This window comes from Oncorhynchus kisutch, linkage group LG24, assembly GCF_002021735.2.
Source record: "Oncorhynchus kisutch isolate 150728-3 linkage group LG24, Okis_V2, whole genome shotgun sequence".
Taxonomy (NCBI): domain Eukaryota; kingdom Metazoa; phylum Chordata; class Actinopteri; order Salmoniformes; family Salmonidae; genus Oncorhynchus; species Oncorhynchus kisutch.
Window position 1 is genome coordinate 5,960,136 of NC_034197.2, and position 144,179 is coordinate 6,104,314.

General features: G+C 41.9%; 4 protein-coding genes and 1 long non-coding RNA gene across 9 annotated transcripts; 4 read left to right on the plus strand and 1 right to left on the minus strand.

The window, feature by feature from the left end:
- The first annotated feature begins 1,764 nt into the window (after nucleotides 1-1,764).
- LOC109869491 (beta-citrylglutamate synthase B-like) lies at nucleotides 1,765-49,314 on the plus strand. The gene is made up of 5 exons (XM_020459682.2): nucleotides 1,765-3,228; nucleotides 11,577-11,807; nucleotides 19,704-19,790; nucleotides 36,901-37,104; nucleotides 41,830-49,314. The coding sequence occupies exons 1-5, from the start codon at nucleotides 3,066-3,068 to the stop codon at nucleotides 42,339-42,341; spliced, it is 1,197 nt and encodes a 398-aa protein (XP_020315271.1). The 5' UTR covers nucleotides 1,765-3,065; the 3' UTR covers nucleotides 42,342-49,314.
- On the plus strand, nucleotides 14,226-17,015 carry LOC109869492 (uncharacterized). Its single transcript, XR_004205144.1, has 2 exons — nucleotides 14,226-14,795; nucleotides 16,398-17,015. It is a non-coding gene; the product is annotated as an uncharacterized LOC109869492 (long non-coding RNA).
- A 39,333-nt stretch (nucleotides 49,315-88,647) lies between the features above and the next one.
- LOC109869490 (zinc finger protein 362) lies at nucleotides 88,648-99,951 on the minus strand. 3 transcript variants are annotated; one of them, XM_020459679.2, is made up of 9 exons: nucleotides 99,692-99,836; nucleotides 95,889-95,952; nucleotides 95,437-95,683; nucleotides 94,998-95,102; nucleotides 94,457-94,793; nucleotides 93,962-94,186; nucleotides 93,497-93,575; nucleotides 91,403-91,561; nucleotides 88,648-91,080 (listed from the first exon to the last, which is right to left on the minus strand). In XM_020459679.2, exons 2-9 carry the CDS (start codon nucleotides 95,949-95,951, stop codon nucleotides 90,964-90,966), a joined length of 1,332 nt encoding a protein of 443 aa, XP_020315268.1. In that variant the 5' UTR covers nucleotide 95,952; nucleotides 99,692-99,836; the 3' UTR covers nucleotides 88,648-90,963. The 3 variants fall into 3 exon arrangements, with proteins under 3 accessions (XP_020315268.1, XP_020315270.1, XP_031659339.1); XM_020459681.2 differs by having other exon boundaries at nucleotides 88,795-91,080; nucleotides 94,457-94,772; nucleotides 99,692-99,951; XM_031803479.1 differs by having other exon boundaries at nucleotides 88,795-91,080; nucleotides 95,437-95,656; nucleotides 99,692-99,842.
- A 3,875-nt stretch (nucleotides 99,952-103,826) lies between these two features.
- On the plus strand, nucleotides 103,827-128,507 carry LOC109869543 (tumor necrosis factor receptor superfamily member 1A). The gene is made up of 10 exons (XM_020459749.2): nucleotides 103,827-104,145; nucleotides 104,693-104,786; nucleotides 104,981-105,094; nucleotides 105,286-105,420; nucleotides 112,322-112,382; nucleotides 118,201-118,280; nucleotides 118,752-118,916; nucleotides 121,929-121,966; nucleotides 122,337-122,445; nucleotides 126,801-128,507. Exons 1-10 carry the CDS (start codon nucleotides 104,077-104,079, stop codon nucleotides 127,133-127,135), a joined length of 1,200 nt encoding a protein of 399 aa, XP_020315338.1. The 5' UTR covers nucleotides 103,827-104,076; the 3' UTR covers nucleotides 127,136-128,507.
- Nucleotides 128,508-133,510: 5,003 nt separating this feature from the next.
- ttc34 (tetratricopeptide repeat domain 34) lies at nucleotides 133,511-142,049 on the plus strand. Of its 3 annotated transcripts, none has more exons than XM_020460041.2 (8): nucleotides 133,511-134,423; nucleotides 135,136-136,900; nucleotides 137,688-137,910; nucleotides 138,322-138,514; nucleotides 139,434-139,600; nucleotides 139,769-140,042; nucleotides 140,487-140,701; nucleotides 140,911-142,049. In XM_020460041.2, the coding sequence occupies exons 2-8, from the start codon at nucleotides 135,183-135,185 to the stop codon at nucleotides 141,466-141,468; spliced, it is 3,348 nt and encodes a 1,115-aa protein (XP_020315630.1). In that variant the 5' UTR covers nucleotides 133,511-134,423; nucleotides 135,136-135,182; the 3' UTR covers nucleotides 141,469-142,049. The 3 variants fall into 3 exon arrangements, with proteins under 3 accessions (XP_020315630.1, XP_020315632.1, XP_031659332.1); XM_020460043.2 differs by having other exon boundaries at nucleotides 133,511-133,879; XM_031803472.1 differs by lacking the exon at nucleotides 133,511-134,423 and having other exon boundaries at nucleotides 134,674-136,900.
- Nucleotides 142,050-144,179: the final 2,130 nt, after the last annotated feature.

Here is a 144,179-nt window from a genome sequence, read left to right on the forward strand (position 1 = left end):
TTCATATGGCTTTATAAACACAATAAAAGGGGCTTGACCTTTCATTCCATGTCTTACAATCAAATTCACTTCAAAAGGCACACATACTTAAAAAAAAGTGTTGTGTATCTTACAACATTTACAACAAAAACCTAATCTGAGCATAGCAGTGATTCACAATTGTTATCTTATTTTTCAGAATTTGACACATCCATTCTGCAGTGTCTTGCTGTGCTCACATTGAACACTGTGCCTCTCAAGGGTTCCCCTTGTTTGATGGTCTTAGGCTGGTCAGTGGAGCTGGTGTCTGTTTTGTCCATGATGGATGTGATTCTGATGGAACTAGGGTAGTGCTTTTAGAGCTAATGCTTTTTTTGTAAGCAAATGCACATAATCTGAAGTGTGGTGGCCTACAAAAACCAGAAAAACTACGTGAGATCTTGTTTCTTTAAACCTGAAATGGAAGAGGAAGCGAGACACCATACTCAAAAGTTTTTTCCGTTTTTTGTCTGGTTCAATGAAAGTCGATGAACTAAATAGACCAGACCCAGCTGCTTTGCATTGGTGTCTACGGGTTAAGTAGATCGGAACTGACAATTTTTTTCTATGGTCAACAGCCTGAGTGAACTTCATATTTCCACCATCTTTGACCATATTATACACACCACCTCTGAGAAGCCAGCAAGAAAAAGCAAGACCTAGCAAGAATAAGACCGTGACCTTGGCGATTTCCTTTCAAAATAAAAGTCCTGCAATGAAGATTGTTTTATTTTACACTAATGGTCAACATTTTTTTAAATTTTATTTGAAAATGTTAGCAGATTTAGATTTTTTTTTTTGTTAATAACCTTAGTGGCACAATTCATATTATAGCATTGACAATATTGTTTGACTACTAGATAGTTATTATGATAACAACAGTAATACAATAATACAAATAACAGCCACAAAAAATGTAAAACATACTGCATTTAAGTAGAAGTGCCCCTGAGGATAATGAACCACCCTTTTTTTTCCTGTGACACAACATACAGCCAAATATATATACAATATAATTATATATATATAGAATTCAACAGCTAGGCCTGCTGTTGAATATATATATATATATATATATATATATATATATATATATATATATATATATATATATATATATATATATGTCCAATATGAAAAACATACTGCATTTAAGCCGATTGGCCGCTGTCTTTCCATTTGGAAAGTACATGTGCTCCTGAGTAGACTGCACCCACCTTTTACTTCGACACAACATACAGGCAATTATGTACAGTCCAATAAATGATGAGTACATACACAAAACATTTTTTAATAAATAAACAAATCACATAAGATTTATTATAGAAATACATTTAATTATTGTTTGTATGATAATTACTATAAAATATATAGATAATTGTGCACATTTCCCATCATTTTGCCCTATTTATTAATTTATCATCTGAATGAGCTCTACTACAGAAAAGCCAGAGACAGCGAGACACCTCGATGAGACCTGCCTCCCAGACTTTCTCTTCTCGCTTGACTACTCAAGCCATTAACTTTCTAATGACTGTCCATCTCATGATGTTGTGGTGTTGTTTTTCTAAATTACATGTATTTTTTGTGTGCTTTGAGATGATTTGAAAAGCACTATATAAATTGAATAAATTATTATTATTTATATTGCTAATTCCAAAAATCCGTGAACAGGAAGTTCCTAGTTATTCTTGCCTGCTTCACAACAGTATACACGCCCTTCGGATATTACATTGTTTTTGCGGAGCTAAATATGCTGCGGACCGTTATAATGTAGGCTGTCGATCAATGTTTCGATTAGGCTACAGCTAAGAAACCCATTTTGGCCATACGATTGTTTAAGCTATGTTATAATTTCTGGCATTTATTTCAGCATCACAACATGAAGACGGAGGCGTTAGTTTTACCAAACCTCCACGCAGCACCCGGTATGAACCGGTTTGGGTGATGCGCGATCTCGTGGTACTCCACCCTCTTGACATGCAGTGTATCACAGCATCCGCGCGCCCTCGTTGGTCACACCCCTATGTTAAAGTCACGCATTCTCATCCGCACACATGCCTTGCGAGCCTCCGCAGCATCAGCCTCCTGATTGGACAATAACCCCGGGTACATTCGTTCTCGTCCGGCGCCCCGGGGTTCATTTTAGAACCAATCCAATTGTGTAAAATACACGAACTCGGCCCAATCAGTGTCATGAGCGAGCTAAAACGAATGCACATATTAATGCACCCGTTGGTTGACAAGCTGCGATTGGTCGGTATGATGACATAAACTCGATTATCATTCTCCATCTATTTTCGGGGAACGCGGACAATTTTGTTGTAAACGAAGCGCGTGCTTGAAGAAAAACGCAGAACTGGAAACAAACGTGCACCTTTTCAGCACCCGATCCTCGTGGATAGCCGTACAGGTCCATTCCGCCAACAGCTAATCAATCAGACCAAACAAGCGTGGGTATACAAGCAGCAGACTTCTTTTTTTCGATAATCATACAGCTACCACAATTGTGTTATTCAGCCAAGCGGCTGCCGCGTTCACTGGATAGCAGGCCTAGCTGTTGAATTCGATGAGCGGAGGATTCGAAGCAATACTGCACAAGCTTTGTTTGCCCTAAAGGGCTGCAAGTGCAACGAGCCATAGCTAATACTGCTACAATTATTGTTTGTAGAAGATAATACATGCTGATATAGATGAGAACACCCTTATAAACAGTGTAGTGGAGTTACACAGCCTTTGTCTTGTGGTGCTTATGATTCAGCGGGATGTTGGATCGGATGGGACCAGGAATAACGGCCTGCAAATGAAGGGACGCAAGTAGAAATCGAGTAATTAGTCGACTCCATCTAAACGAACAGACTCAATCGTGGTATTTGCTTTTCCCCCTCCACATTGCTTGTTCGTGTAGCAGCACTCTATTGTGTGAGCATCTTTATTATTCCCTTCGCTCTGACCAGGATCCTGCTAGCTCGCCCGCCGCCCCCTCGGCCACAGCTGTGTATTAACTACACTTTTTTTTAATCGGCACGACACAGTTCGATATAAACATGTGTTCTCGAGTTTGGTTTGTGACCGACCGGCGTATCCATCAGGAGTATCCGCAAGTTCAGATCCTTCGGGCTCTGAAACAGCGATGCTCCGAGGAGGATGTTGAATTCCGCTCTCTTCTCATGGACCAAATCGTGCTCACCATCAGCGAGGGACAATTAGGCAAGTATCACTAGATTTGAAGTTGTACATGCACTACCGTAAGACAATAGTCATATATAGTTATATATACGATTTACTGTTTTGAATTGGGGTTGAATCGTGTATTTTTGTTGTCTATTATTGGGTGTGTTTCAGTGTTACGTTAGTGTATCCACTATCCAAGTTTTGCAGTAGACGGTATTGTTCGGCAAGCAGCAGACACACAGCTTCCCAGCGCGAGCTGCTGGTTAGCTAGCTAACAGTGTGACGGTGACCGCCTAACCCAGTTTCCAGACAGCCTTTAGTTGTCACTCACACGGGGATACTGCATGAATGATGCCAAGGTAAAACAATAGCTACATGGAATAGCTACTTTATCAAATAGGAAATATGCGTAGGAGTAAACACTGCGATAATATTGGCTATATACAAAGCCATACTCAACTCCACGATACCAAATCCGGAGGTGAGATGTACAGTACTTTGCTAGCTACATAGCCATCTATGTACAGTAGGCCGTAGAATAATTGGCCAGCTAACGTTATGCTAGATAGTTGTTGTGAAAAGCGCATCGCAATACAAAGAGAGTGGCTAGCTAGCAATGTAGGCTAGGGCTATACAGGCTATTCTTCATGGGCCAGCAAAGCTATGCTAACTCTCCCGAATTACACGGAAGCATTTAAACTGTAACTTTAGCAGAGGACTTAGCTAATTACAAATCATTGAAAAGTGCACTAAGTGACGTTTGTAGTGGGTTTAGCATAGCTTGATTGTTTAATTCTTAGCTGCCTTCTCTTTTGTCATGCACGAGCCAACAATTGCTAATAAATAGTAGAAATTGGGTTTACGAGGCATTTGCATGCAGGGACAACAGGCACAGAGGCATCAGAACACAGCCTGGAGCACTTATGGCTGGTGGAACAAGTAAAACAATAGTTACAAGTTTATCACTAACTGATTGGGCATCATTATTATAAGCAGTTTAGCATACAAACTAATTTATGCTTTTATTCTTTGAATTTTGGGGCTCCCGAACGGTGCAGCGGTCTAAGGCACTGCATCTAAGTGCTAGAGGTGTCACTACAGACCCTGGTTTGATCCCGGGCTGTATCACAACCGGCCATGAACGGGAGTCCTATAGGGCGGCACACAATTGACTTGCCTAGTTAAATAAATAATAAAATAAATGTGTTTTATGTGAACAATGTGGAAAGGTAAATGGGGGGAGTCTTTTTGGACAAGAATATTAGAATCCTTGTCCAAAAACGGGCTTTAATTGTCATATCCTGGGTTGGTTGATTCAATGAGCTTTGTTTGATTTGTAGCTATGAAGGTTCATATTGGAAGAACAAGAGACCCTTGGAATTTTGTAGTGAGACATGAGCTTGGGAGGGGGGCATTTAGCTCAATGAAGTGGCAGGCTGTTTTATAGCACATCTTACATGTTGGCATTGACTGGAGAGGGGGAGGGGGCAAGCTGACTCAGACCTGGAGGTGGGGAGGGGGAGCTGTCTCTTTGAAATGTGGCAGTGAGATTGGGAACGGCATCCAAATCCAGAAGCCTTTTCTTCACCTGTAATGGAGCACATCCAATCTGTTAACCAGTGTACTCTCTCCTAATCCTCCACGTAGGCTACGTGTCGATTGTGCTACTCTACAACAGTTTAAACGAGATAGGCTAACGATGTACACAACCTACATCACTTATTTTACAAAAATGGTGTTAAAGTCAAAACCACTCAGTTTGTCATTGGCCCATGCTCTTCGCAAGGAGTCAGACACCCACTTCAACAATGGCCTAGATTGTTGGAGATAGTCGTCAATGCTGGATAATCTGCGAGAAACCCAGGAGGAAGGGAGGGTAGGACTATTGGCCTAGATAGGTAGGTAAAATAGACAGCTGTCTAGGTTAGCCAGAGCTACAACTGGAGCAGGGTTGTGGTCCTGTAGGGCCTGCCCTCTAATCCCAGCTGGCCCCAGATCTACATATATGGCTTTAGTCGTTAGTGTTGACATCACAGATTAACGGCCATTGGAGAGTTTGGCCATAATGGCAGCTTTAGGTCACACTAAACCATTTTTCACACTAAACCATTCAACCAATCCCATCAACCCTGTGAAACCCACAGTTCAGGTGGATCATTATGAGATTATTATAAAACTAAATTAAGTAGCAGAGAGAACAGTCTGTGGCTTGGGTGGCTGGAAACTTTGACAATGTTTTGGGCCTTCATCTGACACTGACGTTGATAACGGCAGACTCTGGCCTTGACCCCACTGTCCTAGGGTGTCTCAGGGGGAGTTGGGATATGCAAAACACACATTTCCAAATAGGACAAATATTTGGAAATGTCACCAAATTATTATTATTATGTCCACTGCCAAACCCAATGGTCATCCAAAGGAATCTCACAATCTCCCATGATTCAGAAATAAAGAGTTGTGCACGAGGAAGACAGATTATGAATTGATTAATGATTATTTGGCCTTTCTTGTGGAGGCCACACAAACACACTTGTCAATGCTAGACAAATATAACATGTCCATAATATTATAGAAAAGGCAGAAAGGACATAGGATCTCATGAGCGATGGCCAATTTAACACATTGTGATTTTCCACCAGCAGTCATATGATGTGAGACAAGATGCATCATTAATAGACCAAGGATGGAATTCCCTATCTTTCTTTAATCCTAATCTTGGCATCGGACACTGAGGAAAGACTCCCATTTGACGAACTATGCTGAACTATAACAGCTTTCCCATGTGGGCATATGAACACTTCTGCTTTTGACAAGGCCGTTTTAGCTCAATTGTTTTAGCTTAAACTAAAATAATTTGATAAATAGGAATAGCCTATTTCCCAAGACATTGTCAGCTGTAAAATCTTGTATTCAATGAAGGACAAACGTGCCTTGGAAATGGCAAAGAGCAAAGTGTGAGGAAACACCAAGTCGCCTGAAGAATAGGTTCAGCTGGTTTTTAGAAGGGAACAGAGAAGTCAGTGTAGCATTTCACCTCTTTTTATTAGCCTATGGCTGAAGTTGAATGGATAATTCACTTGTCTCCCAATATAATGTCAGCATTTGGCTGATTTAGCTTGGATAATGATCCCCATTTTCTGTATTTGGAAGTGAAATGCTTAGATTATAGGTTGATATGATGTGTTTAATCCTTCCTTTATAAACAGATATAGAAAGAAATAAGCTACTTTCATGTTATCTTTTTGTTTACAACGCTTTTAGCCTATTTAATAAAGTGTTGAAGGGTACACTAAGGTCGTATGCTAGTTGACATGGCAGGTCAGGGAGAGATGATCAGTTATGAGTTTCTTTTTTTTAATCTCGTGATGTAATAACGCCCTGGCGGTCAAAGACTGATAATTCCTCTCCCACTGTAGCGAGCTGTGTCACGACAACTCATTTGCTTGCTCTCAAGTGATGGGAAAAGGTGCATTTGCATATTAGGACTCTGTATTTGGCAAAGCAGTTTACATATTTCTAGATAGATATGAGGCCGCAGGGCATTAATGGTTATTATACCAAGGGAAACACTCACTACCTCATGGATGCTGTCCTCTCCAATCAATGAGACAGGCGAAGCCGTCCCTGTGTGTCACAAAACACATCTTAATGTCACTTCAAATCCTGCCTAAGAACACATGAGGCGTTGTTGTCAATACCAACCAGTTAGGATTGAAACCTGGCCCATGAAATTAAATGACATACACCGTACGCCATCAGCTGATGCATTGGTGTGGTATTGGTTGGGTTACATTAGGGATGGGCAATTTTGATGGGGATAGGGGCCACAAAAAAACAGAACCCACATCCATACCCCTCTCCTTGCGAGCAAAACATTTCTGCACACTTCCTTTGGTCCAGATTGATCCTTGCTGACAGGGCCAGCAGCAGCACATTCAGTAGCAGCCTAATCACAGTGTGTGATTGAGGGCGTTTTCAGCTAAATAGACCTGAAGTACAATAAATAACCTCCTATAGCACATAGTGATAAAGAACATCAACTGAGATGTTGATTATTATTGGAGATGAGCGAATCACATATTGTAGTTCTAACAAGAGACAGACTCTTGCAAGGAATAAATCAATAGGTTATTCTCTAAATGATTGTATACAATTGCTTAATAGGCCCAGTCCCTACACATTTGAAATGCATGGTCATTTCTCACATAAACATTGCAAAAGTCCACACACCATCTGACAACAGCTGAAAATCGCAGTTTAATGTGTGTGTTTGTGTCGGCTACGTGGCTACGTGGCTGTATTGTCGCTAGACAATGTCGCTAGACAAGACAGACTAGTGTCCAGCCAGCCAGCCAGTCACCCACCCTTTCCCCAGAGGAAGTGGTGCCCGCCTGGCCTGTGGCAATGCTGTGGCCAGGGCTGGCAAAGCTCGTTGAGTGTTGGCATGTCAGGCCAGCCGTATTGTGACGTCACAGCGGAATGCACAGAATGCCAGAGCGGGATGGGAGCCCCCCACTCAGCAGTTATGGAGCCAGTCAGCCCTGTCCGACACAACGAAAATAACACACAGTTCAACACCCGTGGGGACGGAAGGCCCTGCACACGGAAAGATGACTGGTAGATTAGTTGGCCGTAAACATCATTTTGTCACTAGAAATTGGAAACACTAAATGCCCGAATGGTCCTTCTGCCAAAGGTAATAGAGGGTTATAAGAACATTTTGTAAATGTTTTCAAAATGACTGTCTGACAGTACTATGAGCGCACTGGATGCGAACAGATTCATCAGGGTTTTTCCATGTGACCTGTGTAGTTGCCTTGGAAACCGACACAAGTGATGTGGACACCGAATACTGTCTTGGCCAGTGTCCTTTGATACTTCATTGTAGCATGGCTCGCTCAACGGCTGCACAATCAAACCAGTACGAATGGGGGGGGGGGGGGGGGGGGGGGGGGCATGCAGTGAGTGAATTCCCCAATTGAATACTGAGAGTGAGAGGGGGGGGGACAGGCAGGGTTATTCCTAAACAAACACTTTCCACTTCTGACTCATCCCCTGCCACATACACACACTTCTCCCCACCTCCCCTGTAGTTCTTTATGCATACATCTCCATCCTTTTCTATTGTCCTGCTGCATTTATCTCTGACCATCGTTTGAACCAAAAATGGCCCATCTCCTTCCTTCTCTCTGTGCCTTTTCAAGCATCAGGAGCCAGTATTTTAGAAGCCTGTCACCTATTATTTGTTTGTGTGCCTTCGACATTGTGACCTCTGTCAATCCAGTGTTGACGCTGTCTCTTTAGTGAGCGTAGATCTTAAGATGGCTGAAAAGCTGGTCACAGTGGAGCAAATAGTGCAGTGTCAGTGACAATCCCCTCTTTTCCCTCCTCTCCTGCCCCTGCTTCTCCTCACGTCCCATCACTCCATCTGTCTCTCCTGCTGAGGTGCTGAGCCAAAGCACCTACTGCAAACCTTGCTGCACAGCACCTCTCCTTTTCATCCCTTCATCGAATGCTGCTCCCTTTTTTTGCTTTTCTTTCTATTCCACCATGTTGTGCTGTTGCTAACATTTCTCTGCATGTCTCCTTATTGTTGTTTTTACGGAATTCAAATGGCTGGTAGTAGGCCTAAATGAACTGCTAGTTGTAGAGGTCGACCGATTATGATATTTCAAGGCCGATACCGATTATTGGATGACCAAAAATGACAATTACAACAATACTGAATGAACAATGAACACTTATTTTATCTTAATATAATACAGAAATAAAATAAATTTTGTCTCAAATAAATAATGAAACATGCTCAATTTGGTTTAGATAATGCAAAAACAGTGTTGGAGAAGAAAGTAAAAGTGCAATATGTGCCATGTAAAAAAGGTAATGTTTAAGTTCCTTGCTCAGAACATGAGAACATATGAAAGCTGGTGGTTCAATATTCCCAGTTAAGAAGTTTTAGGTTATATATATTATAGGAATTGTGACGACTATTTCTCTCTATCATTTGTATTTCTTATACCTTTGACCATTGAATGTTCTAATAGGCACTTTAGTATTGCCAGCCTAATCTCAGGAGTTGATAGGCTTGAAGTCATAAACCGCGTGTGAATCAAGCATGGCTAAGAGCTGCTGGCAAACACAGTAAAGTTTGAATGAATGCTTACGAGCCTGCTGCCGTCTACCACCGCTCAGTCAGACTGCTCTATCAAATCATAGACCTAATTATAATATAATAAACACAGAAATACGAGCCTTTGGTCATAAATTTTTATAAGATAAGTTTAATGCTAGCTAGCAACTTACCTTGGCTCCTTGCTGCACTCGCGTAACAGGTGGTCAGCCTGCCACGCAGTTTCCTTGTGGAATGCAATATAATCAGCATCCAAGAATGCAGATTATCGATTTGTTATGAACACTTGAAATCGGCCATGTTAAAATCTCACAGTGAGAATGTAACCTTGAGCATAACAACGTTCAAACACGCAAACTATGTCAATATAAATACACATATGTATGCAATCTATAGATAGCTATTCATAGCCAATCTCTTGTATACTTTAAACAAATTTGGTGCAAAATCTATCAGAGAATAGGTTCTGGTAGCACCTCTTGCGTGTATGATTGTAGAAAGCTCTTATGTGTATTTAGGTTCAGTCAATCTCCCAGGCTTAAGACTGGCTACATGAGTTATAAAACATGTTTGCAGGGTTGGTTCTGCATAGCTTGTTGAAATTGGGTGTTCTGGTGCCGCTCAGGCATTTTAAGGTATTTACTATAGATCTGGTAGCTGAGAGATGTAGATGGTATCTATGATTGTGTTTTAACTGTTGTTTGTATTCTAATGTGTAAAATGCTGGGCATTTGTCTCAATGGGACTCCCTGTTGAAATAAAGGTACAATTAATGTGCTTATACCTTCCTATATTGGGAGAAAGCACTGAACTTTAAGCTGTATTAAGTATACTGCTGGGGATCTGTGCTCCTCTGGGGGCGATGACTCTTGGCCTTGAGGTCAGAGAAGTTGGCAGTGCCACAGGGAGCATGTGGATGTGAGCAGGGTGTGATGTGAGTGAGTGGCACGGGCCGGACCCAGTCCAACTGAAGCACTAACACCACTAGGCTACCCTGCCACACCTCTGCTACACAGGGCCAGCTCAGCTCACACATCCAGAGCAGCTCGATAATGACTGGTTGTTTGCGGGATGCTAATGTGACATGGGAGGGACTGGTGGCACGAACGTTCTAAACAGACGCTACTTTTAAGTTGTTTGGTTGTTGTGCGATACATGCAATCCACTGTAGCTACCAGAGTTACTCTGCAAAATGTTATCAATGAAATATGTTCTCTTGACATTAGTGAAAGTGTAGACTGTTCATATGATTAATCAATAATATCCAATGATGTCTATATGAAACTACCGTAAAACTTAAATTAATAGCCAGGGCGTTTATTTACTTAAATCATTGAACACAACAGGCGCTTATTAGAGACAGGCTTCTATTTGAGCCAGGCATCTATTTCTTTAATGTGCACAGTTTTTACTAATTTGCATAGTTAATTGTACAGCCTTCACTTCCAGCATTTTAATACATTTCTTCATTTCGTGCACTAATGTGTTATCATTTACACGCGGTCATGTTTCTTTTGTATTACTATGCCTCTAATAAAAAATATCAAACTTTTCTTGACCATAATTATTCTCCTCTTTGACTGTACATTTTTGTCAATTCTTACTTCAAATCAAAATGTATTTGTCACATACAAGGTGTTTAGCAGATGTTGTTGCGGGTGTAGCGAAATGCTTGTGATTCTAGTTCCGACAATGCAGCAATATCTAACAAGTAATACCTAACAATTTCACAACAAATCCCAAATACACACTAATCTAAGTAAAGGAATGGAATTCAGAATATATAAATATATGGATGAGCAATGTCAGAGCGGCATAGACTAAGATACAGTATATACATATGAGATGAGTAATGTAAGATATGTAAACATTGTTAAAGTGACCTCAAAAGGGCGATCATCTGATTTCTAAGGTTCCGTACTTCCAAAGTTGTTGACTGTTTTTGTGCTTGCAAGTTAGCTAGCCGTTCTCAGCTGTTAGCAGCTAATGGCTAGCAGTTCTTACTGGCGATTAAAAACAGATTTTCATATTTTTTTAAGTCATTACTGAATTAAACCTTGTTTATTTGAAACAGTCTTTTATTTGATGAAAAGTGTGCCGTTGCCCGGCTAATAAAAAGGGACAGGCGGCAATTTGAGACTGCATTTCATTTAAATCTTTACGGTATGTGAAATGTGACATTCGGAATATTTCACGCTAAAAAACAATTTTGTCTCTCTCTCTCTCCTCTCACTCTCTCTCATTCCCTCTCCAGGTCTGAGGGTCGAGCAGGAGGTGGTGACGTCCTACCCTCAGGTGGCGGTGGTGCGAGTCCCCACCCCCTGGGTGCAGTCGGACAGCGACATCACAGTGCTACGCCACCTGGAAAAGATGGGCTGCCGGCTGGTCAACCGGCCCCAGGCCATCCTCAACTGCGTCAACAAGTTCTGGACCTTCCAGGAGCTGGCTGGCCATGGGGTCCCACTCCCTGACACCTTCTCCTACGGTGAGCTACTAAGCTTGGTCATATTATTCCTGATTCCTGAGCTTAGAAAATCCAGTGTATTAAGGGCAGGGACAATGAATTCGGTGTATTCTTGTATTGGATGTATGCCAATCATGCTTTTGAATGCACTTGAGTTGGTCTGAGAGTGTCCTTACAAAGTTCTACAATCAGGATTAACTTAAGTCACCCAAGAGACCGGAGTCTGGTCGAGTGGGTAAAGTATGAAACACACCGAGAATCTCACTGCTGATAGACTGCAGAAAAGTACTTATCACAGTGGGAGGCCGTTCCTTCTCTTGCTTGAACAAAAGCGGTACCTGCTGTGGGCCGACCCGGTAGAGACGAACCTAGCAAGGCTCGTCAGTGGCCAAAAACTTGACTTTGATCCAATCAGAGAGCACAAACCCCACTTGGGGTAGCCCAAAAAATAAAATGAGAAAAGAGGGCATTTTCTCCGTAACTCCATGGTGAACCAGTCACACTTCATATACAATGTAGGCTATGGGATGGGAAGTGCACAGACCCAATATGCACAACACTAAATACTTCCTCCAAGCTAGCTAACCACTTAAGCACTCCTTAGCTAGCTAGCCATAGCCATGTGAAGTAGGGGTGCTGAGGGTGCTACAGCACCCCCTGACAAATCATTATAAATGAAAGAAAAACATATTTTTTTCAAAAAAGTAGTCCACTTGGCCTTTATTAGCCCCCCCCAAATGTCTCAGCACCCCTCTTCAAACGGCCATGTAGCTAGCAAATATGCTAACACTAGTTGATCTTAAGTATGCATCATAAAAGAAAAAGCATTTGACCCATCCAGTCCCCTCTGTCATCATCACTTTCTCAAACACTCTAAAAAAATATTTGTCACATTTTGCCTGGAATCTCTGACTTCTTTACTTTGGACAAAGCAGGATGTGGAATAATACAGGCAGGCAACGAGGCCTGTACGCCAAAACCACACTTTTATTTTGTTTTAAGACTAAACCAAAGCAGAGAGGAAAGGTGTATTTTAATATATTTAGTACCACTGCAGAAATCTAGTGCTTTGTATTTTGGTGAGGGCAACCTAACACTCCTCAGACTACAAAGAGGCCGGAGTGTTTATGTAATGCGCCCCTCCACCAACCATCATGACTTGGACAATAAAAAAAATCCCTCCCTGCTGCCCCTAACCTCCTCTGGCTCTCCTGCCGTTGCAGCCGGTGACGTGGTAGAGCTGGGCCTGACATTTGCTGCTGCTCTCTTTCGCTCGGTCTCACAGCAGAGTGTGGACGTGTGCTTTTTGGAGAAGGCATGTGCAGGGCAGCTCACATCTGGTCTTCTGTCAAAACGCCAGACCACAGACAGAGAGCACCTAGAAATTGCAGTGTTCAATATTCCACATTAGTTCAGGCCCAGACAGCAAAACGAAGCAGATTTTGCTCTCCAGATGGCGTTTAAATGTCAGAAATTGTCCTGCTGGTCAATTGAATTCGACGTATTACTAGATATAGTCATATGAAAAGTCAGAGACGGCAGAACAACCAAGTATTAAAAGGATACGTAGGTATTTTGGATAATTTCCTATTTACGGAGAGAAAAACGAACTCATGGATACCATTTTTATGTGTATGCGTGCAAGTTGAAGGTAGCATATCGTTATTTTAGCGCAATTGCTGGAAGTCTATGGATATCTACTAGCTATCTTCTCTTAAAAGCAGGGAAATTAGCACTTTGTACTCTAAGTATATATGAAATTGTAATATTTTAATTATAGTTATTTATTTTTGGAACTATTTTCTCCTAACTACGCATTTTATTCATCCACTGTGATGGTGGGCGCAAGGATGGGCTGTGTGTGAGCTGGCCAGCTGAGACGTCGGGACAGCGGCAGTTATGAACAAGTTTGCTAGCTAGATATCAAGTAGGCAACGTGTGAGAAGAGAACGTCAATTGTAAAACCCACAGAAGAACAAGAGTACATCAACAGTCCAAAACTATAGTTTTACCTCGCAGCCATGACTGTGAATATTGTTGACACTGCTGGAAGTATTTTCACGCTATTGGCTAGTTTACGTTACCTTGACAGCTAGCTAGCACATGTAGTAGAGTGTGGTGAGACTTGGGTTACATCAACGGACTACCATCACTAGTCCAATATTGAAAATGGTTTGTGGGTGTGCTGTAACAGCTTGCAATAACAAACCAAGGAAGTGGTCGGCTATAATCTTTCAAACTGAATAATCCGGACTAATTTAAACTATGGCTATTTGCCGTGAATATAGACAATGCTGACCAAGGACCTCAGAAAGGTTGTAGCTAGTTTGCTCTTGACATTTTTTTAGAGGATGAACTGACGAGCCATAAGATGAGACGTTTCCTGACGCATACAGTGGTCATTCTACGCACGCCAGAACAAAGTAGAATGGGGTAAGTGTGATGATGATCTAACAGTATCTGATTGATTGAGTAGGAGCTAGCTGTTCTCATGATAAAATGTGATAGGCCTGTCAATTGTCTTGTGGATATATCATGTCCATGTCATCCATTTCATTTAATGGAATGCCCTCCTCTCAAAGCCAAAGTATAGCTGAGTACAACAAAACAACTTAAAATTCACAAAACTATGTGATGTCCTTTCATTATTAAAAATTGTGTGGTGACATTATTTAAATCTTTATTAAAATTGATTTAAACACTTTCCACCTAATTATACAATTTCCACATGCTTTATAGAAACAAATAAATTGGCTTGAGTTTATGGTGTTAGCTATGTAATAGGTGACAGCATGCCACAATAACAAAACAGCTATTATGGCTTTCTTCCAATGTGTTCTTGTTTGCTTATGAATACCAACATTTCCTGTACCCTTTTCCTTTATTTTTCACTAAAGTTGAGATAGATGACGTGCCTGCTGTGGACTGTCCACAAGGAACAGACTCCATGTCTGCTGAAGTAACATCGCATTCAGAACCAGAATAGAGGACAAGCCTCAACAGTTGTTGGTAAGTACTCAAAATATGCCATCAATGTTCTGGTTTACACTTTTTAGCACTTCTTTTGTCACATTGGCCTGTCCAGACAGATTCATTCTGGGGCGGCAGGGTAGCCTAGTGGTTAGAGTGTTGGACTAGTAACCGGAAGGCTGAAAGTTCAAACCCCCGAGCTGACAAGGTACAAATCTGTCGTTCTGCCCCTGAACTTAACTGACTTGCCTGGTTAAATAAAAGGTTACTGGTTAATACATTTTTTTGTTTTAATTCTAACAAAAGGACAGGTAGCCCCTCCAGGATAGTTTGGTTGATTTGGGGAAAGTGGGGGGTTTCTCTGGGGGATGGTGCTCCCTTTCAAGTGTGCTCAGAGGCTCCCCTTTTCTAGTGTGCGGCCTGACTACACGACATGAACAAAAGTATGTGGACACCTGCTCTTCGAAAATCTAATTCCAATATCATGGGTGTTAATATGGAGTTGGTTCCCTCTTTGCTGCTATAACAGCCTCCACTCTTCTGGGAAGGCTTTCCACTAGATGTGGGAACATTGCTGCGGGGACTTGCTTCCATTCAGCCACCAGAGCATTAGTGAGGTCAGGCACTGATGTTGGGTGATTAGGCCCGGCTAGCAGTCGGCGTTTCAATTCATCCCAAAGGTGTTTGATGGGGTTGAGGTCAGGGCTCTGTGCAGTCAAGTTCTTCCACACCGATCTCGACAAACCATTGTCATGCTGAAACAGGAAAGTGCCTTCCCCAAACTGTTGCCACAAAGTTAGAAGAACAGAATCGTCTAGAATGTGCTTGTATGCTGTAGCTTTAAGATATCCTTTCACTGGAACAAATGTGGCCTAGCCCGAACCTTGAAAAACAGCCCCAGACCATTATTCCTCCAAACTTTACAGATGGCACTATGAGAATGTGTTTCCACTGCTCCAGAGTCCAATGGTGGGGAGCTTTACACCACTCCAGCTGGCGCTTGGCATTGCACGGGGTGATCTTAGGCTTGTGTGCGGCTGCTTGGCCATAAACTCCCGACGAACAGTTCTTGTGCTGACGTTGCTTCCAGAGGCAGTTTGGAAATCTGTAGCGAGTGTTGTAACCGAGGACTAACCATTTTTACGCACTATGAGCTTTAGCACTTGGCGGTCCCGTTCTGTGATCTTGTATGGCCTACCACTTCGCGCCTGAGCCAATGGTTGCTCCTAGACGTTTCCACTTCACAATAACAGCACTTACAATTGACTGGAGCAGCTCTAGCAGGGCAGAATTGTGACGGTTCCATGTTGAAAGTCACTGAGCTCTTCAGTAAGGCCATTTTCCTGCCAAGGTTTGTCTATGGAGATTGCATGGCTGTGTGCTCGATTTTTATACACCTTTCAGCAACGGGTGTGGCTGAAATAGCCGAATCCACTAATTTGAAGGGGTGTCCACATACTTTTGTATATGTAGTGGATATACACTACATCAATCACTACACTAATCTGATCAACTGCATCCAGCCTGATTTCAATGTAGCAAAGCAAGATGTGTCCCATATGTTATTTTTATATGTACGGAAACTTCCTTGTGTTTAGATTGTATTCACTGGTTTTATCGTCTTCTCTTGCCTCATTTCAGGCACTCCAAGATCCAACGTTGTCTTACCAAAACAATCAAAAACAGTGGATTGCACGGCTGATATATCAACCCACCGCTCAAAGATTCAGGGATGACCTGATGGAGAGCATCCTGCAGAGACGAATGGACAAATACTTGGAGCCCAAATCCTGTGAAAGAGGCTGTCGTTTGGCTGCCAACATAACCCCATGCAAAAACCCAGCAAGGAGGAGGTCATTACTGTTATCTCCATTAGCTATTCATCCTTGGGTCCACACAAACACGACAAGTAACAAAACACTTAGCTCTGATAGACAATTGCAGCACACACATCAAGATTCAAGTACACTTGGGGCTATTCTGACACCCCCAACTGACATGGTCCTCCTTGCACTACTACCTAATACAAACACACTTATTGTAACATCATTTGTTACATGGTCATTAGCTGTCTGCATCTTTAATGAAAAAAACAATCCATTCACTTTAGACTACCGTTATACCTACTTTGTACCGTCTATTTTATTGTATATTTACTTTTTATTGCTGTGAATTGTGTGAATGTCTTGTCTATACTGTGTATTGTACATTATGTGCAGTGATCTGTATTGTGTTGTATAAAATAAATAATTGCCAGTTCATCGATTGTCATGTCATTACATAGGTCTTTACCTTTAATATTCAAATGTTACTGAAACATTGACTTGACTCCTATATTTCATTCACACAACTATCACATACTGTAATGAATCATTTATGGTAGATATTAACTAAATGGCATTTATTACAGTGATTTGACAGAATTGGAACAAAATAAGTTGTACTGGTTCAAACAGTATTTATTAAAGCGATTTGTCTAAATTAGTTTGGCAATATCTGTCTGTGAAGCTAAATCATCTGTGAAGCTAAATCATTACATCCTCTTCTTGAATCCCATGTAGACTCATGTGGGCGAGGGATATTTGAGGCGAATGGCAGAAACAACACGTGCATGACTTCTGGTCCCAGTCTATAGCCCTTCAGTGCCTACTCCAACACCAGTTGATATGCAACCAGCCTGTATTGACTAAGAACAACTAAGTTAGAGCCAAATAATTTAATAACAGGAAACAATTTAATTTGATCAGAATGAAATTATAAAACAAAAGTTAATAGATCTTTTATATTTTGTTACTATGTGCTGGGACAAGCAAGAGTATTGTCACTTACTCGATAGACAGCTTTCCATTTGGTCCAACAGGTATGGGCTACTTTTTCCAGTTTATTTTTGGGACAGAAGAATCCAGGTTTGATGAAAGCATAAAAGTCCTTGCGGTTTGTTAGTCTCTGGGTGCGCCGCTCTCTTCGCTGTAGATACACTACATGATCAAAAGTATGTAGACACCATGTCTTCGAACATCTCATTCAAAAATCATGGACATTAATGTGGAGTTGGTCCCCCCCATTTTGCTGTTATAACAGCCTCCACTTTTCGGGAAAGGCTTTCCACTAGATGTTGGAACATTGCTGCGGGGACTTTCTTCCATTCAGCCACGAGCATTAGTGAGGTCGGGCACTGATTATGTGCAATTAGGCCTGGCTAGCAGTCGACGTTCCAATTCATCTCAATAGTATTTGATGGGGTTGAGGTCAGGACTCTGTGCAGGCCAGTCAAGTTCTTCTACACTGATCTCGACAAACCATGTCTGTATGGACCTCACTTTCTGCACTGGGGCATTGTCATGCTGAAACAGGAAAGGGCCTTCCCCAAACTGTTGCCACAAAGTTGGAAGCACAGAATCGTCTAGAATGTCATTGTATGCTGTAGCATTAAGATTTCCCTTAACGGGAACTAAGGGGCCTAGCGCGAACCAATGAAAAACGATACCAGACCATTATTCCTCCTCTTCCAAATTTATAGTCTGCACTATGCATTGGGGCAGGTAGCGTTCTGCTGGCTTCCGCCAAGCCCAGATTTGTCCGTTGGACTGCCAGATGAAGCGTGATTCATCACTCCAGAGAACGCGTTTCCACCACTCAGGCCGATGCTTGGCATTTTGCATGGTGATCTCAGGCTGCTCGGCCATGGAAACCCACTTCATCAAGATCCCAACGAACAGTTCTTGTGCTGACATTGCTTCCAGAGGCAGTTTACAACTCGGGAGTGAGTGTTGCAACCGAGGGACAGACGATTTATACACGCTTCAGCACACCCGTTCCCGTTCTGTGAGCTTGTGTGGCCTACCACTTTGCAGCTGAGCCGTTGTTGCTTCTAGACGTTTCCATGTCACAATAACAGCACATACAGTTGACCGGAGCAGCTCTAGCAGGGCAGAAATTTGACGAACTGACTTGGAAAAGTGGCATCGTATGACATGCCACGTTGAAAGTCACTGAGCTCTTAGTAAGTAAGGCCATTCCACTGACAAGTTTGTCTATGGAGATTGCATTGCTGTGTGCTCGATTTTATACACCTGTCAGCAACGGGTGTGGCTGAAATAGCCAAATCCACTAATTTGAAAGAGTTTCCACATACTTTTGGTCATGTAGAGTATCAAGCCCCACTCAGCACAGCACAAACACTCTTTGTTGGTTGATATGCCCCGCCGTCCCCCTTAGACCAGGGTCTCGCCACCGCTTCTGCTAGCTCGTCTACAGACTCCGCTGATTCCCCCTCCCTCCTAAATTCTGTCTCTAACAAATATGGCTCTGAATAAAAAATTTCTACTACCTCAAAGTCCGACATGATTCATCAAATGTTATTATTATTGGCAAATCATCATGTTATTAGGATGATTTGCCAATAAGCAAGTGAGCTAGCTACTAGAAAGAACCCAAAGTAGTCCGTAAATGAGGAAGTTGATTGTAATTTCTGATGATTATCAGTAAAAATTGACTTTCTCATTTATAAAATATTGATTACTGTGTATAGCTTTATACGTTTTTATAAATGACCGACCACCCAGATTTGGAGAAGTTAGGTCTATTTCCCAGGAGATGGATAGTAGATACCCATAGACTTCCAGCAATTGCGGTAAGCTAATGATATGCTGCCTTCAACTTCCTTAGAACTGCATGCATAGACATAAAAATGGTATTTGTGAGTTCATCTGACTCTGGGTAAGTAGGAAATTACCCCAAATACCGAAATATCCCTTGAACAAAGAATGACATACCCACAGCAATCCTCACCCAATGGCAATCATTCCTTGCTTCACAAGTCAGAACATGGTTCCTATAGCAACAAACCCCATTTTGCACAGTCAAATGACTGAGCTACACAGATGGTAATGGAGAGATTTTGATCATTGGACAAATTGTAACGTGTGTATCTTGTGTTATTCGTAGGAGGACACGAGAACTTCCGCAAGATGATTGATGAAGCGGAACCGCTGGGCTACCCTGTGGTGGTGAAGAACGCACGTGGTCACAGAGGTTAGTCTGACCGCAATCATCCCTCCATTCACCTCTCTCTTTAATATCAAAACCAGCCCAGGCCTCTCGTTTTTTGCAAAACTGCTTCTCGAATCCTCTTCCACCATTGTGTGCGTGACCAACAGCACCTAGGTCCACCCATAAAAGGAATTTAACAAAGGGGTGCTAAGTGATTGTCATTGTGAAAAGGAAAGCACATAGTACAAATCGCCACTGCTTATTTAAACCCATTTTTATCATTCTCGCTGATTTTTCAACTTGCCAGAGAAGTTTTTGACTAATGTCAAGTTAGGAAAGAGATTGAACCTTAGCTATTTCAGAGGCCTCCTGGCCCATCAACTTTTTATTCATAGTCATTAACACTTTAATTGGTCTCCCATTGTCTGTGTCTATAACAATAGACTTTGGGTAATGACAGAGCATAGATAGTCTATCAAGAAAGGGCATTGTAGAACCGCCATAGGCATACGGCCACTGAAGTTTGATTTTGTATATACAAACAAATCAGCCCCACCCAAAAAAGCTACAGTGCATTCGGAAAGTATTCAGACCACTTTACTTTTTCCACATTTTGTTACATTACAGCCTTATTCTAAAATTGATAAAAGTTTTTTCCCTTATCAATCTATACACAATACGCCATAATGACAAAGTAACATTATTTTTTTTTTGCTAATATATAAACATTACAAAGTATTCAGACCCTTTACTAAGAACTTGGATGAAGCACCATTGCCAGAAATTACAGCCTCGATTCTTCTTTGGTATGACGTTACAAGCGTGGCACACCTGTATTTGGGGAGTTTCTCCCATTTTCCCTGCAGATCCTATCAGGTTAGATGGGAATCGTTGCTGCACAGGGTTCAAGTCCAGGCTCTAGCTGGGCCACTCAAGGACATTCAGCGACTTGTCCTGTAGCCAGTTCTATGTTGTCTTTGTGCTTAGGGTCGTTGTCCTGTTAGATTAATCTTCGCCTGAGTCTGAGGTCCTGAGCAGGTTTTCATCAAGGTTTTCTCTGTTAATCTTTGCCTCGATCCTGACTAGTCCCTGCCGCTGAAAAACATCCCCACAGCATGATGCTGCCACCATCATGCTTCACCGTAGAGATGGTGCCAGGTTTCCTCCAGATGTGACGCTTGGCATTCGGGCCAAATCAATCAAATGTATTTTTTTAAATGTATTTTACCTTTATTTAACTAGGCAAGTCAGTTAAGAACAAATTCTTATTTTCAATGACGGCCTAGGAACAGTGGGATTGCCAGTTAACTGCCTGTTCAGGGGCAGAACGACAGATTTGTAACCTTCTGGTTACTAGTCCAACGCTCTAACCACTAGGCTACCCTGCCGTATCAATCAAATGTATTTATAAAGCCCTTTTTACATCAGCCAATGTCACAAACAGCAAGCAATGCAGATGTAGAAGCACGGTGGCTCGGAAAAACTCCCTAGAAAGACAGGAACCTAGGAGGAACCAAGCTCTGAGGGGGTGGCCAGTCCCCTTCTGGCGGTGCCGGGTTGAGATTATAACAGTACATGGCCAAGATGTTCAACCGTTCATAGATGACCAGCAGGGTCAAATAATAATCACAGTGGTTGTAGAGGGTGCAACAGGTCAGCACCTCAGGAGTAAATGTCAGTTGGCTTTTCATAGCTGAGCATTAAGAGTTAGAGACAGCAGGTGTGGTAGAGAGAGAGTGTCGAAAACAGCATGTTCGGTGAATAGGTCAGGGTTCCATAGCCGCAGGTAAAACAGTTGAAACTGGAGCAGCAGCATGACCAGGTGAACTGGGAACAGCAAGTAGTCGTCAGACCAGGTAGTCCTGAAGCATGGTCCCAGGAACACATCGACAACAGCCATCCTCGAAGCACCGTTACCCATGCAGAGCAAGGGGAATAACCACTCCAAGTCTCAGAGCGAGTGACGTTTGAATAATGGGTGGCATCCATAAGTCTAAATATTCCTGTTACATTGCACAACCTTCAATGTCATAATTACGTAAAATTCTGGCAAATTAGGCGGCCCAAACTGTTGCATATACCCTGCGTGCAATGAACGCAAGAGAAGTGACAATTTCACCTGGTTAATATTGCCTGCTAAATTGGTTTTCTTTTAGCTAAATATGCAGGTTTAAAAATGTGTATTGATTTTAAAGAAAGGCATTGATGTTTATGGTTAGGTACACATTGGAGCAAGGACAGTCCTTTTTCGCGAATACGCACCGCATCGATTATATGCAACGCAGGACACGCTAGATAAACTAGTAATATTATCAACCATCTGTAGTTAACTAGTGATTATGATTGATTGTTTTTTTATAAGACAAGTTTAATGCTAGCTAGCAACTTACCTTGACTTACTGCATTCGCGTAACAGGCAGGCTCCTCGTGGAGTGAAATGAGAGGCAGGTGGTTAGAGCTTTGGACTAGTTAACTGGAAGGTTGCAAGATTGAATCCCCGAGCTGACAGAGTAAAAATATGTCGTTCTGCCCCTGAACAAGGCAGGTAACCCACTGTTCCTAGGCCGTCATTGAAAATAATAATGTGTTCTTAACTGACTTGCCTAGTTAAATAAAGGTGTTAAAAAAATAAATCGGCCAAATCGGTGTCCAAAAATACAGTTTTCCGATTGTTAGGAATTCCGATTAATCGGTCGACCTCTAGTATGTACGGCCGGATCAAATCAGATAGACAGGTAGGAGCAAGCCCATGTAATGCTTTGTAGGTTATCAGTAAAACCTTGAAATCAGCCCTAGCCTTTACAGGAAGCCAGTGTAGAGTGGCTAGGACTGGAGTAATATGATCACATTTTTGGGTTCTAGTCAAGATTCTAGCAGCCGTGTTTAGCACTAGCTGAAGTTTATTTACTGCTTTATCCGGGTAGCCAGAAAGTAGAGCATTGCAGTAGTCTAATCTAGAAGTGACAAAGCATGGATTAGCTTTTCTGCATCATGGAAAAAAGCTGTCATTGAAATAGTCTTGATACATTTGAAGTCGGAAGTTTACATACACCTTAGCCAAATACATTTAAACTCAGTTTTTCACAATTCCTGACATTTAATCCTAGTATAAATTACCTGTTTTAGGTCAGTTAGGATCACCACTTTATTTTAAGAATGTGAAATGTCAGAATAATAGTAGGGAGAATTATTTATTTCAGCTTTTATTTCTTTCATTACATTCCCTGGGGGTCAAAAGTTTACATACACTCAATTAATGTTTGGCAGCATTGCCTTTAAATTGTTTAACTTGGGCCAAACGTTTCGGGTAGCCTTCCACAAGCTTCCCACAATAAGTTGGGTGAATTATTGCCCATTCCTCCTGACAGAGCTGGTGTAACGGAGTCAGGTTTATAGGCCTCTTGCTCACTCATGCTTTTTCAGTTCTGCCCACATATTTTCTATAGGGTTGAGGTCAGGGCTTTGTGATGGCCACTCCAATACCTTGACTTTGTTGTCCTTAAGCCATTTTGCCACAACTTTGGAAGTATGGTTGGGGTCATTGTCCATTTGGAAGATCCATTTGCGACCAAGCTTTAACTTATTTTAACTGATGTCTTGAGATGTCGCTTTAATATATCCGCAGTGGCTTCTTCCTTGCTGAGCGGCCTTTCAGGTTATGTCGATATAGGACTCGTTTTACTGTGGATATAGATGCTTTTGTACCTTTTTCCTCCAGCATCTTCACAAGGTCCTTTGCTGTTGTTCTGGGATTGATTTGCACTTTTCGCACCAAAGTACGTTCATCTCTAGGAGACAGAACGCGTCTCCTTCCTGAGCGTTATGACTTCTGTGTGGTCCCATGGTGTTTATACTTGCGTACTATTGTACAGATGAACATGGTACCTTCAGGCTTTTGGAACCAGACTTGTGGAGGTCTACAATTTTTTTCTGAAGTCTTGGCTGATTTCTTTTGATTTTCCCATGATGTCAAGCAAAGAGGCACTGAGTTTGAAGGTAGGCCTTGAAATACATCCACAGGTACACCTCCAATTGACTCAAATGATGTAAATTAGCCTATCAGAAGCTTCTAAAGTCATGACATCATTTTCTGGAATTTTCCAAGTTGTTTAAAGGCACAGTCAACTTAGTGTATGTAAACTGCTGACCCACCCATTGTGATACAGTGAATTATAAGTGAAATAATCTGTTTGTAAACAATTGTTGGAAACATTTTTTTGTGTCATGCACAAAGTAGATGTCCTAACCGACTTGCCGACACTAGTTTGTTAACAAGAAATATGTAGAGTGGTTGAAAAACACGTTTTAATGACTCCAACCTAGATGTATGTAAACTTCAACTGTATGTTTGTCAAAAGAGAGATTTTTATTTATTTATTTATTTTACCTTTATTTAACCAGGTAGGCAAGTTGAGAACAAGTTCTCATTTACAATTGCGACCTGGCCAAGATAAAGCAAAGCAGTTCGACAGATAAAACGACACAGAGTTACACATGGAGTAAAAACAAACATACAGTCAATAATGCAGTATAAACAAGTCTATACAATGTGAGCAAATGAGGTGAGAAGGGAGGTAAAGGCAAAAAAAGGCCATGATGGCAAAGTAAATACAATATAGCAAGTAAAATACTGGAATGGTAGTTTTGCAATGGAAGAATGTGCAAAGTAGAAATAAAAAAATAATGGGGTGCAAAGGAGCAAAATAAATAAATAAATAAAAATTAAATACAGTTGGGAAAGAGGTAGTTGTTTGGGCTAAATTATAGGTGGGCTATGTACAGGTGCAGTAATCTGTGAGCTGCTCTGACAGTTGGTGCTTAAAGCTAGTGAGGGAGATAAGTGTTTCCAGTTTCAGAGATTTTTGTAGTTCGTTCCAGTCATTGGCAGCAGAGAACTGGAAGGAGAGGCGGCCAAAGAAAGAATTGGTCTTGGGGGTGACTAGAGAGATATACCTGCTGGAGCGTGTGCTACAGGTGGGAGATGCTATGGTGACCAGCGAGCTGAGATAAGGGGGGACTTTACCTAGCAGGGTCTTGTAGATGACATGGAGCCAGTGGGTTTGGCGACGAGTATGAAGCGAGGGCCAGCCAACGAGAGCGTACAGGTCGCAATGGTGGGTAGTATATGGGGCTTTGGTGATAAAACGGATTGCACTGTGATAGACTGCATCCAATTTGTTGAGTAGGGTATTGGAGGCTATTTTGTAAATGACATCGCCAAAGTCGAGGATTGGTAGGATGGTCAGTTTTACAAGGGTATGTTTGGCAGCATGAGTGAAGGATGCTTTGTTGCGAAATAGGAAGCCAATTCTAGATTTAACTTTGGATTGGAGATGTTTGATATGGGTCTGGAAGGAGAGTTTACAGTCTAACCAGACACCTAAGTATTTGTAGTTGTCCACGTATTCTAAGTCAGAGCCGTCCAGAGTAGTGATGTTGGACAGGCGGGTAGGTGCAGGTAGCGATCGGTTGAAGAGCATGCATTTAGTTTTACTTGTATTTAAGAGCAATTGGAGGCCACGGAAGGAGAGTTGTATGGCATTGAAGCTTGCCTGGAGGGTTGTTAACACAGTGTCCAAAGAAGGGCCGGAAGTATACAGAATGGTGTCGTCTGCGTAGAGGTGGATCAGGGACTCACCAGCAGCAAGAGCGACCTCATTGATGTATACAGAGAAGAGAGTCGGTCCAAGAATTGAACCCTGTGGCACCCCCATAGAGACTGCCAGAGGTCCGGACAGCAGACCCTCCGACTTGACACACTGAACTCTATCAGAGAAGTAGTTGGTGAACCAGGCGAGGCAATCATTTGAGAAACCAAGGCTGTCGAGTCTGCCGATGAGGATATGGTGATTGACAGAGTCGAAAGCCTTGGCCAGATCAATGAATACGGCTGCACAGTAATGTTTCTTATCGATGGCGGTTAAGATATCGTTTAGGACCTTGAGCGTGGCTGAGGTGCACCCATGACCAGCTCTGAAACCAGATTGCATAGCAGAGAAGGTATGGTGAGATTCGAAATGGTCGGTAATCTGTTTGTTGACTTGGCTTTCGAAGACCTTAGAAAGGCACGGTAGGATAGATATAGGTCTGTAGCAGTTTGGGTCAAGAGTGTCCCCCCCTTTGAAGAGGGGGATGACCGCAGCTGCTTTCCAATCTTTGGGAATCTCAGACGACACGAAAGAGAGGTTGAACAGGCTAGTAATAGGGGTGGCAACAATTTCGGCAGATAATTTTAGAAAGAAAGGGTCCAGATTGTCTAGCCCGGCTGATTTGTAGGGGTCCAGATTTTGCAGCTCTTTCAGAACATCAGCTGAATGGATTTGGGAGAAGGAGAAATGGGGAAGGCTTGGGCGAGTTGCTGTTGGGGGTGCAGTGCTGTTGTCCGGGGTAGGAGTAGCCAGGTGGAAAGCATGGCCAGCCGTAGAAAAATGCTTATTGAAATTCTCAATTATGGTGGATTTATCAGTGGTGACAGTGTTTCCTATCTTCAGTGCAGTGGGCAGCTGGGAGGAGGTGTTCTTATTCTCCATGGACTTTACAGTGTCCCAGAACTTTTTTGAGTTAGTGTTGCAGGAAGCAAATTTCTGCTTGAAAAAGCTAGCCTTGGCTTTTCTAACTGCCTGTGTATAGTGATTTCTAGCTTCCCTGAACAGCTGCATATCACGGGGGCTGTTCGATGCTAATGCAGAGCGCCATAGGATGTTTTTGTGTTGGTTAAGGGCAGTCAGGTCTGGGGAGAACCAAGGGCTATATCTGTTCCTGGTTCTAAATTTCTTGAATGGGGCATGTTTATTTAAGATGGTTAGGAAGGCATTTTTAAAAAATATCCAGGCATCCTCTACTGACGGGATGAGATCAATATCCTTCCAGGATACCCCGGCCAGGTCGATTAGAAAGGCCTGCTCGCAGAAGTGTTTCAGGGAGCGTTTTACAGTGATGAGTGGAGGTCGTTTGACCGCTGACCCATTACGGATGCAGGCAATGAGGCAGTGATCGCTGAGATCTTGGTTGAAGACAGCAGAGGTGTATTTAGAGGGGAAGTTGGTTAGGATGATATCTATGAGGGTGCCCGTGTTTAAGGTTTTGGGGAGGTACCTGGTAGGTTCATTGATTATTTGTGTGAGATTGAGGGCATCAAGTTTAGATTGTAGGATGGCTGGGGTGTTAAGCATGTTCCAGTTTAGGTCGCCTAGCAGCACGAACTCTGAAGATAGATGGGGGGCAATCAGTTCACATATGGTGTCCAGAGCACAGCTGGGGGCAGAGGGTGGTCTATAGCAGGCGGCAACGGTGAGAGACTTGTTTTTAGAGAGGTGGATTTTTAAAAGTAGAAGTTCAAATTGTTTGGGTACAGACCTGGATAGTAGGACAGAACTCTGCAGGCTATCTTTGCAGTAGATAGCAACACCGCCCCCTTTGGCAGTTCTATCTTGTCTGAAAATGTTGTAGTTTGGAATTAAAACTTCAGAATTTTTGGTGGTCTTCCTAAGCCAGGATTCAGACACAGCTAGAACATCCGGGTTGGCAGAGTGTGCTAAAGCAGTGAATAGAACAAACTTAGGGAGGAGGCTTCTAATGTTAACATGCATGAAACCAAGGCTATTACGGTTACAGAAGTCGTCAAAAGAGAGCGCCTGGGGAATAGGAGTGGAGCTAGGCACTGCAGGGCCTGGATTCACCTCTACATCGCCAGAGGAACATAGGAGGAGTAGAATAAGGGTACGGCTAAAAGCTATGAGAATTGGTCGTCTAGAACGTCTGGAACATAGAGTAAAAGGAGGTTTCTGGGGGCGATAAAATAGCATCAAGGTATAATGTACAGACAAATGTATGGTAGGATGTGAATACAGTGGGGGTAAACCTAGGTATTGAGTGATGAAGAGAGAGATATTGTCTCTAGAAACATCGTTGAAACCAGGAGATGTCATTGCATGTGTGGGTGGTGGAACTAATAGGTTGGATAAGGTATAGTGAGCAGGACTAGAGGCTCTACAGTGAAATAAGCCAATAAACACTAACCAGAACAGAAATGGACAAGACATATTGACATTAAGGATAGGCATGCTTAGTCGAGTGATCAAAAGGGTCCGGTGAGTGGAGAGGTTGGTTGGTGATTTAGACAGCTAGCCAGGGCATCGGTAGCAAGCTAGCATAGGATGGAGGTCTGTTAGCCACCCCTTACGTTCCGTCAGTAGATTAGTGGGGTTCCGTGTGGTAGAGGGGATTAATCCAAATCACACAACAACAACAAAAATAAAAACAATAGATATAGTTATAGAGGCCCAAGAAGAAAAGATAATAATAATAATTTAAAAAATAATTTAAAAAAAATAATAATAATAAAAAAATTGTCCGATTGTCTATTCAGATAGCAGCCGGTAAGACAGCTAACGGTTAGCAGGCCGCAGATGGGCGTTCAGGTAACGTCGCGACGGAGGAGCCGGCCGAATAACTCCTTCGGGTAGATAACGTCGGCAGTCCAGTTGTGAAGGCCCGGTGGGGCTCCGCGAAGGCAGTAAAACGGGTCCGGATAGGTGACTGCAGCCCAGGTGTGATTGATGGAACTCAGGAGTGATTGACGGAGCTTGCTAGCTCCGGAATAATTGATGTTTGCTCCGGAATCGACGAAGGCCGATGGTCACACGGATAGCAGCTAGCTAGCTGTGAGATCCGGGTATGAATGTCCAGGGACATGGAGAGAAAAATTGGTCCGGTATGTTCCGTTCCGAGCCGCGCTGCGCCGTACAGAACTGGCGATAGATTTTCGAGCTAAAGGATAGCTGATGACCACAAACCGTGGCTAGCTGAATACTAACGATTTGCCAGTAAAGGAGCTAACTAGCTTCTGAACTAGCTTCTGGATTAGCTTCTGGCTAGTTTCAGGCTAGCTTCTTGGAGTTTCTGGCTAGCTTCTTGGAGGATTACAGATCTGAGGTAAATAATACTTTTTTATAAATATACATTGGTGAGGCGGGTTGCAGGAGAGTGTTTTGAAGATGAGTTGATGGAAAATAAAAATAAAATGTATGTGAAAAAGTTGTAAATATATATATATACAGGACACGACAAGACGAGGACAAAAGACGTCTGAACTGCTATGCCACCTTGGAGCTTTTTAGATCAGGTTCCTGAGTAACGCAGAGGTCCTACACAGTTTTATTTGAGACGACTGTACAACCTTCAAGATTAGATCAGATCCAACAGAAGATCTCTTTGTTTTTTGGGACCTAGAACTAGCATCTCTGTTTTGTCCGAGTTTAACCTCTTATGGCTGCATTCCTTGTTCTCAATTTCCGCCTAAAGACATACCCTAATCTAACTGCCTGTAGCTCAGCCCCAGAGGCAAGGATATGCATATTCTTGATATCATTTGAATGGAAACATTCTGAAGTTTATGGAAATGTTAATTGAATGTAGGAGAATATAACACAGTAGATCTGGTGGAAGAAAAGAGAAAGAAAGAGCATACGTTTTCTGTTTTTTATTGTTGTAGCATCATCTTTCACATGTACTAGAATAGAATCTCTAGCAAACTTCAGACGAGCCTCGACATGTACTGGCTTAAGCAGGGGGACACGTCTGGCACTGCAGTATTTGAGTCCCTGGCGGCGTAGTGTGTTACTGATGGTAGGCTTTGTTACTTTGGTCCCAGCTCTCTGCAGGTCATTCACTAGGTCTCACCGTGTGGTTCTGGGATTTTTGCTCACCGTTCTTGTGATAATTTTGACCCCACGGGGTGAGATCTTGCGTGGAGCCCCAGATCGAGGGAGATTATCAGTGGTCTTGTATGTCTTCCATTTCCTAATAATTGCTCCCACAGTTGATTTCTTCAAACCAAGCTGTTTACCTATCGCAGATTCAGTTTGGAGTGTGACTGTTTGAGGTTGTGGACAGGTGTCTTTTATACTGATAACAAGTTCAAACAGGTGCCATTAATACAGGTAATGAGTTGAGGACAGAGGAGCCTCTTAAAGAAGAAGTTACAGGTCTGTGAGAGCCAGAAATCTTGCTTGTTTGTAGGTGACCAAATACTTATTTTCCACCATAATTTGCAATAAAATTCATTAAAAATCCTACAATGTAATTTTCTGGATTTTTTTTCTCATTTTGTCTGTCATAGTTGAAGTGTACCTATGATGAAAATTAAATATTTTTAAGTGGGAGAACTTGCACAATTGGTTGCTGACTAAATACTTTTTTGCCCCACTGTAGGTGTAGTTATTAAAGTGACTATGCATAGATAACAGATAGTAGCAGCAGCGTAGAAGAGGGTGTTTGGGGGGGGGGGGGGGGGGGGCAAATAGTTTGGCTTGCCATTTGTTTAGCTGTTCAGGAGTCTTATAGCTTGGTGGTAGAAGCTGTTTAGAAGCCTCTTGGACCTAGACTTGGCACTTGCTACTGCTTGCCATGCGGTAGCAGAGAGAACAGTCTAGGACTAGGGTGGCTGGAGCCTTTGATGATTTTTAGGATAAAAAAACTTGAGTGTCTCCCTTAATCCTAGGTCCTGGCAGTGTTGTGCAGACTCAGGACAACTGAGCTTTGGAGAAATACGCAGATTTAAAGAGGAGTCCTTAATTTCCTTTCTGATGATCATGATCTTTTCATCAAAGAAGTTCATGAATTTATCACTGCTGAAGTGAAAGCCATCCTCTCATGGAAATGCTTTTAAGTTAGCGACAGTATCAAAAATACATTTGGAATTGTTCTTATTCGCCTCAATTAAGTTGGAAAAATAGGATAATCGAGCAGCAGTGAGGGCTCTTCAACATTGTGCGTTACTGTCTTTCCAAGCTAGTAAGACTTCCAGTTTGGTGGATCGACATTTCCGTTCCAATTTTATGGAAGCTATCTTCAGGGCTTGGGTATTTTCTGTATACCAGGTAGCTAGTTTCTTATGACAAATGTATTTTGTTTTTAGGTGTGCGACTGCGTCTAGGGTATTACGCAAGTAGACTTTAGTTCCTTAGTTAGGTGGTTAACCAATTTTTATACTCCGATGTCCTTGGGTAGGTGGAGGGAGTCTAGAAGGGCATCAGGAATCTTTGAGAAATCCGCAAATTTCTAGCACTGCTTTTGATGATCCTTGGTTGGGTTTTAAGCAGATTATTTGTTGTGATTGCAAACGTAATAAATTGGTGGTCCGATAGTCCAGGATTATGAGGAAACATTAAGATCCACAATATTTATTCCACGGGACAAAACTGGTCCAGAGCACGACTGTGGCAGTGATTCCGGAGACATGTTAGACAAAACCCACTGAGTCGATGATGGCTCCGAAAGCCTTTTGGAGTGGGTCTGTGGACTTTTCCATGTGAATATTATCTGTCATGCCTATAAGGAACGCTGTATACGGCCCAGGAGGCCTATAAACAGTAGCTATAAAAAGTGATTGAGTAGGCTGCATAGATGACTAAAAGCTCAAAAGACAAAAACGCAGTCTTTTTTTTTGTAAATTGACATTTGTCGTCGTAAATGTTAGCAACACCTCTGCCTTTGCGGGATGCACGGGGGGGTGTATGGTCACTGGTGTAACCAGGAGGACAGGCTTAAGTCATGTTTCAGTCAGACCAATCACATCAAGATTATGATCAGTGATTAGTTAATTGACTATAACTGCCTTGGAAGTGAGGGGTCTAACATTAAGTAGCCCTATTTTGAAATGTGAGATATCACAATCTCTTTCAATAATGACAGTAGTTCAATCTTGGTTTCATCAGACCAGAGAATCTTGTTTTTCATGGTCTGAGAGTCTTTAGGTGCCTTTTGGCAAACTCCAAGCGGGCTGCCGTTAACTGAGGAGTGGCTTCCGTCTGGCCACTCTACTATGGCCTGATTGGTGGAGTGCTGTAGAGATGGTTGTCCTTCTGGAAGGTTCTCCCATCTCCACAGAGGAACTCTAAAGCTCTGTCAGAGTGACCATTGGGTTTTTGGTCACTTCCCTGACCAAGGCCCTTCTCCCCCGATTGCTCAGTTGGCCGGGCGGCCAGCTCTAGGAAGAGTCTTGGTGGTTTCAAACTTCTTCCATTTAAGAATGATGGAGGCCAGTGTGTTCTTGGGGACCTTCAATGATGTAGAAATATTTTGGTGCCCTTCCCCGGATCTATTCCTCGACACAATCTTGTCTCAGAGCACTACGGACAATTCCTTCAAACTCATGGTTTGGTTTTTGCTCTGACATGCACAGTCAACTGTGGGACCTTATAATAGGCAGGTATGTGCCTTTCCAAATAATGTCCAGTCAATTGAATTTACCACAGGTGGACTCCAATAAACTTGTAGAAATATCTCAAGAATGATGAATGGAAACAGGATGCGCCTGAGCTCAATTTTGACTCTCAGAAAACTTATGTCTATAAGGTATTTATGTTTTTTATTTGTCGTTATGGGATATTGTGTGTAGATTGCTGAGAAAAAGATCATATGTAATCCATTTTAGAATAAGGCTGTAAAATAACAATATTTTGAAAAATTCAAGGGGTCTGAATTCTTTCCGAAGGCACTGTATGTCCTGCTCCTTCCCTGACTTTTACTAAATGTTTGTATTTTACACTGCTCATATGTCATAATTTATTAAAATGAAAACATTCTACATGTTGCAGTATGCCTTTAGAATAATGCAAAACATATCCTTGACTCTATCCATTGAACCAAACAATGCCAGCCCACTGAATGAATGACAAATGGATGGAATGGGCAATAATTCACAATCAAATTTAAATTAAGCCAAACTGGAGGGTGAAATGAGGGTGAAGAGGTTGACTTAATTCAGAAAGACAATAGTGTAAAGATGAGTTTGTGTTATGCCTATTTTTCACCGTTGGTGCTCATGTTTAATTATTTGACCTTGCAGGTTGATACCATTCTCTTTTACATTGTATAAAGAAGCAGTTATGGGACTGTTTTACTTACTTTATTACTAATTGAATGTATTGTAAGAGAAAGGAAAACATGCTATGTGTTGCAGTAGGCCTTTAGAATAATGCAAAACATATCCTTGACTCTATCCAACTTGATGAGCAGGAAATAAACAATGCCGGTCAGCCTGCACATCCTGAAACTACACCTAAACTATACCGAAACTAATTTCACACATAATAAGAGTTAGCTTATAGACAATATTTAAGTTGACAATAATCTGATGAGTGACAATATTAGGCCAACGGTCAAATTGTACATGAAGAGATGGGCTTACTTGTAATTTACAGATGCATGGAAAGGATCATCACTTCATCAAATCATCCTTCATAGTCATTATGCAGGTAAAACATTGTGATTTCTATATAGTATCAGAAAGAGCATATTTCCAGTTTCTATTACACTTACCTTTGTCAAATAACTCTCATAATTCAAGAGGTGCAGATTGAACTTTTTCCAAGAATATCCGTGCTGTCCATGCATTCAGCACATGACCAATCGCGCGGCAGCGTTGCTCTGGCTACGAAGCAAAAACTAGTAATATTAGCATATTTTAATTTTACGTTTTTTATTTATGCAATTCATCCTTTACAATTGTTCATGCACTGGTGCTTTTGTTTAGGAATGCTGCAAATTATTTCACCTGTGCACCTAGCTGGTTTTATTATATTTTTAATTTCTACTTTTTCAAATGAAGCTGTAACTGGACTTTATTAATTACTAATCGAATCTACAGAGCTGATCAAATGGATTACACTGTAATGTTTTTATTGTGAGGGAAACGAGAATAGGCTATAGGCCTAAGTGTTTTTCCAGGACTTCGTAGAATTTTGCAAAACATATCCTTGACTCTATCTAAACAAATAACTATTTAAAAAATATATATACAGTTGAAGTCGGAAGTTTACATATACTTAGGTTGGAGTCATTAAAACTCGTTTTTCGTCTTGTTAAAAAACTATAATTTTGGCAAGTCGGATAGGATATCTACTTTGTGCATGACAAGTAATTTTTCCAACAATTGTTTACAGACAGATTATTTAACTTATAGTTGACTGTGCATTTAAGCAGCGTGGAAAATTCCAGAAAATTATGTCATAGCTTTAGAAGCTTATGATAGGCTAATTGACATCATTTGAGTCTCCCTGGGGTCTACCTGACTTGACTTCCACAAGTCTGGTTCATCCTTGGGAGCAATTTCCAAACTCCTGAAGGTACCACGTTCATCCGTACAAACACCACAGGATCACGCAGCCGTCATACCGCTCAGGAAGGGGACTCGTTCTGTCTCCTAGAGATGAACGTACTTTGGATGCGAAAAGTGAGGACAAAGTCCACTCTAATTAAAATGGGCCCTGGCATTTTTGTAAGCCAATGCGAGAGACATTCTGCTCTCTCCCCACCATGGCTTCTCAGTCAGTGTCAACATTGTGCGGGAGCATGCTTTTTTTGCACCGAACAAGAGCACACAGCACAGAGCAGGAGATATGAAGTGCAGATAACAAACCCTTGAGAGACACCATGGAAAAATATTTAACAGGGATGAAAAGAAAGGCGGAGAGAGACGAAGATAATGAGACAAACGTAAGTCTCCCGAAAGCTAAGACGAGGAAATATGACGAAGCATATGTAGCTCTTGGCTTCACTGTGACTACGGTGGGAGACGAGGAAAGACCGGTATGTTTATTGTGTCTAAAAATGTTGGCAGCGGACAGCATGAAGCCAAATAAATTAAGGCATCACTTAAAGACATTACACGCTGATAAGCCACTTGAGTTTTTTCAGCGAAAGCGTGCCGAATATTGTCAACAATCGTCCCTCTTTGTGAATGCTACTTCAGTAAACCAGCACTGTTAGGATCATATAAGGTGGCGTACCAAATTGCTCAGTGCAACAACCCCCACTCCATAGCAGAGGAGCTGATACTGCCTGCAGCATTAGACATGGTCTCTGTCATGCTGGATGACGCAAGTGCTGCAAAAATAAAAACTATCCCTCTGTCCAATGACACTGTCGCCAGACGTATAAATGACATTGCTAACGATCTTAAAGAACAGCTGGTAGATAAACTCAAAGACAAACGTTTTGCCTTACAGTTCGATGAAGCAACTGACAGCAACAAAGACTGTTTGTTTATCGCTTATGTACGTTTTGACATGACAAACTCCCTGTGTGAGGATCTACTTTTTTGTAAATATGTCAGAGACAGAGCCACAGCTGAAGAGCTATTCAAAATGCTGGACTGCTTCCTGACTGAGAATGGGCTAAAGTGGGAGAACTGCATTGGTGTTTGCAGGGATGAGAAAAGGACTTTGGGCACTCATCAAGAAGGTCTCACCTAATGCTGAGTGGACACACTGTGTTATACACAGAGAAGCACTGGCATCAAGGCACCTTTCCTCTGAATTAAGTGAGGTTATGACTGACATTGTAGGTGTAGTCAATTTTATGAAGACCAGACCACTAAAAACAAGAGTCTTCTCTGCTATCTGTGAGGAGATGGGAGCTGAACATCAAGCTGTGCTGTTTCATAGTGAAGCAAGGTGGCTGTCATGAGGAAAAGTCTTGTCCTGAGTTTTTGAGCTCAGAGAGCAGATAAGAATGTTTTCGGAGCAGGAGCACAAGTATGACCTCGCAGAAAAATGTAGTGATGAGAACTTCCTGGCAAAACTGGCCTACCTGAGTGACATATTTGGAAAGCTAAATGAACTAAATCTACAGCTTCAAGGGAAAGATAAACACCTCCCTCAGGTCACAGACAAGATCAGCTCTTTCACTCGAAAGCTTGCAATGTGGGGCAGGCGACTTGATGAAGGAAATACTGATTCATTCGAGAACCTGCATGAATTTGTTGACAATACTGACTATGATTAAGGAGCATATTTCATCACTGATGGGATTCTTTAAAAAGTACTTCCCTGAAAGCAGTTCCCAATATGACTGGGTGAGAGATCATTTCAATGCACCAGCTCCAACTGGTTTCAGCTCTGCAGAGGATGACCAGTTCATTGATATGACGTCTGACTCTGGCTGAGTGAGAGGCAGTATCCACTCTTAGGGCAGAGGGCCATGGGCATTCTTCTTATCTTTGTGAGACTGGCTTCTCTGCTGTTGCTGCACTGAAGACCAAGTACAGATCCCAGCTAAACATTGAGCAGGAGCTGCAGTATCATGCTTCAAACCCCGCTTCGAAAAGCTGTGCTCTGCAAAACGTGCTCATTGTAGCCATTAATCCTGACTTCCTCATTTTGATTTTTAAAAAATCAGCACAAATTGTTTTATTCATTTTTGTTTTATAGGTCAAAGTGTTTCATATATTGTGCTCCTTATTTTTCAGTATCAAATGGTCAAAAAAAAATTACAGTTTAAATAAGGATATCATTTTTTTTTTTTCAGGTAAATTGATGCACTTTAAGTCTTTTCTGTTACAGATTTAAAAACAATGTTAATAAAGTTATTCTTTGTTGTAAGTTGATCTATATTTTTCTTTTTTCTTTTATTGTTTTCTTTAATGTTAATAAGGATACAATGTTATGCAGAGGTGTACTTATAACAATTTTATAGACAAATTATACTATTTACAGTCGTGGCGAAGAGTTGGGGGGCGCGAAATGTTTACTTCTTCCTATGGGGGGCGTAACAGAAAATAATTGAGAAGCACTGCTTTAATATCATGCAAAACTTCTGAAGTCGAGAACAAAAAATATGATATTGAAAGCAAAACAAACTCAAAATTATTGATAGCAAAACAAAATATTGCACAGATAGTTTTTTTATGCAGAGCAAATCAATTGTAAATGGATACAACAAAATCAGTGATAAAAAAATAAATGATAACGCAATTAAATAAAACGGCTCCCTCTTTCCTGCAATTTTCCTTGTCTTTGGTTAAGTGGGAAGTTTTGGCACATTCATTCCAGCAACATAGCACCTTTACATCCCACTGCTGCTTTGCCTCTGATGGAAGTTCAGATGTAGTTGGAAGTGGTAAAAAATAATAATGTGAAAATAAAAAATAACATTCACGAGGGAAAAACAACGTGAAAAATATACATGTGAATTTTTTTATTGTTCACGTGATTTTCCTCATTCTGCTTTTCTCATTCACTGTCCAGGCCACGAACCATCAATAGCCAAAGTTTATTTTTCTTTTTAAAGCGTCTTCTTCATGTAATGAAAAATTATATATAAATGAAATCATTCTCTCATGCTCCCCTTCACTCTGTCTCACCCACAGGAAAGGCAGTGTTCCTGGCCAGGGACAAGCACCACCTGGCCGACCTGAGCCACCTGATTCGCCACGACGCTCCCTATCTCTTCCAGGAGTACGTGAAGGAGTCTCACGGCCGCGACGTCCGGGTGGTGCTGGTGGGCGGCCGCGTCATTGGCTCCATGCTGCGCTGCTCCACCGATGGACGCATGCAAAGCAACTGCTCCCTGGGTGAGTGATGCTGGAAAGAGGAGAGGAGGATATTTGGTCACTCTTGGAGGACAATAGGATTGAATATTTTTTTTTAAATGTACACGATTTGGCTTGTAGCCTTTGTCAGAGTTTTACAGACAGAAAATTAAAGTAAATCCCCCACTGGTGGGACCTCTGGAAAGTTTGTCTCCAGTGGTTAGGTCTATCAAATAAAATCAAAGTTTATTTGTCATGTGCGCCGAATACAACAGGTGTAAACCTTACAGCGAAATGCTTACTTACAGGCTCTAACCAATGGTGTGAAAAATATGGAATGTGTGTGTAGGTAAGTAAAGAAATAAAACAACAGTAAAAAGACATTTGAAAAAAGAGTAGCAAGGCTATATACAGACACCTGTTAGTCAGGCTTATTGAGGTAGTATGTACAGTGCCTTGCGAAAGTATTCGGCCCCCTTGAACTTTGCGACCTTTTGCCACATTTCAGGCTTCAAACATAAAGATATAAAACTGTATTTTTTTGTGATGAATCAACAACAAGTGGGACACAATCATGAAGTGGAACGACATTTATTGGATATTTCAAACTTTTTTAACAAATCAAAAACTGAAAAATTGGGCGTGCAAAATTATTCAGCCCCTTTACTTTCAGTGCAGCAAACTCTCTACAGAAGTTCAGTGAGGATCTCTGAATGATCCAATGTTGACCTAAATGACTAATGATGATAAATACAATCCACCTGTGTGTAATCAAGTCTCCGTATAAATGCACCTGCACTGTGATAGTCTCAGAGGTCCGTTAAAAGCGCAGAGAGCATCATGAAGAACAAGGAACACACCAGGCAGGTCCAAGATACTGTTGTGAAGAAGTTTAAAGCCGGATTTGGATACAAAAAGATTTCCCAAGCTTTAAACATCCCAAGGAGCACTGTGCAAGCGATAATATTGAAATGGAAGGAGTATCAGACCACTGCAAATCTACCAAGACCTGGCCATCCCTCTAAACTTTCAGCTCATACAAGGAAAAACTGATCAGAGATGCAGCCAAGAGGCCCATGATCACTCTGGATGAACTGCAGAGATCTACAGCTGAGGTGGGAGACTCTGTCCATAGGACAACAATCAGTCGTATATTGCACAAATCTGGCCTTTATGGAAGAGTGGCAAGAAGAAAGCCATTTCTTAAAGATATCCATAAAAAGTGTTGTTTAAAGTTTGCCACAAGCCACCTGGGAGACACACCAAACATGTGGAAGAAGGTGCTCTGGTCAGATGAAACCAAAATGGAACTTTTTGGCAACAATGCAAAACGTTATGTTTGGCGTAAAAGCAACACAGCTCATCACCCTGAACACACCATCCCCACTGTCAAACATGGTGGTGGCAGCATCATGGTTTGGGCCTGCTTTTCTTCAGCAGGGACAGGTAAGATGGTTAAAATTGATGGGAAGATGGATGGAGCCAAATACAGGACCATTCTGGAAGAAAACCTGATGGAGTCTGCAAAAGACCTGAGACTGGGACAGAGATTTGTCTTCCAACAAGGCAATGATCCAAAACATAAAGCAAAATCTACAATGGAATGGTTCAAAATAAACATATCCAGGTGTTAAAATGGCCAAGTCAAAGTCCAGACCTGAATCCAATCGAGAATCTGTGGAAAGAACTGAAAACTGCTGTTCACAAATGCTCTTCATCCAACCTCACTGAGCTCGAGCTGTTTTGCAAGGAGGAATGGGAAAAAATGTCAGTCTCTCGATGTGCAAAACTGATAGAGACATACCCCAAGCGACTTACAGCTGTAATCGCAGCAAAAGGTGGCGCTACAAAGTATTAACTTAAGGGGGCTGAATAATTTTGCACGCCCAATTTTTCAGTTTTTGATTTGTTAAAAAAGTGTCGTTCCACTTCATGATTGTGTCCCACTTGTTGTTGATTCTTCACAGAAAATACAGTTTTATATCTTTATGTTTGAAGCCTGAAATGTGGCAAAAGGTCGCAAAGTTCAAGGGGGCCGAATACTTTCGCAAGGCACTGTACATGTAGGTATCGTTAAAGTGACTGTGCATATATGATGAACCAAGGAGTAGCAAAAGCGTAAAAAGAGGGGTTGGCGGATGGTGGGATACAATGCAGATAGCCCGGTTAGCCAATGTGCGGGAGCACTGGTTGGTCGGGCCAATTTAGGTAGTATGTACATGAATGTATAGTTAAAGTGACTGTGCATATAAGATAAACAGAGAGTAGCAGCAGCGTAAAAGAGGGGTTGGAGGGGGGGGGTACACAATGCAAATAGTCCGGGTAACCATTTGGTTACCTGTTCAGGAGTCTTATGGCTTGGGGGAAAAAACTGTTGAGAAGCCTTTTTGTCCTAAACTTGGCACTCCGGTACCGCTTTCCATGCGGTAGTAGAGAGAACAGTCTATGACTGGGGTGGCTGGGGTCTTTGACAATATCCAGGGCCTTCCTCTGACACCGCCTGGTGTAGAGGTCCTGGATGGCAGGCAGCTTTGCCCCAGTGATGTACTGGGCCGTACTCACTACCCTCTGAAGTGCCTTGCAGTCCGGCTCGGTGCTCCTTTTCCTGTAGTCCACAATCATCTCCTTAGTCTTGGTTACGTTGAGGGATAGGTTGTTATTCTGGCACCACCCGGCCAGGTCTCGGATAGGCGCTCTAGGTGTTCCTTTTGTCCAGGTGGGAAAGGGCAGTGTGGAGTGCAATAGAGATTGCATCATCTGTGGATCTGTTTGGGCGGTATGCAAATTGGAGTGGGTCAAGAGTTTAATAATAATAATAATGGTGTTGATGTGAGCCATTACCAGCATTTCAAAGCACTTCATAGCTACAGACGTGAGTGCTACGGGTCTGTAGTAATTTAGGCAGGTTGCCTTTGTGTTCTTGGGCACAGGGACTATGGTGGTCTGCTTGAAGCATGTTGGTATTACAGACTCAATCAGGGACATGTTGAAAATGTCAGTGAAGACACCTGCCAGTTGGTCAGCACATGCACGGAGCACACGTCCTGGTAATCCGTCTGGCCACGCAGCTTTGTGTATGTTGACCTGTTTAAAGGTCTTACTCACGTCGGCTACGGAGAGCGTGATCACACAGTCGTCTGGAACAGCTGATGCTCTCATGCATGCCTCAGTGTTGCTTGCCTCGAAGCGAGCATAGAGGTGATTTTGCTCGTGTGGTAGGCTCGTGTCACTGGGCAGCTCGCGGCTTTGCTTCCCTTTGTAGTCTGTATTAGTTTGCAAGCCCTGCCACATCCAACGAGCGTCGGAGCCGGTGTAGTATGATTCAATCTGTATGTAGCCCTGTATTGACGCTTTGCCTGTTTTATGGTTCTTCCCAAGGCATAGTGGGATTTCTTGTAAGCTTCCGGGTTAGAGTCCCGCACCTTGAAAGCGGCAGCTCTACCCTTTAGATCAGTGCGAATGTTGCCTGTAATCCATGGCTTCTGGTTGGGTTATGTACGTACAGTCACTGTGGGCATGACGTCCTCAATGCACTTATTGATAAAGCCAGTGACTGATGTGCTGTATTCCTCAATGTCATTGGAAGAATCCTGGAACATGTTCCAGTCTGTGATAGCAAAGCAGTCCTGTAGTTTAGCATCTGCTTCATCTGACCATTTTTTATAGACCGAGTCACTGGTGCTTCCTGCTTTAATTTTAGCTTGTAAGCAGGAATCAGGAGGATAGAGTTGTGGTCGGATTTACGAAATGGAGGGCGAGGGAGAGCTTTGTACACGTCTTTGTGTGTGGAGTATAGGTGATCTAGAATTTTTTCCCCTCTGGTTGCACATTTAACATGTTGATAGAGATTTGGTAGAACTGATTTAAGTTTCCATGCATTAAAGTCTCCGGCTACTTGGAGCGCCGCCTCTGGGTGAGTGGTTTCCTGTTTGCTTATTTCCTTATACAGCTGACTAAGTGCGGTCTTAGTGCCAGCATCTGTCTGTGGTGGTAAATAAACAGCCACGAAAAGTATAGCTGAGAACTATCTAGGCAAGTAGTGTGGCCTGCAGTCACAATATACTCAACTATAGACTGGTTATTGCCAAAGAGAACCAAGGTCAGGGCCAAATCATTTTTTTACATACTGATGTTACTTTCAGTGAATGAGATCATTTCATTCTTAAGAAACATATGGAACTGACCCTGAACATGCTATGTCATGTATGTTAGGAAACCACACCAGAGCACAGGGGACAGTGAGAGGAGCATTGCACTTGAATTTGGCCAAAGAAGGACAATATAGTTGTCTTGAATGTGACTTTGCTTTTGATGACAGACATGATTATGCTTGTCATAACGTCTTTAGTTTTAGGTTAGCAAACACACTCATGTCTTGTGACATTTTGGGGTCATCAGCCTTCAATTGTTCCACAGTTACATGACAAGTGTCACATTGTGTTTTATAACAAAATGTTGTTTGTCTTACGCAAGCATAGATTCTCAGTTGCTCTGGCTTACTTACATAATATATGATTTATTTGTTTGTCCATCCTATTTCTATCTATTGTTCTAAAATAAATACAAATAATTCCACATTTCACAATACATTAAGAAATAGTTGCCCTGGGAGTTGGTCACTGTTTTCTCTGTCCGGTCATTCCTTGCCATAGAGGCCGCAGAGAATGTGAATGTAAGGCACACAGTGAACAGTCCACAGATCGCAGTTACAGGCGTGTCTGTGGTACTGACATACCAGTCTTTCCATTCTGCCCTCCTCTCCTGCAGGTGGCGTGGGGATGATGTGCCCGCTGAGTGAGCAGGGCAAGCAGTTGGCGGTGCAGGTGTCCAACATCCTTGGCATGGACGTGTGCGGCATTGACCTGCTGCAGCTCAACGACGGCTCGTTCGTGGTGTGCGAGGCCAACGCCAATGTGGGCTTCATTGCCTTCGATCAGGCGTGCGGCATGGACGTGGCGGGTATCGTGGCTGACTACGCCCTCTCACTGCTGCCTAGCCGCCTGACACGCAAGATGTCGCTGCTCTCGGTGGTGTCCAGTGCCAGCGAGACTAGCAGCGAGCCTGAGGTGTGCCCGGCGCCCAGCAACGTACTGCCCGAGGCCGTGTGCAACATGAGCGTGGGGTCCACTTCTAGTGAGAGCGACCCCGAGCTGGCCGATACCACCCCGCAGCCCACGAGCCGCCAAGTTGGCCCCAGCCCGGTCCTGCCCAACCTCCCTGACCCGGCCTACAACTTCAACACCCTCCTCGCCAACGAGATCAAACTATTGACTGAGTGAGCCGAATACAGCCACGGCACACATGCACACTTACACACACAGACACACACAGACACACTTACAAACACACACCTGAACACATGGCGATGGACATTCCTGTTACAGAGCACACACACAAACTCCTATACACGTTATACAGGCAGGATGTTACATGCGAAAGCATGAGCTGAACAAACAAAAATGAAATGAAAAATGCCATGACCACAGAAACTGACATTACGAACACGCCTTCTCTTACTAACTCCCCCCATAAACACAGAGATCTGAGGCTGCTCCCCTGACTCTACTGCTCTTCTCCCCCACTGCGAACAACCCAGTTTTACAACCGCAGGTGGTGGCAGAAGTGGGATCCAGAAGTTTAGATGAATTACTGAATCTTTTTGTTTTCAATTGCATTGTGAGTGTGAGTTGAGTAAGAGCATTTTTTGGGAGAATCCTAAAGAGCATTGCATACATCAACACATAGTCAACCAAGTTTTATTTGTTTGCACCAAAGAAAACAAGTGATGGACAACAATACAGATAAAACACATTTAAAACAACTGTTTGCAGGTGTGGTTGGAAGCCCAAGGGCTAATATGAAAATCACGCCAGTCTGTCACCCAATTAAACTGAACACACTCTACAAAACTGTATTTTGGAGAATGAGAATGATGCGTGGTCGTCGTTATAGATCAACCACTGAGGAAGTAGCCAGGCTTGATTTACTGCTGGTGAAATGAAGTGTTTTTCAAGTGATTTTCTCCATAACTGGGTGAGGGGTACATACAGAGGACTAGTTAGACTGCCCACCAGCTCCATGTAGCAGAGGACAGACCTGGTTCACCGTCACAGGGACTATTAAGTGCAGATTGGGGTCATTTCCATTTTCTACCTCAGTTAAATCTGGAAATGGGATGATTGAAATTGACAAATAAAAAGAATCACTGTCACATTTCATTCGTATTAAATTCACGAATTGTCTGTAATCAAAATGGGACTTACCACCCAATGCTGACAAGGAGCCCCTAAACACGGGATCATTAGAATAACAAAACTGACCTAGCCCCATTGCCAAGAGGCACCTTGTATAGTAACAACACTACACGATACCCTCTCAAGAGATTCCATCTAGAAATGCATAAGCATAGGTCAAGCACAATTGACCCTGAAACTCTAAAATCGAGCGCCTTCTGTCACTTGGTTTTCAAGTTAATGTTTTTAGCGGCTTGTTTTTATTAGGATTTTACAAGAACAATAGTCAAACAGCGACTCTTTCTCTTCATCTGAAATAAAGCACTTTAAGATAAACCGATGAATTGCGTGGTGGAACTACATACTCGGGAGCAGGTTGACGTTTATTGTCATGAGGGTTGTCCTGGAGGCAGAACTGAGTGATTTCCCCTTAAATAGGCTAGCTGCAAAGTCAAATTTGTCGATAATGTAAAAATTCATGAAAAGGAAAATGTGCTTTTTGGTCTCAATTTAGGATTAGAGATGTTATGATTTTGTGGCTGTGCTATCTAGTGCTAGTGTGCTAGTGACCATTCTGCAGAGCTGCCTCCAGAACAATATTCATGACGAAAAAACGCTAACCTGATACTTTGGAGGCAAGTTCAATCCGTCTAGAAACAGTGCGGAAGCTGTCACTACACCTACAAGAAAAATATACCTCAATACAGAAAACTTCTCACTGCCATAGAATAAACTACTTTGAGTCATACATATCAGCCAGCATCCTTGACTTTACAAGATGTCCCTCCCTTGATACATAGGGCGTAGATATACTGTAGTCAAGTACATTTTTTGTAAATAATAATTTTAGAAGTGTTCATGCTTACTAGTCTCTGGCTGATATGAAAACCATAAGGGCTGAAATAACTGCTAACTTTCTCAACTTAAACATTTTGGTAAACTTGTGTAGAAAAGATTGGTTTGTACAGAACTGCAATGTCAGAAATAAATGTTTTACAAAAAACACGAGTGCTAACGTTTCTGTGGATTTGGCTAAATGTGTTTAATCAGCCCAATGTTTTGGCCGGTGATGAATTACTGTTTATTCAACTCAAGTGAGGTAATCTTCATAAACCTGTTGTACAAATAAAATGCAAAACAATACTTACTTTTTTTACAGTGTGTTTGATAGAATGTTACTTTTTTTATTCCTCAAAAGGAAAACTTCTCCAGGGATATCTGTTGGTTACTTGCGGTAAATCTACCACTCAGCCTTCAAAAAATACCTATCCTCTAGGTATTAACTTTGGGGCATCCATCATCAACCAAAAAGCATTCGCTGTAATCATCCAAAGCACAAGCCACTCTACTTTGTGCCACTTAGTGACTAGCTACAGCATAGTGTTGAGGCATATATATAAAAGGCTTCGATGTCAAACCGTTGACTAACATAACTCAGGGAAGCAGCCTTGATCTCATCCCCACTCCTAAGGCATGTGACATATCCATCCTAGCTACAGATCTGCCTAAAATGTGTATTGATGACAAACAAAAAAGGATTTGTAACTATTAAAAGATGCGTTGTACCATTAAGGTTAACACTCACTTTTTTTCCTTACTTGTTTTATAATGTTCAGTGTTTTTTCCACTAATTCATTTCTGGTATTTTTAAGGATGTGGTTTGTGTGCACTTATCTCGTCTCAAATAAAGTGAGGCCGCTGTGAAGCATGGTTTTTGTGGGGGGCGATTTACTAACCAGCTGGAATCTAATGGGTCTCCATGAGGAAGATATCCGAGTATGCCAAATGTGAACACGGCAAATCATTTTTGGGAAAGTTTTAGGGACAATGCAGTCAAGTATTTCAGCAAGCTCCACTGGGAGGTAACACCATTTACAGTACTGTGATTTGTCCATCATTATGAAATATCTATTTGAGTAAACTGAATCCCCTGTACTTGAAATAGGGCCAGGGGGTCTGATCATCAATAAGTCTAAGTCACCATGCTTCCACAGTTTCTGGGTGACTGGTCTACAATAGTTGTTGTCCCTTTTATTTTCCCAAACGTTTGATGTGTTGTCCTGTATGTCAAGCCTGTGTCATTCCACATGTATACTTTTTTTTTAAAGAATGTAAAGAGAAGACATCCTAGAGTCTAGACCAGGGGGCAAAGTACGGCCCGCCGGGCACTTCAATCCGTCCCTCGAGACCCCTTTTTTCTCCCCAATTTCGTGGTATCCAATTGGTAGTTACATCGCTGCAACTCCCGTACAGACTCGGGAGTGGCGAAGGTCGAGAGCCGTGCGCTCTCCGAAACACGACCCAGCCAAGCTGCGCTGCTTCTTGACACAATGCCCGCTTAACCCGGAAGCCAGCTGCACCAATGTATCAGAGGAAACGCCGTACACCTGCCGACCTCGTCAGCGTGCATGCGCCCGGCCCACCATAGGAGTCGCTAGAGCACGATGGGACAAGGAATCTCGGCCTGCCAAACCCTCTCCTAACCCGGACGATGCTGGGCCAATTGTGTTCCGCCTCATGGGTCTCCCAGTCACGGCATGCTGTGACACAGCCTGGGATCGAACCCGGGTCTGTAGTGACGTCTCATGCACAGCAATGCAGTGCCTTAGACCGCTGCCACCGCAAATTGATTTTAACAAACAATTGGTCCCACAAGAAATGCGGCCCTCCATTGAAATTCAAAATCCCGATGTGGCCCTTGAGCCAAAAAGTTTGCGCACCCCTGGTCTAGACCTTAATACCAGCCATAGGAAAGAATGAAGGGATTACCATTTTCTCCAACATATGCATTGTTGAAATAATAGTCCTAATTACTACATTCATATAACCTACAAAGCATATCTAGGATAATTTACTCTATGGTTTAGTATGTGTGTCCAAAATAACTTTAAATGCCTTATCCCATTTACTTTGTGGAAACTGATAGGGAAACACTGAATGATTCAAATTTGCCTGAAAAAACGGCCCCCCCTACACACTCTTTATTCACAAATATGCAAAGAATTGGAAACATCTTTGGAAAATGTGGTTGGCGTTGTAAGGCATGAAAAATGTTTTTAGCTTTGATTTCATCTATCCGGTCTTTTCTGATCCGTGTCCACCATAGGAAGGAGACAAAGAACCAATTGACGAGAACAGGTTACACTGCCTATTCTATATATGACATGGCTAAAGCTAGTAATTGGTAAGTAATGACATGGTCATGGTTTGATGATGTAGCACTCTGTGCAGCCTGTTCTGTACTGATGTTAATGTGCTAGTCGGAACAAGGAAAATTGTAAACTTCCGACTTGCTAACTGGTTGTAGTTATACATATGCCATGTTAAACCAGTTTGCAAATCAGACATTTCCAAGTTTCCTAGTTCACTTGTGGTGAGTGAAGGGTCTGTGACCATACACAACAACAACACAATTCAAAGTCACTATTTATTTCTGAATTGCTGCTAATGTATATTTGGCTCAATTAAGGAATCCAATGTGTTTCTGAGTTTATCAGTCTCTCAACACCTGGTAATTAATCTGAATGCCAAAAACAAGCATGGATGTTAAAATCAACACTAATAATACTAGTAGTGAAATTATTAACATTGATTCTTTGTGTTTTGATATAAAGACATGACTTGTACATATGTAGGACTTGAAAGAGTCCTTCATTTCATCCATCAATGTGTTCAGAAATGAACCTGATGTTTGCTCTAAGGTTTACAATATTGATTGATATATTAAATTGATCAATAAAAAACTGCTTCTGTTATACCACATTTGTTCATGATCTAATTAAACTTTGTGGGTTAAAATACTATTTAAATATCTTCCATAACACAAGAAATGTCCCTTCAAACCATCTGTGTGTGATGAAATATTAAAAACTTAAATGAAAGAATCTAAATGGATATGACGTTATGGAATGCTAATGTCATGCCCCTAGTCTGCAGGCTACAGTCATGCAAGAATTTTGTTTGAAGAAACAGGGTCAATCGGTGACCACGTTTACATGCACACTAATATCCCGTTATTATTCGGGATACTCAAGTATTCTGTTTTTGAGTTGAGGCATATATAAACATCATATCCCATTTACAATAACCCGAAAAAGCATGTATCCCGGTTATACGAAACCAGGATAAGATGTCTGGGATATGCTGATCTTGGATGGGATAATGTGACATGTAAACATCTTATCCCGTTTACTGTTATTTTTCGTGGTTTCCGCACAGAGGTAAATACAGTTTCAGGTTGGAAATTCGATGGATATTCGCCTGTAGTCTTCCTTACATCCACCAACAGCAGTTAGGGACCGTCAACATAGTGACAAATCACATTTTTAAAATTTCAATAGCTTTTTAACCATTACTCCTGAAACTTTCAAAATGGGTTCTAGCTAACCCGATGGCATAGACACACATTGCACACATTTATTCTTTGTCGATTTACATCTTGCACTATTTTAAATGATTTATTTACATTTTTAATTTCAATAGCTCATTGGTCATGTGACCTACAGGACTCAAACAAGGTTCAGAATGTCCACTGAATAACCTTCTATATGGCACACCCTTTAATTTGTCCATTTTCATCTCACATGATTTTACATTAATTTTTCTAAATGTAAAATTTCAATAGCTCCTTGATCATGTAACCTAGGGACTTCAAACAAGGTTTAGAATGTCCACTGAGTGGGCCTACACATTAGTTCGTCCATTTTCATCTCACATGATTTTACATGAATCATTCAAAGTGTAAAATTTCAATAGTTGCATGGTCATGTGACCTAGGGACTTCAAACAAGGTACAGAATGTCCACTGACTACCCTTCTATATTGCACACCATTTAGTTTGTCCTTTTTCATCTCACATGAATTTTTCTAAATTTAGAATGTCAATAGCTCCTTGCTCATGTGACCTAGTGACTTCAAACAAGGTTCAGAATGTTCACTCAGTGGGCCTACACACTGCACACCCTTTAATTTGTCAATTTTCATCTCACAAGATTTGACATGAATTTTTTTTTTTTATGTAAAATTTCAATAGCTCCTTGGTCATGTGACCTGATTTCAAACATGGTGCAGAATGTACCCTTCTATATTGCACACTCTTGTTTGTGTACTGTAAAATCATGCGGTGTAATGTACATTTCTTCATAGTTTCCCATTTCATTAGCTCCTTGGTCATGTCAATTACACACCTAAGAAGCGTGCAGTGGATATACACCCATATTGCATAACCTCTTGTCATGTATCTTCTATATTGTTGCACATTAAGATTAATTTAGGGGGTTCAGTCCAGTGTTGTGTTTACCCTTTTCTTTAATATTTATCTTTAATAATTGGTAGTTCTAAGTACTTATTGTCCCTGTTTTTTATTTTTCTCCAGTATTTAACAGCGGTACACAATAGGAGAGAGACAGATAATATCTCCTTTCGTCGTTAATATCAACCATAAAGGAAAACGGCAAAGTACGAGAGTCATGTTATTAATTGTCCAAAGCAGGGATGGAGAGTGAGCTAGTGAGGTAGGCTGCAGTGGGTTTGCTGGTCAATACATATACTGAATATGTAACCACAGTAATGGGGGCCAGTAAATCAATTATTAAAAATGTAATATTGACAAATTAAACAGAAATTGTAGACCTTTAATCTTTTCCAACATGTCAACAGACACTTCAGATAAGTATGAAACATTTCACAATGTTAACTTTCTCTTTATCCATGGTTGATGTACATTTCAGGGCCTCTTCAGTGTGGGTGGGGTATAGCATACATTTTCAACAACAAAGACTGCACTTCCAGTTAGTTGAATTATTTTGTCTTCATTCCCAGTTACAGCACATGGAACCACCGTTGGCATGCAAAACATTCCATCTTAAACAAATAAAGCATAACACGTTATAATTTATATCAATTATCAATGCAGAATGACGAATTAGCCATCTATTGTGTTATATCATAAATTGTCTTGCATGCCGTCACTGTTGTCAAAAGAATATAAACATGTTAAATAAAGTTACTAACCCAGTTATTGGCTTTGTTGAACTCTGAAATCATAGGCATGAACTGAACATATGGCTGTCCGACACTACATAAAAATAAAGAATCTACATTTACTTTGAATTAAATGTCATTACATACCAGACATTTTTAGTATATCCTCAGCCATTTCTTTTTGCAGTTGCTCCATGTGTTTTTGAAGGTTCCATACCAATTTGGTAGGGGATGTTGGGGAAGTTCTATGGCCTTGACCATCTACACCAAAAATATATATTTTTGACCTAATTGTCACATAACAGCTAACCATTCATTATTGAAAATATAACTATCAAACCTGCATTACAAAGACCCCACAGCTGAAGGTGTCCTGCTGCATGGTGTGAGTTATTTCCCCTCCTTTCCACTTTATGTCCACCCAGTCGTCTTTTCCATGGCAGGATCTTCACATTTTGAAGTATTCTCTTTTTTATGTAAACATAATGGAATTCTGATTAGTTATAGGCAAATGAATACACAAGCCAAATTTGTATGCTGTTTTCCTTATCACTATAATCTGGTAGTAGAGGTAAATTCCTTTATGCCCCATTCTACACACAGCGTAAATTATAGGCACTGAACCATTTACAGGACAATAATAAAAGTAGCATATAGGATCCAAAGAGTGAATAAATGTTGAGCATTTGTAGACTTTAAGAAATACATATTAAGTGACAGTTTCATCAGTACGTGCTTTAAGAAAGTCATATCACAAAGATCACAGATGACAATGCCCACCAAATCTATGACAATAGAGTTGTAAGCACCAAAGTGTGTAAAGCACTAATGAATTGTAAGCACCAAAGTGTGTTTGTCAAAATAATATCTGAAAATGTCAGTTGTTGAACATAATACTTCTATTTGCAATAGCAATTTATGATAGTAGTTATATAGTTGAGTAATATTCCATGTACCAACACTACATGTAGAACGGACATAAGACATTACCACATACAGTATTTGTTATTTTTTTATTTTTTTATTTCACCTTTATTCAACCAGGTAAGCCAGTTGAGAACAAGTTCTCATTTACAACTGCGACCTGGCCAATATAAAGCAAAGCAGTGTGACAGAGTAACACACGGAATTAACAAGCATACAGTCAATAACACAATAGAAAGGTGTGTACAGTGTGTGCAAATTAAGTAAGATTAGGGAGGAGCAATAAATAAATAGGCCGTAGTGGCGAAATAAGTACAATTTCACAAATAAACACTGGAGTAATAGAATGTGCAGAAGATTAATGTGCAAATAGAGATCCTGCGGTGCAAAGGAGCAAAATATATATATATATATATAAATAAAATGAATAATATTGGGATGAGATAGTTGGGCTATTTACAGATGGGCTGTGTACAGGTGCAATGATCTGTAAGATGCTCTGATAGCTGATGCTTAAAGAGAGTGAGGGAGATATGAGTCTCCAGCTTCAGTGATTTTTGCAATTCGTTCCAGTCATTGGCAGCAGAGAACTGGAAGGAAAGGTGGCCAAAGGAGGTGTTGGCTTTGGGGTGACCAGTGAAATATACCTGCTGGAGCGCGTACTTCGGGTGGGTGCTGCTATGGTGACCAGTGAGCTGAGATAAGGCGGGGCTTTACCTAGCAATGACTTATAGATGAACTGGAGCCAGTGGGTTTGGCGATGAATATGAAGCGAGGGCCAGCCAACGAGAACATACAGGTCGCAGTGGTGGGTAGTATATGGGGCTTTGGTGACGAAACGGATGACACTGTGATAGACTGCATCCAATTTGCTGAGTAGAGTGTTGGAGGCTATTGTGTAAATGACATCGACGAAGTCAAGGATCGGTAGGATAGTCAGTTTTACGAGGGTATGTTTATCAGCATGAGTGAAGGATGCCAATTCTAGATTTAATTTTGGATTGGAGGTGCTTAATATGAGTCTGGAAGGAGAGTTTACAGTCTAGCCAGACACCTATTTGTAGTTGTCCACATATTCTAAGTCAGAACCGTCCAGAGTAGTGATGCTAGGCGCGCGGGCAGGTGCGGGCAGCGATCAGTTGAAGAGTATGCATTTAGTTTTACTTGCATTTAAGAGCAGTTGGAGGCCACGGAAGGAGAATTGTATGGTTAGTTAACACAGTGTCCAAAGAAGGGCCAGAAGTATACATACAGAATGGTGTCGTCTGCGTATAAGTGTATCAGAGAATCACCAGCCGCAAGAGCGACATCTTTGATATATATAGAAAAAGGAGTCGACCCGAGAATTGAACCCTGTGGCACCCCCATAGAGACTGCCAAGAGGTCCAGACAACAGGCCTTCCAATTTGACACACTGAACTCTATCTGAGAAGTAGTTGGTGAACCAGGCGAGGCAGTCATTTGAGAAACCAAGGCTGTTGAGACTGCCGGTAAGTTCCTAACTTCCCTGAAAAGTTGCATATCGCGGGGGCTATTCGATGCTAATGCAGTACACCACAGGATGTTTTTGTGCTGGTCAAGGGCTAGGTCACCTAACAGTACAAACTAACAGTACAAACTCTGAAGATAAATGGGGATAAATTAATTCACATATGGTGTCCAGGGTGCAGCTGGAGGCTGAGGGGGTTCTGTAATAAGCGGAAACTGAGAGACTTATTTCTGGAAAGGTGGATTTTTAAAAGTAGAAGCTCGAACTGTTTGGGCTCAGACCTGGATAGCATGACCGAACTCTGCAGTAGATTGCAACTCCACCCCCTTTGGCAGTTCTGTCTTGGGGGAAAATGTATACACATACTGTACATAGAGGCATTTTTCAGCTATGATTTTACCACTCAGAATCCAGAATGGATATGACAATGTGGCCAGCACAGGACGCCCTTACAAAACTCTACTTTTTGATCTTCTTGACCTCTCATCTGGTAAACTGCTACTATGTGTCAAGAAAAGAGACCCAATTAGGGGTTAGTGTACTGGTTTAGATTAAAAACTATTGCCCTATGTCCCCGTTTATAGGGGCATGAGAGACTCGTCACTGGTAGAATTGAGTTGGCACTTTATTGGCCCAAACACCCACAGACCCACAAGGTTGAGGTTACTCATGGACAGTAATTAGTATATAGTCAAGGGGTGTGTCTGTGCCTTTTGGATTACTCTCTCTTTACAGAGAACCCCTGTAGTTCAAGTCAAGAGCTACCCTTCCCCTTTCAGTCTGCTCTACGCATGTCATAAAATATTATTACACTTATGAATGTAGGTAAAATGCTAATATGTATTGGATCCAGTACAATGGAATAACTAGACCTGAATTTGAATGCAGCGTGATTCCGATTCCTCCTTCTCTTTCTGTCCAGCAGGGTCAACCAAAAACAATTGGCCTGATGGTTCATGCAGATACTGGGGAAGCAATATAGAAATGTATTGATCCCTTAAATGGTTTTGCTGTTAAATGACCCATATCACAACCCTCATACCTCTTCACAAAAATTTACCTAAATCAATTTTGGAAAAATGATTTTACTCACAAAAGACGTAGGAATGTATTTTTCCAGTTAGAAATAGTAGTCCATGCATCAAATAACTATTTTCATCGGAAAGACAAACCCTCAAATGCACTATTGCCTGTAGGTGGCTTGTTGTGAACACACTCAAATATCAAGTCATTATCAGGTTATGGAAACTGAGTTCTAATACTCAACGTAGAAGGATTTGTCTTAATGTACAGTATATGAAGGTGATGCTATGAAAAGGATTCTTTCACCTTCATCAAGCTCATTCTGACTGACAAATCCCTGCCTATTACTGTGATTAAAAAGAGCATATGAAACATTGTTTTTCACGAGGCCTACATGTGCGCCTTCCTTTAAGCACCTCTGTTCGAACACCTCTCCTGTCCTTGATCCATACCACATACAGCCATTTGAGGATCTTTTCAGTGTCCATGTGAAAAATAGTTATTGCGAGGCTGGAACATTTGTTAACTTCAAAAACATTTTTTAACACCCATGTGAAATGGCCTGCAAAGCTTGATATGAAAGTAGAAAAAAGGGTGTGCAATGTGTAGCCCCACTCAGTGGACATTCTGAACCTTGACGTCCCTAGGTCACATGACCTAGGAGCTATTGAAATTTTACATTTAGAAAAATTCACGTAAAATCTTGTGAGATGAAAATGGACAAACTGAAGGGTGTGCAGTGTGTAGGCCCACTCAGTGTACATTCTGAACCTTGTTTGAAGTCACTAGGTCACATGACCATGGAGCTATTGAAATGTTAAATTTAAAAAAATTCATGTAAAATCTTGTGAGATGAAAATGGAAAACAATATAGTAGGGTAGTCAGTGGACATTCTGGACCTTGTTTGAGACAAGTAGGTCACATGACCAATGAGCTATTGAAATTAAAATGTAAAAAAAGTTTGTACTTTGTTTACATTCCCTAACTAATTCAACATACAAAATGCTGCTCACATTTCCACATGTTTATTAGATCTGGAAAGCAAATTCATGTCCAAATCGTGAAATTAAGACCTATGCAATGTTGTGCGCAATTTTTCCAACATAATGACACTTATTTTTTGTCTGTGGCTCAAGTGGTTTGAAAGCGTGAAGAGTTCAGTTCATCTTAGGTGCATATTTTATGTGGTTGAAATACTGTCTGCTTGCAGAACAGTGTTCAAAGTTAACACATTACACTGAACCTTACATTTTCGAAAAAGAAATGCTAAAAGAAATAAATCATATTTCTCCACTCTCTTCCCAAGACAAAATTAAATGTTTGTATAATTCTGCAGGAGTTAATATTATATAACGCTATAGCGCATTCAGAAAGTATTCATAACCTTTGACTTTTTCCACATTTTGTTACGTTACAGCCTAATTCTATTATTATTATTTTTTATCGTAATCAACACATAATACCCCAACGACAAAGCGAAAACAGGTTTTAGATTTATTTTTGCAAATGTACGAAAATAAAAAACGGAAATACCCTATTTACATAAATGTTCAGTCCCTCTGCTATGAGACTCGAAATTGAGCTCAGGTGCATCCTGTTTCCATTGATCATCCTCGAGATGTTACTACAACTTGGTGTCCACCTGTGGTAAATTCAATTGATTGGACATGATTTGGAAAGGCACACACTTGTCTATATAAGGTCCCAATGTTGACAGTGCATGTTAAAGCAAAAACCAAGCAATAAGGTTGAAGGAATTGTTCAGAGCTCCAAGACAGGATTGTGTCGAGGCACAGATCTGCGGAAGGGTACCAAAACATTTCTGAAGCATTGAAGGTTCCCAAGAACACAGTGGCCTCCATCATTCTTAAATGGAAGAAGTTTGGAACCACCAAGACGCTTCCTAGAGCTGGCCACCAGGCCAAACTGAGCAATCAAGGGGAGAAGGGCCTTGGTCAGGGAGGTGACCAAGAACCCAATGGTCACTCTGACAGAGCGCCAGAGTTCCTCTGTGGAGATGGGAGAACCTTCCAGAAGGACAACCATCAATGCAGCACTCCACCAATTAGGCCTTTATGGAAGAGTGGCCAGACAGAAGCCATTCCTTGGTAAACCTAAAGCACCTAAAGGACTCTGACCATGAAAGTGATGAAACCTAGCACCATCCCTAAGGTGACGCATGGTGGTGGCAGCATCATACTGTGGGGATGTTTTTCAGCGGCAGGGACTGGGAGACTAGTCACGATAGAGGGAAAGATGAACGGAGCAAAGTACAGAGAGATCCATGATGAAAACCTGCTCCAGAGCACTCAGGACCTCAGACTGGGGGCGAAGGTTCACCTTCCAACAGGACAACAACCCTAAGCACACAGCCAAGACAACGCAGGAGTGGCTTTGGGACAAGTCTCTGAATGTCCTTGAGTGGCCCAGCCAGAGCCCGGACTTGAACCCATTAGAACATTTTTGGAGAGACCTGAAAATAGCTGTGCAACAATACTCCCTATTCAACCTGGGAGAAACTTGTAGCGTCATACCCAAGAAGACTCGAGGCTAAGGTGCTCCAAAGGTGTGTGGCAGACCAGAGGGTTTGGTCAAAACGTTTTACACAGATCAGACACGGACAGGGTTGGATTAGCTCGGATTCAAGGATGTTTATTTGAATAACCCACAAAAAGAATAGGTCTCCCCCAGGAGTCCCTCTCCAGGATACCATCTTCTTGGCTCCGGGTCTTGCTGCATCCTGTGGGGAACAAAACTGAACTCCCTCCGTTATATCCCTGGGACTGAGCATGACTATACGGGAGTAACCTCTCTTCCCCCAGTCCCCTCTCTGTGTGCTGCCCTTCTGGCAGCTTTATGGGACTCGTCCAGCTGGTGAGCAATCAGCCCCTTGATTACTCACCAACCACAATCAGACCCAATTAGTCCTGGTCGGAGAGATCGGAGAGATCTGGCACGTCCAGCAGAGGGAGCCATCGCCTCGTGATGTCGACTGCGTCTGTCACCAGGCCTCGATGATTCTCCCCCTGGTGGCTGACCTGCTGTACGCCACAGGTGCTTCAACAAAGTACTGAGTAAAGGGTCTGAATACTTATGCAAATGTCATATTTCAATTTATTATTTTTTACACATTTGCAAAAAAAATATTATGGGGTATTGTGTTTAGATTGATGAAGAAATTTTAGAATAAGGCTGTAACGTAAAAAAAATGTGGAAAAAGTCAAGAGGTCTGAATACTTTCCGAATGCACTGTATGTGTAGCCCATGTATCTGATGCTGTCTGGACCAAAAGAGTCCAAACATGTTGCTGTCATAGTGTTTGATTGACTGATGGCAGCAAGCATTTGGCCTCCCTTAAGTATTTTTTTATAAAATAACTGGACAATCAATGTTGATCTAAGCAACTGTGGGTCGTCCTGGTGCAGCAAAACATCCCCCAAGGGAGGCCAGTTTTGATTTGGCTTCAGACCAATCAAATCACTTCCTTTCCAAAACATAATAAATAATAATAATACAAATGTAAAAAAAAATAATAATAATAATTTTAAAAACCTGTCTGTTTATGGTCTGCTTGTGTTGATGTCCTGCAGTAGCTATCTTGCTTAAATCAGTCATTTCCTAAACCACATGGATGGAGACAGGGGTTTTGACTTAATTCTCTGTACAGTCCAATGATTATGACGGCGATTCTGATCTAACCATCAACGAATATGAGACAATTGAAGTTCAAATAGCCTAGATGGAGTCTAGTAGGTTCACATCAACTAGCTATCTAACTTACCTGGTTCATTGTTGCCCATGCGAGAAAGTCAGGCTAGCAAGCATTTTAGCTAGATAGCCTTTGACAAGAAAAATTAAAAGTGTACTGTATAACAGAGCCATAGATCGCTTTGCCAACATGAAAGAGAATGGCCGTTGGCATTCGTAAACCCAAGGAGGGTTTGCGCACGCACACACACACACACACACACACACACCCTTCACTAGGTCACCTATTAAACTCCACCTTGCAAATAATTCTCTCCATTCGTATGCCCTTTCTCCTTTCTCATAGATATGGGCACTACATGGTCAGGCCTGCCCAAAATTACAGGAGCAAACACCCAAATTCCCCCACTAAGCCCTATTATGCTTGCGAGATCAGAGAGAATTTCCCTGGGGAGGGGAGTTAAAGTATCAGGGCAGTGGCATCAAGTCCTGATAAATCCCGCAAGAGCTATAGTGTTTAAGGCTTTACAAATTAGAAGCAAATCCCATCTCTAGACAGCGCTTCATTGGTAGCCCATGGTGGAGGGAAACAGGGAAATGTCAGGGTGTCACCAGTTACCACCAGATCCAGGGCACTTGTCGTCATCACACCTCACCTTGTCTGGGGATCAACCCAGGAACCACAGCATTGCCAGAGAGTGGGCCACTAGGGCGTTCTGGGACATATCCTGCCTGAGGCTGCTCCAGCATGGCCCCAAGCATCTGGTCCGCTTCATATGCAGAGCTTCATCTGCATGGGGGTCAAAACAAACCACACACAAGCACATAAGCACACTCACAAGCACACTCACTGTATCATGGCGCCAGAGAAGATGGCTGACGTTTTACGTGCTCCTAACCGAATGTGTTTTTTGTAACTTATTTTTTTATTATTCTGTACATAATGTTGCTGCTACCGTCTCTTATGACTGAAAATAACTTCTGGACATCAGAACAGTGATTACTTACCACAAACTCGCAGAAGCTTTTTTTCCCTTTAACTAATCCGACGAGCCCGATGTGAAGGACATACTGCTTTCCCGGGAACAGAACTGATTCCCCTTTATTTGCGTGAAGAGACGATGGAGAAAAAGAGCACGGATATCGGGCTGCCTTCTGAGAATTCGTAGGCGATCAAATAAACCCCCACTGCCTTCCATTCTACTAGCTAACAAGCAATCGTAGGAAAATAAAAATAGACGACCTACGAGAAAGATTAAACTACCAACGGGACATTAAAAACTGTAATATCTTATGTTTCACGGAGTCATGGCTGAACAACGACATTATCAACATACAGCTGGCTGGTTATACGCTGTGCCAGCAGGATAGAACAGCGGCGTCTGGAAAGACAAGGGGGGTGGACTACGTATATTTGTAAACAACAGCTCAATGTTTTTCTCACCTGAGGTAGAATATCTCATGATAAGCTGTAGACCACACTATCTACCTAGAGAGCTTTCATCTGTACTTTTCGTAGCTGTCTACATACCACCACAGACCGATGCTGGCACTAAGATCACACTCAATGAGCTGTATTCTGCCATAAACAAACAGAAAAACACTCATCCAGAGGCGGCACTCCTAGTGGCCAGGGACTTTAATTCAGGGACACTTAAATCTGTTTCCCAAATTTCTATCAGCATGTTAAATGTGCAACCAGAGGGAAAAACACTAGACCACCTTTACTCCACACACAGAGAAGCATACAAAGTTCTCCCTTGCCCTCCATTTGGCAAATTTGACCATAATTCTATCCTCCTGATTCCTGCTTACAAGCCAAAATTAAAGCAGGAAGTACCAGTGACTCGGTCAATAAAAAAGTGGTCAGATGAAGCAGATGCTAAGCTACATGACTGTTTTGCGAGTAAAGACTGGAATATGTTTCGGGATTCTTCCGATGGCATTGAGTACACCACATCAGTCATTGGCTTCATCAATAAGTGCATCGATGAAGTTGTACCCATCGTAACCGTACGTACATAACCCAACTAGAAGCCATGGATTACAGGCAACATCCGCACTGAGCTAACTGCTAGAGCTACCGCTTTAAAGGAGTGGGACTCTAGCCCAGAAGCTTAGAAGAAATCCCACTGTGTCCTCCGATGAACCACCAAACAGGCGTAGCGTCAATACAGGACTAAGATCGAATTGTAGTACACCGGCTCCGACGCTCGTCGGATGTGGCAGGGATTGCAAACCGTTACAGACTACAAAGGGAAGCACAGCTGAGAGCTGCCCAGTGACACTTCTATGCTTGCTTCGAGGCAAATAACATTGAAACATGCATGAGAGCACCAGCTGTTCTGAACAACTGTGTGATCACACTCTCCGCAGCTGATGTGAGTAAGACCTTCAAACAAGTCAACTTTCACAAGGCCGCAGGGACAGATGGCTTACCAGGACGTGTACTGCGGGCATGCGCTGCGGGCAAATGTCTTCACTGACATTTTCAACTTCTCCCTGTCCAAGTCTATAATACCAACATGTTTTAAGCAGACCACCATAGTCCCTGTACCCAAGAAAAACTAAGGTAACCCGTAGAACTCACGTCTGTAGCCATGAAGTGCTTTGAAAGGCTGGTCATGGCTCACATCAACACCATTATCCAAGAAACCCTACACCCACTCCAATTTGCATACTGCCCTAACAGATCCACAGATGATGCAATCTCTATTGCACTCCACACTGCCCTTTCCCACCTGGATAAAAGGAACACCTATGTGAGAATGCTATTCATTGACTATAGCTCAGAGTTCAACACCATAGTGCCCTCAAAGCTCATCAATAAGCTAAGGACCCTGGGACTAAACACCTCCCTCTGCAACTGGATCCTGGACTTCCTGTGACCGGCCGCCCCCAGGTGGTAAGGGTAGGTAACAACACATCGGCCACGTTGATCCTCAACACAGGGGCCCCTCAGGGGTGCATGCTCAGTCCCCTCCTGTCCTCCCTGTTCACTCATGACTGCACAGCCAGGCACGACTCCAACACCATCATTAAGTTTGCCGATGACACAACAGTGGTAGGCCTGATCACCGACAATGACAGCCTATAGGGAGAAGGTCAGAGACCTGGCCGTGTTGTGCCAGGACAACAACCTCAGGTTGTTGAGCTTTAAGTTCCTTGGTGTCCACATCACCAACAAACTAACATGGTCTAAGCACACCAAGAAGGTTATGAAGAGAGCACGACAAAACCTATTCCCCCTCAGGAGACTGAAAAGATTTGGCATGGTCCTCAGATCCTCAAAAAGGTTCTACAGCTGCACCATCGAGAGCATCCTGACGGCTTGCATCGCTGCCTGGTATGGACACTGCTCGTCCTCCAACCGCAAGACACTACAGAGGGTAGTGCATACAGCCCAATGACAGAGGAAGGCCCTAGAAATTGTCAAAGACCCCAGCCACTCTAATCATAGACTGTTCTCTCTGCTACCGCATTGCAAGCAGTACCGGAGTGCCAAGTCTAGGACTAAAAGGCTTCTCAACAGCTTTTACCCCCCAAGCCATAAGACTCCTGAACAGGTACTCAAATGGCTACCTATTTGCATTGCATTACTTAAAAATTGCACTGTTGGTTAGGGCGCATGTGACAAACTTTGATTTGTTTTGACATTCATGTCGTTGGCAAAGTGCAACAGTGCTCCCTCCAGGTTGCCCGTGGCAGGGTGTAGAGGTGACCCAGGGTCGCGGTGAAGCTAGTGGCGGACAGTCTGGTACTGCTGGTACTTCCCCTCAAACAGATTCTCTTTGAGTTGTTCCCACCCAAAATCACATTGTCAGCCATTTTTTCAAACATCATTTTGAGATCGAGGGATACTGATTTCCTTTCTTCTGACAAAACGTTGATTAAGGGGCCAACTATCTCCACGTTCATATTAGACAGCAAACAGTAGAAAATTACTGAAACAGGGAGAGACTCTGACAAACTGGACTTGTCCAATGATTTTCATTTTCTCAACAACAAAATAATTATTGCTGCGGAGTGCCATAATGAATAAGACCCCGGTGAGTGTCTGTTCCTCACTTGTCTGTGCAGTATCTGGGCGCGGTGGTGGTCTCTGTCCACCTTCAGGCTGTGGAAGGGCATTGGGCTGCGGATGGAGATGAGCAGCTGGAAGGTCTTCTCATGGATCTGTACCCAGTCTATCTGCTGGTGCTCTGTGTCACTGGAAGAAAAAAAAGATATAGGCTGCATTCCAATTCAAAAAATGGGCTCCCTTCCCTTTGTCCTAGCTGACCCCACTGTGAAAATCACACAAAATGTTAGCAACGTAGTAGCTCATATTACTTGCTTTCAGTTGGTCTGTCTACACATTCGTTTTTGGGAGACTGGATTATATTAGGCTCATGCACATCAGTGTGCATGTATAAAGTCAAATTGCCATCTCTAACATTTTAATAAGAAGGCATAGGCCTATGACTCTGCCATGTGCAATATCTTTCAATTCATCTAAAGGCATCCTAAATTGTATGTCATTACATAACAGGTCTATAATTTTGTGCATCTTGCTATTTTCCCGATTCTTTGGAACTGTCTGAGTTTCCCCGTGGTTTATTTCTGTGGCGCTTGTTCATTCCACAGTTTTTTTACTGGTCTGGATTCAAAGCAGTGCAGCTACGTCATGGCAATAACACAGTGTATGGGTTGGCTCACGAGGCGCACTGACTCTGCACTCACACAAGAGTCAAGGGGCTTCTAAGGACACAGACCTGTACTTTCTCATTCATAGTCTGTAGACTCAAAGGTGTTTGGCTGTGCTTATGCAACAACTTGGCAGGGAAACAAGTCTATTAATCCAGACACAGTCAGACAGCTGGCCCTAGAGTTAGTTTTTATCTTGTTTTGAAGCATACTTGTAGAATGCTCCATTGATTCATAGCATGTGCATCACATGAGAGGAATGCATTTTAAAAAGGCAGAGCCGGGGGATATAACTTGCTTTAGTGGCTCATCCCTTTAAAGCTTAGGCCAGGCCGAGTGGAAGCCTGTCAACAAGCACTAGGCTATGTATTAGAAAGTAGCCTACTCTCCCAAAAGTGAGAGATTTATCAAACAAAGAAAGTGGTGTCTGAAGAACAAATTAAACATTGTGCCTTTAAATGTAGCATATATACAACAAGAAACAGAAGGCCTTGCTATTTACATAGTGGTGCACTTTTTCAGAGACCACATGATATGGCTTAGGCATACTTTGTCTTCACTTGACATTCTTCTTCCTTCAGGAGAGCTAACCTGCTTTCCAGCTGTTCCCCGTACCACATTCTGCCTGAGGCCAACAGAAGTTTGATATTAGTGTTCTCTGACCATCTAGTAATAACTTTGTAGACACTAGTGGCACCTAGTGTTGAAACTGGTAGATTCATTTTCCATTACTCCATTGCTCAAGAGCTGCACACTGCTAGCAAGTGTGCAAAAGCACTGGCCTATGTCAATCTACTATCCCCCATAGTACAAAAGTTGACCTATTCCATTCTGTGCGAGAAGTAAATATTCCAAACATAGTCTGGGACAGTAATGTGGGATGCGATAGATCCCAAATTAATACAACCACTACCATCAAAAATACTTTTCGCAATGAGGCTGACCCAACAGATCAGAAGGTTTAGCTTAAAATGTTCATCAACTATTATGTAGCACAAAAGTTACATTTGCGGGAATACACCATTATCAAAAGTGACCGCAAATTTTATGTTTAAAATTATCTTCCCAAAACTTTAAACTCACACGCTGCTTAGGTATGCCAGTTAGGCTCTACACCCCTTGTAAAGCTGATTAATGTGCTTAATTTTAAGAAGTAATTTGGCCACTTTAGTTATATTACAAACCTTATGAAAACATATAGGCCTATGGGCTAGGCTACATTAGGTGTGTGACTATGTTTCGAAAAGGCGCAACAAAAAGGCATTGTTTCTTGACAAACGCTGGGCATCATTCACAAGTGATAATTGTAATATTACAATTATTATAACCAGTTATAATTCACAACTGATCAGCTAATATTGTCACCCATCACACTATTCTTGATTTAATCTTGTCTTTACATATACTAAATAATATAAACTCAGCAAAAACAGAAACTTCCCTTTTTCAGGACCCTGTCTTTCAAAGATAATTCGTAAAAATCCAAATAACTTCACAGATCTTCATTGTAAAGGGTTTAAATAGTGTTTCCTGTGATATTTAGAAAACTCATCAATTTGGCAATTATTTAAAATATCTATTTCAGAATGTAAATTGCCAGATTTACACTTATTCGTTCAATTGGATAAGACATTGATATCCGTCTCGATATCATAAGTAATGACTTGAGTGTGACCTGAATAATTCTTCATTAATGAATATACTGGGCACACATCAGTGGTCAATGATTTCACACGCTGAAATCAAACGGAACTACTCGGGGCGGGACTTCCGTTCCGCAAGGCGGAGGAATTTCAACGTAGCACAAGAAAACAAAATGGCTATTTTCCCTTGTTAGCTTTAGCATGCAAGCTAAACCCTCCATGTGCCTGAAAATGCAGCACATAGGATTCCCTTGGCAAGGGAAAGGTTTTTACTTATAACGTATTATGTTCAAACCCTTTTCGGCATTTTTTGACAATGTTTTAACCGGAACACGCGGCAACAACGAAATGCGCCTTGGTCTACTCACGAGAGAGACAGAGATATATATCGCTGGTCAAGCTTATATCTCCTGAATTTCAATCGGCTGGCTCTTTGTCCACCAATTATGTCATGTCTTTGGCTATGTCGGATTAAGTGATATGACATGCTATTCTATAAAATAATTTATCCGTAATTAATATTACCTGATTGAGCTAATCATGTAAATGTAATTAACTAGAGAGTCGGGGCACCACAAAATAATATTTATGGAGCTGTTATCTTCCGAATAAACTCTTAAAGACCTAGTCATATTTTACATCAATAGCTGTCAATATTAATCGTCATCTTAATTCAGTCTCATCTGAAAGTTGTAAATTCTTGGTTATCTGCACGAACCCTGGCTCACAAGTTGAATCAGCAATACAAAATTGGGTTTAATTATTTATTTACTAAATACCTAACTAATCACACAGAATTACACATAATTAAATTATAAATTAATTACAAATTACATCATAAAGGAAAACATCCCTAGCGGGAGTAACAGATATGACAGCTGGTTACACAAAAGAAAAGGGGCTGGGTTTGAGTGAAAGAGCGGGAAGACTGAGGAACAAACGGCGAAGCTATGCTATCGTAAATACAGTATCTTATGCATTCTAAATTACCGCCCATTTGGAAAAGGAAAATGCTATAAATATTTACTCTGCACTGCGCTTCGGGTTGGTGGTAGATGGAAGGCCATGTTGCCCAACCGAGTCCTTTGAAGAATGTCTCTGCTGGTAAATTGGGTACGTTGTAGTAACGTTGTTGTGCAGTAGACGGGATACTCTGTCTGTTCCTTCATAACCTGCGTTTGCAGCTGCGGTTGCTAACTCAACGGCTAGGAGGTATCACTTCTGTGGTGAATAAGAGTTCAAAGTTCATACCATTCGCAACCAAAGCTCACGCTGATGTTGGCTTCGTCCTGTAGTTATTATTTGAACCATTCTGACATCGGACCGTCGTCCCCACATCCTCAGAACAGGAGGTTACATTGTCATCAAGGCTTTATATAGGAAGGGAGAGGAGGGCGTGTTTGAAAAGTTTTAAAGCCCATGTCCCTTCACAGGGGCGGGCCACTGATTGAGCAGAGCTAAAATCACATTTCATCCCATCACGAATAATTTCATATTCAAACATTTTATTTGAACAACAATTCCATGTGAATCCGATAACTCTGATGTGTAGACTTTCCACTGTAGAGTTTATGTCATCTTATCATTGATGAGAATGTCTCAGATGACAACCGAACTGACATCATATTCATATGTTCAATTGGTCGGATTACCAGAATATAGTTCATTTCCCCCCACCTTCTGATGTTCCCAGAATCTCTATGTTAACCAAAGGGTTTGCAAATGTAACATCAGTAGGGTAGAGAGAGGAAAAAGGGGGGAAGAGGTATTTATGACTGTCATAAACCTAACCCCAGGCCAACGTCATGACACAGCGCTACAGGGAGACAGGACCGACAGCTGATCGTCCTCACAGTGGCAGACGATGTGTAACAACAACACTTAACTACACCAACAGAAAATACACTTAGCGACTGAATACGGAGAATGAATCTTCAGTAGTGCATCTTCAAGAATAAATATGTAAACAAAAAAATGAAGTCATTTACCATTTAAAATGTAGACATAGAGGACAGAGAAAATCCAACCCCTAACATAATTTGAGATGCTTTTAAGGCAAACATTAGTGGAATGATAACTCATACTTGGCGAAAGTTACACCTGAGTTAGAAATTCAAATGAAAGAAAAATAAATCACTATCTTAGAAAAAAAACTTTTCTGAACTTAAGCAAGAATAGGATCTTTTACTTTTGAAGAGAGTAATCAACTAAGGATTAAACTCAAATAAAGCATACTATTTAAATGGCAAATTGATCTGGTAAACACCCCACAGCCTTCACGAAAATTAATACATGCCAAGCCAATTACCAATTACCAAATGCTTGAATTAGAAAAAAACAATGCTATAAATAACCATTTTTAAAGCGTCTATATAAATCAGAATTAATAACATTTTGGACCGATACTGTAACGATCTTCGTCTTCATCGGATGAGGAGTAGGAAGGATCGGACCAAAACGCAGCGTGGTAATTGTCCATGAATATTTATTATAACAGAACACGAAAATACAAAATAACAAAGTGAACGTAAGAAATTAAAATCGAAACAGTCCTGAAAGGTGAAAACACAAAACAGGAAACAACTACCCACAAACACCAGGTGGGAAAAGGCTACCTAAGTATGGTTCTCAATCAGAGACAACAATAGACAGCTGCCTCTGATTGGGAACCATACCAGGCCAAACACATAGAAAAGAAAACATGCGCAGCCGGTTTGGGTTCCGTGTGAGAACAGTCCTTAGCTGTGGTATATTGGCCATATACCACACCCCCTCGTGCCTTATTCCTTAATTAGGCTGCATGTTACTCAGGGCTCTATTGTCCCTCTAACCACTGGCATCAATGAAAATGTCATTGAAAAATTACAAACATTTATCAAAACAGTATGTTCTTCTAAAATTCACCACACTGCGATTGATCAATTTGAAGAAAGTTCAACCACAAGGTGAAACTGAGTGGAAAACATGGTTGTTGTGGATGTTGTTTCAAAGCCTAACACAACGAAATGGAAAGCACTTCTCAGTACATCCCGCAGACATAAATAAATATATCTCCGGGAAGCAGAAGGGTGGAGGGGTGTGTTTCATGATTAACGACTCATGGTGTAATTCTAGGAACATTCAGGAACTCAAGTCCTTCTGTTCACCTGACATAGAATACCTCACAATTACATGCCGATCACATTATCACCAAAAATAATTCTCCTCAGTCATCGCCATGGCCGTTACATCCCACCTCAAGCCGAAACCTCGACGGCCTTCAAAGAACTTCACTGGACTTTATGCAAACTGGAAACCACATATCCCGAGGCTGCCTTTCTTGTAGCTGGGGATTTTAACAAAGGACGAACAAACAAAAAGGACTAGGCTGACAAAGTTATATTAACATATGGTCTGTACATCTCATTCTGCTAAGACTCTTGACCATTGCTGTTCAAACTTTCGGAATGCTTACAAGGACCTCCCCCGCCCTCCTTTCGGCAAATCTGACCACGACTTCATCTTGCACCTCCTGTCCTATAGGCAGAAACTCAAACAGGAAGTGCCCGTGTTTCGTACTATTCAACGCTGGTCTGACCAATTGGAATCCACACTTCAGGATTGATTTGATTATGTGGACTGGGATTTATTCCGGGTAGCTTGCAAAAATTATCTAGACGCATACACGGATACGGTGACTGAGTTACCGAGTTACACCGGATACGGTGGATAGGAGATGTAGCACTCACTGTGACTATTAAAACCTACCTTGAGCAGAATCCGTGGATAGATGGTAGCATTCGCACAACATTGAAAGTGTGAACCAGGTGACTGGTAATGTGGCAGAATATAAACAGTGTAGTTATTCACTCCGTAAGGCAATCAAACTATCTGATTGTCAGTATAGAGAAAGTGGAGTCGCAATTCAACGGCTTAGACACGAGACATACAGTGGGGCAAAAAAGTATTTAGTCAGCCACCAATTGTGCAAGTTCTCCCACTTAAAAAAATGAGATGACTATGACAGACAAAATGAGAAGAAAAATCCAGAAAATTACATTGTAGGATTTTTAATGAATTTATTTGCAAATTATGGTGGAAAATAAGTACTTGGTCACCTACAAACAAGCAAGATTTCTGGCTCTCACAGACCTGTAACTTCTTCTTTAAGAGGCTCCTCTATCCTCCACTCGTTACCTGTATGAATGGCATCTGTTTGAACTTGTTATCAGTATAAAAGACACCTGTCCACAACCTCAAACAAACAGTCACACTCCAAACTCCACTATGGCCAAGACCAAAGAGCTGTCAAAGGACACCAGAAATTGTAGACCTGCACCAGGCTGGGAAGACTGAATCTGCAATAGGTAAGCAGCTTGGTTTGAAGAAATCAACTGTGGGAGCAATTATTAGTAAATGGAAGACATACAAGACCACTGATAATCTCCCTCGATCTGGGGCTCCACGCAAGATCTCATCCCGTGGGGTCAAAATGATCACAAGAACGGTGAGCAAAAATCCCAGAACCACACGGGGGACCTAGTGAATGACCTGCAGAGAGCTGGGACCAAAGTTACAAAGCCTACCATCAGTAACACACTACGCCGCCAGGGACTCAAATCCTGCAGGCTCGTCTGAAGTTTGCTAGAGAGCATTTGGATGATCCAGAAGAAGATTGGGAGAATGTCATATGGTCAGATGAAACCAAAATAGAACTTTTTGGTAAAAACTCAACTCGTCGTGTTTGAAGGACAAAGAATGCTGAGTTGCATTCAAAGAACACCATACCTACTGTGAAGCATGAATCAAATCAAATCAAATTTATTTGTCACATACACATGGTTAGCAGATGTTAATGCGAGTGTAGCGAAATGCTTGTGCTTCTAGTTCCAACAATGCAGTAATAACGAACAAGTAATCTAACTAACAATTCCAAAAAAACCTACTGTCTTATACACAGTGTAAGGGGATAAAGAATATGTACATAAGGATATATGAATGAGTGATGGTACAGAGCAGCATAGGCAAGATACAGTAGATGATATCGAGTACAGTATATACATATGAGATGAGTATGTAAACCAAGTGGCATAGTTAAAGTGGCTAGTGATACATGTATTACATAAGGATGCAGTCGATGATATAGAGTACAGTATCTACGTATGCATATGAGATGAATAATGTAGGGTAAGTAACATTATATAAGGTAGCATTGTTTAAAGTGGCTAGTGATATATTTACATCATTTCCCATCAATTCCCATGATTAAAGTGGCTGGAGTAGAGTCAGTGGCATTGACAGTGTGTTGGCAGTTGCCACTCAATGTTAGTGGTGGCTGTTTAACAGTCTGATGGCCTTGAGATAGAAGCTGTTTTTCAGTCTCTCGGTCCCAGCTTTGATGCACCTGTACTGACCTCGCCTTCTGGATGACAGCGGGGTGAACAGGCAGTGGCTCGGGTGGTTGATGTCCTTGATGATCTTTATGGCCTTCCTGTAGCATCGGGTGGTGTAGGTGTCCTGGAGGGCAGGTAGTTTGCCCCCGGTGATGCTTTGTGCAGACCTCACTACCCTCTGGAGAGCCTTACGGTTGAGGGCGGTGCAGTTGCCATACCAGGCGGTGATACAGCCCGCCAGGATGCTCTCGATTGTGCATCTGTAGAAGTTTGTGAGTGCTTTTGGTGACAAGCCGAATTTCTTCAGCCTCCTGAGGTTGAAGAGGCGCTGCTGCGCCTTCTTCACGATGCTGTCTGTGTGAGTGGACCAATTCAGTTTGTCTGTGATGTGTATGCCGAGGAACTTAAAACTTGCTACCCTCTCCACTACTGTTCCATCGATGTGGATGGGGGGGTGTTCCCTCTGCTGTTTCCTGAAGTCCACAATCATCTCCTTAGTTTTGTTGACGTTGAGGGTGGAAACATCATGCTTTGGGGCTGTTTTTCTGCAAAAGGACCAGGACGACTGATCCGTGTAAAGGAAAGAATGAATGGGGCCATGTATCGTGAGATTTTGAGTGAAAACCTCCTTCCATCAGCAAGGGCATTGAAGATGAAACGTGGCTGGGGCTTTCAGCATGACAATGATCCCAAACACACCGCCCGGGCAACGAAGGAGTGGCTTCGTAAGAAGCATTTCAAGGTCCTGGAGTGGCCTAGCCAGTCTCCAGATCTTAACCCCATTGAAAATCTTTGGAGGGAGTTGAAAGTCCGGGTTGCCCAGCAACAGCCCCAAAACATCATTGCTCTAGAGGAGATCTGCATGGAGGAATGGGCCAAAATACCAGCAACAGTGTGTGAAAACCTTGTGAAGCCTTACAGAAAACGTTTGACTTCTGTTATATACCTTTTGTTGGCAATGACAAAGTATTGAGATAAACTTCTGTTATTGACCAAATACTTATTTTCCACCATAATTTGCAAATAAATTCATTAAAAATCCTACAATGTGATTTTTCTGGATTTTTTTTCTTCTCATTTTTCTGTCATAGTTGAAGTGTACCTATGATGAAAATTACAGGCCTCTCTCATCTTTTTAAGTGGGAGAACTTGCACAATTGGTGGCTGACTAAATACTTTTTTACCCCACTGTATGTGGCAGGGACTATAGACAATCACAGACTGAAAAAGAACAACCAGCCATGTCGCCGAGACCGACGTCTTGCTTCTGGACACGCTAAACACATTCTTTGCACGCTTTGAGGATACTACAGTGCCACCGACGTGGCCCGCTACAAAGGACTGTGGGCTCTCCTTCTCCGTGGCCAATGTGAGTAAAACACTTAAAAACGTGTTAACCCTCCCAAGGCAGCCGGCCCAGACGGCATCCCTAGCCGCGTCCTCAGAGCATGAGCAGACCAGCTGACTGGTGTTTTTACGGACATATTCAATCTCTCCCTATCACAGTCTGCTGTTCCCACAAGCTTCAAGATGGCCACCATTGTTCCTGTATCCAAGAAGGCAAAGGTAACTGAACTTAATGACTATCGCCCTGTAGCACTCACCTCTGTCATCATGAAGTGCTTTGAGAGACTAGTCAAGGATCATATCACCTCTACCTTACCTGCCACCCTAGACCCACTTCAATTTGATTTACTGCCCCAATAGATACACAGACGATGCAATCGCCTGCACACTGCCCTATCCCATCTGGACAAGAGGAATACCTATGTAAGAATGTTGTTTATTAACTATACCTCAGCATTCAACACCATAGTACCCTCCAAGCTCATCATTAAGCTTGAGGCCCTGGGTCTGAATCCCTGTGCAACTGGGTCCTGGAATTCCTGACGGGCCGCCCTCAGGTGGTGAAGGTAGGAAACATCACCTCCACTCCGTTGATCCTCAATACTAGGGCCCCACAATGGTGCGGGCTCAGTCCCCTCCTGTACTCCCTGTTCACCCATGACTGCATGGCCAAGCACGCATCCAAATCAATCATAAAGTTTGCAGATGACACAACAGTAGTAGGCTTGATTAACAACGATAACGAGACAGCCTACAGGGAGGTGAGGGCTCTGGGAGTGTGGTGCCTGGAAAACAACCTCACACTCAACGTCAACAAAACAAAGGAGATGATCGTGAACTTCAAGAAACAGCAGAGGGTGCACCCCATATCTACACCGATGGGACCGCAGTGGAGACGGTGGAAAGTTTATTGGCGTTCACATCACTGACAAACTGAAATGGACCACCCACACAGACAGTGTGGTGAAGAAGGAGACTAAAGAAATTTGGCTTGTCACCTAAATCCCACAAACTTTTACAGATACACAATTGAAAGCATCCTGTCGGGCTGTATCTCCTCCTGGTAAGGCAACTGCACTGCCCACAACCGCAAGGCTCTCCAGAGGGTGGTGCGGTCTGCCCAACGCATTACTGGGCGCAAACTACCCGCCTTCCAGGACACCTACAGCACCCGATGTCACAGGAAGGCAAAAAAGATCATCAAGGACATCAACCACCCGAGCCACTGCTTGTTCACCCTGCTATCATCCAGAAGGCAAGGTCAGTACAGGTGCATCAAAGCTGGGACCAAGAGACTGAAAAACAGCTTCTATCTCAAGGCCATCAGACTGCTAAACAGCCATTATTATAGCACATTAAAACAGCCATTATTATAGCTGCTGTCAAAAGGCATGTACGAGAAATCACTGGCCACTTTAATAATGTTTACAAAATCTGGCATTATGTATATACTGTATTGTAAAATATTCTACGGTATTTTAGTCACTTAATAATGTTTACATATCTTGTATTAATCATCTCATATGTATACTGTATTCTATACTATTCAATTATATCTTAGTCTGTTCATCCACATCGCTCGTCCATATGTACAGTTGAAGTCGAAAGTTTATACACATTAGCAAAATACATTTAAACTCAGTTTTTCACATTCCTGACATTTAATCCTAGTAAAAATTCCCTGTTCCCCGGTCAGTTAGGATCACCACTTTATTCTAAGAGTGTGAAATGTCAGAATAATAGTAGAGAGAAGGATTTATTTCAGATTTGATTTATTTCATCACATTCCCAGTGGGTCAGAAGTTTACATACACTCAATTAGTATTTAGTACTTGGGTCAAATGTTTCGGGTAGCCTTCCACAAGCTTCCCACAATAAGTTGGGTGAATTTTGGCACATTCCTTCTGACAGAAATGGTGTTACTGAGTCAGGTTTGTAGGCCTCCTAGCTCGCACACCCTTTTTCGGTTCTGCCCACACATTTTCGATAGGATTGAGGTCAGGACATTGTGATGGTCACTCCAATACCTTGACTTTGTTGTCCTTAAGCCAACCAAGCTTTAACTTAATAATCTTCTATAACTTAACTGATGTCTTGGGATGTTGCTTCAATATATCCACATAATTTCCCTGCCTCATGATGACATCTATTTTGTGAAGTGCACCAGTCCCTCCTGCAGCAAGCACCCCCACAACATGATGCTGCCACCCCTGTGCCTCATGGTTGGGATGGTGTTCTGCGGCTTGCAAGCCTCCCCCTTTTTCCTCCAAACATAAATGATGGTCATTATGGCCAAACAGTTCTATTTTTGTTTCATCAGACCAGAGGACATTTCTCCAAAAATTACAATCTTTGTCCCCATGTGCGGTTGCAAACCGCAGTTTGGCTTTTTTATGGCAGTTTTTTAATGGCAGTTTTAGAGCTGTGTCTTTTTCCTTGCTGAGCGGCCGTTCAGGTTATATCGATATAGGACTCGTTTTTACTGTGGATATAGATGCTTTTGTACCCGTTTCCTCCAGCATCTTCACAAGGTACTTTGCTGTTGTTCTGGGATTGATTTGCACTTTTCGCACCAAAGTACGTTAATCTCTAGGAGACAGAACACATCTCCTTCCTGAGTGGTATTACGGCTGTGTGGTCCCATGGTGTTTATACTTGTGAACATGGTACCTTCAGGCGTTTGGAAATTGCTCCCAAGGCTGAACTAGACTTGTGGAGGTCTACAATTTTTTTTCTGAGGTCTTGGCTGATTTCTTTTGATTTTGCCATGATGTCAAGCAAAGAGGCACTGAGTTTGAAGGTAGGCCTTGAAATACATCCACAGGTACACCTCCAATTGACTCAAATGATGTGAATTAGGCTATCAGAAGCTTCTACATTTTCCAAGCTGTTTAAAGGCACAGTCAACTTAGTGTATGTAAACTTCTGACCCACTGGAATTGTGATACAGTATTGTGAAGTTAAATAATCTGACTCTAAACAATTGTTGGAAAAATGTGTTGTGTCATGCACAAAGTAGATCTCCTAACAGACTTGCCAAAACTATAGTTTGTTAACAAGAAACTTGTGGAGTGGTTGAAAAATGAATTTTAATGACTCCAACCTAAGTGCATGTAAACTTCCGACTTCAACTGTATATACTCTTAATTGTTGTGTAATTTGTTAGACATCACTTGGTAGATATTACTGCACTGTCAGAGCGAGAAGCACAAGCATTTTGCTACACCTGCATAACATCTGCTAATCATGTGACCAATACAATTTATTTGATTTAAGGTGATGATTAATTGAAAACACCCATGTGCATGCATATTAAAAAAACAGATTTAAAATAGTTAGTGTCGCTATACAATACCTACCGCATATTAGGCTACACATAACGGAAAAACATACAAAAATACTGATTTAAGATATCTTTGGTACATAATTGGTCTAGCCTAAATTAAACCAATTTAGATTTTGCCGAGATTTTATTTATTTTGAATAGTCTTTCTCCAGCGCGCAGAGAGGGTGAATGTCAACAGTTTAATGAAACATGTTTTGTTGTGAAAACATGTTACTATCGATGTTACTGGACAGATTTCACTTGGTTTCCCAGATTAAGCACTGGGTAGCTGCGGGAACAGGGTTGGAGAGCCCATGGCTTACAGAGTTTGGGGGGAAGATCACGTCAAAATGACCAAAGTAGCCTACCCACAGTGTTGCCATGTCTTGCAAAAATGTCTAGCCCAATGACCACTCAATCTGCCCAAAAGGCCTGAAAACTAGCCCAAATTTAGGAGTTGCCACATTTATCCAATACAGCCTTTATCCAGAACGCTATCCAGCCAATTCATATTAATATTAATTCATATTGGCATAATATTGGCATAACTTGTAACAACTTTAGAAAATACATTTGGTTTTCATCAAAATAATAATTATTGCGAGCTATGACGTGCCATAATAAAGGAATTTGAATATGTTGTATATGCCTGGATACAACCGTTAGCCGTGGTATATTGCCAATATACCACAAACCCCTGTGATGCCTTATTGCCGTTATAAACTGCTTATGAACATAATTAGAACAGTAAAATGATTTTGGCTTTCAGCCAATCAGCATTCAGGGCTCCAACACAGTTATAATTGTTAATAAATATATTTTGAATATGTGCATAACTATAGATCAATCCAAAGTGAGAGTTTTAGGGATGAAAGTTGGACAGAGGATCTCAATCTCTGAGCAAAAAAACGAATGTTAGGCCATTATCTGGCAATTGTGCCGTTATTATGTGCCAGATGTTTAAGGCTACAAACCGTTATATATGGCCCATTTGCGAGATTGACTTGTAATTTCAATAGGCATAGGCTACAGACTGAAATCTGGGTTTATGATTGCAATTAAACTTTGCCATGGTTTGCTCAGCTAGATCAATCAAATGTATTTATAAAGCCCTTTTTACATCATCCGATGTCCCAGCCTAAAACCCCGAACAGCAAGCAATGCAGATGTAGAAGCACCGTGGCTCGGAAAAACTCCTAGAAAGTCAGGAACCTAGGAAGAAACCTAAAGAGGAAGCAGGCTTTGTGAGGTTGCCAGTCCTCTTTCTGGCTGCGCCAGGTTGAGATGATAACAGTACATGACCAAGATGTTCAAACGTTCATAGATGACCAGCAGGGTCAAATAATAACAAAAATAATAATAATCAGTGGTTGTATCACCGCCTGATACGGAAACTGCACCACCCGAAACCGCAGGGCTCTCCAGAGGGTGGTGCCATCTGCCCAACTCATCACTGGGGGCACACTGCCAGCTCTCCAAGACACCTACAGCACCCGATGTCACAGGAAGAACTAAAAGATCATCAACCACCCGGCCTGTTCACCCCGCTATCATCCAGGTCAGTACAGGTGCATCAAAGCTGTGACCAAGAGTCTGAAAAACAGCTTCTAAATAGCCATCACTAGCCGGCTACCACACGGTTACTCAACCCTGCAACTTAGAATCTGCTGCCCTATGTACATAGACATGGAATCACTGGTCACTAATAATGGAAGACGAGTAACTTTAATCATGTTTACATACTGTTTTCAAGTCAATGCCACTCCGACATTGTTCATCCTAATATTTATATGTTCCTAGCTCCAACAGTGCAGTAGTATCTAACAATCAAGGCCGGCCCTCCCATTAGGCAGCCGCCTAATTTGGGGCAGCATTTTGACAATTGGCTACTACACTGCCGACTGCACCCCAGCCACCAGCTCATAGTGTTGCTGCAGTTCTTTATGTCAATTACCCAGCCTTAACTAATTTTGTTTATTTACAAATCGAATTTGATTGTCCAACATCAGTTTCAGAATTGATTTATTTTGTCTCCGCCTAAAGTGGATACTTTCCTATTCTGTGCAGCGATGTTCTCTCGGTAGCTGTCCATGGTCCAAAAATCAAAAATCTGAGAGACAGAGCGAGATAGAGGGGAGTGAGAGAGAGATTAGGATGTGGTCTATTCAAATCTAAAAAAATAGATAATTGAATAATCTCTCATAATTGAGTACTCCTTTATGATTACGTCAAAGATACCCAGCATTTCCACAAACTTCAGAAAGTTCCCATTATTTGGCTCGTTCAGCCTGTCGGTGGTCCCACGTAACGCAATGTTCTGGGTGGCCATTACACGTATCAGGGCTATGAGCCTCTGCAGCACCTGTTGCCAGTGTAGTCTCTCCGTCAATAGCCCGTTGGGCTTGTGCGTCGATAGTTTGCTTGGAGACCAGCCTGATCTCCAGCTCATTCCACCTCTGGAAACTATCTAGATGGTCGTGCGACTTCTCATGCGAGCTGAGGTGGCACAGTTTCTTCCAGTCCCTGGTTCCATCCCTTACCAGCACAGATTTGCACTCCTTTGAAGAAAGTATCTCCCCGTTCAACATCCTTCTATTGTAGTGGGCCACAGAAAACTTTCGTTGCCCCTCATCTCTTTGGACATTCCCCTCCTTATGGTGATGTGGCCTCGCCTGCACTAACATATCCCGTAAAGAACCATTCATATATTTTGGCCACTCACCAGGATCTTTTATTTTGATTTATTTCACCAGATCGGCCAGTTGAGAACAAGTTCTCATTTACAACTACGACCTGGCCAAGACAAAAGAAAAGCAGTGCGAGACCAACAACATTAGTGATGCTGGACGGGTGGGCAGGTGCAGGCAGCGATCGGTTGAAGAGCATGCATTTAGTTTTACTTGCATTTAAGAGCAGTTGAAGGATATGGAAGGAGAGTTGTATGGCATTGAAGCTCGTCTGGAGGTTAGTTAACACAGTGTTCAAAGAAGGGCCAGAAGTATACCGAATGGTGTCGTCTGCGTAGAGGTGGATCAGAGAATCACCAGCAGCAAGAGTGACATCATTGATGTATGTAGAGAAAAGAGTCGGCCCGAGAATTGAATAACAGTCAATAGCACAATAGAGAAAAGTATATATACAGTGTGTACAAATGAGGGAGGTAAGGCAATAAATAGGCCATAGTGGCAAAATAATTACAATTTAGCAATTAAACACTGAAGTGAGAGATGTGCAGAAGATGAATGTGCAAGTAGAGATACTGTGGTGCAAAGGAGCAAAAAAAATATATGAATGGGGATGAGGTAGATGGATGGGCTATTTACAAATGGGCTATGTACAGGTGCAGTGATCTGTGAGCTGCTCTGACAGCTGATGCTTAAAAGTGAGGGAGATATGGGTCTCTAGCTTCAGTGATTTTTGCCATTCATTTTAGAAAGAGAGGTTCCAGATTGTCTAGCCATGCTGATTTGTAGGGGTCCAGATTTTGCAGCTCTTTCAGAACATCAGCTATCTGGATTTGGGTGAAGGAGAAATGGGGAGGCTTGGGCAAGTTGCTGTGGGGGGGTACAGGGCTGTTGACCAGGGTAGGGGTGGCCAGGTGGAAAGCATGGCCAGCCGTAGAAAAATGCTTATTGAAATTCTCAATTATTGTGGATTTATAGATGGTGACAGTGTTTCCTAGCCTCAGTGCAGTGGGCAGCTGGGAGAAGGTGCTCTTATCCTCCATGGACTTTACAGTGTCCCAGAAGTTTTTGGAGTTCGTGCTGCAGGATGCTTGAAAAACAGATGTTGTGTTTTTTGTCTGGGCATCAGATTTAGCAGCAGCCCCACCACTGTCATCGGGGACGGGAGTGACGAATCTGAGTCCGGGTCCATGATAGTAGGGTTTCGCCGGTATTGTTTGGAGGTGTAGCTAGGCCTGGTGCAACCAACGGTTCTTTTCCAGCCATAGAGGTGTCATCATCGGTGGAAGTGCATGGCTCTGACTCCTCTGGTGTGCCCTCTTCGCTGCTAGAATCAGCGAACGGTGGCTCGTTGTTCTCGGCGAAGTAATGGCCTGTCCTCGGAGGCTTGTCATTCTCCACACCGGCTGATGGACATTGCTGCACGCTGATACATTTCAGCAGCGAATTTCTTTCCTGTTTTTTTATATTCACTTACTGATAGCTAAAATTATATCCACTAATAAGTTAGTAGCTAGCTAACATTAACAGGCTAGGTTAAGCTACTGCCTTAATGACTAATCATCTTCGTCACACACAAACATAAAAAAAAAACAATCATGCAGGTTCATTTTATTAAGGTTTAACAATTGGATAATCCTATATAAACACACACACACACACACACACACACACACACACACACACACACACACACACACACACAGGATAGTAGGAGTGAACTTCGGGAGAAGTGGGGAGGGGGCGGGATGGGGAGGGGGCGGGAACTGCAGCAACCCTATGAGCTGGTGGCTGGGGTGCCGTCGGCAGTGTAGTAGCCAATTGTCAAAATGCTGCCCCAAATTAGGCGGCTGCCTAATGGGAGGGGCGGCCTTGATTGTTAGATACTACTGCACTGTTGGAGCTAGGAAAACAAGCAGTTCGCTACACCTGCAATAACATCTGCTAAATGTGTATTTGACCAATAACATTTTATTTGATTATTCCAGTGCATACATACAGTATGATGTACACTGCTCAAAAAAATAAAGGGAACACTAAAATAACACATCCTAGATCTGAATGTATGAAATATTCTTATTAAATACTTTTTTCTTTACATGTGCTGACAACAAAATCACACAAAAATGATCAATGGAAATCAAATTTATCAACCCAAGGAGGTCTGGATTTGGAGTCACACTCAAAATTAAAGTGGAAAACCACACTACAGGCTGATCCAACTTTGATGTAATGTCCTTAAAACAAGTCAAAATGAGGCTCAGTAGTGTGTGTGGCCTCCACGTGCCTGTATGACCTCCCTACAACGCCTGGGCATGCTCCTGATGAGGTGGCAGATAGTCTCCTGAGGGATCTCCTCCCAGACCTGGACTAAAGCATCCGCCAACTCCTGGACAGTCTGTGGTGCAATGTGGCGTTGGTGGATGGAGCAAGACATGATGTCCCAGATGTGCTCAATTGGAATCAGGTCTGGGGAACGGGCGGGCCAGTCCATAGCATCAATGCCTTCCTCTTGCAGGAACTGCTGACACCCTCCAGCCACATGATGTCTAGCATTGTCTTGCATTAGGAGGAACCCAGGGCCAACCGCACCAGCATATGGTCTCACAAGGGGTCTGAGGAGCTCATCTCGGTACCTAATGGCAGTCAGGCTACCTCTGGCGAGCACATGGAGGGCTGTGCGGCCCCCCAAAGAAATGCCACCCCACACCATGACTGACCCATCGCCAAACCGGTCATGCTGGAGGATGTTGCAGGCAGCAGAACGTTCTCCACGGTGTCTCCAGACTGTCACGTTTGTCACATGTGCTCAGTGTGAACCTGCTTTTATCTGTGAAGAGCACAGGGCGCCAGTGGCGTATTTGCCAATCTTGGTGTTCTCTGGCAAATGCCAAACGTCCTGCACGGTATTGGGCTGTAAGCACAACCCCCACCTGTGGACGTCGGGCCCTCATACCACCCTCATGGAGTCTGTTTCTGACCGTTTGAGCAGACACATGCACATTTGTGGCCTGCTGGAGGTCATTTTGCAGGGCTCTGGCAGTGCTCCCCCTGCTCCTCCTTGCAGAAAGGCAGAGGTAGCGGTCCTGCTGCTGGGTTGTTGCCCTCCTACGGCCTCCTCCACATCTCCTGATGTACTGGCCTGTCTCCTGGTAGCGCCTCCATGCTCTGGACACTACGCTGACAGACTAGGAAACTATGCAGTTTTTTGTTTTTTTACGTGTTATTTCTTACACTAGTACCCCAGGTCATCTTAGGTTTCATCACATACAGCCGAGAAGAACTACTGAATATAAGATCAGCGTCAACTCACCACCAGTACGACCAAGAATATGTTTTTCGCGATGCGGATCCTGTGTTCTGCCTTACAACCAGCGCCACGGGATGGTTCCCATGCAGCGTTGGACAGACCTCAGCGTGGGAGCTTCTTGTTTTAGTTTCTGTCTGTAGGCAGGGATCAACAAAATGGAGTCGTGGTCAGCTTTTCCGAAAGGGGGGCGGGGCAGGGCCTTATATGCGTCGCGGAAGTTAGAGTAACAATGATCCAGGGTCTTTCCACCCCTGGTTGCGCAATCGATATGCTGATAAAATTTAGGGAGTCTTGTTTTCAGATTAGCCTTGTTAAAATCCCCAGCTACAATGAATGCAGCCTCCGGATAAATCGTTTCCAGTTTGCAGAGAGTTAAATAAAGTTCGTTCAGAGCCATCGATGTGTCTGCTTGGGGGGGGATATATACGGCTGTGATTATAATCGAAGAGAATTCTCTTGGTAGATAATGCGGTCTACATTTCTAAAATCAGGTGAACAGAAGGATTTGAGTTCCTGTATGTTTCTTTCATCACACCATGTCACGTTGGCCATAAGGCATACGCCCCCGCCCCTCTTCTTACCAGAAAGATGTTTGTTTCTGTCCGCGCGATGCGTGGAGAAACCCGCTGGCTGCACCGCTTCGGATTGCGTCTCTCCAGTGAGCCACGTTTCCGTGAAACAGAGAACGTTACAGTCTCTGATGTCCCTCTGGAATGCTACCCTTGCTCGGATTTCATCAACCTTGTTGTCAAGAGACTGGACATTGGCAAGAAGAATGCTAGGGAGTGGTGCACGATGTGCCCGTCTCCGGAGTCTGACCAGAAGACCGCTTCGTTTCCCTCTTTTTCTGAGTCGTTTTTTTGGGTCGCTGCATGGGAACCATCCCGTGGCGCTGGTTGTAAGGCAGAACACAGGATCCGCATCGCGAAAAACATATTCTTGGTCGTACTGGTGGTGAGTTGACGCTGATCTTATATTCAGTAGTTCTTCTCGGCTGTATGTGATGAAACCTAAGATGACCTGGGGTACTAGTGTAAGAAATAACACGTAAAAAAAACTAAAAACTGCATAGTTTCCTAGGAACGCGAAGCGAGGCGGCCATCTCTGTCGGCGCCGGAAGTGTGTCCAGTCACGGACCAGGATGTCTTGCTCCCAGGCAGACTAAACAACTTTTTTGCCCGCTTTGAGGACAATACAGTGCCACTGACACGGCCTGCAACGAAAACATGCGGTCTCTCCTTCACTGCAGCCGAAGTGAGTAAGACATTTAAACGTGTTAACCCTCGCAAGGCTGCAGGCCCAGACGGCATCCCCAGCCGCGCCCTCAGAGCATGCGCAGACCAGCTGGCCGGTGTGTTTACGGACATATTCAATCAATCCCTATACCAGTCTGCTGTTCCCACATGCTTCAAGAGGGCCACCATTGTTCCTGTTCCCAAGAAAGCTAAGGTAATTGAGCTAAACGACTACCGCCCCCGTAGCACTCACATCCGTCATCATGAAGTGCTTTGAGAGACTAGTCAAGGACCATATCACCTCCACCCTACCTGACACCCTTGACCCACTCCAATTTGCTTACCGCCCAAATAGGTCCACAGACGATGCAATCTCAACCACACTGCACACTGCCCTAACCCATCTGGACAAGAGGAATACCTATGTGAGAATGCTGTTCATCGACTACAGCTCGGCATTCAACACCATAGTACCCTCCAAGCTCGTCATCAAGCTCGAGACCCTGGGTCTCGACCCCGCCCTGTGCAACTGGGTACTGGACTTCCTGACGGGCCGCCCCCAGGTGGTGAGGGTAGGCAACAACATCTCCTCCCCGCTGATCCTCAACACTGGGGCCCCACAAGGGTGCGTTCTGAGCCCTCTCCTGTACTCCCTGTTCACCCACGACTGCGTGGCCACGCACGCCTCCAACTCAATCATCAAGTTTGCGGACGACACAACAGTGGTAGGCTTGATTACCAACAACGACGAGACGGCCTACAGGGAGGAGGTGAGGGCCCTCGGAGTGTGGTGTCAGGAAAATAACCTCACACTCAACGTCAACAAAACTAAGGAGATGATTGTGGACTTCAGGAAACAGCAGAGGGAACACCCCCCCATCCACATCGATGGAACAGTAGTGGAGAGGGTAGCAAGTTTTAAGTTCCTCGGCATACACATCACAGACAAACTGAATTGGTCCACTCACACAGACAGCATCGTGAGGAAGGCGCAGCAGCGCCTCTTCAACCTCAGGAGGCTGAAGAAATTCGGCTTGTCACCAAAAGCACTCACAAACTTCTACAGATGCACAATCGAGAGCATCCTGGCGGGCTGTATCACCGCCTGGTATGGCAACTGCACCGCCCTCAACCGTAAGGCTCTCCAGAGGGTAGTGAGGTCTGCACAACGCATCACCGGGGGCAAACTACCTGCCCTCCAGGACACCTACACCACCCGATGCTACAGGAAGGCCATAAAGATCATCAAGGACATCAACCACCCGAGCCACTGCCTGTTCACCCCGCTGTCATCCAGAAGGCGAGGTCAGTACAGGTGCATCAAAGCTGGGACCGAGAGACTGAAAAACAGCTTCTATCTCAAGGCCATCAGACTGTTAAACAGCCACCACTAACATTGAGTGGCTACTGCCAACACACTGTCAATGCCACTGACTCTACTCCAGCCACTTTAATCATGGGAATTGATGGGAAATGATGTAAATATATCACTAGCCACTTTAAACAATGCTACCTTATATAATGTTACTTACCCTACATTATTCATCTCATATGCATACGTAGATACTGTACTCTATATCATCGACTGCATCCTTATGTAATACATGTATCACTAGCCACTTTAACTATGCCACTTGGTTTACATACTCATCTCATATGTATATACTGTACTCGATATCATCTACTGTATCTTGCCTATGCTGCTCTGTACCATCACTCATTCATATATCTTTATGTACATATTCTTTATCCCCTTACACTGTGTATAAGACAGTAGTTTTTTTTGGAATTGTTAGTTAGATCACTTGTTCGTTATTACTGCATTGTCGGAACTAGAAGCACAAGCATTTCGCTACACTCGCATTAACATCTGCTAACCATGTGTATGTGACAAATACATTTGATTTGATTTGATTTGATTCTTGCCACAGCTCGCATTGATGTGCCATCCTGGATGAGCTGCACTACCTGAGCCACTTGTGTGGGTTGTAGACTCCGTCTCATGCTACCACTAGAGTGAAAGCACCGCCAGCATTCAAAAGTGACCAAAACATCTGCCAGGAAGCATAGGAACTGAGAAGTGGTCTGTGGTTACCACTTGCAGAACCACTCCTTTATTGGGGGTGTCTTGCTAATTGCCTATAATGTCCACCTGTTTGTCTATTCCATTTGCACAATAGCATGTGAAATGTATTGTCAATCAGTGTTGCTTCCTAAGTGGACTGTTTGATTTCACAGAAGTGTGATTGACTTGGAGTTACATTGTGTTGTTTAAGTGTTCCCTTTATTTTTTTGAGCAGTGTATTTTTTTTGTCTTGCCCCGGTTCTTGCCCATTTAATAATGGGCTATTCTAAATTGAAACAAATGTTACATATTAGTAAAGACAAGATTCAATTGAGAATAGTCTGATAGGTGAAAAGATGAGAGAATAGCGTGTTCAGCCCGAGGCAAGGAACAGAGCGCAAGCTTTTTTGCGACTTTCTCAAATCATCAATAGCCTATAGTCGCATCATGCAGCCCATACATCATTTGATTTAAGGCATTCTAAGGTTTAAATCATTCACAACTAAAGTTGCCAAATAACTAAATCTAGCGTATAAGACCTGTTTCAAATTATCCCTTTAAAGCTCAACATGGCCACTTCATATGCGTGCACTCTTGCTCTGCAATGGGAAAATATACTTTTTATTTTATTCAGCTCAGTTCAATTATATTCTTCTTACTATGAAACCATATAATATAAAATAATGGCACAGGACTTATAATCATATCTTGTCAACTGTATTAACAAGCCTACAGCCTATGGCACTGCCAGATAACATACAGTAGCCCAACTCGTATTTGGTTCTTCTGAAATACATGTTCTTCATATTATGTTGCTTTAGACCTGCCTAAAATAAATAATGGAAAAATGTATTTTTTACAATGGTGTATATTCGATTGATTTATTTAGGCCTGTCCCTTACTAAAAAAAAATCTTGGTGGACCCGAAAATCAACTGTTCTTTCGACCAATCAATTGGCTGACATTTTAAAACATGTATTTTTTTGACCCCAAGATGGCCTGCTATACTACCGTCGTTAGCCAATCTCTTTTCGAAGTGTAACTGGAATGACAATTTTAGATATACTGGGCCAATTGTCTTGCCCAGAAGTGGCGCGAGAATGCAATTTCCTCATTAGAACACCATCTCTGTCAAAGTAACCCACACGGACTTCATCCAACTCCTCCTCTTGAAGTATCTCAGCAAAAAGAGGAGAGAGGGAAACATCTTTACTTTGTTCCGCAATCAGGTGCTTCTGTAGTGACCCTCTCTTCCTCCAGCGGTCCTACAAACTGACTCACCTTTGGGTTTTTCATAGAAGAGGTCAACTCAGGAGGTTTAACGAAATCAGGATTGTTGACATCCTTCTCAACACTAGACTTGTGCCCTGCAACTTTCTTAGACAGATCATGTGTAACTGCACACGCTGGGTACACTCTAGGGTACTTTTCTGATAACCCATCAGGTTCCTCTACTCTGGGTTCCTTACAAACCACAGGATTTGGCTAAACTTTCCACCAAGCCAAATTGTTTCCCAAAATGAATGAAACCCCCTTCACCGGTAGAATAGGCCTCACTCCAATGGAACCAGACATAAGATCAGACTGAAGTTCCACATTATACAAAGGAACTTCCATGCAACCCATCTCCATGCCTTGTACCTGCAATCAGTTGCTGAAGTGTCAGCAGTGACCAAATATCTCGTAGCCATTTCAGGGATGTGTCAATCTGCTTAAACAGAGTAAAATATACACCCACCTCCTTTTCGTTAAAAGGTGATACAAGTCGGCTGTTTTGACCAAGATCAAAAACTCTGTTGAGGATGCGGGATGGCATGACTGGATTTGTAGTGCTTCCAGATCGATCTCTTTTAATCATCTAATGACATGCGTACATTTTTCTTGTTCTAGTATGGCTGCACGTTCTCGTTCTTGTTGTTTGGCTGCAAACTGATCTTTCCCTTTGATCCAACCACTCCTCACGTTCCCTTTCCCTTTCCTGGTGCTCCATCTCAAATGTTTGTTGCTCCAACTTTGCCTTTAGGTCCAACTCCCTTAGTTGCATGTCTACAGTATTTACTCTACCACCTGTAGGACCCATTTCATCAACCTCCCTCTCCAAAAGGATTTCCTCCTCCACCAAAGCAGCACCAATCAACTCTTTGACTACTGCTTTTTGATCGCCAGATGCCACCTTGATGTCATAATGCTTTACAATGACAAGCATATTCACCTTTGTACATTTATCTACCATCTCCCATGTAGGTTTTTCTACAAATGTTTCCAACTTCAAGTCCATGGCTTTATTTTATTAGCAACTTTCAAAATTATTCTACCAATCTTAGAAATTATAACCCCTCAAGGTGGATGTCAGTGACAGAAACTCTACCACGAAAGTGTATTTTGAACACTGGGCACAGCAGAGCTTCAGAGTTGGTGACTACCATACTCAAGGGAAACAAGATGGTAGGGACAAGCCCCCATTTTGTTACGTTTCCCAGCAAGAAAACTAAAACTTATCACTCAAACAGAAAGGGGAACTAACAAAAAGTCACTGACAACAAACAAAACAGGTTGGGGTTCTGAAAAACATTCATGGGGATGTTCACTGAAAGTTGACTAGCAACAACTGGGACCTAAAAGACACCCACTATATTTGCCCACAAACAAAAGAAAAACCCACACCTACTTAAAGGACAAGAAGCAAACCAAAAAGGTGGAGCAAAACTAAATCAGAAAGGATTTCCTTTCTAAAAATCAAATAGGGAGCACCACCTAAAAGGTGTTAACCCCCCGCATCTATAAGGAGCACTGGGCCAGCCACTCTTAAATAGCACCTGGGCCCCTAACAAGATGGCAACCAGCACAGGTGTAACACATACTGACTAATGAGGTGATACCAAATCGGTGCACCCTACGTGCTAATGAGCTATACGTGCTAAAGTCCAACCTCAAAACACAAATGAAAAAACCAAAGGTAGCGTTAAGATTTCCCTTAACTGGAACTAAGGGGCCATGAAAAACATCCCCAGACAATTCAGGTAGCGTTAGCCATCTGCCAAACCCAGGCATACACCATACATAAATGTAGATTTTCCAAAGGCGTTTTCAAGACCTTGTAGAGTCCGTGCCCCGACAAATTGAGCCTGTTCTGAGTGCAAAAGGGGCGGTGAAACTCAATATTAGGAAGGTCTTCCTAATATGTGTATGTGTGTTGAAGGCTAAATGAGAAGGAGCAGAATGCTGACTTTCAAATGGGCTTTAATTAGCAGTCCTTCAATTTTCACACAAACCACTATAATCTGGATTCTCAAGCTTGTACTCTGGTGTAGGCTATACTATAACTGTGGTCATATTATGTTCTATACTAAAACAATGTTTTATATGGTGGGCAATGCAGTATTGTGCATCTCTTTTTTATTGTAAGCCTTACAAAAGTTTGTTTTGCTTTGAATGGGAACCACTTGCTTGCCCGAAACAGCGCCCCGCATAGGACAGCGCCCCGCATACAAAAGCATTAAACATTTTCCAAACAAGCAGAGGCGTCACAAAAGTCAGAAATGGCGATAAAATAAATCACTTACCTTTGAAGATCGTCCTCTGTTTGCAATCCCAAGGGTCCCAGCTACATAACAAATGGTCCTTTTGTTCGAAAAAGTAAGTTTAGTTGGCACACTTGATTCAGTAATCCAACGGTTTCCCTCGTTGAAAATGCATACAAATGAATCTCAAAAGTTAACAAACTTCGTCCAAACAAGTCAAACAAGGTTTCTAATCAATCCTCAGGTACCCTAATATTTAAATAAACGATCATATTTAAGACGAAAAATAGTATGTTCATTACTGTAGATAAATAACGAAGTGCTCGCTCTTATCCACACGCGCCACAATACTACAGCCGAAATGGGAGCCACCTAGAAAAACTACATTCATTTGTCAAAAAACAAGACTAAAACTCTTTCTAAAGACTGTTGACATCTACTGGAAGCCCTAGGAACTGCAATCTGGGAGGAATTCCATTGATATTCCCATAGACAGCCATTTCAATGAGTGGTGAGCTCCCCCAAAAAAATCAGGATGGATTCTCCTCTGGTGTTCGCCTGCCATATCAGTTATGTTATACTCACAGACATTATTTTAACAGGTTTGGAAACTTCAGTGTTTTCTATCCAATACTACCAATTATATGCATATCCTAGCTTCTGGGCCTGAGTAACATGTAGTTTACATTGGGCATCTCATTCATCCAAACTTCCGAATACTGCCTCCTAGCCCAAAGAAGTTAAAAGGTCAGGATTTGTTTTAGGTACGGTACCATTAAAAAGAGAGAACTGCTTGTTTTATGCCAATTTTGTGGGAGTGACAATATCTTGTAGATGATAGTGACTGCTTTATAGGCTTAGAAAATACCATATTCAGAGTACAGACAGCTTTTGATAACAAAAAATTTTTTCGCTACAGATTTAAAGAAATTGGGTGATAAAGACTAGTAGAATCCTTTTAACCACAAAGGGATTACATAATGCTTACTATGTAAAATCATATTAATCTGAGACGTGCAATTTATTTGAAAAGTTCAGTGAAATAACCTGTGATTTTTTTTAGGTACTGGCGTACAGATAAGAAGAACATGTACAGTTGAAGTCGGAAGTTTACATACACTTAGGTTGGAGTCACTAAAATTTGTTTTTCAACCACTCCCACAAATTTCTTGTAAACAAACTATAGAATTGGCAAGTCGGTTAGGACATCTACTTTATGACACAACACCTTTTTCCAACAAATGTTTTCAGACAAATGATTTCACTTATAATTCACTGTATCACAAATCCAGTGGGTCAGGAGTTTACATACACTAAGTTGACTGTGCCTTTAAACAGCTTGGAAAATTCCAGAAAATTATGTCATGGCTTTAGAAGCTTCTGATAGGCTAATTGACATCATTTGAGTCAATTGGAGGTGTACCTGTGGATGTATTTCAAGGCCTACCTTCAAACTTAGTGCCTCTTTGCTTGACATCATGGAAAAATCAAAAGAAATCAGCCAAAACCCCAGATTTTATTTTATAGACCTCCACAAGTCTGGTTCATCCTTGGGAGCAATTTCCAAATGCCCGAAGGTACCACGTTCATCTGTACAAACTATAGTTCGCAAGTATAAACACCACGGGACCACTCAGCCATCATACCGCTCCGGAAGGAGAAATATTCTGTCTGCTAGAGATGAACGTACCTTGGTGCGAAAAGTGCAAATCAATCCCAGAACAACAGAAAATGACCTTGTGAAGATGCTGGAGGAAATGGGTACAAAAGCATCTATATCCACAGTAAAACGAGTCCTATATCGACATAACCTGAAAGGCTGCTCAGCAAGGAAGAAGCAACTGCTCCAAAACCGACATAAAAAAAACAGACTACGGTTTGCAACTGCACATGGGGACAAAGATCGTACTTTTATGAGAAATGTCCTCTGGTCTGATGAAACAAACATAGAACTATTTGACCATAATGACCATTGTTATGTTTGGAGGAGAAAGGGGGATGCTTGCAAGCCAAAGAACACCATCCCAACCGTGAAGCACAGGGGTGGCAGCATCATGTTGTGGGGTGCTTTGCTGCAGAAGGGACTGGTGCACTTCACAAAAATAGAGAGCATCATGAGGGAGGAAAATTATGTGGATATATTGAAGCAACATCTCAAGACATCAGTCACGAAGTTAAAGCTTGGTCGCAAATGGGTTTTTCAAATGGACAATGACCCCAAACATACTTCCAAAGTTGTGGCAAAATGGCTTAAGGACAACAAAGTCAAGGTATTGGAGTGGCCATCACAAAGCCCTGACCTCAATCCTATAGAACATTTGTGGGCAGAACTGAAAAAGCGTGTGCAAGCAAGGAGGCCTACAAACCTGACTCAGTTACACCAGCTCTGTCAGGAGGAATGGACCATAATTCACCCAACATATTGTGGGAAGCTTGTAGAAGGCTACCCGAAACGTTTGACCCAAATTAAACAATTTAAAGGCAATGCTACCATATACTAATTGAGTGTATGTAAACTTCTGACCCACTGGGAATGTGATGAAAGAAATTAAATCTGAAATGAATCATTCTCTCTACTATTATTCTAACATTTCACATTCTTAAAGTAAAGTGGTGATCCTAACTGACCTAAGATAGGGAATTTTTACCAGCATTAAATGTCAACAATTGTGAAAAACTGAGTTTAAAATGTACTTGGCTAAGGTGTATGTAAACTTCTGACTTCAACTGTATTTTCATAAAGGTCATTGAATCTTCCCATGTGTATTTGATACTTTTGTTTAGTTTAAGCACACCTGGGGTGTAATCATAATTGCCCAACAGTAGGAAACGTTTTGTCAACAAAAACAGGGGTTTCTTATTGGACAAATTCAGATTATTCGCTCCCCATTTTAGTGGTTTGCTTCTTTTTGGTTTCCTACTAGTGAATACACCCCAGGGCATATCCTGGAACAAAATTATAGATAAATATTGAATGGAGAATACCAAATTGTTTTGTTCTAAATTATTCATCAAAGTTATGCAGTACAATTTAAAGTGTGTTTATAACAGTCTGTTTATTAAACAAGGTAAAGATATTTAATTTTTTTAAACATTGATCTTCTTAGTTTTACTTCTGTCTTGTGTGTGCATATTAAGTTGTTTAGAAACTTTAAATGAAATCACAAAGCAAGACAAGAAAAGGTGTAATAAATCTGCACTATCTTTTCATAGAGAATATAGGTTAACAGTTCATTCATATACAGATTACAGTTTGGATATTCCATCTGGAAAAATAACAAAATGTTGACAAGACCAAATACTGAAGAACACAATACTGAATATGGAAATAAAATGGTAGTTCAATGATAAAATTGTTAAGGCTTATACGTAAATAACTGATATAAAACATGAATATTTATAAAAAGTATCAATATTCAGAAATACAAATCATTACAGTAAGTTCATACATAAACATACCTGTACAAAACCGTTATGAAACGGTACATTGACCAATTTTTTTCTCGGAAGAGAGTCAATTGAAGTGGCAGAGTCTGTTGGCATAAATGTTTATTTCCAGGCCAGTGGCTTGTATTGTATTTTTTTTTAACATACTATGAATGTATTTAACAATATTCTCAGTTCCATCTCAAATAAACATCTAGCCTTAGCACCTTGTCCTAAGTAACCTGAAGAATACAGGCTACTAGTACCATCCAGAGCAACCAGAAGGTAAAATTACAGTAAAAATACAACAATACTGTGTGCATACCATGATGAAAGAAACACTTGCAGTAACACTACCATCATATGAAGTTATATGGTTTGAACAAACTCATACTGACTGCATGTTAAAATGTAAACCTGTTGAGAATTAGTTTCACAAATCAAGATAAAACAATCCTGAATGTAGTGGGATTAGGGTTAATATTGGCTAACTATTTGGTCCAACCATGTACTTTCAAATATCATTGTCATGTTTAAACTATGTAATTGACTTTTTTTTCAAAAAAGCAGCACAGGCCTCTGTAACCAGGCTGGGAAATAGCTTTAACTTGACTTGGTGATATGATTGTGAAGTGTAATGTGACACCAGTGAGAGTATAACAAAGTAGAAGTCAATAAAAATACAAAATATTTCACCTCCAATAAATGTATGTTTGCTATATATTTCTCTAAATATATTCAGAATAGAAATGTAGTTACTCTAGTAACATAGACCTAACCACATTACCAACATAAGCGGTTGTGACTTAGAACTATCATGACAGAAAGTATTTACTCTCCTTTTCTATCACCTTTGCTAACAACAGCTTGTGTTATGTTATGATGACCATCAGAAGTTACTTGACAAAAGCTGACATGACTGTTCATAACATTTGTAATGCTCATCTTGATAGCTTTGTGTAGGCCTATTGAGGGCAGTGCCAAGTAAAGCCATAAAGCTGACGCACTAGCTAATGTTAGCTTGTTTTCCCAATGAATCTTGACTAGCTGCAAAGCCACCAACTCACATATGTAATACCTGGCCACAAAGAAAACGTCTGAAAAGTTCTGTTGATTTGAACAGTTCAGTTGATTTAATTAGTGTCTGATCATATAACCCATATGATCTTGATTATATTAACCATAACAATTGAACTGATCTTGACGAAACAGTAAACATTCATTATTTTGTTTTTACATTTTGGTGCACTGTTTCACCATTCCTCCACGAGAAACAACCTGACAATCGAATTGTCTACATAGTTCCAATTGCTTTTCTCTAAAATGCTGCTTTTGAAGTCTGACCCTGTAAACTTTGCTTGAACAAAAAAATTCACCAAAAAACATCAGACTTTTGATTAGACACAGTCAATACTCTTAGCTGCCTCAAGTAATCTTTTTGCATTTCCATCGGAAAAGATAGAAAAACATTTGGATCCAAAACCACAAGGCCTGAGAGCGCTTTAAAATGATCTTTGGATGTCGCCAGAACACACCCAGAAAATATGAATCCATTTAGTTTAGGTATAAGGGAAAATATTGAAAAAATATATAATAAATGTAATGGAATAATTTTTTTGTAACATTAAAATGTTAAGGGCCAATGCATAAGACCGTTTGCATAAAGCCTTTGTAAGTGCTCAGTTGTACCCAACACGAGACATTATCCGACATTTGTTCCCATTGACATAAACCTTTGCAAAGAAGGTGCTATGCTCGTTTTTATTTTAACCCGACCCAATCTGTGTAAAAATGAAACAAGGGTTTGTAAATGAATGTCAGGTGTTATGTGATGCATATGTGGGCCTTGGGTCAATGGACTTATGTGCAGGGCCCCTAAACGTCAGCCTTCCAGAGAAAAAGAATACAACATACAGTAATGCTGAATTCAGATGAGAGAGATGCGTATTGGGATACTGGGGGATTCAGTCCTCTGGGGGGACTGGTGGCTCACTAGGTGCTCCACTACCGTGTGTTTGGACATGTGCTTCATAAGGTAGGTCTCCTGCAAAGACACAAAATGGACGACTCAAAACCAGTTTGTATCCCCGACACAAAAGCATGTTGGCAACCCTGGTTCCAAAATGCAGTTATGATTCGTGCATGCACATTTTGTAAAAGTCAGGAAGCAATTAATATTCACAATATTATTTTACCACTGTAGATTATTTCTACATGTGGTGATCTTAAATCGTGCTTTGTTATCATAATGTCCGGCTTGAGCAAATGTTTACAGACACTACAATTGACCAGGACCATAGCAATGCCTTGTATTTGCTGACACTACTACAAACACCTAATACTGAACAGTGGGTTAGAATACTCACTGAGGTGTATGCCCGGCCACACATGTTGCAGCAGTACGCCTTAGCATTTTTGATGGCGTGCGCTGACAGGTGGATCTGTAACGATGCTGAATCTGAGTAGGCACGGTAGCAGTTGGGACATTTGTACGGCTTGTCTTTGTTGTGCTGCCTCTGGTGGGACTACATAGCGCGAGAGAGTGGGGCAGGGAGAGAGAGAGAGAAGATGTAAGAGCAACCTAGTCACTCATTGCAGGATAACTATCATTCAGAGCATTCCAGTAAAGTTGTTATGGTATGGTTGAGTAGACTGTTGCTTGACATTTTCAGCAATGATATCCAATTTAGGTCTATTGTTATACATTTTTCCTTGTCATTTTTGAATAATACGGCTTAAAAATGCCTATATTCACCTCTCATGGAATCTTATTATTTTAATTTGGCAGTATACCATCGCTATTTAGGAATACTTTCAGGTTGAATTGTTACATGTACCACCTTTAACATTACGAAGTGGTTGTGGATCCCAACTTTTCTGGACCCCTCTTCCCGACAGCTAAAGGTCCCGGAGATTATGCACATGTGCGGGATTCACTTCTCTACTCGATGAGAACAAGCTACTCTGATGAATGGTGCTTGTTTAATAACGTTACATCAAAGCTGAATCAATCATTATAAACGGGTTGGATCCTGGATGCTGATTGCACGAGCAGCGTTTCCTTGCAGTGCTGTATTGGCCGTCACAGACACAGCTATGCCTGCTAAAAGTCCCATCTGAAAAGTATGACTATGCCTCCATAAGAATATCATGTTCATGCTGCTGTCCGAATCATCTCAACTCAAACATTATTTCCCCTTGCTTCCAGCCTAGCATTTAGTTTGGTACAGTTAATATAACCCTCGCTGTCTGCCTGTCCGACCTCTGAAAAAATGTTTCACTTTAGAATTTCGATCTCTGTAGTACCATACATAGAGTGAACGGTGCCCAGGCGACAAGAGACAACTTTTTCTGAGCCAGTCAAATTCACTCATCAACGTCATTATCATGGACATCCAAGTAAATGCCAATAGGAAGAAAAGCTATAGCAAAGACAAATGCAGCTAGTGTACTGTCATTCCAGGTTCAGAGTTAGCTAAAATTGGCTAGCTAGCTAGCTAGCTAGCTAGCTAGCGAGTGACAAGAACGTTATGTATCCAGCCTGCATGGCAACCATTTTGTTTAGAACGGATGACCAGTTCTTCTGCGTAGGCATAGCAAATATGGAAAAAAAGAACGAATGTAACATGTAGCAACATGCCCAAAATATCCAAACTTTTGTCCGGACTATATCTTCTGATGAAAGAATGAAATTGTATGAATTAATTCAAAATATGTAATACATTGCTATTTTAATATGTTGGTAACCGTTTTATAAAAGCAAATAAGGTACTTGAGGCAGTGCTGTATCGCGTCGGGCTAAACAACGGCATTTACCTGTGACTGTATTCATGATACAGCACTGCCTCTTGTGCCTTATTGCTTAATAACATAACCAAATATAATAGCATAGTATAATGTTACTGTAAGCCAAGAAACACCACCTAATTTCAATTTTTAAGGATGTGGCCCAAACTCAACAGTGTGCGCCACTATGCAAAATATGTGCTTCGATTGAAACTAAACACAGCTAGGCTATGCTACAGTTTGTTAACACACTCTGTTCTAAAATTCCCTCACTGTACATTATTCAAAACAGCCTTGTAGGCTACATCGCAAACAACACTATATAACTCAAGAAGATCTAAATGCATATCCCCATGAAACTGATTGAGATCAAATGGTTGGTATGCAGATGCTGCATGGACAATTCAGTGGTAAAACAGGATTTATCATTCACGATTGACAATGAGAAATTGAAGGGAGGGTAACCACAAAAATGTGTGCATCAAGTAGAGGTATAGAAACACGTGCAGAAAGTGATTTGGATCTTCAAGCTCTGGGCGAAAGGGATCCAGGGGGGGCAGGACGGAGTGGTTACCAACGGATCCGCAGCCTCGGCTGGGTCGGGACATTCAAGACTGGGAGAAGGACTGTAAAAGATTAGTAAATAATCCTGTTATGATGTAGCTACTACTGACCTGGAGGTTAGAGAGCTGGGTAAAGGCCTTTTCACATCCAGGGGCTGCGCATTTATAGGGTCTGTCACCAGTATGGATTCTAAGACACATGCGGATGATGATAGATGCATGTTAGAGAGAGAATTAACTGAAATATTATGGTTTATTGAGCAAGTACAGCAGAAAATATAATGTAATTACAAAATAACATGTAAAAGAATATGGTGTAAACATACTATATATTATGACAGTTGTAAAATAATGGATACATACACTGGATCATACATTCCACAGTACTACCCAATGTCAGTGTTAATGATGGAAAGCTACTGTACATTCCATCAATGGAATGCTCCGGTTTAAAATATATTTTTAATGTTGTCAATGTCATTGTGAAGAGACAGACATTTTCATATGGTGTGGATTGTGGTGGACAACTTTTTTCTCTTCATCGCTTTCTATTCCATGAAGGTGAACTCAACTGACCTGGTGTGCTGCTGCAGGTGCGAGAGCTGGCGGAAGGAGTTCTCGCAGTAGGAGCAGTGGTAGGGCTTGATTCCCAGGTGGATGCGGAGGTGCTGGGCCAGGTAGGATGCGTTGGCAAAGGACTTGGAGCAGTGGGGACACTTGTGGGGCTTGGCCTCCGTGTGGGACTTGGAGTGGATCTGCATCTCTGACTTTGACATGAAGGTGAGCGGACACACTTTGCATCTGGTTACAAGAAAATGGGACTGAGTCAAATCTTATGCCACGGATGAAGGTTCTGTTACGAATGATACTGCAACACCCAATAATGTGTCATGACTGAATGCCTTACTGTACTGTATGTACCCCCTTAAAGTAAAGTGTTACTGATATGTGCATATAACTTAACTACATATCTCAAGTAGGTCAAAAAACATTGAAAATGGGTGATTTATTTAAGAGATAAGACTTTAAACTAAGCGAAACTAAAACTTTTTGTTGTTGAAGTAACCATACCTGTAGGTTTTGCCCTCTTTGGCAGGGAAGGTGATACAGCCCTGGTCGGCGCCAGAGGCCATGATGGGGTAGGGCACGACCAGCAGAGGCCCTCCACTCTCCGCTTTGATCTTCTTCCGCCCACGGGGAGTCTTGGGTGGTGGGCCGAGGAGTCCAGCCAGGCCCCCGCTCTTCATCTGTTCCATGCCAGGGCCGCTGGCCAGCCCAGAGATGATGTTGACCGATGGGGTCCCTCCCAGTCGGTTCTGGCTGCTGGAGGTGGGGGTGAGGGCCTCTGAAGTGCTGTGGCTGTCCGGCCGGGATATAGGGGCCAGACCTGTGTATGGGCACATGAAGACTTACAAATGATAAGCCATGCAAAAAGTTAGCGATTTAGCTTGCTGAGAGACTGAGCTTTTATGCAAACTAATAAGGGACCGTGTTACACTGAAATGTATTTGGCTCTTGTCTGGTCCCTTGGCGTGTAGTACATGGCTGTTGAATGTTTTCATTGATGGTTGTACATATATGTTTCCCATGAGAAAGGGGGTGTGGTTATTACCTGACCGATGGTTGACTCTAGATGGCTGCTCAACGATCTGTCGCATGTGCCACTCATCCCACAGTCCTTTAACCTTCACTGCTGACTTGTCATCCATATTCACTTCTGCATCAGAGATTGAAGGCAATACAAGGTAATAACAAATGAGAAAATCACTTTATAAATAGCACCAATTTCTACTCAGCATCCATCCTGAAATCTTACAATGCTCAATAATAAAATGGGAATTATTTAAAACTGGACTGGTAGGCATCCACCACAAGACTTTCATCTATGCGTTCTCAAATTAAGGCAGAGGAGTTGCGGAGTCAAAACCCTTTAAGACTATTGAGATGCACCATTGAACAGGTCTCAGGCATCACCAGAGCCAAGTGGTGTCTCCAGTGTGCACCTATGTTGTGAGCAGACAGCAGACTGCAAACACTGTTACAGTACCTACCTGGTACAGAGCTGGAGGCTGTGCGGGCGTGTAGGGCGATGTCGGGCTGCTGGACCGAGCCCTGGGGATGATGCTGGCCCTGCTGGGACTTGGGCATGAGCATGCTGTGCTGCCCCCCGTCCAAGGGGGAGGAGGCCACCAGCAGGGTTTGCTGGGAGGGGGCTGAATTGGTCGGCAGGTGCAGGGGTCGGATCTTCTCAGCCATCAGCTGCTCCTTGATCTTGTTGATGAGCACCAGGTTATCCAGCTGAAAGGGTTAAACGGTCATGCTCAACCGAAAACAGCTCCAGTTTATCAACCATCAAGCTAAAGATGATCCCATTATAGTTCTACTTTTGTTGCTGGGTTAATACCTATATGGACATTCTTAGATTGAAATACTTCTGAGAAAATAATGAGATGCATAATATCAGCCTAGATGGAAGAACAGAAAAAAAGGAAGATGTCCTTACCTGGCTAGGCATGGAAGGAGGCGGAGGCCAGAAGTAGGGGTTGTTGAATCGAGGCTCAGCCATCCTGAGACAGAAACACACATTTTACCGCAGTATTCTATACATTTCAAATACAAATATACAAAGCATTTTTGACAGATGTTATTAAAACTACTTAGATTAAAACAGTGTCCGTTTATATGTCCATATACTTTTTAATTCCGGTGACTCTTTGTTTTTGAGAATACCTCATATTTTCCTTTGTTTTCTGAAGTATGGATCCCTACCTGAACATTAAGATACATTGTTTCTTAAGATCAGAGCAAAGTTACAGTAGTAGAATGAAAAAAGTACAATAACGTTAATAGGACGCATACTCAGGTCCACCTCCCAAGACCAACATAGCAGTATTGTACTATATGGCTTATGAAATTGTATTTTTGTGACTGTGTGAATTTGGTTATTGTGTGTATTTTATAACTAAAGTTGTTACATTATTTCTGTTACATAAAAGTAATACTTCTACAAAATATGACATGCCAATAATAAAGTATTCATATAATACTTTTACGGTGGTATTTAGATAATAAACAAAACAATTCACACACAGTCCCAATAATACATTTTCATAATTATGGGTAGCATTTTTGTATAAAAACCTATTATGTTCAGTTCAAACTACACAGTGAAATAAAGGCCTTACCATTCAAGACATGATAAGAATGCAGTCAAAGATGAAAACTTTCACTGTTCACACCTGTCAGTCATTTTCGATTTGCCTACTCTCAATATTCTTTATCCCAGTCCTAAATGTTTATTTAACTGTGCCTAAAGATGTCTGAACACACATTTTTGGGCAGAAATCAGAATAGGTTATGTCACGCCTTGGTCTTAGTATTTTGTGTTTTCTTTAATTATTTGGTCAGGCCAGGGTGTGACATGGGTTATTGTGGTGTGTTTTTGTCTTAGGGGTTTTGTGGGGTGTCTACGTAGTCTATGGCTGCCTGAGGCGGTTCTCAATCAGAGTCAGGTGATTATCGTTGTCTCTGATTGGGAACCATATTTAGGCAGCCATATTCGGTGAGTGTTTTTGTGGGTGATTGTTCCTGTCTCAGTGTGTCTGTATTCACCAGACAGGCTGTATTAGGTTTTCACATTTCCGTTTGTTGTTTTTGTTCGTATTTTCATTCATTAAACATGTATTGAACTAACCACGCTGCATTTTGGTCCGATCCTTGTTCTACCTCTTCGTCAGAGGAGGAGATAGAAGAGAGCCGTTACAGAATCACCCACCACACCCGAACCAAGTGGCGTGGTAACAGGCAACAGCGGCAGCAGGAGCGCAACAAGAATTTCTGGACTTGGGAGGAAATCCTCGACGGGAGAGGACCCTGGGCTAAACCAGGGGAGTGTGTAGCCGCACCAAGGTGTAGCGAGAGAGGGACTGGACATGGGAGGACGAACTGGACGGTGAAGGACCTTGGGCTCAGCCTGGAGAATATCGCCGCCCCAAGGAAGAACTGGAGGCTGCGAAAGCGGAGAGGCGCTGGTATGAGGAGGCAGCACGGCGACGCGGATGGAAGCCTGAGAGTCGGCCCCAAAAATGTATTGGGGGGGTGCTCACAGGGAGTATGGCTATGCCAGGTAGGAGACCTGCGCAAACTCCCTGTGCTTACCGGACGGCTAGAGAGACCGGGCAGGCACCGTGTTATGCTATGGAGCGCACAGTGTTTCCAGTGCGGTTGCATAGCCCGGTGCGGTTCATACCAGCTCTTCGTATTGGCCGGGCTAGAGTGGGCATCGAGCCAGGTAAGGTTGGGCAGGCTTGGTGCTCAAGAGCTCCAGTGCGCCTGCACGGTCCGGTCTATCCAGAGCCACCTCTATACACCAGTCCTCCGGTGGCAGCTCCCCGCACCAGGCTTCCTGTGCGTGTTCTCTATCCAGTTCCACCAATGCCAGCACCACGCATCAGGCCTACAGTGTGCCTCGCCTCTCCAGCGCTGCCAGAGTCTCCTGCCTGTTCAGCGCAGCCTGAGCTGCCAGTCTGCATGGAGCTGCCAGTCTGCATGGAGCAGCCAGAGCTGCCAGTCTGCATGGAGCAGCCAGAGCTGCCAGGTTCATGGAGCAGCCAGAGCTGCCAGGTTGCATGGAGCAGCCAGAGCTGCCAGTCTGCATAGAGCAGCCAGAGCAGCTAGATCCGCGAGTCAGCCAGACTCTTCCAGATCTGCCAGACTCTTCCAGATCTGCCAGTCAACCAGACTCTTCCAGATCTGCCAGTCAACCAGACTCTTCCAGATCCGCCAGCCAGGATCTGCCAAAGCCAACTACCTGCCTGAGCTGCCCCTCAGTCCCGAGCTGCCCCTCAGTCCCGAGCTGCCCCTCAGTCCCGAGCTGCCCCTCAGTCCCGAGCTGCCCCTCAGTCCCGAGCTGCCCCTCAGTCCCGAGCTGCCCCTCAGTCCCGAGCTACCCCTCAGTCCCGAGCTGCCCCTCAGTCCAGTGGGGTTCTGGGTGAGGACTATTAGGCCATGGTCGGTGGCGAGGGTGGATTATCCCAGGACGCGAGGGGGAGGAACTATGACATTTATGGAGTGGGGTCCACGTCCCGAGCCGGAGCCGCCACCATGGACAGACGCCCACCCGGACCCTATGGTTTTGAGGTGCGTCCGGGAGTCCGCACCTTAGGGGGGGGGGGTTCTGTCACCTTGGTCTTAGTATTTTGTGTTTTCTTTAATTATTTGGTCAGGCCAGGGTGTGACATGGGTTATTGTGGTGTGTTTTTGTCTTAGGGGTTTTGTGGGGTGTCTACGTAGTCTATGGCTGCCTGAGGCGGTTCTCAATCAGTCAGGTGATTATCGTTGTCTCTGATTGGGAACCATATTTAGGCAGCCATATTCTGTGAGTGTTTTCGTGGGTGATTGTTCCTGTCTCAGTGTGTTTTTATTCACCAGACAGGCTGTATTAGGTTTTCACATTTCCGTTTGTTTTTGTATTTGTTCGTATTTTCATTCATTAAACATGTATCGAACTAACCACGCTGCATTTTGGTCCAATCCTTGTTCTACCTCTTCGTCAGAGAGCCGTTACAGGTTAAATGTCATCGTTGTATTCATTATTTCTTACCAAAATTAATTTCCAGTAAAATATTATTAGGGTAGGGTTACGTAGGGTAATTTTGGCAACTTTTCCCTCATAACATGTTTGCTTTGGTAGTCTAGACTTTTGTTAGGCTAACACGTGTGCCCTTCGACCTTTCTGGAATGACATAATTTGGCGATGCGACCATCCGATACAATACCACTCAAGACAGTTTTATTTAAAGAAAATTCCAGACAAAAGAGAAACAAAAATGGCAGCCTGACTCATTTTTATAAGGCGAGACGCCATATTCTGCAGATCCCAATATTAGGAGCATCTTCTTTTGCTTCTAAAAGGAGACCGCCTGACACAAAGGTGTGTTTATGTCAAAAACATGACTGTTTGTTTACGACAAATTGCAGGTTAGAATAGCCCGGCCTCTCCACCTCTTAAACGGACACTTCCTACAACAACCATGCCCTGCAAAATAACACGGAAATAGGTCAAATGCCCGAGAATTGCACCTAAAAATTTTAATAAATCAACATAATCTATACGTAAAGGTCACAACCGCACGCTGACAGATATTTTAAAATCCATTATCCCAATCTTAACAAAAATGCGTTGAACATTGCAACTTTTTGACGAACCGAGGGGCAATGCATACATATCTGCACAATGCATACATTTGCAGGTTATCGACTTTCAGAAATACATTTACAAATGACATCAAATAATTGCAGACAGACCTGATGTCCCGATTGCAGATTTGTCTTGCTTTATAAAATGTTGATGTTCTTTCTGCCTGCCTCCAATTGGTTCAGCGCTTCCGGGTCGCTTTGTTCACTTCTGGGTGCCGCTACACCGTAGCTGCTGCAAACTGACTGAAGGCTGGTTATTTTTAATCTGAATCCATCAAAAACAAGTTTTTAGCGTGGCTATAATGCTAAACAACAACGCACAAACATTGATCATGTCCAGGAGTCCAAACGCGCCTGTGTCACTTGCACCATTACTAAAAGAGACAGTGCCGTGTACTTTTTATGTATATTAAAGATTCGTTTGATTGATTTGATCATTAATACCTCTTAAACGGTGCGTGCAAAATTGATATAAATGACATTCCGATTCAGCTGACGATAGTGAACAAGTTTTACACCCCTTGTTCTTGCAATTCGGTATGGTGTTTTGTTTTTGGAGTTCAAATGTAGCTGAAACATTGCTCTACGGCAATTACTTTAGTATTTTATGACTTTTCAATTAATTTAATTTAATTATATGTAAAAAATCAAATATTTGCTTTAATCTTCAGTAGCTTCTACCCCTAAGCATTTTCATGAATAAAAATAACTTATTAGTTCAGGGACCTTTCTACGGCAATTACCTTTGTATTTTTTGACTTTGGCTATTTTAAATGAAATATTTATCATTATATGTAAAAAGAAAATACTTGCATAAAACTTCAATAGGTTCCACCCCATATGACTTACATGAATATAACCAACTATTATTGGTTCAGGGACTTTGTCTGTACAATCTACGGCAATTGCTTTTCTGTTTTTACTTTGGCTATTTTCAATACATTTAATTTACTTCAAAAATACTTTCTTAACTTTAATAGCTTCAACCCCAGATGAATTTCATGAATACAACCAACTGCTATTGGTTAGGGACCTTGTCTGTACAATCTATTGCAATTACTTTTGTATTTTTTTACTTTGGCAATTGAAATTAAATTTGTCTCATTATATGCCAAATAATGTTTAACTTTAATAGCTTCTACCCCATATCACTTAAATTAAAAACACTTCCTTCAAACATCAATAGCTTTCACCCCATATGACTATCTGTTATTGGTTCCTCGTCTGTCCAATCCACAGCAATTACTTTTGTACTTTTTGACTTTGCTATTTTTTATGAATTTACATGAAAAATACTTCCATACAGCTTAGCTTCAACCCAATATGACTTGCATATGAATACAACTGTTATTGGTTGAGGGACCTCTTCCCTCCAATCCACTGCAATTACTTTTGGGGCTTTTTGACCATGACAATTTTTTATTAATGTTAATTTTATGTACATGACAAGTACTTCCTTAACTTCAATTATTTCCCCCCTATATGACTTGTATGAATGAGTCCAGCTTTCGCTCCACTGGCTGTTTCAGAGCAGCGTGTCACCATTTGGCTATCTAAAGAGGGTCATAGTTACTTCTGCCCATTAGCCGCAGTTTATTGAAAAATGTCAATATAGCTTCTCAAACACATTACATATTGCTCTCAAATCAATTTGACATTGTTCAGCGACCCTGAACCAATAACAGTTGTTAGTATTCATGAAAGTCATGTGGGGTGAAAGCTATTGACACTTTAAGGAAGTGTTTTTAATTTAAAGTCCGTCCAATTTCATAGAAAATATCAAAATAGAAAAAATACAAAAGTATTTGCCGTAGATTGTACAAACAAAGTACCTGAACTAGTAACAGTTGGTTTTATTCATGAAAGTCCTTTACATATAATTAAATAAATATCCATAGGATATAGCCAAAGTCCAAAAATATAAAAGTAATTGTCTTTCATTGTATTTTTTTATTCATGCAAGTAACATGTGGTGGAAGCTATTGAAGTTTTAAACAAGTATTATTTTTTACATAATGATATAACATTTATTTTAAACAGCCAATGTCAAAGAATAAACAAGTTATGGCCAGAGATTGTACAGACAAGGTCCCTGAAGCAATAACAGTTGGTTGTATTCATGCAAGTGATATGGGGTTGAAGCGATTGAGGTTTTTAGGAAGTTCTTTTTTAAATTACAAAATTGAATTAATTGAAAACAGCCAAAGTTTAAAAAAATAAATAATACAAAACTAATTGCCATGGATTGGAGAGGTCCCTGGACGTATTATAGTTGGTTTGAGATTTCAATGTCATGTGGTTACAATTGAAGTTTTTCCATTAACAATAAGTTTCAATTTCCCTTTTAAGATGGTCCCTTAGCTTAGACTACAGGGAGAATCAGCCATAGAAAACTAACATAAAATACTTTTTTGAAAACGGAACGGAACAGCAAAAACAGTGGGTGTAACTTGTTCTCCATCGTCAGCTGGTTTAGTATATGACATTTATAACACCTTGACATGTTCCGTTGAAGAGGTATTGACTAGCAAAGTCCAAATCTTTAATATAAAGCCAACTACACCGCACTAAAAAAGTGAGCATCATTTTGAGAATGTGTCAAGCTTTTTTTTGATACATACATTAATGACTTCTTGAGCTTATCAAAACTGTTTACACTGCCACTTGACTTTTTCCATACTATCTGTTCCACTAGTAACTATAGCCTTGTGACTATTGTTTATTATAGAATTGTTTGATCATTAAAATGTTGGATAGCATACAGTCCAAGGACAGTAATGGAATTATTTAGTCTAGTATTGCACACAGTATCCCTGTAATATGCAAGTTTATCAGTGGAGAATTGACTCCTGAATTGTGGCTGGCTTGACACACAGGCTGGGACACCAAGCAATGGGAGTTGCACTATCACTGTTTGCTACGCTGGTGTCAGAAGTGAGTGACATAGGAAATGGTGACAGGGCAACTCCACTTGCAGGTCTTGAACCTGGATCTCCTAACCTGTAGGCACACTCACTAACCATTGCTCAAATAGGGTTATCCCAGTTGGGAGAGATTGTATGCTTCACTATCAAATCAAATTGTATTTGTCACATATGCCAAATACAACATACCTTACTGTGAAATGCTTACTTACAAGTGCTTAACCAACAATGCAGTTCAATAAATTAAAGTTTTTATTTTATTTTTAAAGGCCGTAATGTGCACAAGCTTTGGGGCGGCAGTGTAGCGTATAATAGTGTTGGGCCAGTAACCAAAAGGTTGCTGGATTGAATCACTGAGCTGACAAGGTCTGTCACTCTGCCCCTGAGCAAGGCAGTTTACATTTTTTATTTTTTTTTATTTTAAATTTCACCTTTATTTAACCAGGTAGGCTAGTTGAGAACAAGTTCTCATTTACAACTGCGACCTGGCCAAGATAAAGCATAGCAGTGTGAACAGACAACAACACAGAGTTACACATGGATTAAACAATAAACAAGTCAATAACACAGTAGAAAAAAAAGAGTCTATATACATTGTGTGCAAAAGGCATGAGGAGGTAGGCGAATAATTACAATTTAGCAGATTAACACTGGAGTGATAAATGATCAGATGGTCATGTGCAAGTAGAGATACTGGTATGCAAAAGAGCAGAAAAGTAAATAAATAAAAACAGTATGGGGATGAGGTAGGTAAATTGGGTGGGCTATTTACCGATGGACTATGTACAGCTGCAGCGATCGGTTAGCTGCTCAGATAGCAGATGTTTAAAGTTGGTGAGGGAGATAAAAGTTAACCCACTGTTCCCTGGGTGCCGAAGACGTGTATGTCTATTAAGGCAGCCCTCCACACATCTCTGATTCAGCGGAAGACACATTTCAGTTGAATCCATTCAGTTGTACAACTGACTAGTATCCCCCTTCATCTTTCTCCGATGGCGTCATGTGCACCGTCCCGCTCTGACACCAGTGTAGCAAATCGTGACAGTGCAACTCCCTCTTTCAGGTCTTGGACCTGGGTTTCCCACTTGGCCTAACTTGGCAACAAGTCTACCTAGGCAAGGGTCATTCCATTCATACAAATTAAGTTACAGTGTGTCATCACACAGCAGATTATTGTGAATAAGTATCTTTTTTTTGTATTTTTCGAATGTACAGTAAATGGCAGCTTTACAAAATTAAGTAGAACTGCTTGCTTACGTATGGTTGTACCACCAATGGAAATAGGCATTTTATTTGACAGGGTTTCCTGTCGCCTCACCAGTTCTCCGAAGTCTTGAAAGAGCTGACACTATAGACTTCCTTTGACCTACTTCTAACTCCTCTTAGAGTATCAAGAGCCAGCTTAGTTTTTTTGGTTGAATTCTATCTAGGAAATTGGCAGATGGCTAGCTACAATGCCGCAAACATTTTGTGTTGATTCACTTTGTACTTTTTGGACGTCACAGGCTTTTTAATATTTATCTTAAGTTATGTTTTATGATTGAGATAAGAACGTTCATTTGATTTCAAATGAGAGAAGCAAATGACTGCCCACACCTAATCATTTCACTTATTTTCAAAATGTGGTTCTGTGTGTTGGTAAGTATTATTGTAATCATAAAAATCTTGTTTGTAATGTATATTAGAGTTTCATTGTTAAAAATTCCTATACATTATTTAAGAATTTTTTTTTGGGGAAAAATGTATGAATTGTTATTGGCCTGTCATAACGCTTATATAACGGCATCATAACCAATACGTAAAGTGATATCGTAGCAGATTATTTTTTATAATGACAGACAATTATTTCATATATGATGATGCTTGGTGACAATAGTTGTCGTTAGTGTTAGCAAGGCAGTGACGTGGAAGGCAATATTTCCATGACAGTGTTTTTACATTGTTACAATTACAATGTAGGCATTCTGACTGGCCACTTATGAAGTGTTCCCAATGATCAAAGTATCCTACATGTTTGGAGGTTTGACATCAGATCTTTAAAAACCTATCTGATGTTGAAATCAGAGTATTGGTACGGTAATTTCAAAATGTATACATTTATGTAAAGGAATATGAGTATAACGGTAAGAGCCACTAACATGTGCCACCATCATTAACAAACCTCTGTCTCACCTTTGTCTGCCAGGTTTTGACTCTAGCCTGTCTCGACTCTACACAGAGTTGCACAGAGGAGGTGCTAAAAAATGACCCGGAAAGTAGATGCAACAAATGTCCAGCAGGTAAGCAACACTGAGTAATACAATTAGAATCTGAGCATGAACAGAAGTTGAGCTCGTTATTCCAAACTACAGTATATTGTATTTTGCTGTAACTATGTTTACAATCTTGATGTTAAACAGTGGATAATTTTAGGCATTAAATTACAGTGGTGAAGATACATATACATTGTACCGTATTTCAACATGTCTTTCAGGCTTTCACAGAGAAACGAATACCTTCAAATGCAGAAAATGTATCGGCCAGACATTCACAGCGATAGTAAATGACCTGTCAACTTGTCATCGCTGTAGAAAATGTGATATAGGAGGTATGCATTCTTCACTCATATTCAAGTGTCCATTTCTGAACCGCAGTGTAATAATGATTGTTCATAAACGCGTGTGTGTGTGTGTGTGCGGGCATACGTGTAAGAAGAAAGTGTATATTTTTCCCCCTTGGGTGTTTATGTTTTGCGATGGGAGTGAGACAGACAGTATCTTCTGTGTTTTTTTGTCCTAGTATCTCAAGAGGAGAAGAAAGGTTGTGAGCCCAAGAGTGACATTGTATGTGGCTGCAAGGAGGGATTCTACCCAACGAACCTCAACAAGGACTTGTACTGTGAATCATGCTCCAAATGCAAAAACTGTAGTCTCTGTAAGTATAACTCTTTTATGACCTGATAACATTCAAAATGTTCTGCAAACTGGATATAGTCCTGCTGCATTCCCTGCAGCCTCAATAATGTCTCAATAATAGTGCGGCAGGTAACGTTGTGGTTCGTGTTGGGCCAGTAAACTGAAAGGTTGCTGGTTCAAATACCCACACCGACAAGGTAAAAAAAAAATCTGCCCGCTGTGCCCTTAAGCAAAGCTCTTAACCCTAGTTTGATCCAGGCATGCCGCACTACTGTGGCTGACCATGTAAAGTAACACATTTCACTGCACCCTTATTGATGTCACTTGTTAAATCCACTTCAATCAGTATAGATGAAGGGGAGGAGACAGGTTGGAGTCAACATAGGCCAGCATCCCTGTGGTACGCCTTCGGCAACTTGTAGAGTCCCTGCTCAGACGAATTGACGGGATTGGGGTGTTCCGAATGTTTTATACACTCAGTGTATATACTGTATATATACAGTGAGTATACCAAACATTAGGAACACCTTCCTAATGTTGTCTTGCACCGCCCCTCAGCCTCAAGTCATCGGGGCATGGACTCTACAAGGTGTTGAAAGCATTCCACAGGGATGGCCTATGTCGACTCCAATGCTTCCATCATTTGTGTCAAGTTGGCAGGACGTCTTTTGGGTGGTTGACCATTCTTGATACACATGGGAAACTATTGAGCGTGAAAAACCCAGCAGCGGTGCAGTTCTTAAAAGCCGTTAATTAACATAAACACATTTAGCATCTCCTGGCTTCCACACCATAAGCCACTGATACTGACCTTTGGAACATCTGCATTTTAAAAAGTCTAATAAATCTGTGTAATATAGCCTACACCTTCACAATAAATCCATGATTTATTTTAGACAGGTCTAAGGAAGCATGATATGAAGAAAATGTTGTCTATTTCAGAAGAACAGACTAGCATACTCTGAGTTGTCCTAAACTGGCTATGCCAATTGGCTGTGGGCAACACTAGTTCATTTAGCAGACAAGATTTGCTTAGAATTTCATGGCATTGTTATATTATCTTATAGTAAGAAGAATACAATTGAACAAAGCTGAGTAAGATAGAAAGGATATTTTCTCCAAACAATTTGAGGGAGTACGCACATGCGGCTATTCTGTGTTGAGGGGTTAACAAAGAAATAGGTACTCCTATATGCTTAATTACAGTTATTAATGTAACTTTAGTTGTTCTACAAACGTTGGGATATATGTTTAGATTTTTACTACATTATAAGGCTGCATGATACAACTCTAATATGATTTGAAAAAAGTAGTTTGAAAGGCATGAGCTCCGATTAGGTTTTTTTGCGCAGCCTGTGCACACTTCATTAGTCTCTCATTCACAATTTGAGAAGCACTTGAAAATGCCTCGAATTTCCTGGCAGCATCCCCTTTGTGTAGCCATAATGCACCCTAAATAAATCCATGCCTTTTGTGGCCCTTCTCCCTAAATGCTGCCTGCTCGAAAGCATCTCTCATCTCACTCACAAGGCTCTCATCACGTGATTGGGTCTTTCTCACAGGCTACAAGTGAAGGCAGACACATTGAGGATGCAACTGCGCACGTCCTTATCCAATTCCGAGGTGCATGTTGAAGATATTGGAAGAACTGTACACATTTACTTTTCATCAGCCAACAAGATGAGTAGGCCTAACGATCTACTATCCCCCATAGTGCAAAAATTGACCTATACTAGACTAGAAATAAATATTCCAAACATAGTCTGGGACAGTTGTGGGATGCGATAGATCCCAAATTTATATAACCACTAGCATAAAAAAAAAAGCGTTACGCAATGAGGCTGATGCAACAGGTCAGAATGTTTAGCTTCAAATGTTGATAAACTATTCGGCAATTTCTTCACATTATAAGCGCAGCACAAATGCGCACACGGCAGTAGGATTTAAGCGCTAATGTTTAATTAGCGGGAAAACACCATTATCAAAAGTGACAAAAAAATGTGATTATGCATGTAATGTTTTATTATAAAAGTACATCTTTATGGTGAAAATGATCTTCCCCAAACTTGAAACTGATGCACTGCTTATATATACCAGTTAGGCTCTATACCTCTTGTAAAGCGGATTAATGTGCTTAATTTTAAGAAGTTATTTGGCCACTTTAATAGGCCATTGGGCTAGGTTACATGAAGTGTGCAACTATGATTTGAAAAAGTCGCAAAAAAAGGCATTGTGCTGGGCATCAGTGATAATATATAATTCACATGTGATAGGCTAATATTGTTATCCACTATTATTGTTTTAATCTTGTCTGTACTGTACATTATTGTTTTAATCTTGTCTGTACTGTACATTATTGTTTTAATCTCGTCTGTACTGTACATTTGTTTTGAGTAAGAATGGAACATTATCATGCACCTGTATCAAAACAGGGGCAGCGGGGGAAAAATACACGTCATCCAGTGGCGACCTGCCATTCAGGGCAGGGGGGCTTGACTGTTTTGCATGATATTTTGGAATTAATACTGTACATGTCACATATCACTTTGCAAACAATGTCCCCAAAAATTCGAATAATACATTGAGTAAATAAAGCTGCATGGTCTCTTCTTTGCTTTATGTGTAAGGTAGCTCCAAAATACAGATGCTTCAGCCAACCTCAGTGCTTTCTGCGTTGGTGGGGCAGCCAGTGAAAAATACAGAGCGTAGGTGTTGGTAATGTCTGGGGGTAGAGATCGAAAATTCAGGCCCTTTGGGTGTTGCCATAGAGTTACATTAGAAGTGCCCATCCAAGAAGGCTGAAGGTCATTGGCCACAAATACAATGACGTCAAATCATGTTCTATCTACAGTAGTTTTTTTTTTTTATTTATTTTTTAAATCTCCCTTTTCTCTCCAATTTCGTGGTAGTTACGGTCTTGTCTCATCGCTGAGTTTTCCATACGGACTCGGGAGAGGCATAGACCGAGAGCCGTGCATCCTCCGAAACACAACCCAGCCAAGCCGCACTGCTTCTTGACACAATGCCCACTTAACCTGGAAGCCAGCCGCACCAATGTGTCAGAGGAAACACTGTACAGCTTTGATTGGACTGATCATGCAAACATCATTCTTTCAAAATCTTAGTTAGCAGTCATCATCATGAATCGGCAATCTACTTTTTAATCCTTGCCATATGAAGAGAAGTTTTAGATCAAACGCATTGGTGCTCATCAGGCATTGGACATAAACATTACACAAGTTGGAAATTGCAAATTCAACAATGAGTGGTTCGGAAGGAATCAGTGGCTAACTGCAAGCATTGCAAAGCAAGCACTAGCAAGCAAGTCTCTTTTCCAAGCTTAAAATGATGAACATATTCAACATCGGTCATGCTGTCAATGAAGCATGATTTCTGCCGCAATCTAAACAATTGTTGACTCGGAACCAAATCTGACTTCAGTGAGTTAAAGATAATTGGGAACTCTGGAGAAATGAGCTCCAACTGGGAAGATACTTTCTGACAGGTCATCCAACTCAGAATTGTAAATCGGGAACTTGGGCTTCTTTCTAGAGCTTCGACCTGAAGATCACTGACGTCATCATGATTCTACCTTGTTTTTTTCTGAGTTCCCAATTGTCTTGAAAGCACCATATATCCAGAGAATGCCAGACTTTGATGACAAAGTTTGATGACAAAATTTGCCCATGAAGGACTGCCGCGCCACCTTCCTGTTCAAGTGAGCACAGCAGTGCTTTGGTGAGTCCAAAAATGTCTTGTATGCTGCTGCATAAATTATGTAATATGCCAGGGAGATATGTATACTGTAGCTAAGAAAATTATACTAAGTGCATATTGTGTTGTAAGCTGTTAGTAGCCAATATGCCTCACCCTACTAATTTGTTCCCTTTCCCCCTCATAACTTATCCCATTGTTCTGACTTGGTGGTGTACATGTAGAGAATCTGTTTTAGAGAAATGTAATCATTGAATATTGTAAGAGCTTTCATTGCCTGCTTATATGCCCCCTTTATTTATCCTACGGTTCTGACTTGATGTACAGGGAGAATACTGTAAGAACCGGCCCATGATCTGAATTCTGTCACTGTACATTTAAAAAGTGCTGAACAAATAGTTATTGACTACATCCGTCCTAGCTTGCTCATTAATATCTTAATCGAAATTACGGGTTGCCTCTTATCCACTTTTCGTCCCCTAATGCCATAGATTACATATCTCAATAAGCAAGTCAGCCACATCAGCTATGTTTTTTTTAAAGGCAGTAAATTAGACTGAATGAACTGTTTCGCTGCCCGACAAGGCTCCGCTGATAGCCAGGTGTAGCAGTGGTAAGGTGTTTGGGACTGCTGTTGGGGCTCTGCTGTTGGAACAGATTTATGTAGGCCCGAACAGTTTGTGGGCACAGTTTGTCACCGTTATAGTGCAATTAATGTATTGTTTAGTGTTGTATAGTGGCTTTTCTGGCAGGCATCCCACAATTATATACAGTGGGGAGAACAAGTATTTGAAACACTGCCGATTTTGCAGGTTTTCCTACTTACAAAGCATGTAGAGGTCTGCAATTTTTATCATAGGTACACTTCAACTGTGAGAGACAGAATCTAAAAAAAATAATCTGAAAATCACATTGTGTGATTTTTAGGTAATTAATTAGCATTTTATTGCATGACATAAATATTTGATCACCTACCAACCAGTAAGAATTCCGGCTCTCACAGACCTGTTAGTTTTTCTTTAAGAAGCACTCCTGTTTTCCACTCATTACCTGTATTAACTGCACCTGTTTGAACTCGTTACCTGTATAAAAGACACCTGTCCACACACTCAATCAAACAGACTCCAACCGCTCCACAATGGCCAAGACCAGACAGCTGTGTAAGGACATCAGGGATAAAATTGTAGACCTGCACAAGGCTGGGATGGGCTACAGGACAATAGGCAAGCAGCTTGGTGAGAAGGCAACAACTGTTGGCTCAATTATTAGAAAATGGAAGAAGTTCAAGATGACAGTCAATCACCCTCGGTCTGGAGCTCCATGCAATATCTCACCTCGTGGGGCATCAATGATCATGAGGAAGGTGAGGGATCAGCCCAGAACTACACAGCAGGACCTGGTCAATGACCTGAAGAGAGCTGGGACCACAGTCTCAAAGAAAACCATTAGTAACACACTACGCCATCATGGATTAAAATCCTGCAGCACAGGCAAGGTCCCCCTGCTCAAGCCAGCGCATGTCCAGGCCCGTCTGAAGTTTGCCAATGACCATCTGGATGATCCAGAGGAGGAATGGGAGAAGGTCATGTGGTCTGATGAAACAAAAATAGAGCATTTTGGTCAAAACTTCACTCGCCGTCTTTGGAGGAAGAAGAAGGATGAGTACAACCCCAAGAACACTATCCCAACCATGAAGCATGGTGTTGGAAACATCATTCTTTGGGGATGCTTTTCTGCAAAGGGGACAGGACGACTGCAACACATTGAGGGGAGGATGGATGGGGCCATGTATCGTGAGATCTTGGCCAACAACCTCCTTCCCTCAGTAAGAGCATTGAAGATTGGTCGTGGCTGGGTCTTCCAGCATGACAACGACCCGAAACACACAGCCAGGGCAACTAAGGAGTGGCTCCGTAAGAAGCATCTCAAGGTTCTGGAGTGGCCTAGCCAGTCTCCAGACCTGAACCCAATATAATTTTTTGGGAGGGAGCTGAAAGTCCGTATTGCCCAGCGACAGCCCCGAAACCTGAAGGATCTGGAGAAGGTCTGTATGGAGGAGTGGGCCAAAATCCCTGCTGCAGTGTGTGCAAACCTGGTCGAGAACTACAGGAAACGTATGATCTCTGTAATTGCAAACAAAGGTTTCTGTACCAAATATTAAGTTCTGCTTTTCTGATGTATCAAATACTTGTTCTCCCCACTGTATATTTTTAACACACCAAGATTTACATGCTAAAATCACCACTGATGTCACCTATAGCGAATGGAGGACGTTTTCCCCGTGGTTTATTTTCATGCCAGCTAGGTAGGCTGTACTCCTGTTGTAAATATATGCAATGTGCTTAATATTAGGAAAGTTGAAAAATAAATATAGTAGGCCTAGCCTATAGATCCTCCTCTTTTCAGTAGAGGCCATCACTCTGTTTTATGACGCAATTGCATAGCCTATTGAAGTGTTTGATTAGATTTTCAAATGCATTGATGTCAGCGTGATTAAAGGGACAATAGAGTGCTGAGTCCAGTTAGCAAGTTAGCTACTAATGACCATCAGCAGCATCAGAGCTTGGAAAAACCTAATTACCGTGACTAAATGGTCACGTGGACTTTTTGACTGCCTTCATGATTCATGACCGCCGGTGTGGTAGTAATACGGCCACTGCAACAGCCCTATGCCTGACACCAACTACCATACCCTGTTCAAAGGCACTTACACTTTTTGTCTTGCCGATTCACCCTCTGAAAGACACACATAATCAATGTCTTAATTGTCTCACGGCTTAAAAATCCTTCTTCAACCTGTCTCCTCCCCATTCATCTAAATTGATTGAAGTGGATTTAACAAGTGACATCAATAAGGGATCATAGCTTTCACCTGGATCCACCTAGTCAGTCTATGTCATGGAAAGAGCAAGTGTTCTTAGTGTTTTGTATATTCAGTGTATAGAATGTATGTTCATTTTATCCCCTCACCTCTCAAAGAGTGACAGATTAGTGAAATGGTCAGGTTTTACTGTATGTGCACTGCTTTCATGTCCTTGACCAAAGGCCTCATTTAGTTTTCTCCATGACATTCATTGAATGTTTTAAAATAACAAAACTGGAAGGAATAAGAGAAACAATGTTTTTGAATGAACAAATATGTGTTCACGATAAATGTGTTCATGATACTGTCTATTCTCAGAATTGTCCCTGTATTTTCCCTTCAGGTTCCGTGTGTAAGTCAGACTTTAACAAAGACGAGTTGAAGCGATGCCAACCATGCCAAACGTACGACCACCAGATTCCAGCTTCTACAATATTTATACATTTAGTAAACTGAACATATGCACCACCGTTTTTGTTTAGCTCTGAAAATACAATATTCTGTAGTAACAAGGAGTAATGCTCACATACTTTAGAATCTCACCAAACCATAACATTTTGACACTGTCAATGACCATTGAACATCATAGATTTTTTTTCAAATCACCTCAGACACATTTACATTGTTTCACATTGAGACCGAATAGCACCCTATTCCCTATATAGTGCACAACTTTTGATACGGGCCCTGGTCAAAAGTAGTGAAATATATAGGGAACAGGTTGCCATTTGGGATGCATCCCTACTATTTAGCAAAACCCCTCAAAACCCATAGTTATTTTGATGTAGACTTGATATCCCTGAAATGACTCAGCCATGGGTTTTATTGCAGTGTACTAGAGAATGAACGTGTTCTGTTGTTGACACACCAAGGAAGCACAGTTATTTGTTGGATGCTGCTGAAAGATCAATCAGATCTTGTAATGGCATGCGTTGAGGTCAGTGGGTTGAGGACTTCCCCTCAAAGCGGAGCTTTATAAGATCTGAAGTTCCTGAACATCCTATGTTTGTGAGGTACTCTTGGGTTTCTGAGAATCAATGTTCTAAAGGCACACCCACACCCACAGATACAAGATACATTTTCAACCCTTTGGATTTCAGTAAAAATCATAACTACCGGTAGTCATAGATTTGACACTAAGATTGAGGGGGTGTGGGTGTACAGTGGCTTGCGAAAGTATTCGTCCCCCTTTGAATTTTTCCTATTTTGTTTCCTTACAACCTGGAATTAAAATAGATTTTTTTTGGGGGGTTTGTGTCATTTGATTTACATAACATGCCTACCACTTTGAAGATGCAAAATATGTTTTATTGTGAAACAAACAAGAAATAAGACAAAAAAAAAAAAATCTTGAGCATGCATAACTATTCACCCCCCAAAGTCAATACCTTGTAGAGCCACCTTTTGCAGCAATTATAGGTGCAAGTCCCTATGAGCTTGGCACAGCTCGCCACTGGATTTTTGCCTATTCAAGGATGAGGTCTGGGCTTTGACTAGGCCATTCCAAGACATTTAAATGTTTGACCTTAAACCACTCGAGTGTTGCTTTAGCAGTATGATTAGTGTCATTGTCCCGCTGGAAGGGCAACCTCCATCCCAGTCTCAAATCTTTGGAAGACTGAAACAGGTTTCCCTCGAGAATTTCCTTGTATTTAGCGCCATCCATCATTCCTTCAATTCTGACCAGTTTCCCAGTCCCTGCCGATGAAAAACATCCCCACAGCATGATGCTGTGGGGGGATGGTGTTCTCAGGGTGGTGAGAGGTGTTGGGTTTGCGCCAGACATAGCATTCTCCTTGATTTTCCAAAATGCTCAATTTAATCTCATCTGACCCGAGTACCTTCTTCCATATATTTGGGGAGTTTTCTCTAAGCAATGGCTGCCAACTCTTCTGTAAAGCCCAACTCTGTGGAGTGCACGGCTTAAAGTGGTCATATGGACAGATACTCCCATCTCCACTGTGGAGCTTTTTGCAGCTCCTTTAGGGTTATCGTTGGTCTCTTTGTTGGTTCTCTGATTAATTGCCTTCTTGCCTGGTCTGTGAGTTTTGGTGGACAGCCCTCTCTTGTCAGGTTTTTTGTGGTGCCATATTCTTTCATTTTTTTCAATAATGAATTTACTGGTACTCCGTGGGATGTTCAAAGTTTCTGATATTTTTTTATAACCAAACCCCAATCTGTACTTCTCCACAACTTTGTCCCTGACCTATTTGGAGAGCTCCTTGGTCTTCATGGTGCTGCTTGCTTGGTGGTGCCCCTTGCTTAGTGGTGTTGCAGCCTTTCAGAACAGGTGTGTGTTTATATACAGTTGAAGTTGGAAGCTTACATACACCTTAGCCAAATACATTTAAACTCAGTTTTTCACAATTCCTGACATTTAATCCTAGTCAAAAATCCCTGTTTTAGGTCAGTTAGGATCACCACTTTATTTTAAGAATGTGAAATGTCAGCGTAATAGTATTTATTTCAGCTTTTATTTCTTTCATCACATTCCCACTGGGTCAGAAGTTTACATACACTCAATTAGTATTTGGTAGCATTGCCTTTAAATTGTTTAACTTGGGTCAAACGTTTCGTGGAGCCTTCCACAAGCGTCGCACAATCAGTTGGGGGAATTTTGGCTCATTCCTCCTGACAGGAGGTGTAACTGAGTCAGGTTTGTAAGGCCTCCTTGCTCGCACATGCTTTTTCAATTTTGCCCACACATTTTCTATAGGATTGAGGTCAGGGCTTTGTGATGGCCACTCCAATAGCTTGACTTTGTTGTCCTTAAGCCATTTTGCCACAACTTTGGAAGTATGCTTGGGGTCATTGTCCATTTGGAAGACCCATTTGCCACCAAGCTTTAACTTCCTGACTGATGTCTTGAGATGTTGCTTCAATATATCTACATAATTTGCCTCCCTCATGATGCCATCTATTTTGTGAAGTGCCCCAGCCCCTCCTGCAGTGCCCCAGCAACCCACAACATGATGCTGCCACCCCCGTGCGTCATGGTTGGGATGGTGTTCTTCGGCTTTTCCTCCAAACATAACGATTGTCATTATGGCCAAACAGTTCTATTTTTGTTTCATCAGCCAAGAGGACATTTCTCCAAAAAGTACGATCTTTGCAGTTGCAAACCGTAGTCTGGCTTTTTATGGCGGCTTTGGAGCAGTGGATTTTTCCTTGCTGAGCGGCCTTTCAGGTTGTGTCGATATAGTACTCGTTTTACTATGGATATAGATACTTTTGTACCTGTTTCCTCCAGCATCTTCACAAGGTCCTTTGCTGTTGTTTGATTTGCAATTTTTGCATGTACGTTCATCTCTAGGAGACAGAAGGCGTCTCCTTCCTGAGCGGTATGACGGCTGCATGGTCCCATGGTGTTTATACTTGCGTGCTATTGTTTGTACAGATTAACATGGTACCTTCAGGCGTTTGGAAATTGTTCCCAAGGATGAACCAGACTTGTGGAGGTCTACAATTATTTTTCTGAGGTCTTGGCTGATTTCTTTTGATTTTCCCATGATGTCAATCAAAAAGGCACTGAGTTTGAAGGTAGGCCTTGAAACACATCCACAGGTACACCTCCAATTGACTCAAATTATGTCAATTAGCCTATCAGAAGCTTCTAAAGCCATGAAGTAATTTTCTGGAATTCATTTTCCAAGCTGTTTAAAGGCACAGTGAACTTGGTGTATGTAAACTTCTGACCCACTGGAATTGTGATACAGTGAATTATAAGTGAAATAATCTGTCTGTAAACAATTGTGCAAAAATTACTTGTGTCATGCACAAAGTAGATGTCCTAACCGACTTGCCAAAACTTTAGTTTATTAACAAGAAATTTGTGGAGTGGTTGAAAAACGAGTTTTAATAACTCCAACCTAAGTGTATTTAATCTTCCGACTTCAACTGTATATACACTGCTCAAAAAAATAAAGGGAACACTTAAACAACACAATGTAACTCCAAGTCAATCACACTTCTGTGAAATCAAACTGTCCACTTAGGAAGCAACACTGATTGATAATAAATTTCACATGCTGTTGTGCAAATGGAATAGACAACAGGTGGAAATTATAGGCAATTAGCAAGACCCCCCCAATAAAGGAGTGGTTCTGCAGGTGGTGACCACAGACCACTTCTCAGTTCCTATGCTTCCTGGCTGATGTTTTGGTCACTTTTGAATGCTGGCGGTGCTTTCACTCTAGTGGTAGCATGAGACGGAGTCTACAACCCACACAAGTGGCTCAGGTAGTGCAGCTCATCCAGGATGGCACATCAATGCGAGCTGTGGCAAGAAGGTTTGCTGTGTCTGTCAGCGTAGTGTCCAGAGCATGGAGGCGCTACCAGGAGACAGGCCAGTACATCAGGAGACGTGGAGGAGGCCGTAGGAGGGCAACAACCCAGCAGCAGGACCGCTACCTCTGCCTTTGTGCAAGGAGGAGCAGGAGGAGTACTGCAAGAGTCCTGCAAAACTACCTCCAGCAGGCCACAAATGTGCATGTGTCTGCTCAAACGGTCAGAAACAGACTCCATGAGGGTGGTATGAGGGCCCGACGTCCACAGGTGGGGGTTGTGCTTACAGCCCAACACCGTACAGGACGTTTGGCATTTGCCAGAGAACACCAAGATTGACAAATTAACCACTGGCGCCCTGTGCTCTTCACAGAAGAAAGCAGGTTCACACTTAGCACATGTGACAGACGTGACAGAGTCTGGAGATGACGTTCTGCTGCCTGCAACATCCTCCAGCATGACCGGTTTGGCGGTGGGTCAGTCATGGTGTGGGGTGGCATTTCTTTTGGGGGATGCACAGCCCTCCATGTGCTCGCCAGAGGTAGCCTGACTGCCATTAGGTACCGAGATGAGATCCTCAGACCCCTTGTGAGACCATATGCTGGTGCGGTTGGCCCTGGGTTCCTCCTAATGCAAGACAATGCTAGACCTCATGTGGCTGGAGTGTGCCAGCAGTTCCTGCAAGAGGAAGGCATTGATGCTATGGACTGGCCCGCCCGTTCCCCAGACCTGAATCCAATTGAGCACATCTGGGACATCATGTCTCGCTCCATCCACCAACGCCAAGTTGCACCACAGACTGTCCAGGATTGGCGGATGCTTTAGTCCAGGTCTGGGAGGAGATCCCTCAGGAGACCATCCGCCACCTCATCAGGAGCCTGCCCAGGCGTTGTAGATATTTGTAAATTATTTTGTACATAATGTTTCTGCAACCTTATCTTACGGCAGAAAAGAGCTTCTAGATATCAGTACAGCGATCACTCACCTCGGATTAGACAAATATTGTTTCAACAACAAGAGCAGCAAGCAGGACTTCTCCAAACACCCCACAGGGCAGACATCCCAATTATTCGCAAAAGAAAGCAACGCAGAGGAAGAAGAGCCGGATGCCTCGTCCGGACCCGCAGAAGGCACGTGGAGGCCACACACACTACTGAGCCTCCTTTTGACTTGTTTTAAGGACATTACATCAAAGTTGGATCAGCCTGTAGTGTGGTTTTCCACTTTAATTTGGAGTGTGACTCCAAATCCAGACCTCCATGGGTTGATAAATTTGATTTCCATTGTTAATTTTTGTGTGATTTTGTTGTCAGCACATTCAACTATGTAAATAAAAAAGTATTTAATAAGAATTTTTCATTCATTCAGATCTAGGATGTGTTATTTTAGTGTTCCCTTTATTTTTTGAGCAGAGTATATTCTGAGATCATGTGACAGATCATGTGACACTTAGATTGCACACAGGTGGACTTTATTTCACTAATTATGTGACTTATGAAGGTAATTGGTTGCACCAGATCTTATTTGGGGGCTTCATAGTTATTTTTTTCACTTCACCAATTTGGTCTATTTTGTGCATGTCCATTACATGAAATCCAAATAAAAAATCTATTTTAATTCAGGTTGTAATGCAACAAAATAGGTCAAATGTCAAGGGGGATGAATACTTTCGCAAAGCACTATATATTTATAGAAAGGATTTTGTTCAACGCAAAAGCTCAACATATAAAAAACATCTGTATGCAAACCTTTCATTAACAGTTTGTAAACATTTGATCCATATGTCATTTTCATTGTCCCTTATTTAAATGTTCACTTAAAAATGTTATTGGTGTCATATCAAACAAATAGTTATGAATGTCAATGTGAAATAGTTGTCTGGGAAATCCCTTCTGGTTTTAATGTGAGTGACCTTGTGTTTTTCTGTCGTCATTTCAGGAAAGAGTGCACGGCTACTTCAACCCCCAATCTCCCAAATCCAAAACCCAACCCCGATATCATCAAAAATACAGACACTTGTGAGTTCCACCAATACCTTTGCTTCCACAGATCTTTCAGTTCTTTCAGTGACTTCATGAAGCCTTCATAAGCTTTCATAATCCTTACATAGCACCTATTGTTAACACTCAGACAGCCTTGAGACACAACAAGCAGAACCAAGTAGTTTAAAACCCTTACCTTTTTACAATTATAATACACTTATGGTAACTGACATAACAATGTAAGTCAACTCAAATGGTAACTATTGCAGGTGTTACTTGATAGCATTAATCATAATACAGCATTAGTGCATCATATTGGCGATTACTATGATGTAAAATTCTCTCCAGTAAGTATAATTTCTCCTCCATGCCAACAATTTGCTGTAGTTGAATCTTTTAGCTCTCTACCCTACATTCTTCTGATCCCTCTTAAACGTAGTCAGATAGTAGAGTTATTTTTGTGGTATGAAATAAATGCCAATTAATGCTTATCTGTATCCTCAACAGCTCATCTCCTCTACACCATGATGTATGTCCTTCTGGTTTTCCTGGTCACCACTCTGTTAATGGCCAGTCTCCTGGTACTGACTAAGGGAGGATGGAGGGAACATGGCTGTTGCGCAAACCCTGAAAAGGAACTCCAGTTGCCTACAAGGGACACCTCAGCCAACGGTAATGATAAAATATTCAGGCATTCAGTAACCCAGTTGACTTGCTTGTGAATTCAACACTGTAACCAATGGCCTACTGAGATTGGATCCCTTAGGGTGGTACATTGATATAAATGATATATACAGTAATACATATACAGTTGCACGAAAAAAATCTGATCTGATCTTCCTCTAAGTCACAACAATAGACATACAGAGTATGCTTAAACTAATAAAACACCAATTATTGTATTTTTCTTGTCTATATTGATTACTTATTTTAAACATCCCACAGTGTAGGTTGGATAAAGTATGTGAACCCCTAGGCTAAGGACTTTTTCAAAAGCTAATTGGAGTCAGGACTCTGCTAACCTGGAGTCCAATCAATGAGACAAGATTGGAGATGTTGGTTAGAGCTGCACTGCAATATAAAAAAGACTCACAAAATGTGAGTTTGCTATTCACATAAAGCATTGCCTGATGTGAACCATGCCTCGAACAAAAGAGATCTCAGAAGACCTAAGATTAAGGATTGTTGACTTGCATTACAAAAGTATCTCTAAAAGCCTTGATGTTCATCAGTCCACGGTAAGACAAATTGTCTATAAAGGGAGAAAGTTCAGCACTGTTGCTAATCTCCCTAGGAGTGGCCGTCCTGTAAAGATGACTGCAAGAGCAGAGAGCAGAATGCTCAATGAGGTTAAGAAGAATCCTAGAGTATCAGCTAAAGTCTTACAGAAATCTCTGGATCATGCTAACATCTCTGTTGACGAGTCTACGATACATTAAACACTAAACAAGAATGGTGTTCATGGGAGGACACCACGGAAGAAGCCACTGCTGTCTAAAAAAAACATTGTTACACTTCTGAAGTTCGCAAAAGAGCACCTGGATGTTCCACAGTGCAATACTCTGTGGACAGATTAAAATAAAGTTTAATTTTTTGGAAGGAACACAACACTAACAGCACACCAACATCAAAACCTCATCCCAACTATAAAATATGATGGAGGGAGCATCATGGTTTGGGGCTGCTTTGCTACCTCAGGGCCTGGACAGCGTGCTATCATTGATGGAAAAAATGAATTCCCATGTTTATCAAGACATTTTGCAGGAGAATGTAATGCTATCTGTCTGCCAATTGAAGCTCAACAGAAGTTGGGTGATGCAATAGGACAAACGACCCAAAATACAGAAGTAAATCAAATCACAGAATGGCTTCAACAGAAGAAAACACACCTTCTGGAGTGGGCCCAGTCAGAGTCCTGACCTAAACCCCGATTGAGATGGTGCAGAATGATTTCGAGAGCGGTTCACACCAGACATCCCGAGAGTTTTGCTGAACTGAAACAGTTTTGTAAAGAGGAATGGTCCAAAATTCCTCCTGACCGTTGTGCAGGTCTGATACACATCTACAGAAAACGTTTGGATGAGGTTATTGCTGCCAAAGGAGGGTCAACCAGTTATTAAATCCAAGGGTTCACATACTTTTCTCACCCTGCACTGTGAATGTTTACACGGTGTGTTCAATAAAGACATGAAAATGTATAATTATTTGTGTGTTATTAGTTGTGTTTGACTGCGTTTGTGTTTGGCTGCGTAATTCTTAGCACTCCAACTTTAATAATGTTATTAGCAGCAGTGGTGTAGTGGAGGGTATATATATGCTGTATACCCACTTATTTTTCAGTTTGCATTGTGTATACTCACTTCTTAATCCCCACGATGCGTATCGTAGTGTAGTGTAGTAGTGTAGTGGAGGTATACGCCTTATCAATTAATAAGGCTGATGGAATAGATCAGAATGTTTAGTTTAAAATATTGATCAACTATTATTTCTTCACATTTTAGCCGCAAATATGTGCACACATCGAATGTTCTAAAATGCAATTTGCGGAAAACACCATTCTAAATGCGGTAAGACATAGCGCTAAGACATTATCCCTCCCTGATTGTGGACAAAATAATATGTAAAATAGTTTTATTTTAAATCATAAATGACCAAACCCCATTTAACACTCAACAATAGTAAACGGTTAACAGCACAAATGTTTTGCATGTTTATCCATGTAATGTTTCAGAACAAGTTATCCTGATTATTGATTCTTGATCCTGATTATCCTGATTATCCTGATTATTGATTACCTGCAAGCGGTTTCATGGACATAGATGGAAATATCTGTTAGACATTTAGAAAGAGGAGCGATCTAAAGATGCAACAACTCTCATGGGTTGCTAATATGACTAGGATAAGGACTTTGGCTGCTAGACAATAAAAGAAAGTTTAAAGAAAATATATAGAGTACTGTATGCATATGAGGAAGTCTTTAGAAAATAATTGCCTCCATGTTTCTATGGTAGAATTTTGGCTATGGGATACTTTGAAGCAAGGTAAGACATGCCTCATAATGAGGTAAAACGTCCAGGTTTCAAACAATTAAGGAACAGGACAAATATAGTGATGCTAGTGATGGGCCTAACCATCTTGTGGTAGATGGAAAGGCTTTCCCAAAAACTGTTTCAATGTAATGTTATCTAGCTTCAAATTAGCCTACCTTGCCGAATGATATCTTTATTATTTTCATCAATCCAGTGGTCATTTGTTTTGAAAACTCCATCTCGTGCTACAGAAACACTGCTAACCAAACAACAGTGCTAGGTGCCTGCCCACATGAATTAAAGGGTAACTACACTCAAAAATATAAATTTCTTAGATTTTTCCCAGACCTCAAAAGCGGTCTCCTAATGCTGTTTAAGCATTGTTATGGACTTAAAACCTCCAATTTTGTTGTTTTTCTTTTAAAAAACTGATGTTTAATCTTAAAGAGCTCTTGTGTGAATACACAAGTTATTCACTGCAACAGTTGGTGCAGGAAACTAATCATATCTGTTATGGACTTAAAACCTCCAATTTTGTTGTTTTTCTTTTAAAAAACGGATGTTTAATCTTAAAGAGCTCTTGTGTGAATACACAAGTTATTCACTGCAACAGTTGGTGCAGGAAACTGATCATATCTGTCTTTAACTCAAACAGATCAGCTTCATCATCAGCCAAACTACCCAACTTCACTGGTTAGTATCAGTTTCTTACATTACATTTGGATAATGATCAGCGATAGTGTTAGAAAGGAAGCAGATGATACAAACTGTAATGAACATGAGAAAAAATATGTTATTCACCTGTAGGCCAGTCCTGACTAGCAGGTGCAAAACCTACATTACAATTAGAGTTGGAATGTACAGCATGGCTATGTTTGCATCAATAGATATAATTTGTCTTTGTCTGATTTTAAACCTGTAAGGAATAATCTAGTTCCACAAATGATCAGTATCTCTTTTGATATGTTACTATACCTATACTGTATGTGTGTATGGACACTTTGCTGCTCAGCTTAGCCAGACAGATCCTAAGGAGTTTTGTCTGTCTGCTGTCCCTTCCAAGACGCTGAACATTACTGAAGGGATTCCCATGATGACACTCGCTCACAGTGCTGCCAAGACTGAGTTTGACCCCTTTGTCACACCCCTGCTGCCAGACAGAGAGCCCAGAGGTAAGTATTTGGTGTAGTTTGTCTATCTTCAATGTAGAGGTAACTGACAAAATCAAGGAAACACCAACAAACACCTTGGCATAGATTAAACTAGTGCCTGGAACTCTATTGGAGGGATGTGACTAGGGCTGTGGCGGTCACAAAATGTTCAGTCATTGATTGTCAAGCAAATAACTGTCTGCCTCACGGTAATTGACCGTTAATTAACATAAATATATTTAACATCTCCTGGCTTCCACACATGTAAACCCCATGTAATATAACCTACACCTTCTCAATAAATCCATTATTTATTTTAGACAGGTCTAAAGAAGCATGATATGAAGTAGAGAAGAATAGCACACTCTGAGTTGTCCTTATGTTAGGTCCTGATGTGGCTATGCCAAATGGCTTTGGGCTACACTAGTTCATTTAGCAGACAAGATTTGCTTGTAATTCCATGGAATTATTTTATAGTATGAAAAATATAATTGAACAAATATTTTCTCCAAACGATTTGAGGGAGTGCGCACATTCGGCTATTCTGTCTTGAGCGGTAAACAACGAAATAGATACTCCTATATGCTTAATTTTGAGTTATTAATGTACCTTTAGTTGTTCTACAAACATTGGACTATATGTTTAGATTTTTTACATTTATTGTAAGGCTGCATGATGAGACTCTAATGATGATTTGAAAAAAGTTGCTTGAAAGGCATGAGCTCTGCTTTGTTTGTTTTTTTGCACAAGCTGTACACACTCCAAAAGTCTCTAATTCACAATTTGACAAGCACTTGATAATGCCTCAAATTTCACGAGGGCATTCCCTTTGTGGCCATAATGCACCCTAAACAAATCCATGCCGTTTGCAGCCCAGAGTGCTGTGTTGTGCCCTTCTCTCTGAGTGCTGCACAATCTGAAGCATCTCTCACGCACAGGCTCTATGTCATGTGATCAGATATTTCTCACAGGCTACAAGTTAAGACAGACACTTTGGGAACGTAACTGCGTGTCCTTATCCAATTCCCGAGGTGCATATTGAAGATATTGGAAGAACTGTCCACATTTACTTTTCGTCAACCAACAAGATGAGTATGCCTAACGAACAGCAAGGGCACTAGCCTATGTCAATCTGCTATCCCCCATAGTACAAAATTGGACCTATTCTGCACAATAAAAAAATATTCCAAACATAGTCTGGGACAGTTGTGGGATGCGATAGATCCCAAATTAATGCAACCACTAGCATCAACAAAAACGTTTTTATGCAATGTGCTGACGCAACAGATCAGAAAGTTTACTGTAGCTTAAAATGTTGATAAACAAAAGGCTTTCTTCCCATTATAAGCGCAGCAATGCGCACATGGTAGCAGGCTATAAGCGCGGATGTTCCATTGGCGAAAAACACCATTATCAAAAGTGACATTTTTATGGCGAAAATTATCTTCCCCAAACTTGAAACTCACACACTGCTTATATATGCCAGTTAGGCTCTACACCCCTTGTAAAGTGGATTAATGTGCTTAATTTTGACAAGTTATTTGCCCACTTTATTAAATCATATAGGCCTATGGTCTAGGCTACATGAGGTGTGCGACTATGATTCAATATAATTCACAAGTGATAGGCTAGTATTGTCACCTATTCTTGATTTAATCATGTCTTTAGATATACTAAATAATATACAGTGGGGCAAAAAAGTATTTAGTCAGCCACAAATTGTGCAAGTTCTCCCACTTAAAAAGATGAGAGAGGCCTGTCATTTTCATCATAGGTTCACTTCAACTATGATTTTTTATACTATGGTGTCTTTTATACTGATAACAAGTTCAAACAGGTGCCATTAATACAGGTAACGAGTGGAGGACAGAGGAGCCTCTTAAAGAAGAAGGTACAGGTCTGTGAGAGCCAGAAATCTTGCTTGTGTGACCAAATACTTGTTTTCCACCATAATTTGCAAATAAATTCATAAAAAATCCTAAAATGTGATTTTCTGGATTTTTTTCTCATTTGGTCTGTCATAGTTGAATTGTACCTATGATGAAAATTACAGGCCTCTCTCATCTTTTTAAGTGGGAGAACTTGGACAATTGGTGGCTGACTAAATACTTTTTTGCCCCACTGTATCTGGATGGAAAAAATGTTGGGTTGTCTGAATTACAGCTGTACAGAACCTTTGGGAAGAATTCAAGCTTGGTTAAAACTTCTCTAGTGTCCGTGAGTTATTTACTCTGAAAAATAAGAACCTAACAACTGAATCCAAACATCACGCTGTTGATTTTATGTGCATTTTACATTTAGTGTACTTTGCCACATTTGTAGACAGCAGAATCTGAAAATACACGAGATACATTCAGTAACAAAATAAGACTATTCCTGGAAAATGTGGGGTAGGTGCAAATAAGGGTTTGAATGAGAGGAGTAACTGGTGTCTCCAAGTGGCCACACACCTCTCTAAAGTGTGCACAGTTCCTAAGCAATGTCAATGCACTTTTATGACTCAAAGAAAAGTCTTGAAGTATAAGGTACTTTTTTTTTTTGCTCTCCTAGCTGTGCTGTTGAGGAACTAGAGCAGGCACACTTGTAGATGTTTTGTTTTGAAATACAACCCTGCATCCCCACCATCACACAATGATCAGGTCGGCATGATTTGAAATCTTATTCTATTACCAACATGACTAGCGGTCAGAAAATATGATCTTACAGTGTTAGGCTTTTACAAGGCAATTCAGGGATGGGGGCAACGCCTTGTTGAGTGCGGTGCTCAAGATCAGAACAGCTTTCAGTGAAAACAGAGCTGTGAAGGGCAGAGCCCAGACCTCTGACATCATGTATAGTATGTTACTGTACAGTCACTTTGTTCCAATTTAGGCACTTATTAGTGCCTAAATCTGCCATTTTCAACCCGTATATGGGTACGAGTGTAAAGGGTTAAGTAAATCAGGTGATAAATTAAATGAAAAGGAGCCTGGAATAGGACTTTAAGATTGGGTGCATAAGCTTGGATTTATAATAAACGTATATGATATAATGTAGGTGTTTCGCATATCAGAAGCAAAAGCAAATCCCATCGAGCACATTTCTGAGGTGTGTACCCTACAGCATAGTACTACCTGTCCTGTCACTTTGATGTGGGTAGAATATGTGCTGTTGTGTACTCAAAACAACCGCCTTTCCTTAAATGCCGCAGCGTGTCAACATAAAACATCTCTTGTCAGTCACGTGGAAATGTGGGTGCATGTGTAGGTGGAAACTGCAAAACTTTGGTGATATGAATCAGAAAGAATCTGAGGTTCAGATTAATTGGCAAATCAAATAGCAAAAAGCAGCCTTCAACTGATCGGCTTTCTTGCAAATTACACCCTGATTCCAACATCCGTTCCACTGAAAATATGCACAGAAGTATCTACACCAAGCACCAAAAGCTTGTTGGTTACAGTAGTTTCAGTGACAATATATGATACATATAAAGGTTTGTCCTGAGACTTTACATCCTGTTTTTGATCTTCTAACCTCAAATTTAAGGCCATGGTTTTTATTTTTTTTATTTTTTATTTTTTATCTTTAAGATTAAATAGTATGGCCACTTCTAGTTTACATGAAAATTCCACTTGCTTGTCAACTTCAGAGTCTCCTGTGTTGTTGTTGTAAGGTTATGGTGCGTGGTATAGTTCAGCTTGCGTGTCAGTTCCTTTACAACAGTTGACTGGGGTCCAGACTGCGACTTCCCCCTCAAAAACAAATCTACTGGACTAGGAGTGTGCATAGTGTGCAAATCGAAATAATAAAATGCTTGTTAGAAATAAACTATGAGCATCACACTTATCAGGTCTCATAATTTACACAAGCAAAACAAGTTAAAGCACTTTCTCACTCCTAAAACGCACCCTCACAGCACAAAGTGGTTTCCTCATACCCCACACATGACCTGATTACATTGATTGAATCTTGCCCAAACTCTCTTACTTCTTTGCTCACTTAAAAACTATCTTTTGATATCCGTTTCATTAGTCCACTGTTAACATTGTCCCAAAATGTTTTTCAACTTTCAAAATACACAAATAATCCCTGTATAATGCATTTAGCATCATGTTATTTATTTTGAACATTACATATCATGAAAACTTGATACATTTTGTTTTTAGGAATAGTTTTCCTTTAAGCACTTTACAAGAATCTCTCCGACCGGTTACCATTTTGGGCCCGTATTAAGCTTCTCAGAGTAGGAACACAGATCTAGGATCAGTTTTACCTTTTAGATAATAATTAATACAATTTCATGGACACAGGAACCCTTTTCCTAGATCAGCACTCCTATTATGAGACGCTTTGTGAATATTGGCCCTGATTTCCTCCCTTCCCCCTCTCTTCCTCAGTCCCTCGCCAGGACACCCAGGAGGAGCAATGGCCCGCGACGGTGTTATATGCCATCATCAAGGAGGTGCCTCTGCGGCGATGGAAGGAATTCCTGCGTGTGCTCTCCCTGACCGACCGGCAGCTGGAGCGTGTGGAGCTGGAGCCAGGCCTGGGCTCTATTGAGAGGCAGTACCAGATGCTGCGGCTGTGGAGCCAGGGCCCGACTGCAAGTCTGGAGGACGTATACTCAGCCCTGCTCTACATGGACCTGGCTGGCTGTGCCTACCAGCTGCAGGGTTGTCTGGAGCAGCTGCAGTGGAGAGCCACAACCAATGACATCACCACAGTTTCATAGGACAACATGAGTATTCGAACAGACGTCAAAAATCGGTCTTAACCGGAGATTGTTTTCAAATACTGTGTTGCAACAAAGCGCTAGGTCGCTCTCCATGCTCACTCTCTCGGTTTGTCAATGTTTATGAATTCCCCACAATGTATCAAAAGTATCAGCAGTACTAAATTTAGGCTACCATTATTCATTGCCACTTCCCCATTAATCTAGAATGTTTGGTTATGGTCTTTTCTGTTTATTCAATATATTAATACTGCATACCGTTCTCATTCTGGTAGTGTACACGTTTGGAGAGCTCACAAACTGCGCTGTGATAATGAAGTTGTGGTTTATTTAATTATACAAAAATATAAATGCAACATGCAACAATTTCAAAGATTTTGCTGTTACAGTTCATATAAGGAAATCAGTCAATTGAAATAAATTCATTAGGCCCTAATTTAAGGATTTCACATGACTGGGAATACAGATATGCATCTGTTGGGCATCGATACATCTCCTTAGCATAGAGTTGATCAGGCTGTTGATTGTGGCCTGTGGAATGTTGTCCCACTCCTCTTCAATGGCTGTGAGAAGTTGCTGGATATTGGCGGGAACTGGAACACGCTGTCGTACACGTTGATCCAAAGCAACCCAAACATGCTCAACGAGTAACAAGTCTGGTGAGTATGCAGGCCATTGAAGAGCTGAGACATTTTCAGCTTCCAGGAATTCTGTACAGATCCTGCGACATGGGGCCATGCATTATCATGCTGAAACATGAGGTGATGGCGACGGATGAATGGCACGAGAAAGGGCCTCAGGATCTCGTCACGGTATCTCTGTGCATTCAAATTGTGCACAAAGTGAGCATTTGCCCACTGAAGTCGGTTACAACCCTCGTGAAGACGACGAGCATGCACATGAGGTTCCCTGAGATGGTTTCTGACCATTTATGCAGAAATTCTTTGGTTGCGCAAACCCACAGTTTTATCAGCTGCCTGGGGGGCTGGTCTCAGACTATCCCGCAGGTGAAGAAGCCAGATGTGGAGGTCCTGGGCTGGTGTGGTTACACGGGGTCTGTGGTTGTTAGGCCGGTTGGAGGTTCTGCCAAATTCTCTAAAACGACGTTGGAGGAGGTTTATAGTAGATACATAACATTCAAAACATATGTCAATAAGGTATTTCATGTTGTTTTTTTTCATACATTTGCTATTTTTATTTTTTTTTATCTGTTTTTGCTTTGTCATTATGGGGTATTGTGTGTAGATTGATGAGAAAAACAACATTTTAATCAATTTCAGAATAAGGCTGTAACGTAACAAAATGTGGAAAACGTCAAAGGGTCTGAATACTTTCCGAATGCACTGTAAATAAATGTGGAACACAAAAGTTAGTTTAGAACATCATTGTCCATCATGCATTGCTCTAATAACTTTCAAAAGATTAATCCGAAGTTTATTCCGAAATACAAAAATGTATTTTGTGAAGTTGCACAATTTTTGGGTATTTTCCTACGAATTGAGTGGCATTTGTCTTTTCAAACAAATTAAGACACAAAAATGCAGAAAAACACACAAAATATGCTAAAGTACTTTTTGTACATATTTGCACGAATTGAGTGTGAGATTATGTTGAAATAGCCTACAATTTTTGCGATGATAATTTATTGGGCCTATAGTTTACTGCACAAACCTCATTGCTACAGTACTGTTATTAATTGGTTAATGTTACATAGGCTTATGTTTTTTTTTAACAAATATGAGCAGTAGATCTCGGCTTGCATTTTGACTTAAACTGACCTTGACTCAGGAAAGGTTGGTGACCACTGTTCTAGAGTTTTATGTTAACACTATTCACTATTCCCACTAACACTATTCCCTTTACTCTGTCGGTTGTGATCGAATCAACGCAATATTAGTCACTTTCAATGCAACATATCGAAACAAAACAAACTATGCAAGAGTTTTGGTTTTAGGCAGAACGCATCGGAGTAGGATTCCATTGCATTGGCACACACAACTCAGCCCGTACTCTACTCAGACCGGTGTGGCATAACCAATCAGAGTTGCAGTAGACCTATATGCAAATAGACCATATATGGATCTGTGCCATTTACTTTGAACTGGACTGTGTTTACAGCATGAGCAGTTGTGAGTAGATGCACTTGTTTTGAGATAAAAGTGAGAGCTGCATGTAGCCACTTGTTCCTATCCTTTTCTAGTTAGTGAATTATTAGCCCAGTTATATAGCATTTGTAGTTAGCAAAAGGGGAGTGATTGCTTCCTAGAAGAGCAAAAGACGTGTAGACATCTTTGAAAATGCGAGTCAGGCAAAGAGCTTTTTTTTGTTTTACACAGGCAGTGTTGTATTTTGAGACAGGCTTGAATAAGCTAAATAACCAATAGGCAGAGGGTAGCATTATTTGTCTGATTCTCTGTAATAATGGTATGAGAATAATAATGAATTTTGTTTTGTATAGTAGTTTCTTGCATCAAACACAACATTTTCAGTCACCTTATCTAAAGGACAAGTGGATAAACAGGTTACTGTCAAGCCCTGCACGTTTTTTTTCTCCAAAAAGTCTAACGGAATGTAGGCCTACATTGAACACCGTATATTGGCTGCTATTGTAGGTTGAATGATAGAACAGCTATTTCCAAGTTAAAATGTAATGGGATGCATTTTCTTCATTGTTTTTGGTGGTATGCCACATTAGGCCCATATTATGATCAAATAGCCACAGTAGCCTACTTGGCCAATGTTAAAAATTTTACTTAAAGCGAGTACAGCCTCGGTGTTCACAGTAAGCTGGAAGTTGCACAGAATTTCACAACTTTCAAGTTTGTGCTCAGCAGACGGAAGGGAACATTGCACACAAGTAAATGAGCTTACAATATAAAAACAATATTTTTTCTCTCCAAAAATGATGCATGGCCATCATATTTCCAATCTTTATCATATAAAGAATGTAACCAGCTACATTTCCTAATAATGGTTTGCTTGTAGTTAATCTTGAATTTTATGGAGAAAAGTAGCTACACATCAGTCAGAGCGCTGCCTGCTGGTAGAATGAATGCCAGTTCGTGAATTCTTATCGAAGTAGAGAAGAGCAACCGAAGCACAAAATTAGTCTGATGCCTAGCAGAGATTACAACAATCTCTGTGACAAATCATATGCTTATCAAGCACAAAGAAACATTCTCGGAGTGGAACAAGCAGCAGCAATCATGAAACACATATTTTGCCAATGCAAAGCGAAACTGTGACTCCCACTAGAGCCGAGCAGGTAAGCTGAGCTGTAGCTCATGGTTTCAATGAATGATTCTCAAATTCTTTATTGACTGAATGTACCAGTCAAAAGTTTGGAAACACCTACTCATTCAAGAGTTTGTCTTTATCTTTACTATTTTCTACATTGTAGAATAATGGTGAAGACAACAAAACTATGAAATAACACATGGAATCATGTAGTAACCAAAAAAGTATTATGGTAAGAACAGCTCAAATAAGCAAAGAGAAATGACAGTCCATTATTACTTTAAGCTATTTGACCAGCTATTTGACCAAAAACGATCAAGCGGTATGATGAAACTGTCTCTCATGAGGACCACCACAGGAAAGGAAGACCCAGAGTTACCTCTGCTGCAGAGGATATGTTCATTAGAGTAACCAACCCCAGAAATCGGCAATTAACTGCACCTCAGATAGCACCTCAGAGTTCAAGTAACAGACACATCTCAACATTAACTGTTCAGAGGAGACTGTGTGAATCAGGCCTTCATGGTCAAATTGCTGCAAAGAAACCACTACTACTAAAGGACAAAAATAATAATAAAAGACTTGCTTGTGCCAAGAAACATGAGCAATGGACATTAGACCGGTGGAAATCTGTCCTTTGGTCTGATGAGTTCAAATTTGAAATGTTTGGTTCTATAACCGCAATGTCTTTGTGAGACGCAGAGTAGGTGAATGGATTATCTCCGCATGTGTGGTTCCCACCGTGAAGCATGGAGGATGAGGTGTGATGGTGTGGGGGTACTTTGCTGGTGACACTGTCTGTGATTTATTTACAATTTGAGGCACACTTAACCAGCATGGCTACCACAGCATTTTGCAGCAATATGCATCCCATCTGGTTTGCGCTTAGTGGGACTATCAATTGTTTTTCAACAGGACAATGACCCAACACACCTCCAGGCTGCTTAGGGGCTATTTGACCAAGGAGAGTGATGGGGTGCTGCATCAGATGATCTGGCCTCCACAATCACTCAACCTCAACCCACTTGAGATGGTTTGGGATGAGTTGGACCGCAGAGTGAAGGAAAAGCAGTCAACAAGTGCTCAGCATATGTGGGAACTCCTTCAAGACTGTTGGAAAAGCATTCCAGGTGACTACCTCATGAAACTGGTTGAGAGAATGCAAAACTGTCATCAAGGCAAAGGGTGGTTACTTTGAAGAATCTCAAATATAAAATATATTTGGATTTGTTTAACATTCTTTGGGTTACTACGTGATTCCATATGTGTTATTTCATAGGTTTGATGTCTTCACTATTATTCTACAATATAGAAAATAGTAAAAATAAAGAAAAACCCTAGAATGAGTAGGCGTGTCCAAACTTTTGACTGGTACTGTACTTCAATTCATTTTTTCAACTGGCACCAGGGAACCTTCAGACGAGTCCTGTGACGCCTGTGGGCGTCCTAGAGCAAAACAACTGACACATACATGTCCATGAGAGTAATTTTTCTTATATGTTACGAATTACAATTCGTATGATATGTTAGAAGCTAAATGTACAATATGTTTTTGCTTTAACGCTGCAATATGTAACTTTTTTGGGCAACCTGACCAAATTCACATAGAAATGTTGTAACGGTTTTCTGTAGGCAAAGGAGAGGCGGACCAAAACGCAGCGTGGGGGTTATTCATGTTTCTTTAATTAAGACGCTATACATGAATAAACTAACGAAAACAATAAACGTGAGAACTCAAAACAGCCCTATCTGGTGCAAAACACAAAGACAGGAACAATCACCCACAAACACACAGTGACACCCAAGCTACCTAAGTATGATTCTCAATCAGAGACAACTAATGACACCTGCCTCTGATTGAGAACCATACTAGGCCGAAACATAGAAATACCCAAATCATAGAAAAACAAACATAGATTGCCCACCCAACTCACGCACTGACCATACTAAATAATGACAAAACAAAGGAAATAAAGGTCAGAACGTGACAAATGTTGAGTTATAGATCTGCCATTCACATTGAAAGCAAATCTAAGAAGCGGTAGATCGGTTCTATGTGCACTATTTCAGCTTCATACAGCTGAAAATACTATATTTGGGGTTTTGAAAAATAATTTTCATAGCGGTTTAGATGGTACAATGATTCTCTACAGAATGAGTGCTTGTTTTTTCACATAAACTGAAATTAGTTTGAACCATTTTGAATTTTAGCAACCAACCAGGAAATGGCGAAGCGATTTCTGCATATTACACCTTTAGGTAACCTTCTGTCTTATGTAACCATATCAAAGGTAACATATCATACTATACTGAACAAAAATATAAAACCACATGTAAAGTGTTGGCCTCTGGAGCAGTGGAAACGCATTCTCTGTAGTAATGAATTACACTTCACCATCTGTCAGTCAGACAGTAAAATCTGGAACTGGCAGATGCTAGGAGAACACTACCTGCCCCACTGCACAGTGCCAACTGTAACGTTCGGTGGAGGAGGAATAATGGTCTGTGTCTGTTTTTCAGGTCAGAGCTCTGTGCAGGCCAGTCAAGTTCTTCCACACCGATCTTGACAAACCATTTCTGTGTGGACTTTGCTTTGTGCACGGGGGTATTGTCATGCTGAAACAGGAAATGGCCTTCCCCAAACTGTTGCCACAAAGTTGGAAACACAGAATCATCTAGAATGTCAGTTTATGCTGTAGCATTAAGATTTCCCTTCACTGGAACTAAGGGGCCTAGCCCGAACCATGAAAAACAGCCCCAGACCGTTATTCCTCTCCACCAAATGTTTACAGTTGGCACTATATTGGGGGCAGGAAGCATTCTCCTGGCATTCGCCAAACCAAGTCTGTCAGACTGCCAGATGGTGAAGCATCCCTACGGAACACTTTTGACACCATGTCCAGATGAGTTGGGGCTGTTCAAAGGGCAAAGGGGGGGGGGGGGGGGGCAACTCAATATTAAGGTGTCCTTTAATGTTTTTTGCAATCAGTGTAGATTGTCATTATGGAGACACCTATTGGATAAATGTGGCAACTCCTCTTTTGCTGCAATGAAAAAAATAAAAACGTTTTCAAGCCTTGTGGGCGGGTTTTGTGTGTTCATTGGCTTAGACATTTAGCTAGACCTAGCAACCCTGGCTGTGTCTGTTGGTTATAACAGAAGGCGATCGCACGACTTTATGGGCAGAAAGAAGAAAGAACAGAAACAGACAAAGCATGGCTGAACAGACAGATGCTAATCATCTCAGATGCTAGCAGTGAGAAAGAAGCAAGCAGCCCACGCAAATACTTTCCAGATCTCAATGGCAAAATACGCCTTATCTACATCAAAGACAGGGCAATCGGAAATGAGAAACCATACACATTTGAACGGACGACGGAGGCGTTCAAATCAATGGATTAAATCTTTGTACAGCAGCTCCTCAACCTCATCTATGCTGGAAATGTGCAGCAGTCAGAGCGTTTGGTTTCCATAGTAACCACGGAAACACGCTGCCACGAACAATAGGTAGTACTGGCTCGCGCGTTTATTACAGACATATTCATCCTAATATTAGCCTGTATTAGCATGCACTAAGCTTAGAAGTAAATTTGTAAGACTTTCTCAAAACTAGTGACAGTAGTTTACTTGATACCAGTAGTTGGCTGCGCTGTATTGAATTACAAAAATGGGGCCAGTGTACAGCAATGTGTATTGTGTTCTTGAGAGTCTCTTGCCTATTGAATTTTAATAGCCAACAAATTGGTTAGCTAACACACTGAGGAAATGTAGGTCAAATTATATATCAGTTACTATAAAGAATAGCTAGCTAATGCTAGAGTTCCTTTTTTGGTATATAACTTTAGTAGCTTGCAGAGACAGCAGCTATAAGTTCTCTAGCAACAAGTAACAAATAAACAAAGTGAACTGGCTGAAAACCTAGGAGGACAGTGGGGGTTGTAACAAACATAGGGGACTGAGCAAGCTTGCCTTGGCACACATTTTTCTCTGGGGAAAATGTACCTTATTCATAAAACAGAAAGTTGAGCTCACAAAATTATTAAAGGTAAAGGTAAGCCAAATGTATATTTCTCAATCATCCAACTTTAAAGAAGCAATCAGCAGTGGTAACAACAGCAGATCCCTGACCTTTTTTCTGTAAAAAGATGAGGGTTGGGGCTGGAGAAATGTAACCACTCTCAAATTCATAGACAGAGCTATGGATGCAGGACTGACCATCCATGCATGATATCAAAACTATAGTTTTAACCATGTTTTGAAGCTATATAGTGTTTGTTTACATTTACTTTGTTTACAAACATTGAAATAAAACAAGCTTATATTCTGGGTTCTGATGGGGGATGACATTTGAACTAGCTAAGCTCATGAGGCAAGTTATATTCTTCACTAATGAATGGGTACATATAATTAATTAATAAGTCAAACATTTTTTACTGCTGATTGCCCCTTTTAAGAGTGTGCTTTATCATTCATTTCAACTCTAACATAAAGCTTTGAAATATTTTGGAGATAATTTGACAGGCTCAATTGTGTTACTGTATTAGCGGAACTAGAGCCACTATAGTGTTACTATAGTTGCGGTACAGCTCTTTGTGTTATTGCCCTAAGACCTAGGCTACTTATGCTAAAAGTTTGACTTCTCATATTTCAAGTTCACATTGGTTATTCTGGTCAATTTTGTTGTGGTATTTTAATAAAAAATAATCTCTCATTTTAAACTATGATTCTATATAACATGTGTTTTTCCCCCCAATTGTGGACAGTCATATGAACACTAGTGTTAATCACTGGAGAGCACGGGGGCGTGATCATGACAGCCCTGGGACCTGCTGGGATAGGAGTGGCGGACCTGTGCCAAGAAGGAGACAAACTCTTAGAGACTGGAGAGTTGGGGAAGGCCACTGCTCTGTACATATCTGCCTTCAAGAGCCATGCTGGATCCACCATGGGTCACATGCGAGGCCTGGGGGGTTCCAGGTTGGCTAGGGTGATCTCCACTCTGGAGACCTGGCTCAATGGTCATGGGGAGATCCAGGCCTCCATGGAGGGCCTCAACAAAGGCCTGGCAGCTGTGTTCCTATCAACACTGAGCCCAAACAATGTGTCTGCCTCTCTTTTCAAAATGGAGTCCATACTTCAGGGTGCCGGTCAGGGCTGTGACGAGATTGTTGTACGCTGCTCAGCTTTGCTCGAAGGAAAGCAAAACCTATGTCGAGAGGGTTCCACTTGTGTGGTTTTGGAGTTAACTAGAGCCCTCACCTGCTTGCTCTCAGACCCCTACAGTCCCAAAGGCCCTAGGCTTTATCTCAAGGCTTTCCAAGACAATAAATCAGAGACTGTAAGACTGGTCAAGGGTAGACAAGCTCAGCACCTGCCCAAGATAGTGAAGGCCTTCTCTGAGCAGATTTTGCCCAAAAATACTGAAATGAAGTCTAGGGAGAGAGCGAGTGAGGTCATCGACATTGTAGCAGAAGCTGCCTCTGAATTCCTTGAGTTCTTAATGGCTGTTTCGCCAGGTGACACAGATGTGCAAGAGCTGCAAGCAACCTTCTTATTTTCATTAGGCAAGTTCGAAGAGAGCGCAGATGTTTATTCTGTTGCCTTGCAGGATCAATCACAATCACAACCAAAGTCAGGTACAGGCAAGGTGGGTAAGGGGATGCCAGCAGAAAGAAGAGCCAGTCTCTTGACCTGTAGAGCGGCCGCCCATTTCTCCACAGGGGGGCGAGCCACGGAGTCAAGCCGGGACCTTGGTGAGGCTTTTGGAGTCCACCCTGCCACAGCACGACTGCAGTTCCAAAGGCTCTTCGTGGACCAGGGGACAGGAGCGGCAGCCCGCATGCAACTGCGTCAGCAGGCAGAGAGAGGACTGTTGGGGTACAGGGAGACAGTCCTGGTCCGTCTTGACCTGCGTTCCTCTGAGGGCGTGGAGCTGCTGGACCCAGTGATCGCCCAGCTCTGGGCGCTGTGCCACCTGGAGCCCGACGGGGGCAGCAGAGAGTTGCGGGTGCGGCTGGCCGAGTGCCTCCTCCTGCGGGGCGAGTTCCGAGAGGCCCTCTCCATCTGCAGCCAGCTGGCGACCCACACCAACTCCCACACCCAGCATAGCTACCAGAACACAGTGCAGGTGCTGCGCGGCTACTCCCGTCTTCTCTCAGATGACCACAAGGGGGCCCTGGAGGACTTTCAAACGGTGATCGAGCACAAGGCACCCCACCCTTCCAGCTGTGTGCGGGCGCTGTGCGGCAGGGGCGTCCTGCGCATGATGGGGGGCCTGCACTACCTCACAGCCCTGGACTATGTGACGGCGAGCAGGTTGCAGCCCCAGGACACTGCGCTGACCGTACGCTGCTTGGTTCCCTGGAACTGCCGCGGGCTGCTGCTCACCGTGCTGTTGGAGCAGGCCAGGGTCATGCTGGAGGAGTGGACCGTAGATCACAGCTCCAGCCTCAGTCCCTTGGAACAGCAAGAGCACCAGCAGACCAAACAGCTACAGCCTACGCAGACAAAAGATGGCTACAAAGAAGGGTAGCTAGCGCATGTGTTTCTCAGTGTTGAGGAAGCTACTCTGTTATCATTGTTTACCAAACTACCAATTACTTCACAAGTTAAGATACAATAAAAATATAGTTCACTAAACTAAAGCTACTTAGAAAAAGTAGTTCTCGACATCCAAGCTACTTGGGGAAAAATTATCAAATCTTAATATGAAATGTCAGACTACAAATTGCAAGAAAAAGTTCACTCTAGGGTCAGGTATTAACAGAATGTGTCATTTAGTCTATTAAACGCAAAAACCTTTATTGCCTATATTTCCCCCATATTTTCTTATTTTTGCAAAAACAATTGTGTAGTTCCAGTAGTTAGCTACACCGTTACATGGCAAAAAAGTAATTCACTCCTGAAAACACTACCAAAATTGGAATTTATTTCAAATTCCACCAAGCTACTGCAAAATGTAGTTTAATTACTAGTTGAACTACATGTAGTTCCCTACTCCCTAACACTGGTGTTTCTGCATGTCACACATGGGGTACTTTAATGTGAAAGATCTCATAAAATAGGCTGCATCGTGAATTAGGCTATAACCCACAAGTTGGCTATTCTTTAGACAGTGCTTGAATGATCTTATATTCGTTTTTTCATTCTTAAACCCTGTCTGTCAGAGAGTTTGTATCAATTTGTATAATTTTTATTGAATTAGAATTCAATTAGATCTTCATGACTTTCAGTGAGGGTTTTTTAATTAATGAATGTCATTTCAGTATCGGCTGATACCCTGATTGAACCGTAATTGAATCTCTCTCTTTGGCAGGACACCAGTTGGAGTCCACTCTCTGGCTGTTTTGCTGATGGAGTTACAGCCCAGTGCTGACGCTCCTCAGATCCTGGTGGCTGATGCCCTGTACCTGCTGGGCCGGATGGAGGAAGCGTATCGCTTGCTGTTGGCCATTGGGCCCACTAGCCCACGTGCACCCATCCTGGCCCGCCTCACCCTGCTACAACTGCACCGGGGCTTCCTTTATGATGCCAACCAGGTCCATCATTATGTAAACATTGCTTTATGTGAAAGGGCAAACTATTATGTTTGGTGTTTCCAACATAAACAGTCATTCTAATCGTCCTAACATTTAAAAAAATATATTACCTACAGTATAAGATGTCTTTAGAACACTTGTCAGGAGACCCCAATATGACTACAAAAATACCTTTTGATACTGAAAGTCACTTGTTATTATGCACCAGCAATACACTTGACTTGGCCCTAAGTAACATTATACTTTTTAAATGTGTATAAATTCACACTTTACAAATGCTGTTACAGCTATCCAGAATTATATGCACATTTTGAAATTGTGGACAAATGTTCCCAAATTTGCCATGATAAACTAAAGAGCTAATGACTGCTATCAACTAACTCTGTGCTCATGCTTTGTCTGTTCTTTCAGCTGCTGAAGAAGCTGATCCAGTGTGGTGATACGAGCTGCTTGCGCCCCCTGCTGGCCGTGGCGTCTAAAAAGGACCGGCTGCTGCTGCAGGGCTACTGCCACTCTGCCTCCAAACGCATCCTGGAGGGCCTGCAAGGCGAGTGCACCCTGAGGCAGGCCGTGGCCTATCTGTCCATCGCCATCATGGCCTCTGGTGATTGGCTCTTGTCATTTGGTCAAGCATAGGTCATAATTTTGGATACATGTTTTGTTCTTTAGGAAGCTCCTCCATGATAGTTAGGAATTCCTGCTTTTGTGACATTTATCCTCCATTCTCTTTTGTAATAGAAACTTACCTCCCCCTTGACAAAATTCAGATTTTCCAAATTAAGTTTCAAATTAAGTAATGCTGCCAGATTAAAATTAGGGTTATACTGTATTTTGTTTGAAGTAGATGCATCTCTGAATCATAAACACTTGATAAAGGGTCTCTTTTTTAGTGTAGCTTCGTCGTTATGTTTCGAATAGGTCATAATAGTACAATGTACACTAAGGGTACAAAATATTAGGTGCATCTTCCTAATATTGAGTTGCACCCCCTTTTGCCCTCAGAACAGCCTCAATTCGTCGGGGCATGGACTCTACAAGGTGTTAAAAGCATGCCACAGGGATGCTGGCCCATGTTGACTCCAATGCTTCCCACAGTTGTGTCAAGTTGGCTAAATGTCCTTTGGGTAATGGTGGACCATACTTGATACCCACGGGAAACTGTTGAGCGAGAAAAACCCTGCAGTGTTGCAGTTCTTGACACACTCAAACCGTTGTGCCTGGCACCTACTACCATACCCCATTCAAAGGCACTTAAATAATTCACCCTCTGAATGGAACACATACACAATCCATGTCTCAAGCCTTAAAAATCCTTCTTTAACATGTCTCCTCCCCTTCATCTAGACTGATTGAGTGGATTCAACAGGTGACATCAATAAGGGATCATAGCTTTCACCTGGTCAGTCTCTGTCACGGAAAGAGCAGGTGTACCTAATTCTTTGTACACTCAGTGTATATTTTACATATACTAACATTCATGACATTATAGGCAATACAACTAATGTAAGGTCTACTACTTGCAGGATGTGAGGCAGCAAACTCATTGATGGAAAGGGCCAGGTGCTATGTCTTGTTGGGCCAACGCAAGACGGCCATCTTTGATTTCAGCTCAATCTTGAAAGAGCACCCTGACCATGTACAGGCCCTCTGTGGAAGAGGCTTCACCTATCTCATGCTAAACCAACAGAAGGTACTAGGACACACAAATGGGGGATACTTATCCTGCTGTACATGCAGTGCTAATATTGCTTTTTGCATCAGCATTAAAGCAATTGTTTTAAGGGCTCTACATCCACATTGACAGCTTCTGATTGACAGATAATCTCAAGACGATTATAAAAATGTCTTTGTTTTCCAGGAATGCACTCAGGATATACTGGCAGCACTTCAAATAAGCATGGACGCCGTCACCAAAGACATCCTATCGCTCAAAGATAAGGCAAGGAAACTGGTCTGTGATTGGCTGCAGCAGTACTGCCGGACCAATCTGTCGGAGATCCTGGCGGCTAAGTCCGTCCCCTGCCAGGAAGAAGAGCTTCGAGAGGCCTTTCTAATTGGAGGAGTCCTGATGAGGACTGACTGCCGAGACACCAGATGTCATCTCCTCTACGTAGATATACTACTGGCCAAAGGTGAGATTGGCACTTGGCTGACAGACTCTCACTTATCTATCATCAGTGAGTGCTCTTTTTGGATAACTTTTGCCTATCCCAGCCTAGACCATATGCCCTATGATTACACCTATGAAGTAATCTCAGATTTCACAAGTGCATAGGACGTAGGTTTTATGGGTCCACTTGGGATTTAGCCTTTGTCCTGTTCTTCCCTAGAGATGACACAGTATGGACAGTGTCTAAGCAGGCCTACTTTTACGAAGGTTTTAGTTTAAGTATATTTTTGTAAAGTTGCTTTTCTTGATGATGCTGTTATATGATACCGGATCAGATTCATTTGTAGATTGACGATACTTAAAAGTACAGCAGAAGAATGGTAGCATCTGAAAGTAAACTGGAAGTGCTAAGCTGTGCACAGTTAGTACATGTAGCTGTTTTGAAATATCTGCCCCTGTGATCCAGGTGAGGTGAAATCAGCAGGAGCTCACCTGGCTCAGGTGTTTGGCCAGGATCCCCGGGAGGCTGCAGCTCAGGCCAGGGTGGGAGTGGTGGAGGCCTGGCAGCAGAATTACCGCGGAGGCGGCGCCAGGCTGAGCAAGCTGACCGAAAAGGAACCCTCTACTCTGGACTTCCTGCTGACCCTCATTCCCCCGATTCACAGGAAACGCATGGCACAAGTAAAAACAAAGACAACAAACACCTATAGACAAATCAGATTGCTAACTGTTTTATATATCACTTTTTCCCCCCACGCAAGACAAAGCAACTCTTCTTACAAGAAAAACCAATCAACTCTTATTACAAGACAAAACAATCAACTCTTACGAGATGTAACAGTCAACTCATCATAATATGTACTCACACAATTATGTCTATGTTACCATAGGCAGCAGCCCAGGAAGCAGGCAGTGTCTCAGCGAGTGGCCATTGGGAGCAAGCCTTGGCCCTTCTGACTGTGGCTGTGCGAGCCGCGGCAGAGCTTCGACCGCAGTTCCTGCGCCAACGGGCCGCTTGCCTCGCCCAGCTCGACCTGCATGAACGGGCTGTGGCCGACCTGGACCGGGTCATCCAGAGCCACGGTGACCCCTCCGACGCTACAGTCTCCGGAGCCCCAGAAGAGCCTCACGTCTGGGCAGATGACCTGTGTCAGCGAGGCCGCAGCCTGGTGCTGTGCTCCCACGAGGGGCCCGCCCTGGACGACTTCAGCCGGGCCCTGGAGCTCCACCGGGGCCAGGCTTTGCAGTGTGTGGAGGCCGGGCTGGGAAGGTCCCGCCTGGCCGAGTGCTTCCTGCGTATGGCCCTGCAGCACTACAGAGAGCAGCAGCTCAGTAAGGCCTGGAGGTTGACCGAGAGCGGCCTGTTGGTGGACAGTGAGCACATGGAGCTGCGCAGGCTCAGGGCCAGGGTCAAGCGGGAGCACTGCAGCCCCTGCATTGTACACTAGATTAGTGTACCTTTGTAGTGCCTTTGTCCCTTGAGATACCATTGTACTGTACTTTGGAAGAAACCCTTCCAAGTAAAGCTCACTTAAAGTAACCCTATGACAATTTGTTTTTATGTACACTAAACCTCAGTTGATTGCTACCGTGAAAATATTTAGAATGTCAAAGGGGAAGCTGCATTTATATCTTATTCAGAATGAGGGCTAATAGAATAATGAGCATTTCCCTTGGGTAGTATTTTTGTAAACATGGAAAAGTCATAGAATTTATTTGTGATTGCAAAATACTCACATATTACATTCCTGACATTTAATAGGAAATGGCGTGGAAACAATGGATATTCCCTGGTGCTTACTTCAATTAAATATACTTGATACCTGGCCTATATGGTGCCTTGTGGTGGTTGAAAGAATCCCAAAGGAACAAACAAGTAACACAGGTTATTTCTGTGTAATTACGTTGCACTATTTTACTACATAACTAGTAAGACTGTAAAGATGCAACTACACACAACAACTTTTGTTTTATTTTTGTGTATTTTTGAATTCATGTGTAATAAACCAAATGTCTTCGACAGCAATTACTTTTTTTTTTACATTCAATTTGTTACATTCAAGTTAAAGACTGATTGTGTTTAGTTCATTGAGCTTCAATGTCATTGAGACAAATCATAATTTGTCATTTACAATTGCGGAATACCAGAGCACAGCATCTGAGAATTGATACAGAAATCTATACAACCAAAATATCACCGTGAGGTTAAATAGTTATTTTAGAAAGTGCCCATGTGCAGGTTTTACTTTCTAAGGGGCAAATTCAGACCTGAGACATGCAAACTTTTCTCTCTAATGAGTGCTCTGACATTGAACTTAAGCATGGGTGTCACGGTCGTTTGTATAATTAACGGACCAAGAGTGCGTAGAGTTCCACATGTTTAATTAAAGAAACTCACCAAAACAATACAGAACAAAAACGAAATGTGAAGTCAAATGCAGTGCACACTGGCAACTACACACAAACAAACAAGATCCCACAAAAACCCAGTGGAAAAAAGGCTGCCTAAATATGATCCCCAATCAGAGACAACGATAAACAGCTGCTGCTGATTGGGAACCATACCAGGCCAACAGACAAATAATAACCTAGATAACCCACCCTAGTCACACCCCGACCTAACCACCATAGAGAATAAAAGGATCTCTATGGTCAGGGCGTGACAGTACCCCTCCCCAAAGAAGCGGACTCTGGCCTCATTTAGGGGAGGGTCCGGGTGAGCATCTAACGTCGGCGGCTCCTGTGCGGGGCGAAGTACCCACTCCGCTCACAGATACGGCAGCTTTGGTGGCGGCTCTGGTGCGAGGATCGTCGCCGGTAGCTCTGGACCGTGAATCGTCACCGTAGGAACTGGACCGTGGGTCATCCCGGGAGGGACCGGACCATGGATCGTCGCCGGAGGGACCGGACCGTGGATCGTCGCCGGAGGGACCGGACCGTGGATCGTCACCGGAGGGACCGGACCGTGGATCGTCGCCGGAGGGACCGGACCGTGGATCGTCACCGGAGGGACCGGACCGTGGATCGTCGCCGGAGGGACCGGACCGTAGATCGTCGCCGGAGGGACCGGACCGTAGATCGTCGCCGGGGGCCCCGGACCGTGGATCGTTGCCAGAGGCCCCGGACTGTGAAACGTCGCCGGAGGCCCCGGAACGTGAAACGTCACCGGAAGCTCCGGACCGTGGATCGTAGCCACGGCAATAAAATGCTAATTAATTACTTAAAAATCATACAATGTGATTTTCTGGATTCTTGTTTTAGATTCCGTCTCTCACAGTTGAAGTGTACCTATGATTTAAAAAAATTACAGACCTCTACATGCTTTGTAAGTAGGAAAACCTGCAAAATCGGCAGTGTATCAAATACTTGTTCTCCCCACTGTAGATGTATTCATATCCATTTTGGGGAAGGCAGGTTACTTTAGAAACACCAAATACAGAAAATAAATACTGAATGAGATAAGATTAGAATGTGTAGTCTGTATAATACGTATGTTGTTCGAAAGAAACCTGGTATGGAATAAGAGGGATAATGTAATGATAATAATGCAAAATTAATGAATGAAGATACATATGGGAATGTAAATCTTAATGTAAATCATTCTCTGGTTTTTACTATGCCGAGACAGTTATGTATTGAGGCTCCATGTTGCCAAAGTAGGATTTCATAGGCACAGATCTATTGTAAACCCTGTTAGAGCAGTAGCAGCAGGTGGCTTGGTCACTCACACACAAAGTACTCCATCATTTCAGGGTTATGGAGAGGGGAGGGTGCCAGACGCAGTAGCTCCTCACCCTAGGCAACGGTCCGGTAGTTGATGGCCTGGACGTAGATGTGTCTCTAGCAAGATGTCACACACCTTGGAGTTGAGCTCCGCGTTACCAACACACACACATATTCAGTGAGTATCATACGTCCTTACATATCATTGTCATGTAGACAATGATCAGCCTGGCTGCCAGTCTGTTTCTGCTCTCTTGCCAACTCATCAACAGGCTGGCACTGGGTGGTCAAATCCTTTGATAATAAATGCCATGTTGTTATACCCATGTTGGTAACGTTAGTTTTAAAAGTAACTTGTTACGTTATTTACTGTGTTTACTTTTGCGTTACTAAAAACAGATGCATGATGCAGGTGTTAAGAAACATTATGGAAATA

Excerpts from the sequence above, each read along its gene's own strand:
- ttc34 (XM_020460041.2), top strand. The coding sequence starts at position 135,183 with ATGACAGCCCTGGGACCTGCTGGGATAGGAGTGGCGGACCTGTGCCAA. Across the intron at positions 138,515-139,433 it reads CATCGCCATCATGGCCTCTG|GATGTGAGGCAGCAAACTCA; the intron begins GTGATTGGCTCT and ends TACTACTTGCAG. Across the intron at positions 140,702-140,910 it reads ACAGGAAACGCATGGCACAA|GCAGCAGCCCAGGAAGCAGG; the intron begins GTAAAAACAAAG and ends ATGTTACCATAG.
- LOC109869491 (XM_020459682.2), top strand. The coding sequence starts at position 3,066 with ATGTGTTCTCGAGTTTGGTTTGTGACCGACCGGCGTATCCATCAGGAG. Across the intron at positions 3,229-11,576 it reads CATCAGCGAGGGACAATTAG|GTCTGAGGGTCGAGCAGGAG; the intron begins GCAAGTATCACT and ends TTCCCTCTCCAG. Across the intron at positions 37,105-41,829 it reads GCAAAGCAACTGCTCCCTGG|GTGGCGTGGGGATGATGTGC; the intron begins GTGAGTGATGCT and ends CCTCTCCTGCAG.
- LOC109869490 (XM_020459679.2), bottom strand. The coding sequence starts at position 95,951 with ATGGCTGAGCCTCGATTCAACAACCCCTACTTCTGGCCTCCGCCTCCT. Across the intron at positions 93,576-93,961 it reads CACCTGCAGCAGCACACCAG|AATCCATACTGGTGACAGAC; the intron begins GTCAGTTGAGTT and ends CATGTGTCTTAG. Across the intron at positions 91,562-93,496 it reads CCCAGCTCTCTAACCTCCAG|TCCCACCAGAGGCAGCACAA; the intron begins GTCAGTAGTAGC and ends CGCGCTATGTAG.
- LOC109869543 (XM_020459749.2), top strand. The coding sequence starts at position 104,077 with ATGAGAGAAGCAAATGACTGCCCACACCTAATCATTTCACTTATTTTC. Across the intron at positions 104,787-104,980 it reads ATGCAACAAATGTCCAGCAG|GCTTTCACAGAGAAACGAAT; the intron begins GTAAGCAACACT and ends CATGTCTTTCAG. Across the intron at positions 105,095-105,285 it reads TAGAAAATGTGATATAGGAG|TATCTCAAGAGGAGAAGAAA; the intron begins GTATGCATTCTT and ends TTTTTGTCCTAG.